This window comes from Anser cygnoides, chromosome W, assembly GCF_040182565.1.
Source record: "Anser cygnoides isolate HZ-2024a breed goose chromosome W, Taihu_goose_T2T_genome, whole genome shotgun sequence".
In the NCBI taxonomy this organism is placed as follows: domain Eukaryota; kingdom Metazoa; phylum Chordata; class Aves; order Anseriformes; family Anatidae; genus Anser; species Anser cygnoides.
In genome coordinates this window covers 938436-1082614 of record NC_089911.1, presented here as the reverse complement: position 1 = coordinate 1082614, position 144179 = coordinate 938436, and the positions used below count along the sequence as shown (strand labels likewise).

The following is a 144179-nucleotide window of genomic DNA, read 5'->3' as shown; positions in this document are numbered from 1 at the left end:
ATTCTTCTGCTTCTTCAAATTCGTCAAATTCTTCTCGAAATTCGTCAAATTCTTCATATTTTTCAAATTTTAAATCATCAAATTCATAAAATTCTTCAAATGCACCAAATTCATCACATTCTTCAAATTCTTCAAATTAATCTTCCTTTTCCTCTTCATCTTCTTCCTCTTCTTCTTCTTCTACTTTTTCTACTTCAAATTCTTCAAATTCCTCCTCAAATTATTCTTCTTGTTCTTAATCATCATCCTCTTCTTCTTCTTCAAATTCTTCAAATTCTTCAAATTCTTTAAATTCTTCTTCAAAATCTACGTCGTCTTCTTCAAATTCTTCAAATTGTTCTTCTTCAAATTCTTCTTCTTCTTCTCCTTCTTCTTCAAATACTTCGGATTCATGAAATTCGTCAAATTCTTCTTGAAATTCGTCACATTCTTCATATTCTTCAAATTCTTAAATTCATCAAATTCATAAAATTCTTCAAATTCACCAAATTCATCACATTCTTCAAATTCTTCAAATTAATCTTCCTTTTCCTCTTCATCTTCTTCCTCTTCTTCTTCTTTTTCTACTTTTTCGTCTTCAAATTCTTCAAATTCTTCCTCAAACCCTCTAATTCCCCAAATTCATCAAATTATTCAAATTCGTCAAGTCCGACAAATTCTTCCTCAAATTCATCTTCTTCACCTTCTTCACCTTCTTCAAATTCTTCAAATTCTTCAAATTCTTTAAATTCTTCTTCAAAATCTACGTCTTCTTCTTCAAATTCTTCTTCAAATTCTTCTTCAAATTCTTCTGCTTCTTCAAATTCGTCAAATTCTTCTTGAAATTCATCAAATTCTTCATATTCTTCAAATTCTTAAATCATCAAATTCATAAAATTCTTCAAATTCACCAAATTCATCACATTCTTCAAATTTTACAATTTAATATTCCTTTTCCTCTTCATCTTCTTCCTCTTCTTCTTCTTCTTCTACTTTTTCTTCTTCAAATTCTTCAAATTCTTCCTCAAACCCTTCTAATTCCCCAAATTCATCAAATTATTCAAATTCGTCAAGTTCGTCAAATTCTTCCTCAAATTCATCTTCCTTTTCTTCTTCTTCAAATACTTCAAATTCTTCAAATTCTTCATCAAATTCTTCCATTCTTCAAATTCCTCCTCAAATTGTTCTTCTTGTTCTTAATCATCATCTTCTTCTTCTTCTTCTTCAAATTCTTCAAATTCTTCATCAAATTCTTCCATTCTGCAAATTCCTCCTCAAATTATTCTTCTTATTCTTAATCATCACCCTCTTCTTCTTCTTCTTCAAATTCTTCAAATTCTTCAAATTCTTTAAATTCTTCTTCAAAATCTACCTCTTCTTCTTCAAATTCTTCTTCAAATTCTTCCAATTGTTCTTCTTCAAATTCTTCTTCTTCAAATTCGTCACATTCTTCATATTCTTCAAATTCTTAAATTCATCAAATTCATAAAATTCTTCAAATTCACCAAATTCATCACATTCTTCAAATTCTTCAAATTAATCTTCCTGTTCCTCTTCATCTTCTTCCTCAAATTGTTCTTCTTCAAATTCTTCTTCTTCTTCTTCTTCAAATTCTTCTGCTTCTTCAAATTCGTCATATTCTTCTTGAAATTCATCAGTCTTCATATTTTTCAAATTCTTAAATCATCAAATTCATAAAATTCTTCAAATTCACCAAATTCATCACATTCTTCAAATTCTTCAAATTAATCTTCCTTTTCCTCTTCATCTTCTTCCTCTTCTTCTTCTTCTACTTTTTCTTCTTCAAATTCTTCAAATTCTTCATCAAATTCTTCCATTCTTCAAATTCCTCCTCAAATTATTCTTCTTGTTCTTAATCATCACCCTCTTCTTCTTCTTCTTCAAATTCTTCAAATTCTTCAAATTCTTTAAATTCTTCTTCAAAATCTACGTCTTCTTCAAATTCTTCTTCAAATTCTTCAAATTGTTCTTCTTCAAATTCTTCTTCTTCTTCAAATTCTTCTGCTTCTTCAAAGTCGTCATATTTTTCTTGAAATCATCAAACTTCATATTTTTCAAATTCTTAAATAATCAAATTCATAAAATTCTTCAAATTCACCAAATTCATCACATTCTTCAAATTCTTCAAATTAATCTTCCTTTTCCTCTTCATCTTCTTCCTCTTCTTCTTCTTTTTCTACTTTTTCGTCTTCAAATTCTTCAAATTCTTCCTCAAACCCTTCTAATTCCCCAAATTCATCAAATTATTCAAATTCGTCAAGTCCGTCAAATTCTTCCTCAAATTCATTTTCTTCACCTTCTGCAAATTCTTCAAATTCTTCAAATTCTTCAAATTCTTCAAATTCTTCAAATTCTTCAAATTCTTTAAATTCTTCTTCAAAATCTACGTCTTCTTCTTCAAATTCTTCTTCAAATTCTTCTTCCAATTCTTCTTCTTCTTCAAATTCGTCAAATTCTTCTTGAAATTCATCAAATTCTTCATATTCTTCAAATTCTTAAATAATCAAATTCATAGAATTCTTCAAATTCACCAAATTCATCACATTCTTCAAATTCTACAAGTTAATATTCCTTTTCCTCTTCATCTTCTTCCTCTTCTTCTTCTTCTTCTACTTTTTCTTCTTCTTCAAATTCTTCAAATTCTTCCTCAAACCCTTCTAATTCCCCAAATTCATCAAATTATTCAAATTCGTCAAGTTCGTCAAATTCTTCCTCAAATTCATCTTCTTCACCTTCTTCAAATTCTTCAAATTCTTCAAATTCTTCATCAAATTCTTCCATTCTTCAAATTACTCCTCAAATTATTCTTCTTGTTCTTAATCATCATCCTCTTCTTCTTCTTCTTCAAATTCTTCAAATTCTTCAAATTCTTCATCAAATTCTTCCATTCTTCAAATTCCTCCTCATATTATTCTTCTTGTTCTTAATCATCATCCTCTTCTTCTTCTTCAAATTCTTCAAATTCTTCATCAAATTCTTCCATTCTTCAAATTCCTCCTCAAATTATTCTTCTTGTTCTTAATCATCACCCTCTTCTTCTTCTTCTTCTTCTTCTTCAAATTCTTCAAATTCTTTAAATTCTTCTTCAAAATCTACGTCTTCTTCAAATTCTTCTTCAAATTCTTCTTCAAATTCTTCAAATTGTTCTTCTTCAAATTCTTCTTCTTCTTCTTCAAATTCTTCTGCTTCTTCAAAGTCGTCATATTCTTCTTGAAATTCATCAAACTCTTCATATTTTTCAAATTTTTAAATCATCAAATTCATAAAATTCTTCAAATTCACGAAATTCATCACATTCTTCAAATTCTTCAAATTAATCTTCCTTTTCCTCTTCATCTTCTTCCTCTTCTTCTTCTTCTTCTACTTTTTCTTCTTCAAATTCTTCAAATTCTTCCTCAAACCCTTCTAATTCTCCAAATTCATCAAATTATTCAAATTCGTTAAGTTCGTCAAATTCTTCCTCAAATTCACCTTCTTTTTCTTCTTCTTCAAATTCTTCAAATTCTTCATCAAATTCTTCCATTCTTCAAATTCTTCCTCAAATTATTCTTCTTGTTCTTAATCATCATCCTCTTCTTCTTCTTCTTCTTCTTCTTCTTCTTCTTCAAATTCTTTAAATTCTTCTTCAAAATCTACGTCTTCTTCAAATTCTTCTTCAAATTCTTCAAATTGTTCTTCTTCAAATTCTTCTTCTTCAAATTCGTCACATTCTTCAAATTCTTCAAATTCTTAAATTCATCAAATTCATAAAATTCTTCAAATTCACCAAATTCATCACATTTTTCAAATTCTTCAAATTAATCTTCCTGTTCCTCTTCATCTTCTTCCTATTCTTCTTCTTCTACTTTTTCTACTTCAAATTCTTCAAATTCTTCATCAAATTCTTCCATTCTTCAAATTCCTCCTCAAATTATTCTTCTTGTTCTTAATCATCATTTTCTTCTTCTTCTTCAAATTCTTCAAATTCTTCAAATTCTTTAAATTCTTCTTCAAAATCTACGTCTTCTTCAAAGTCTTTTTCAAATTCTTCAAATTCTTCTTCTTCAAAGTCGTCACATTCTTCATATTCTTCAAATTCTTAAATTCATCAAATTCATCAAATTCATAAAATTCTTCAAATTCACCAAATTCATCACATTCTTCAAATTCTTCAAATTAATCTTCCTGTTCCTCTTCATCTTCTTCCTCTTCTTCTTCTTTTACTTTTTCTTTTAGAAATTCTTCAAAATCTTCATCAAATTCTTCCATTCTTCAAATTCCTCCTCAAATTATTCTTCTTGTTCTTAATCATCATCCTCTTCTTCTTCTTCAATTTCTTCAAATTCTTCAAATTCTTTAAATTCTTCTTCAAAATCTACGTCTTCTTCAAATTCTTCTTGAAATTCTTCAAATTGTTCTTCTTCAAATTCTTCTTCAAATTCTTCTTCTTCTTCAAATTCGTCACATTCTTCATATTCTTCAAATTCTTAAATTCATCAAATTCATAAAATTCTTCAAATTCACCAAATTCATCACATTCTTCAAATTAATCTTCCTTTTCCTCTTCATCTTCTTCCTCTTCTTCTTCTTCTACTTTTTCTTCTTCAAATTCTTCAAATTCTTCATCAAATTCTTCCATTCTTCAAATTCCTCCTCAAATTATTCTTCTTGTTCTTAATCATCATCCTCTTTTTCTTCTTCAAATTCTTCAAATTCTTCAAATTCTTTAAATTCTTCTTCAAAATCTACGTCTTCTTCTTCAAATTCTTCTTCAAATTCTTCAAATTGTTCTTCTTCAAATTCTTCTTCTTCTTCTTCTTCTTCTTCTTCTTCTTCTTCTTCTTCAAATTCGTCAGATTTTTCTTCAATTTCAACAAATTCTTCATACTCTTCAAATTCTTAAATTCATCAAATTCATCAAATTCTTCAAATTCACCAAATTCATCACTTTCTTCAAATTCTTCAAATTAATCTTCCTTTTCCTCTTCATCTTCTTCCTCCTCTTCTTCTTCTTCTTCTTCTTCTTCTTCTTCTTCTTCTTCTTCTTCTTCTTCTTCTTCTTCTTCTTCTTCTTCTAGTGAGGGGTGGTCGCACCTTGGAGGCGGGCTGCTTTTGGGATGGAGGTGTGTTTTGTTATTATAATGAAATTATAATGAGCAAAAGTGCACTAGAGTACAGCATTCGTCAAAACATGACAGGTCGTTGGCTCAGGGTAGCAAAAAGTGCGGCTTATCGGTCTCGGTGTGCACAAGAACAATCGAGTCCCCACCTGGTCACAGAGCCTAGCCGTGGTGTCTCCACTCCACTCTACCCTCCGTACTGTTCCTTAGAGTCAGCACACCAGGTCCCCCCACTGTGATAGCATCTAAGGTTGGAAGCCTAGGGTATACTCAGGTAATGCAGCTACACCCTACCCTGAAAGCCTCTTCAGTGCTGTACATTTTCTTTAAAATGTGAATATTAGTTTTATTTTCCTAGTTACTTTAGGCAATTGCACCACATAATCCACCCCGTGACTATAGTCACTCAAGCTTCACGACATTTGGAATATGTCGGGAATATCACATACATTCTCGGGGCGAGGTTTATCAAGTGCATGTACGTTGTGTAGGGATGCTAAATGTTTCATCATGATCCAGAGTTTAACATACGAACTAAAAGCATAATACAGTGAGTATTAACAAAACAACAACAGGGTGAAGCACCTTGTTGAAGACTCCTGTGGCAGCTGGCGACCTTCCAAAGTGTCTTACCAACGGTATTTTTCATCTCTCTTTACTCTTTCCGTCACTCGATGTATTTCTTCTGCATCATGATGGACAGTAATCAGAGTCTTTTGTCCATTTTCTCAAACTTGTTTCATCAGTCGCTTCAAGTCTTCATGTAACAGCAATTTCTTCACCAAGGTGAGGTTCATTCCAATAGGAGTAAGCAGCAGATCATGAAGTAGAGTATAATTGGCTGTAAGAAGTTGGTAAGAGGTGACAGGAGCTGAGTAACTAAAATCACATCCTAGAATTTTGGTAAAATTGCAAACACAAACATTAGAGTGATTACTGGTATCTACAACTGTATTATCTATGACTATAGAATCACAATGGGTTCTCATGCAAACACAGCCTTTCCCAATATATACAAGCATAGTTTCAAGGGTTTCATTAGGATGTATCTCAAAGTGGCAAATATTTGTTCAGTGTCAAGACAAATGTCTTGGGCTTCGAGTATGTTACTCTCACAGATGAAGCCTTTTTGTTCACGCACAATGCATGCATTCACATCAATTGTTTGCCACTTTCCTCCCTTTTGATGGGCCCATACTTTATGCTCCTTAGGATAAAGTATAGTTCCATTATGACTGAGTCCTAATGCAATGATTGGATATACATTGTATATGGTGGCATTACTTATGGTAAGTATAAAGGCAACAACTTTATCATTTTCTGCATAATAGGTAAAGTTGACGAATTGCCACCATGCTTGAAACTCCTTTTCAAATTCGGAAGCATTATCCCAAATCAATTTTCGAATTTCAGTGGGCAAAGTTCCTCCTTCTCCCTCTCTAATAATAGCTGCTGCTACAGATTGTATCCATAACTGCGCTTGGATGCAGCTCAAGGCAAGGGAGGTATTGCCCTGAGTTTTTCCAAGGGCATTTACAATTAATTGATGATCGTTTTCTTCAATTTGTTCCCAATGGGGTAAAATGTCTGACAGAAGCCATTGACTTGCTCCTAAGGCCAATAAGGATGGTTTTATTGGTCGTTCCAATTTCCTTAGGTCATCTGTAGTAGCAGTTATTCTACTCATTAGGACCTCAGCATCAGTGCTATTTAAGATACCTAATCCTGTTCCCAGTAACCCAGTTGCATCCCGTGGCATGCGCCGAGATTGTTTCAGAGAATGTGCAGTGCTAGCTCTACCCTTTTTAGGGACCAGCTAGGGTTAAAGAGAATTTGTTTTTGTCCCACATTTTTAATTATGTAAGGACCTGTGTTGAAGATGGAAGGAGTTAGACCAATGGGAGGCCGAGCTGGTTCATTTTCAAATATCTGCGGGGGCAGAGGCTTCTTATCCTTTGCAGTCAACGAAGACGTTTCTGTATTGATCATAAATTCAAATAGTAATTCTGTGCCTCTGTAATCCCAAAGACAGTACACAGTTATAGGTTTGGTGAAAGTAAAATTGTCCCAGCAATCAAAATTTGGTTCAGTTATTTTGCTACAATCAGTACTATAATTTTGTGGTCTGGTGGAATCAGCATAAATTGTCTTAATTTCAGTCAGCCTATTGTAAGTAGATCCATTAGTTATTCGGCAACTCATTTGTATTGTCTGGCCAGACGTGGCTTGAAGTTCAGCCATTCTTAGAGAATCATTCCAACTCCATTCATCTTTTGAAAATATTTTACTCCCATGTAAAACCAAAGTAGAGAGACTTAGGTCCTTTTTGTTTTGAGATGTTCCAGTGATTGCGCTATACCGTGACAATGCATGGTTAGATGTCATGATGAAACACCTCAGCTCCGTGTATAACCACAGTAGCTAAGTTTCCTTTAAGGCCTGTAATTGCATCAAGGTCAGGGTAAAGCATAGCATTATTAATCCAAACTGTTGGTTTGCGATTCTCCAGCTGTCCACATGAAGTTCACTCAGGATTCCTGTGAACACAAAAGAAAATAAAATATGCTCGGTTGTATTCAACTGGCAGGGTTAGAAAGAGGGTGAAATAGCAATCTTTGATTTCCCATGTGTAGAGATATTTGGGAGTAGTTAGCACCATTGCTACTGTTAGATGCACAGAAGGCTTTCACTATCTCTGCCATGTTTGGAACTGTGGCAGTCAAAGGTGTGGTGTTAGCATTTAACTGTCTGTAGTCCACTGTAAAATGCCATTTCCTGGTTGGTTTCTTTACCGGCCACACCAATGAATTGTAAGGTGAATGAGTCCTTTTAATAATGCCTCTTTCTTCCAATTCTGTTACCACCCCGTCAATCCCCATAAGTGCTGCTGCTGGCAACAGATATTGCCGAACATTAGTGATTTTAGCGGGGGGTAAGGGTATGGATGTTTGTAACAGACTCAGTCTCACTGTGCCTGAATCCCTTTGATGTGTCGTGAAACTCCACACGGTTCCATCAGGGAGTTTCCACATACGGCCACGCAGTATGGCAAATCCTAAAATATTACTGTACGCAGCACTGACTAATACTTCTACCCTGGTTAATTTTTGTTCCTCTGGCAGCCAGAGTGAAATTTTTGCGGTGGGGCATTGTTTTTCCACACCATCGATTCCCATGAATTTAACCCTGCATTGACCAGGTGTTATGCTCAGGGTTTGTGCTGTCTCGTGTAATTACGGACATTTGGGTCCCGGTGTCAATAAGAAAATTTACCAATATCTTTCGGGGTCCAAAGGGAATGGCAATGATAGGGTCAGAGTGTTCATTAGAGAGCCATTGAATTGCTAATACCTGCCGAGCAGGGTGCCTCACTGCCCTCCCCGGGGATAGGAGTTTTTTTGCTGAGCTTCTGCCTCCTCAATTGGGCTCGGTGCAGAAGTTGCAGTTTCCTTATGGGTTGGGGGTTTTCCAGTTAGGCAATTCTCCCCAGCCGGAATATTTTTCTTACCCAGAAATTGGACTAATGTACGGAGGTCCTCCATAGAGGCACCACACAAGAATGGTCGGGGTCCACCCAAAGCTAGGGCCTTACACCACAACTCACCCTGTTCCTTATTAGGTTTGAACCTCTTTTTGAATTTGGGGTATCTGGGATTTTGAGTGTGGATTTGGTGGACTCGCTGAGCGTCGTCTTGGGACTTAATACTGGATGAACTAATCCAGCCCATTCAGCATCCATACTTATCTATGTCTTGTACAAATTCACTCCAGGTGGGAATGGGGGAGTTAGGATTTCGCCTACAACCACTATCATCATCCCTATGAGCAGCTAGTATGCGATCCTGGGTATTTGCTATGAACATTTTAAGACAATCAGGGAGTCCACGGATGAGAGGGATTAATCGAGCTGGGTCAATAGGAGCTAACATCGGGGATTTCCCGAATTCATCTCTTTCATATATCGCCTGAACGCAGGCTGCTTTCTGTACTGCTACAGCCAGGTCAGAATAGCTTGTGGCTCTAATTTCCAGGGGTTCCCCTCTCTCCTGGGGATCTACACCACCTGCCCAGTATGCAGCCCGTGCTGTTATAGAGTAATTAGGGTCTCCTGGTGTGGTGGTTAAAAATACTCCAGGTCCCCAAAAGCCTCCTGCCTCTTCCTCACTCAACATAATTTGATCTCCTCCTTCAAGAGAAACTCACCACACATACTCAACTTCTTCCGATTCCCCTGACCGCCTTGAGAACTTCTCCTGTATTTTAACCAACTCTGCTGGTGACCATGGAATCGTTTGCACAGTAGTGCAGATTTCATCATCATCATCAACAGTAGTCTCAGTCTTAACCAAAGGTCTCAAGGAAATCGATTGAGGTTCAGAATCAGCAATCTCTTTGACATCATCATCACTGTCAAACCAAAAAATCACCATTCCAGCTTTCAGGGTCTGCACTATGCATCAATCCATGAACCTGCTTAACCGGAGCAGAAGGCTGTATTCTATTTAGTGCTCTGTCACCCTCACAGTAATGAAGTGCCCCTTCATATTCAGCCAGAACCACCTGTGCTTCAGTTTGTGCCCCTTGCCTCTCATCCTGTTGCTAGGCACCACCGAAAAGAGACTGGCTCCATCCTCTTGACACCCTCCCTTCAGATATTTATATACATTGATGAGGTCTCCCCTCATTCTTCTCTTTTCCAGGCTAAACAGGCCCAGTTCTTTCAGCCTGTCCTCGTACGAGAGGTGCTCCAGTCCTCTAATCATCTTCGCAGCCCTCCTCTGAACTCACTCTAGTAGTTATATGTAGCTCTAGTAGCTCTAGTAGCTCTATGTTCCTCTTGTACTGGGGAGCCCTGAACTGGTCCCCCACAAGCAGTGGCCTCTGCCAGATCACGTGCTCCACCATGGGCTCCTCTCCACCGGCTGCAGGTCTGGCCTTGAGTCTGCTCCTGTGGGGGCTCTCCATGGGTGGCAGCCTCCTTCAGGCCACATCCACCTGCTCCACTGTCGGCTACTCCATGGGCTGCAGTGCGTAGATCTGCTCCGCCATAGTACACCATGGGCTGCAGGGGGACAACCTGCTTCACCATGGTCCTCTCCACAGGCCATAGGGGAACTTCTGCTTCCGAACCTGGATCACCTCCTCCCCCTCCTTCTTCACTGACCTTGGTGTCTGCCTCATTGTTTCTCTCCCATTTTTTTTGCTCCTCTCTCCCAACTGCTGTTGCACAGCTGTTTTTTCCTTTTCTTAAATCTGCTCTCACAGAGGCGCAACCAGAGTTGTTCGTGTCTCACCTCTGGCCAGCAGCAGGTCCCTTTTGGAGCTGGCTGAAACTGGCTCTTATCTAACATGGGGCAGCTCCTGGGCTCTTCTCACAGAGGCCATCCCTGCAGCCCCCTGCTACCAAGTCTTTGCCATGTAAGCCGAATACACACACTTGAAAAGTCTTATTCAAAGTGTTGTGTTTTCTTCAGAATTCAGGTTTTCATATTAATCTGGTTAATTAATTAATTAATTAGGTTAACAGTGAAGTTTAGATTTTCCTTTTGAAGTATATGAGTTAATAGTGGAGAAGAACAAGTAGGAAAAATTGCTCTTGGACAGAATTTAATAGACTCTTCTAGGATTACACTGAATTTTTTTAGGACCTGTTCTGACAAGGGCATGTGTCTCCAGTGTTAGTACTCCACTTTCCGTATTACAGAATTGCAGCACAATACTGCATTCTGTGTTATTTAGGAATTGTGAGAACAGGTATATCCCATGACTCAGGATTGTTTAGAAGCTATTAGATGCACTGAAGCACTAGTCACTCTTTTTTATAAGGTAAACTAACCCATATTTCTGGTGTTTGCGTTTACAGGTACAGCAAGTACAGACTGTGCAACCAGTACAGCATGTCTACCCACCCCAGGTTCAGTACGTGGAGGGAAGTGACACAGTCTATACAAATGGAGCTATGTAAGTTGGTTATTGATCAAATTTATAATTTTTACTAAAATATGAATTTAAATGCACATTCTTTTAATGACATCATATGGACTACTGTATTTTAGGTAGCAAAGTCAAATTATGAGCCTTCAGATGTTGCAATTCACATGTAATAGAACAAATTTAGTTTTTCCTTTTTTTTTTTGCGAAAGAAAATTATTTCCAGTCCTGTGTTTCATGTTTGAACTTCAACCTAAATGTGACATAGCATAGAAGTAAAAATGTTGCTACTTGTAGATCTTAAATGACATTCAGTGTATATTTGCATAAAGTAATGAAAAGTGTAGTAAGCTTTCTTTACCTTGGATTATATCATTCTCTGTGGAATGGAATGGAATGGAATGGAATGGAATGGAATGGAATGGAATGGAATGGAATGGAATGGAATAGCATAGCATAGCATAGCATAGCATAGAAAAGAATAGAAAAGAATAGAATAGAATAGAATAGAATAGAATAGAATAGAATAGAATAGAATAGAATAGAATAGAATAGAATAGAATAGAATAGAATAGAACAGAACAGAACAGAACAGAACACAATACAATACTATATCCCGAGTTGGAAGGGACCCATAAGGATGATCAAGTCCAACTCCTGGCACCACACAGGTCTATCCAAAAATTCAGGCCACATGACTGAGAGCATAGTCCAAACGCTTCTTAAACTCAGACAGGCTTGGTGCTGTGACTACTTCCCTGGGGAGCCTGTTCCAATGGGCGACCACCCTCTCGGTGAAGAACCTTTTCCTGATATCCAACCTGAACCTCCCTTGTCACAGCTTGACTACATTCCCTTGGGTCCTATCGCTGGTCACCAGAGAGAATAGATCTGTGCCTGCCCCTCCGCTCCCCCCCATGAGGAAGTTGTAGCCCGCGATGAGGTCTCCCCTCAGCCTCCTCTTTTCGAGGCTGAACAAACCAAGTGACCTCAGCCACTCCTCATATGTCTTCCCCTCTAGGCCCTTCACCATCTTTGTAGCCCTTCTCTGGACAGTCTCCAATATTGTTCATGGCACTGGAAAGCCAACTTATAAGGCTTTTTGTAAAATTGCAAATGGCTTAGGTCAAGGCACCTAAAAATGAAAGAACAAAAATACAATGAAAAAGGTAGCAAGTTGACTGTTGTGGTTTAACCTAGCTGGCAGCTAAGCACCACACAGCTATTTGCTCACCCTCCCCCCTCCCTCTCTGGGATAGGGGAGGGAATCAGAAAAAAATCTGAAAGCTCGTGGGCTGAGATAAAGACAGTTTATTAGGACAGAAAAGAAAGGAAAATAATAACGATAATGATAATAGTACTACTACTAATAATGTGTACAAAACAAGTGATACACAGTGCAATTGCTTACCACCCACTGACCGATGCCCAGCCTATCCCTGAGCAGCCAGTCCCCCTACCCCAGCTAGCCACCCCTATATGTTGTTTAGCATGACGTCAGATGGTATGGAATACCCCTTTGGCCAGTTTGGGTCAGCTGTCCTGGGTCTGTCCCCTCCCAGCTCCTGCTGCACCCCCAGCCTGCTCGCTGGCAGGACAGAGCGAGAAGCCGAAAAGTCCTTGGCCTGGTGTAAACACTGCTCTGCAACAATTAAAACATCAGCATGTTATCAGCGCTCTTCTCATCCTAATCCAAAACATAGCACCCTACCAGCTACTAGGAGGAAAATTAACTCTATCCTAGTTGAAACCAGGACAATATATCCACCCCTTATTCCATACCATTTATGTCATGGTTACACACTTTCCAATACATTCCAATTAATCACCACTTTTCATATATGTATATAAAATGTCCACTGAGTGTGTGTAGTCCATGACTGACTTTGGGCTCCATCTGTCCCAGCAGTCTTTCAGGGCAGAAGAGATGGTGTGTGATATTGGATCGTCACATGTTGAAGCCTGTTCTCGTTCCATCACATCTCTGTGCTTGTACAATTCTATCAAAATTCATTCATCATTATCTGTGTGCCTGTTACTGTAATACCATTAATAGGCCACTGATATATAGCAATCATGGTAGTGATGACGTACAGTATTATATAATAATTAACATAATACAATTCAACTCATGGGCTATTCTCACCCAGTATCAAATCCCCTTGAGGTACATACCGGACTTCCCCATTCTTTTGCATTACCCACCAAGTGCATCCAGGTCCCTGAGCAAAAGCAATTCCACGAATGGGTTTGCCTTTTCCTGAGGCAGGAGTAGCACAGACTGTCTTCCCCAGCATGTTTCTTATATGTACATCAGGAACTTTATCCCCTTCTACAGTGCGTAACAGGTTTGATTGGGCAGGTCCAGCTCGGTTGGCAGATCCCCTGGTATTGACTAACCAGGTGGCCTTTGCCAAATGTGTATCCCAATTTTTGAATGTCCCAGCACCCATTGCTTTCAGTGTAGTCTTCAACAGTCCATTGTATCGTTCAACTTTTCCAGAGGCTGGTGCATGATAGGGGATGTGATACACCCACTCAATACCATGTTCTTTGGCCCAAGTGTCTATAAGGTTGTTTCGGAAATGAGTCCCATTGTCTGACTCAATTCTCTCTGGGGTGCCATGTCGCCATAGGACTTGCTTTTCAAGGCCCAGGATAGTGTTCCGGGCGGTGGCATGGGGCACAGGATATGTTTCCAGCCATCCGGTGGTTGCTTCCACCATTGTAAGTACGTGGCGCTTGCCGTTGCGGGTTTGAGGGAGTGTGATGTAATCAATCTGCCAGGCCTCTCCATATTTATATCTCAACCATCGTCCTCCATACCAAAGAGGCTTTGACCTTTTGGCTTGCTTGATTGCAGCACATGTTTCACAATCATGAATAACCTGTGCTATAGTGTCCATGGTCAGGTCCACCCCTCGATCACGAGCCCATCTGTATGTTGCATCTCTACCTTGATGGTCTGAGGTGTCATGGGCCCATCGGGCTATAAATAATTCACCTTTATGTTGCCAGCCCAGGTCCACCTGAGCCACTTCAATCTTAGCAGCCCGATCCACCGGCTGGTTGTTTTGATGTTCTTCATTAGCCCGATTCTTGGGCACATGAGCATCTACGTGGCCTACCTTTACAACCAGGTTCTCTACCTGGGCAGCAATATCTTGCCACAATGCCGCAGCCCAGATGGGTTTGCCTCTGCACTCCCAGTTCTTCTGCTTCCATTGCTGTAACCACCCCCACGGGGCATTTGCTACCATCCATGAATCAGTATAGAGATAGAGAACTGGCCACTTTTCTCGTTCAGCAATATCTAAAGCCAGCTGGAAGGCTTTCACTTCTGCAAACTGACTCGATTCACCTTCTCCCTCAGCAGCTTCTGCAACTCGTCCTGTAGGACTCCATACAGCAGCTTTCCATCTCCGATGCTTTCCCACAATACGACAGGACCCATCAGTGAACAAGGGCATATTGCTTCTCATTTTCCGGTAGCTTGTTGTACAGTGGGGCTTCTTCAGCACGGACCACCTCCTCCTCTGATGATATCCCAAAATATTTGCCTTCTGGCCAGTCCATAATCACTTCCAAGATTCCTGGGCGACTGGGGTTTCCTATTTGAGCCCGCTGAGTAATCAGTGCAACCCACTTGCTCCATGTAGCATCAGTTGCATGATGTGTAGAGGGGACCCTTCCTTTGAACATCCAGCCTAGTACCGGCAGTCGGGGTGCCAGGAGGAGCTGCGCTTCAGTACCGACCACTTCCGAAGCAGATCGAACTCCTTCATATGCTGCCAATATCTCCTTTTCAGTTGGAGTATAGCGGCCCTCAGATCCTCTGTATCCCCGACTCCAAAACCCCAGGGGTCGACCTCGAGTTTCCCCAGGTTCTTTCTGCCAGAGGCTCCAGGTGGGACCATTCTCCCCGGCTGCGGTGTAGAGCACATTCTTTACATCTGGTCCTGTTCGGACTGGCCCAAGGGCTACTGCATGAACTATTTCCTGCTTAATTTGTTCAAAGGCTTGTCGTTGCTCAGGGCCCCATTCAAAAGCATTCTTCTTACGGGTTACTTGGTAGAGCGGGTTTACAATCAGACTGTAATTTGGAATATGCATTCTCCAAAACCCCACGACACCTAGGAAAGTTTGTGTTTCTTTTTTGCTAGTTGGTGGAGACATAGCTGTTATTTTGTTGATCACATCCATTGGGATTTGACGACGTCCATCTTGCCATTTTATTCCTAAAAACTGGATCTCTCGTGCAGGTCCTTTAACTTTATTCTGTTTTATGGCAAAACTGGCCTTCAGAAGGATTTGGACTATTTTCTTCCCTTTCTCGAAAACTTCTTCTGCAGTGTCACCCCACACAATGATGTCATCGATGTACTGCAGGTGTTCAGGAGCTTCCCCCTGCTCCAGCGCAGACTGGATCAGTCCATGGCAAATGGTAGGGCTGTGTTTCCCCCCCTGGGGCAGTTAATTCCAGGTATGTTGGACTCCCCTCCAAGTGAAAGCAAACTGTGGCCTTCACTCTGCTGCTAGAGGGATGGAGAAAAATGCATTAGCGATATCAATTGTGGCATACCACTTGGCTGCCTTTGATTCCAGTTCGTACTGGAGTTCTAGCATGTCTGGCACTGCAGCACTCAGTGGTGGCGTGACTTCATTCAGGCCACGATAGTCCACTGTCTCCACTCTCCATTAGACTTTCGCACTGGCCATATGGGACTATTAAAAGGTGAATGAGTCTTGCTGATCACTCCTTGGCTCTCCAGTTGACGAATTAGCTTATGGATGGGAATCAGGGAGTCTCGGTTGGTGCGATATTGCCGCCGGTGCACAGCTGTGGTAGCGATTGGCACTTGCTGTTCTTCGACCCTCAGCGACCCCACAACAGAAGGGTCCTCTGAGAGACCGGGCAAGGTAGACAACTGTTTAATGTCCTCTGTCTCTAAGGCAGCTATGCCAAAAGCCCAGCGGAACCCTTTTGGGTCCTTGAAATATCCTCTCTTGAGGTAGTCTATGCCAAGGATGCACGGAGCATCCGGGCCAGTCACAATACGGTGTTTTTGCCACTCATTTCCAGTTAGACTCACTTCAGCCTCCAATACAGTTAACTGCTGGGATCCCCCGGTCACCCCATAAATACAGATGGGCTCTGGCCCTTTATAGCTTGATGGCATTAGAGTACATTGTGCACCGGTGTCTACCAAAGCCTTATACTTCTGTGCGTCTGACGTGCCAGGCCATCGAATCCACATAGTCCAATAAACTTGATTGTCCCTTTCCTCCCCCTGGCTGGAGGCAGGGCCCCTCTAGTCCTGGTCAGAATCTTCGTTTCTGTGTTTAAAGGACTGCCTGCTGGAAGTTGGAGCAGCAAACTTTTCAGAGAACCCCTTTTTCCCAATTGTTTTCTTTTGCAACTCACGTACCCGTGCCTCTAGGGTCGAGGTAGATTTTCCATCCCATTTTCTCATGTCCTCTCCATGGTCACGTAGGTAAAACCACAGGGTGGCGCAGGGTGTGTGCCCACCATATTGTCTTCCTTGCATAGATGAACGTTTACCCCTAATAGCTGAGACACTGGTTTGTACAGGTGGGGAGGAAAATAAACTCTCTTTAAGTTGGTGGACCTCTTCAAAAAGTTTCTCCAAAGTATTCTCTTTTAGCTGGTGGACACTGGTTCGTTCAGGTGGAGGGGGAAGATAAATTCTCTTTAAGTTGGTGGAACTCTTCAGAGAGTTTCTCCGCAGCCGAGACACAGGCCTGTAGGGAAGAGGAGAGATTTCCTTCGTACTGCCGGAGTTGTTTAGCCACTTCATCCACTGTGGGTTCCTCATCCTCTTTCCAGGTTATTATTGCCAATGAGCTGGCATATGATGATGGTGCACTCCGTACAAACTTCCGCCACATGGGTCATGTACACTGGACTTCATCTGGATCTGTGGATGTTTGTGCGTCGTCTAGGTCCTTATAAATTACTTCCCGTACAGCTAATTCCCTCAGGTACTGAATTCCATTCTCCATGGTGGTCCATTTGCCTGGTAGACATACAAGTTCTTCCTTGAAGGGATACCTTTCCTGCACAGCTGACAGGAGATGCCTCCAGAGGCTGTGAGATCGTGCTCCATCTCCAATTGCTTTGTCAATGCCTGCGTCTCTAGCAAGGGATCCCAGCCGCCTGGCTTCCCTGCCCTCTAATTCCACAAAATTGGCTCCGGTGTCCCAGCACCGGAGCAGCCAGGTGACAAGCTGCTCACCTATACAGCGACCAAAATCTTTTCGCACATCTCGTAGCTCACGCTGGTATAGGGTTCGGGTAGTTACTGTTGATTTTTCGACATCCTCATCCTCATCTTCATCCTCCTGCACATTTGATGGCCCAGCCTCGTCTTCTCTATACCTAGACCTAGCAGAAGACTGTCTGCGTTCTAAACGACCTGAGTCTCTATACCATTTTTTCACCTTGTCTACAGGGGCAACTTGCACTGCTACAGCTCGTTTCTCTGACCCAGCCACAGGGTCTGCCACAGGGGTTGGAATACCCTCTGCAGGGTCAACTTGCACTGCTACAGCTCGTTTCTCTGACCCAGACACAGGGTCTGCCACAGGGGTTGGAATACCCTCTGCAGGGGCAACTTGCACTACTACAGCTCGTTTCTCTGACCCAGCCACAGGAGTGGGAGCAGCTGAAGGAGCTGGAGAGGCTGCAGGGGCTGGAGTGGCTGCAGGAGCTGGAACTGGAGCAGCTGCAGGAGCTGGAACTGGAGCGGCTGCAGGAGCTGGAGCGGCTGCAGTGTGTGTCGCTAGGTTGCTAGTAGCATCAATTGCAGCTCGATAGGCACAAGCCAGACCCCAGCACGCTACAGTGATTTGTGTCACTTTGGAACTGCCAGAGACATGACACCTTTTTTTCAAGCATTCTGCCAGCTTTTTAGGATTTTGCAGTTGTTCGGGGATGAATGTCCAAAACACTGGAGGTGACCACTGCTCTAGAAACCTGCCCATATCCTCCCACACTCCCTGCCACTCCCAACTATCCCGCCTCAAGACAGATCTCCGGATGAGATTCCTAAGTAGTTGTTTAACCCTCAACAAAACCTGAAGCGCATTCAGGAGACATAACAACAAGAACATGCTGGTCTGAGTATCCCAAGGATATTCAACATCTTGGAGAACCACCGTAGCTAGCTCGGGGGATAAGAGGGTGGTGAAGGAGAAAGGGAGAGTGAACAGGTAGGGAAACATGTCTTCCCCTGTCCCCTTCACAGATTGGCTCCCTGACGAAAAAAGGCAATAGGTGTAATTGCTAATAGTTTCCGAGATATGGTTTCCAAAGTATAGAGTCGACGACAGTGCTGAGTACAAATACCAGGTTAGAGTCATGACCAGATATTTCATCATTTCATAAGCCATTGTTACACCGCACAGTACCATAACAATCTTAAACCAGGGCCCGGAAAGGATAAACACTGCAACAGGGAGCACATACAGAAAGTAACGCGCTATAAAACTCAATTTGGAAAACAGGCACAGCAGACTTGAGATTAAGGCAATCAACATCGTGACTAGCAACTATTAAGCAGGTCCAATACTTATACCAATTTTAGTTTAACACACTCAGGTCAAATCTGTCGATATCTCAACCCTTCGAGCCCCACGTTGGACGCCAAAAGGACTGTTGTGGTTTAACCCGGCTGGCAGCTAAACACCACACAGCCGTTCGCTCACCCTCCCCCCTCCCTCTCTGGGATGGGGGAGAGAAACGGGAAAGTGAAGCCGGTGAGTTGAGATAAAGACAGTTTATTAAGACAGGAACATAATAATAACAATAATAATAATAGTGATAATGATAATAGTATTAATAATAATAATGTGTATGAAACAAGTGATGCACAATGCAATTGCTCACCACCCGCTGACCGATGCCCAGCCTATCCCTGAGTAGCCGGCCCCCCCACCCCGGCCAGCCACCCCTATATATTGTTTAGCATGACGTCAGATGGTATGGAATACCCCTTTGGCCAGTTTGGGTCAGCTGTCCTGGGTCTGTCCCCTCCCAGCTCCTGCTGCACCCCTAGCCTGCTCGCTGGCAGGACAGAGCGAGAAGCTGAAAAGTCCTTGGCCTGGTGTAAACACTGCTCTGCAACAATTAAAACATCAGCATGCTATCAGCGCTCTTCTCATCCTAATCCAAAACATAGCACCCTACCAGGTACTAGGAGGAAAATTAACTCTGTCCTAACTGGAACCAGGACAGTGGATAATTACAATACGGCTTTCCCGGGTTAGAACTTGGGCACATATAGAAGCTCAATTGACCAGAACACGTTTGCTATATTTTTGCTCCATGTTACAAGGTCACACAGTGAGACCCTAAAGCTAGGTTCCCCAGCGGTGGTTATTTGCTGCACAACATGGTAATCTTCCCATCTAATTAGGCTCCAAGTAAAAGGTCTATGAAGGTGCGCAGACCCAGGAACAGTGAAAACAATTGCACCTAATACTATGTATCGCAAAAAGTGGCTAGGGCTCATTTTCCGGAGTTCTTTACCTGGCCACACAGTTCCCCACCATTTCACTCTCTGCCTCGCTTGTCAGTTCGGTTGCGGCGAACTACAAGGTGCAGGTTCTTCTCGGCAACAGTAGTGTTCTTCAGGGGAGTTTCTCGGTTAGCCGCGACCTCTCGACCTGTCACCGATCACACAGTGTCCCCCTCCTCCCCCTTTTTACGATACATAGACAGTGACAGTATATATACTTATCGAGTTCGTTTCAACGTGAGCTTTAAGTCATCAGGGCCTGCGACCGCTTCCCATTCGCTTGTCTGGACTGGTCCCTTCACATGACTGGCATGCGTCCACCCCTTCTCAGCCATCTGGATAGCCTTCTCTGTGGTAAGTAAAACGACATAGGGGCCTTCCCACTGTGGTGTTAAAGATGTTTCTTTCCATGTCTTAATTAGAACCTTATCTCCAGGTTGTATCCTATGGATTGCTATATCTAACGGGGGACGCTGTGCCACCAAACCTTTCGCTTGTAATTCCCTCCGTCTATTCGTAAGTTGTATTAAATAAGGTCTTAATTGAATGTCCTGTACCTGGGGGTGATCAGATGGCATCTCTAAATCGTAAGGCATACCATATAGCATTTTGAAAGGTGAGATTCCGACATTGGCTTGAGGCTGTGTTCGGATATTCAATAGTGCAAGCGGTAAACATTTCACCCAGGAGGTTTTTGTCTCCATCATGAGCTTTGTTAGTTGCTTTTTAATTTCACCATTCATTCGTTCTACCTTTCCAGAGCTTCGAGGATGCCACGGTGTATGATATTCCCAACTCGTCCCCAAGGCCTTCATAGTTTCTTGGGACACTTTTGATAAAAAGTGCGGGCCTCGGTCAGAATCGATTGTTTCTATAATCCCGTATCTCGGGATAATATTTTCTAATAGTACTTTCACCACGGCATGGGCCGTTGTCCTCCTGGTGACTCCCTTTGTTCCTTTTGACCTGGTGACTCCCTTTGTTCCTTCTTAATATAGCCATGGGAAATAATGAACAAACATGCTTTATACATCACAAGGTCCGTCCTGGAGTCTGCTCCTTCAGGGGCTCTCCATGGGCATTCAGATCAGATCCACCTGCTCCACCATGGGCTCCTCCACGGGCTGCAGCGTGGAGATATGCTCCACCATTGTATACCATAGGCTGCAGTGGGATAGCCTGCTCCACCACGGTCCTTTCCACAGGCCGCAGGGGAACTTCTGCCCTGGCGCCTGGAGCACCTCCTCCCCCTCCTTCTTCGCTGACCTCGGTGTCTGCAGGGTTGTTTCTCACTCCTCTCTCTCCCAGCTGCTGTTGCACAACAGTTTTTTCCCTTTCTTCAATATGCTTTCACAGAGATGCAACCAACATCTCTTATTGGCTCGGCTCTGACCAGCAGCCGGTCCCTTTTGGAACCGGCTGAAACTGGCTCTTATCTAACTTGGGGTGGCTTCTGGACTCTTCTCACAGAGGCCACCCCTGCAGCCCCCCTGCTACCAAACTCTTGCTACATAAACCCAATACAGCTTGTTCTCTGAGCTGTGTTCTGTAACACCTTACTTGTTATTTATGCTCCCTGTTGTGCTGTTTATCATCTCTGGGGGCTGGTTTAAGGTTATGATTTTGCTGTACTGTGTCACACTGGCTTATGATATGATAAAATTACTGGTCATGATACTAAGCTGGTATTTGTACGCAGCTTTTCTGTCATTTCTGTACTTTAGGACCTATCTCTAGAAACTAATAATAAATACACTCTTTACCTTTTCTCCTCTGAGACCCAGTCTGTGGGGGAGACAAGAAAGTACACCTTCCCCTGCTTCTTCACCCTCCCTTTCTCCTTCACCTTCCCTTTCTCCTCCAGGCTACTTGCAATAGCTCCCGAGAATTTTCAATATCCTTGGGATATTCAAACCATCATGTTCCTATTGCTATGTCTCCTGAATGGGTTTCAGGTTTTGTTTAAAGTTTAACAGCTATTTAAGAACACCACCCAGAGATATGCCCTGAGGCAGGATAGTTATGAGTGGCAGGGTGTGTGGGATAGTATGGGCAGGTACCTAGGAAACAGTGCAGAATCCTGAAAAACTAGTAAAATATTTGGATAAAGTATGCCATCACCCTGACAATTCCAAAGAGACAAAAATCACTGCAATGTGCTGAGACCAGGCCAATGTCTACCAAGCCCTATTCAACACCATTCAGCACTCCCAAGGGAAAAGAAGGTCTCAGGTTCTGATGACAAAACAACAGGCACTTTGGCCACATCAACCACCACAACAGGCACTGCAGCTGAACCAGAGAAACAACCCATGCCAGTATCACTTGCCCTTATACACAAGAAGCAATGGACTTGAAAGTCAGCTCATCTAGTAAGGGAAGAAACTTCTACTCAGAAGGGGAAGGAGGAAGTGGATGAGACAGGCTACTCTGAAACAGGACCATCACAAGAACAGGAGGAGGAAAAGACAGAAATCATAAACAAGGCAGTAACCACTCGAACCCTATCCTCGAGTGATCAGTGAGATATGCAAAAAGATTGCATATCTCATCATTGTGGCAAGATATTAATGCCAGGGTAGAAAACCTGGTTGTAAATGTACATCATGTAGATGCTCACATACCCCAAAGTCGGGGAACTGAAGAACATCAAAACAACCAGCAGATGGATTGGGCTGTGAGAATTGAAGTGGCTCTGGTGGCTCTGAACTGGCAATGTGAGGCTGACTTATTTTTAGTTCAGTGGGCCCGTGACATATCAGGCCACCAAGGTGTATTGAGTTTACGTGGCAAGGTTTTGGTAGCAGGGGGCTGCAGGTGTGGCCTCTGTGAGGATTCTGGAAGTAAAGTCCAGAGGGCCTCATAGTAAAGGATTTCTCCCTTATATCTAATCTAAATCTACTCTCTTTTAGTTTAAAACCATTGTCCCTTGTCCTATCACTACACACCCTGGTAAAAAGCCCCTCCCCATCTTTCTTGTAAGCCCCATTTAAATATTGGAAGTGCACAATAAGGTCTCCTCTAGGCTAAACAACCCCAGATCGCTCAGCCTCTCTTCATAGGAGAGGTGTTCCAGCCCTCTGATCATTTTTATGGCCCTCCTCTGTATATGTCCTAATAGTACCAGGTTTCTCTCGTGCTTGGGGATCCAGAGCTGGATGCTGTACTTCAGGTGGGGTCTCACAAGGCTGGAGTAAAAGGGGAGAATTACCTCCCTCGACCTACTGGACATGCTTCTTTTGATGCATCCCAGGATAGAACTAGCTTTCTGGGCTGCAAGCACACATTTCTGGCTCATATAAAATTTTGCATCAACCAACATCCCCAAGTCCTTCTTTGCAGAGCTGCTCTCATGGAACCATAGAATCATTAAGGTTGGAAAAGACCTCCAAGATCATCTGGTACAAACATCCCCCTACCACCAATGTCACCCACTAAACTATGTCCCTAAGCACCACGTCCAACCTTTCCTTAAACACCCCCAGGGATGGTGACTCCACCACCTCACTGGGCAACCCATTCCAATGCCTAACCACTCTTTCTGAATCATAGAATGGTTCAGGTTGGAAGGGACCTCAAGAATCATCTAGTTCCAACCCCCCTGCCATAGGCAGGTGTGGGGTTGGTGACAAAAGCAAGCAGGTGGTGCCTGTTGAAGCTGATGAAGCACAGCTGGGAAGATTTCTTCCCAGCATTCCTCAGTGCTTCAGAGAGGGCTTGCTCAGATTTTGGGGACTTGTTGCTCTTAGTTGTTCGAGGAGGCAATAACATTGAATGCTAACTTCAAGCTTTCATTGAGAAGATAGATTCTACAGCAAGGAAGTAATAAGTTAGGTGTGGGGACTGAAGCATATGAAGGGTTAACTGTTTTTGAGCTAATGGGACGAAAGCTGTGGGAAGAGTAAAGAGAAGTTATGTACAAGATAAGGAAGTAGCACTGGAGAAGAGGGAGCACTGGGAAACCTGCTGCAAGCAAAACCGGCCTCTGTTCCTAGGGTCTGTTAGACGCACACTTGCCTAATAAACTTGGATTTTAATCCTGAACATCGGAGTCCGTGCCTCTCAGTCAACCACAGGCAGGGATGCCACCCACTAGATCAGGTTGCTCAGGGCCTCATCTAACCTAGTCTTGAAGACCTTCAGGGATGGGGCATCCACAACCTCTCTGGGCAACCTCTTCCACTGCCTCACTGAAGGGATGAAAGACACGGACTCCTGATGGCTCTTGAACAGGAGAAGTTTATTGCCCCTTTTCACTACTACATATACTTTCCCCGTAGCCCCACGTGCTGTCTGCGAGCCCGAATCTGTCATACAATTGGTTAGAGACCCTCAGACGAGCCTCGAGCCAGCCAGCAATTGGCCACTGCCCAAAGCTCATCTTTAACACTGTAGCCAATTTACTTTATCTCGACCTTGCTCACGTTTTTGGTTCTACCACTTGTTTCCTCATTACCTCTAATTCAGGGATGTGTGAAACAGCGCGAAGCCACCTGCAAATTCCTTTCCCACAATTCCCCCTTTTTTATTTTCAATCAACCAAACGCTTTCTATAGATTTTTCTATCAATCATTGCAAAGATTGCAATAAGCACGGTACAATAAGCAACAGGGTGAGAATCACAAGCAGAATTACGATTGTAAAGTAGCGTGCCTACTAGAATCTACATCAGTCAACAAGCCACTAAGCACTAGGGATGTTGCTTCGCAGCGACGCTTCGTCTCACTCACACAGCACAATCACACAATCATGCAAAGAGGCCTCTTGCACTTCTCATTCATAAGACAAGAAAAGAGCACTTAAAATAATTTGTCCGCGGCTTCAGGAGGTCCTTGTCTACTCCCGCGGTGAGCGGCTGAGAGTGGAGACCCCTCCGAGGAAAAATGCTCGGGGCGCACCTAGGGGCATCCGTTCCACAGTCGATACCACAGCCGAGCAGAGCGGCTCCTGGTGCAAGGAAGGATGCTATTATAGTTTTGTATAATTACAGCAAAGAGATTGCAATAAGGAGCAAGTGTGGCATTGACCATTTGTTTCATGACTTGTTTTTTTATCCGAGCAATTGAACCTTACCCATGCTGTTGCTGTTTCACATCCCAGGATATCTAATCCCTGTGGCTCCTACGGGGCTATCAGTAATTGGACCACCCAACCATCCCAGTTGTTCATTGCCTCTCTGGAGGCATTTCCTGTATCTGAGAGGCTCCACCCCCCCACAAGGTGTGGCCCTGTCGATGTGCTGCTAACCAAATTTTTCAGATCCTTATCTTCTAGCAGAATCCCGACTAGGCAGGTCGTGAACACATTTCCCGCGCTGGCCATAGACAGACACATATGGTTTTGTCCGGCCATGTTGGCGAGGGTGACCCAGATGTTTCGTCTGGGCTGGACTGAGACCCAGGAGGCGCCAAAGCTGCAGAGGTGGACGAGGATGATGGTCCCAACCATGGTCGCACGCCACGAGCCGGCACCCATCGTGGTCCTTGCCCTGTGGAAACACAAGCGTACCCTCGCCCCCAGGTTATTAAGGGATATGGTCCTTCCCACCCCCCAGTATCCAGATTTCTCATCATAACCATCGCTTTTCCTGTTGGAACGGACGTTAGTCCTGATTCCATTGATTTAAAATGCTTAATTATAGGTGGTATTTCTTCGTATTGAAAAGGTAGTGTCAAATGATTCATGACATATACCACTTTGCTCAATCTATTCTGCGGGGTCTCCTGTGTCTCCCCCTTTTACTGTTTTGCCAATAAGTCCTTTAATGTGCGGTGAACACATTCTACTATTGCTTGTCCTGTGGATGAGTGTGGGATGCCTGTCTTGTGAGTGATGCCCCAGGTATGGAAAAAAACCTGCGTGGAGCGGCTTGCATAAGCTGGGCCATTATCAGTTTTTATTTCTTTAGGGATTCCGAGGGCGGCAAAGGCCGCACGGAAATGCGCCTGTGCGTGATGGCTTGTTTCGCCCGTCATCACAGAGGCCCAGAGCACGTGCGAAAAAGAATCTATGGACACGTGAACGCATTTTAGCCTCCCGAACTCGGGAATGTGAGTAGCATCAGTTTGCCAAATCTGAAGAGAGGCCCCTAGGATTAACTGTAGTCGGTGGGCCTGGTCGTTGTTGACAATCTGGGCAGGTCTGTACTATGAGCTAAGCGTCTCCTATGGGGATGGCAAACTGTTTGGACAATGCCTTTGCTGCCTGGTGGAAGAACTGATGTGATAAACGAGCCTGGGAGAATGTATTTGGCACTGGGACTTGCAATGCAATGTTAGTCAATTGATCGGCCCGGGCATTTCGTTCTGCAAAGAATCCTGGGAGTGTCGTATGACTTCTAATGTGGATCACACAATAAGGGTGGGTACGGTGCTCTACGAGAAATAACAACTCTTTAAATTTTAAGAATAGTTCCTCGTTCTGGATGTGTTTGATCTGAGATCTTTCAATTCGTTGTGCTACTCCTACTGCATAATGTGAATCAGAGACAATATTTAGTGGAGCCTGGTCCCATTGCTTGAACGCCATTACTACCGCATGTAATTCTACTATCTGAGGGGAGCCCTGTATTGTTTCTATGACATGTTGCCAGTGGCCTCCTTGTTCCCACGTGACTACAGCTTTTCCCGTTCTCCCTGACCCGTCTGTAAATACTGTTTGTCCTTGGACTGGGTGCCATCGATATAGCGGTTTGTCCTCAACGTGTACATTCTTATGAAAAGTAAGCATTTTATGAGATGGGAGATGTATATCAAGTTGACCACTGAAACCCGAAAGGGCTGATTGTAGCTCTAAGCTATTCTGGAGGCACCAATCGAGGTAGTCTTTAACTATCGGAATGATAATGGATTTTGGCTCTTCTCCGGCCATTTCTATAATTCGTTCTCTTCCCTTCCTAATCAAATCTGAAAACATTTCAATGCGGGTGGCAAGTGTCTTTGTCGGTTGGTGGGGTAGAAACACCCATTCTAATAGCAGCAACGGGTCTGTTGCATTGGAGTCCCATTGCGCAATAATAGCTAAAGGTTGTGGATTCTGGTTGCATATGTAGAGCTGAATGGGTAAATTTTCTGCTCGCCGCTGGCATTGTTGGGCAGAGATCTTCTCCTCTATAAGGTGTAGCACCGCCCTGGCTTCATTAGTCAGCCAGCGGGGCGCATTAATATCAGTGTCCCCTTTTAACAACTCGAACAGGGGTGCTAGTGTATGGTTGTCAATTCCGCATTGCGTTCTTATCCAATTTATATTGCCTATAAGCTTCTGGACATCACGGAGCGTGCAAATTTCTGTTGTAATGGCTACATTTTGGGGTTGAATACTTTGCTGCAGTATCTTCCAGCCTAAATATTTCCAAGGCGCCTCGATCTGAATTTTCTCCGGCGCGATTTGTAATCCCCATGTCTGGAACTCCTGCCGTAGAACAGGCAGTACTTCTTGCGTTAAGTTGTCTGTCGGGCTGGAGAGCAATATGTCGTCCATATAATGATAGATGTATACGTGCGGGAATCGTTTGCGTATGGGGCGTAGTGCTTCTACTACGTATGTTTGGCAAATTGTTGGGGAGTTTTTCATCCCTTGGGGCAGCACAGTCCAATGATACCTATCCATTGGTTCGGTCTTATTGATTTTTGGGACCGAGAACGCGAATCGAGGAGCATCAGCAGGGTGAACTGGAATAGTAAAGAAGCAGTCCTTTAAATCGATAATCACTATATTCCAATTTCGAGGGATCATAGCAGGAGAAGGTAATCTCCTGGGGAGCTCCCATGTCTTCCATTGCATTGTTTATTTGACGTAAATCCTGAAATAATCGCCATTTTCCGCTTTTCTTTTTAATGAGAAACACGGGTGAATTCCAGGGGCTGGTTGTGGGGGTAATGTGTCCCAACTGGAACTGTTCTTGGACAAGTTCTTGGAGAGCAACGACCTTTTCCGCAGGGAGCGGCCATTGATTCACCCACACAGGATTATCAGTCCTCCAGGTGAGTCTCATGTGCAGTCGTTCGTCAATGACCGCTATCGAAAATTTTCTGGAAAGCTCAGAGTGAACTCGCCCTGCCCCATCACATCCCTCCCCAGGAGACTGACAGGTATGAGGGCAGCATATGGCCGGACGTTATACAGCGAGCCTTCATGAGTCTTAATGGTAAGCATATACCGGCTCTGAAAAGTACTGGAGACACTACCGACTCCCACAAGGCCTTTTGTGGTGGAATCTAACAGTCAACCTTTGGGCCAATCGTGAAGAGCAATTACTGTAGCATCTGCCCCGGTATCCATTAATACAGTTATTTGTGCGCTCGAGGGGTCGGCCTTTGGGTGATGAAGTGTTAGGGTCAGTGTAGGTCTCTTGAGGGTAATGGCCGAGGCCCAAAAACTGATGGGGATCCCGCCGATCCAAACCCCGCGTAGTGTCGGTCGCGTGTCTCTGCTTGTGGTCTCTGCTGTTTAAATAGTATTAACTGTGCAATTCTAGTCCCCGTGGGTATGAGCATCGGAGGAGAGGGAGTCCATGCCGTTGCTTGTATTATTCCTTCATAATCCGCATTGATTACTCCGTCAGTGACTTCACGCAGTACAAAAAGACCCGTTAGTGTGGTGCTAGACCGTCCGAGCAAGAGGGCGCTGCATCCCTTCCCTATTGGTCCCTGTACATTTAGAGGTATTTTGCGGACCCGAGTGTCCCAAAGGGTGCAGCTCGTTACTGTGGAGACATCCAATCCGGTGCTTCCTCGGGTTTTGGCTGTGAGGGAATCCACGGTGACGTAGTCGGTGGGATCGCTGGAGCAGTGGGCGGCTGCGGTTGCGGTCCGGTAGTCATCATCGCCCGGGACGGTGACTTCCGTGAGGACGGCCCGCCCACGATGGAGGGCCGGGGCACTAGTATTGTCGCGTGGCCCCACCCCGCGCTCCGCTTCCCGTTTCCCTGCCACGGTTGTAAAGGTTGTCCCTCTGCATTATGCTTCGAACGGCACTGGCTAGCCCAGTGCCATCCCTTGCCGCACCGTGGGCAAACAGTGGGAGGAGCAGGGTTACCGCGTTCCCCCCCCCCCCCCCCCCCCCCCCCCGGGCTCCTCGCTGTGGGCATTCAGTGGCAAAATGCCCTGTGGCTTGACAGCGAAAACACCGTTTACCCCCGGTTTTAAGCGCAGCAGCAAAAGCTCCGGCCAAAGCGGCAGTGGGATGTTCTATGGATCCAACTCGATTGCAAGCCTCTATCATTTATACTAATGTAGTAATAGCAGGCAGGGCTTGGAGAATTTTCTTACAGTCTGTGTTTGCATTTTCCACTGCCAGTTTTAGTATAAGGGCCTCTTTGGCCTCACGGTTGTCAATTTGTTTGTCCAAAGCGTCTCGCAATCTATCAATGAATTGCATATAAGGCTCGGTAACTTGTTGCCTGATGCTGGTAAATGACGGCTCGACTTTTCCAACTTCAGGCAACTTCAACATAGCCTGGAGGGCCAGAGACGCGGACTGCCGCAGGATGGCACCGTCGAGCCTAGCCTGCAATCTCGGATCAAGTAACGGCTCAGTCCCTATCAACTGTGGGGTCCCGGCTCCCCGGAGGGGGTCGCCAGGCTGCCATTCTATGTTACCCAGGGTGGCTAATTCGCACCCTTCTTTCCATTTTTGCTCCCAGAGTAATTTTTGTGTTGGCATTAAAATCATCGCGGCTACCTGACGGCAATCGTACGGCACCAACAATTGACCAGTCATAACATTTTCTAACAATGACTGAGTAAATGGTGCATGTAGTCCATATGTAGTCACAGTCTTTCTTAATTCTTTAATTAGGTCCCAGTGGAAGGCATTATATTCATTTGGACCGTTGGGTCGCACCTGCACCGGGAAAGCCATTCCTACTGGGTCCCCGTCCTTTAGCGCTTCCCGGCGCACTAGCTCCCATCGTTCCCGCGGGTCGAAAGCTCGGGCCCCCAGGGAGGCATTATCGGGGGCAGGCAAGGCGGGAGCCGAGGGGGTCAGCGGGGAGGGGCTCTGCGGCGGCGGTCCGCGGCCCTCTTCCTTGTCATCCCCCAGGTCTATCAAATTGCACCGCTCAGTGACCTTGCAGGCTCTGATCTCAGTTCGGCTGCTGTTATTGCCTGGGCAGCGGCGTTCTGTACTTCCTTTTCTGCCTGCCACGCTCTTAAAGTCTCAGTCACCAGCCGCCACGTAGTCATCACCTCAGCAGCATTAGTATCCCCACTGGACGCTGCTTCCCATATTTTTTCCCCCGCTTGGTCCCAAGTTTTTACATCAAATACTGTAGAAGCCATTGAGGGGAATCCCTGTTTTCACAAAAATTTCAATAATAGCTTTATCTTAAATGGATCATATTTTACTCCCCTTTCTATTAGGAGTTGCTTTAGTAATTTCACTATAGCCTCTTCTTCTGCCGAAAGGCTAGCTCCCATGATCAATGCCCAGCCGCTCACCTGTCCTTTAGGTGATGTCCCGGGGTTGCAGCTGCAGTCCAGCTGCGAGCTTGACTCGTTCGGCTGGGTTCCCTTCGGACGCTTGTGCAGCGCTGCTCCTCCCTGATCACGTCAAGATCACCATATGAAGGGATGGACGACACGGAGGGGGGCCTGCGGGCTTGGAGGTTGTCCTGATGCTGTGCCACTACTATGCAGCAACAGACAACACTGAAGTGATACCAGTGCTGTTCCAGCTACGAGTGCAGAGCACAGCACTGTGTGGGCTGCTGCAGGGAAAGGTGATTCCATCCCAGACAGACCCAGCACAGGAATCCACAGTAGATGAATTCACTAAACAACTCCAGCAGTACGAAGAAAGTCTCTCATATTCCCTACAGGCCTGCGTCTCGGCTGTGGAGAAGCTTTCTGAAGAGGTCCACCAACTTAAAGAGAGATTATTTTCCTCCCCACCTGTACAAACCAGTGTCTCAGCTATTAGGGGTAAACGTTCATATGTGCAAGGAAGACAATATGGTGGGCACACACCCTGCGCCACCCTGTGGTTTTACCTACGTGACCATGGAGAGGACATGAGAAAATGGGATGGAAAATCTACTGTGACCCTAGAGGCACGGGTACGTGAGTTGCAAAAGAAAACAATTGGGAAAAAGGGGTTCTCTGAAAAGTTTGCTGCTCCAACTTCCAGCAGGCAGTCCTTTAAACACAGAAACGAAGATTCTGACCAGGACTAGAGGGGCCCTGCCTCCAGCCAGGGGGAGGAAAGGGACAATCGAGTTTATTGGACTGTGTGGATTCGATGGCCTGGCACGTCAGACGCACAGAAGTATAAGGCTTTAGTAGACACCGGTGCACAATGTACTCTAATGCCATCAAGCTATAAAGGGCCAGAGCCCATCTGTATTTATGGGGTGACGGGGGGATCCCAGCAGTTAACTGTATTGGAGGCTGAAGTGAGTCTAACCGGTAATGAGTGGCAAAAGCACCGTATTGTGACTGGCCCGGATGCTCCGTGCATGCTTGGCATAGACTATCTTAGAAGAGGATATTTCAAGGACCCAAAAGGGTTCCGCTGGGCTTTTGGCATAGCTGCCTTAGAGAAAGAGGACATTAAACAGTTGTCTACCTTGCCCGGTCTCTCAGAGGACCCTTCTGTTGTGGGGTTGCTGAGGGTTGAAGAACAGCAAGTGCCGATCGCTACCACAACTGTGCACCGGCAGCAATATCACACCAACCGAGACTCCCTGATTCCCATCCATAAGCTAATTCGTCAACTGGAGAACCAAGGAGTGATCAGCAAGACTCATTCACCTTTTAATAGTCCCATACGGCCAGTGCGAAAGTCTAATGGTGAGTGGAGACTAACAGTGGACTATCGTGGCCTGAATGAAGTCACGCCACCACTGAGTGCTGCAGTGCCGGACATGCTAGAACTCCAGTATGAACTGGAATCAAAGGCAGCCAAGTGGTATGCCACAATTGATATCGCTAATGCATTTTTCTCCATCCCTCTAGCAGCACAGTGCAGGCCACAGTTTGCTTTCACTTGGAGGGGAGTCCAATATACTTGGAATCGGCTGCCCCAGGGGTGGAAACATAGCCCCACCATTTGCCATGGACTGATCCAGTCTGCGCTGGAGCAGGGGGAAGCTCCTGAACACCTGCAGTACATCGATGACATCATTGTGTGGGGTGACACTGCAGAAGAAGTTTTCGAGAAAGGGAAGAAAATAGTCCAAATCCTTCTGAAGGCCGGTTTTGCCATAAAACAAAATAAAGTCAAAGGACCTGCACGAGAGATCCAGTTTTTAGGAATAAAATGGCAAGATGGACGTCGTCAAATCCCAATGGATGTGATCAACAAAATAACAGCTATGTCTCCACCAACTAGCAAAAAAGAAACACAAACTTTCCTAGGTGTCGTGGGGTTTTGGAGAATGCATATTCCAAATTACAGTCTGACTGTAAACCCGCTCTACCAAGTAACCCGTAAGAAGAATGGTTTTGAATGGGGCCCTGAGCAACGACAAGCCTTTGAACAAATTAAGCAGGAAATAGTTCATGCAGTAGCCCTTGGGCCAGTCCGAACAGGACCAGATGTAAAGAATGTGCTCTACACCGCAGCTGGGGAGAATGGTCCCACCTGGAGCCTCTGGCAGAAAGAACCTGGGGAAACTCGAGGTCGACCCCTGGGGTTTTGGAGTCGGGGATACAGAGGATCTGAGGCCCAGTATACTCCAACTGAAAAGGAGATATTGGCAGCATATGAAGGGGTTCGATCTGCTTCGGAAGTGGTCGGTACTGAAGCGCAGCTCCTCCTGGCACCCCGACTGCCGGTGCTAGGCTGGATGTTCAAAGGAAGGGTCCCCTCTACGCATCATGCAACTGATGCTACATGGAGCAAGTGGGTTGCACTGATTACTCAGCGGGCTCAAATAGGAAACCCCAGTCGCCCAGGAATCTTGGAAGTGATTATGGACTGGCCAGAAAGCAAATACTTTGGGATATCACCGGAGGAGGAGGTGGTCCGTGCTGAAGAAGCCCCACTGTACAACAAGCTACCGGAAAATGAGAAGAAATATGCCTTGTTCACTGATGGGTCCTGTCATATTGTGGGAAAGCATCGGAGATGGAAAGCTGCTGTATGGAGTTCTACACGACGAGTTGCAGAAGCTGCTGAGGGAGAAGGTGAATCGAGTCAGTTTGCAGAAGTGAAAGCCATTCAGCTGGCTTTAGATATTGCTGAACGAGAAAAGTGGCCAGTTCTCTATCTCTATACTGATTCATGGATGGTAGCAAATGCCCTGTGGGGGTGGTTACAGCAATGGAAGCAGAACAACTGGGAGCGCAGGGGCAAAACCATCTGGGCTGCCAGACTGTAGCAAGATATTGCTGCCCAGGTAGAGAACCTGGTTGTAAAGGTACGCCACGTAGATGCTCATGTGCCCAAGAATCAGGCTACTGAAGAACATCAAAACAACCAGCAGGTGGATCAGGCTGCTAAGATTGAAGTGGCTCAGGTGGACCTGGACTGGCAACGTAAGGGTGAATTATTTATAGCCCGATGGGCCCATGACACCTCAGGCCATCAAGGTAGAGATGCAACATACAGATGGGCTCGTGATCGAGGGGTGGACCTGACCATGGACACTATAGCACAGGTTATTCATGACTGTGAAACATGTGCTGCAATCAAGCAAGCCAAACGGTCAAAGCCTCTTTGGTATGGAGGACAATGGCTGAAATATAAATATGGAGAGGCCTGGCAGATTGATTACATCACACTCCCTCAAACCCGCAACGGCAAGCGCCACGTACTTACAATGGTGGAAGCAACCACCGGATGGCTGGAAACATATCCTGTGCCCCATGCCACCGCCTGGAACACTATCCTGGGCCTTGAAAAGCAAGTCCTATGGCGACATGGCACCCCAGAGAGAATTGAGTCAGACAACGGGACTCATTTCCGAAACAACCTTATAGACACTTGGGCCAAAGAACATGGTATTGAGTGGATGTATCACATCCCCTATCATGCACCAGCCTCTGGAAAAGTTGAACGATACAATGGAATGTTAAAGACTACACTGAAAGCAATGGGTGCTGGGACATTCAAAAATTGGGATACACATTTGGCAAAGGCCACCTGGTTAGTCAATACCAGGGGATCTGCCAACCGAGCTGGACCTGCCCAATCAAACCTGTTACGCACTGTAGAAGGGGATAAAGTTCCTGATGTACATATAAGAAACATGCTGGGGAAGACAGTCTGGGCTACTCCTGCCTCAGGAAAAGGCAAACCCATTCGTGGGATTGCTTTTGCTCAGGGACCTGGATGCACTTGGTGGGTAATGCAAAAGAATGGGGAGGTCCGGTGTGTACCTCAAGGGGTTTTAATACTGGGTGAGAATAGCCCATGAGTTGAATTGTATTATGTTAATTATTATATAATACTGTATGTCATCACTACCATGATTGCTATATATCATAGATGAAAATGGTGATTAATTACAAGGTATTGGAAAGAGTGTAACCTGAGCATGACATAAATGGTATGGAATAAGGGGTGGATATCTGTCCTGGTTCCAGTTAGGACAGAGTTAATTTTCTTCCTGGTAGCCGGTAGGGTGCTGTGTTTTGGATTAGGATGAGAAGAGTGCTGATAACATGCTGATGTTTTAATTGTTGCAGAGCAGTACTTACACCAGGCCAAGGACTTTTCAGCTTCTCGCTCTGTCCTGCCAGCGGGCAGGCTAGGGGTGTAGCAGGAGCTGGGAGGGGACAGACCCAGGACAGCTGACCCAAACTGGCCAAAGGGGTATTCCATACCATCTGACGTCATGCTAAACAATATATAGGGGTGGCTGGCCGGGGTGGGGGGGCCGGCTGCTCGGGGATAGGCTGGGCATCGGTCAGCGGGTGGTGAGCAATTGCATTGTGCATCACTTGTTTCTTACACATTATTATTATTAATACTATTATCATTATCACTATTATTATTATTGTTATTATTATTTTTCTGTCTTAATAAACTGTCTTTATCTCAACTCACAGGCTTCACTTTCCCGTTTCTCTCCCCCATCCCAGAGAGGGAGGGGGGAGGGTGAGCGAACGGCTGTGTGGTGTTTAGCTGCCAGCCGGGTTAAACCACAACGCATACGATGGGTGAGCAATTGGCTGACGGGCAGGGCTCAAAGGGTTGTGGTAAATGGGGCCACATCTGGCTGGCGGATGGTCACTAGTGGGGTCTCCCAAGGCTCCATTTTAGGGCCAGTCCTCTTCAATGTTTTTATAAACAATTTGGATGTAGGACTTGAAGGTGTTTTGAGCAAATTTTCCGACGACACCAAACTTGGAGGAGTTGTGGACTCGGCTGGGGGTGGAAAGGCCTTGCAGAGAGATCCGGACAGATTGGAGAGCTGGGCGATCACCAACTGCATGAAGTTTAACAAGAGCAAGTGCCAGGTCCTGCGCCTGGGACGGGGCAACCCTGGCTATACGTATAGACTGGGCGACGAGACACTGGAGAGCAGCCCCGCAGAGAGGGATCTGGGGGTTGTTTTTGACAGCAAGTTGAATATGAGCCAGCAGTGTGCCCTGGCAGCCAGGAGGGCCAACCGTATCCTGGGATGCATCAAGCACGGCATCGCTAGTCAGTCGAGGGAAGTGATTGTCCCACTCTACTCTGCGCTGGTGCGGCCTCACCTCGAGTTCTGCATGCAGTTCTGGGCACCACAGTACAAAAAGGACATTAAACTGTTGGAGAGTGTCCCTAGGAGGGCGACGAAGATGGTGAAGGGCCTAGAGGGGAAGACGTATGAGGAGCGGCTGAGGGCACTGGGCCTGTTCAGCCTGGAGAAGAGGAGGCTGAGGGGAGACCTCATCGCAGTCTACAACTTCCTCGCAAGGGGGAATGGGGAGGCAGGTGACCTATTCTCCGTTATCACCAGTGACAGGACCCGCGGGGACGGTGTTAAGCTGAGGCAGGGGAAGTTTAGGTTGGACATCAGGAAGAGGTTCCTCACCGAGAGGGTGGTTGCACACTGGAACAGGCTCCCCAGGGAAGTAGTCACTGCAGCAAGCCTGTCTGAATTTAAGAAGAGACTGGCCTGTGCACTTAGTCACATGGTCTAAACTTTTGGGCAGACCTGTGCGGTGCCGGGAGTTGGACTTGATGACCCTTATGGGTCCCTTCCAACTCGGGATATTCTATGATTCTAGGAAATGCTAACACCACACCTTTGACTGCCACAGTTCCAAACATGGCAGAGATAGTGAAAGCCTTCTGTGCATCTACCAGTACAATCACCCCAAAGGTGTATTATAAACTAGAAGAACATCCTGTAGGATTTTACACTGGACAACCTGTGCTGGTGAAAATGCCTCAGGTTGGAACAGTAGAAATGGTACTAACTACCCCCAAAAATCCCTACGCATGGGAAGTCAAAGATTGTTATCTCCCCCTCTTACTAACCCTGCCGCTTGAATACAACCGAGCATATTTTCTTTGCTTTTGTGTTCACAGGAATCCTGAGTGAACTGCATGTTGACAGCTGGAGAATGACAAATCAGCAGTTTGGATTCATAATGCTATGTTTTACCCTGACCTTAATGCAATCCCCTTTGGTTCGTAGCCAAAAAGACCCAGAATGGCCGTGGTCCCAAGCCCATGTTAAATACACTGGAATTTTGGGAACACGTGCCATCAGGACGAATTAAACTTAGTTACTGTGGTTGTGCATGGAGCTGAGGTGTTTCACTGTGACATCTCATGATGACCCTTGGAACCATGCATTGTCACGATATAATGCAAATGTTGGTACACTGCAAAACAAAAAGGACCTAAATCTCTCTACTTTAGTTTTACATGGAAACAAAATATTTCAAAAAGATGAATGGAGTTGCAGCAGGAAGCACAAATTCAATGGATTTCGCATCTATGCATGTATTTGTCTTGTAGGAATTTAAGTGCAATTCAGGTTCTGTATTATTCTGTATAAGCATAAACCCTGACAAGAGAACTAAACAACTAAAGAGACAGAAAGAAGGCTGTTGTCCAAAGAAAGCATAAGTCTTCAGTCTGTGCTCGTGAAGGCAAAATGAGAAACAGATGATGCCTGTATAGTTTCTCAAGACTAAAACAGCTGTAGTGACAGACTTGGGTCGTTTACAACAAATTCTGTAGCCCTTTATGCTGGACAGAGTATTTGAAATAAGGAATAGGCAAAACTAATTCAGAAGTTGTTTTGGGTGAAGGGAAATGAGAAAGCGCATTGCAAATGAGCTGATTCACCAGAAAGGATGATTTGGGGTGGGGGAAGGGGAAAGGATTACATCCAAATATAGCAGCTGAAGAATTGCCCTATGCAGTGTAGTTTGGTGCTTGTAATTATAATTTCCAAAAGACAGAGACTACATTGCAAAAGCAGAGCTAGTATCCTGTTTTGACTAGCTAGTCAATACACTGGAGGGTGGGGTGGGGACTGAATGAAGCTGCATCACCAATCTAGCATTTAGGAACCAAGATACTTGTTTTCAAAAGAAAAATATGAGCCTTTCAACATAGCTTCACTAAGTACACTTATGGAGAAAAGCTCTTCCAAATGAAAACAGTTTCTTTAGTCACTGAAATACTGAGAAATACTTGCTACTCTGCGTCACAGATTGTTGCAACTGGGACAACTCCAGTGTTGTGGATTCCCCTGCCTGGAGAGATGATTGCTAAAATGTATGCCACACTTGTACAACCACTAAACTGGTGTTTGGTTGCCTGAGCTAGTGCTGTTCCACATGGACAAGTCGTTTCCCCCCCCCCCCCCCCCCCAAAAAAAAAAAACAACCAAACAAAAAAAAACAGCCCACAGGCTAAGGATTTTTATGAGGATGTTTGGAAGAAACATTTTACAACTCAGTATCTGCAAACAGTGTATGCAATTACATGTATGTCAATGAAAGCTATCCCTTCCTAATACAAGGAAGTCCAAAATCAAGCGGGAAACAGTGCCTCTGAATCATGTAGAAATTAGAAATGATGTAGATATGTCTGATGGGTTGAACATAGACTGGCAAGAATTCTCTCAGAATAATCCAAAAATAGATTCCTTGTATGCTTTACAGGTGCCTCAGTCATAATTTGAGCATTATGAGCATAGTGAGAAAGTGATCAATGAAGTGGATGTGCATTTTAGGATAGAAATTTGTATCATTTTGGAAGGGTCCAAACTGAACTTTTAAAACATTTATTTTAAATAAACGAAGTATGAAAATACTGTGAATTTATTTGTATATAACAGTAACACTTTAATATTTAGTCAAAGAACCATGAAATCTAAAAACTCACTACTTACATTAAGAACTTACCCATTACAACTCAGTACTTTAAATGATAATATGACAAATTCTCTGACGGATATGAAAACGCTTGTATGGTTATGGTGTGGTCACTCTTTGGTGAGTGGGAGCAAGCTAAGATACAGGATTTGTGCCTTGAGCTCCTGCTATTTCTAGTGCATGAGACTTAAAGAGCGTCGGGCATGTGAACAAAAAGCTTTAGGTGTGTGTTTGAATTTAACTCCATTAATATCTGTCTGGGGCTTGGAGTTAAAATGTATTAGCTTTATAATAAAGATCGGTTGAATTGATCCGTTCATTAACCTGGAACATTAACACCTGCATTTAGGCAGAATATCTGGCTGCTTAACTAGCACCAGATGTCAGACTCCATTACAAACTTTTTGTCATGAGCCACAAATACATTTAAGAATTATTTCAGTGCTACAAGGTGTTTCATGTTATAGCTAATGTTTAGCGCAACCTAATTATTCCACATTAACAATATTTTCACTAGTAACATCACAAGGGCAAAAGAAACGCTAAAGTTTGACTCAGATTTTAAAATGGTAAATAGTTTTTTAATGGCCACACTTCACTAAAATACTTACGCTGAATTTTGCCCACATCTACCTTTACACGCTAGTTGTTGATATAAGCAATAGAGAACTTCAAAAACATACAAAAGGGCATTACTGAATCGTTTAAAAATACTTATTTGTAATTAAAGTTTTGCCAAAAAACTATTGTGATCTTTTATAGCTGCAGATAACGAAAATACTTAAGAATTATTCTGCAATTTTACAATACTGTGGTGAAAGATTAAAAATAACCATCTCATTCTTATTTAGATTGTGGAAATGTCCATGTTTTCTTAGAAAGTACAATATGGTTACCATTAATTCTAAAAACTTGACAATATCTCTTTGCAATGCAAGCTACCACAACAAGGTTCCACGTACAGAACTTGTATGCAAAGGGAAAAAGCAGGAAGAATAAAAAAATCAATAATTATAGTTATGCATGTAAAAATCTATAGCCATACAGTGAAAAAATACTACAAAGCTATGTCAAAACAAACGAGTAAAATTCTGTTATTGTATCAGTTACTGCACTGCAGCACTTCTTTTCCCCTTGCTTTTTTATTTTTTTAATGTAAAACACCCCTTATCTTGGTACATGCTGTTGCCAGTAACGTGGTTCATGTTGGTAAACCCATAACTGCTACTCAGAGGCTGAGTACTGCACTAATTACAACTGCAGCCTCAGGCTATTTTGTATTGATGAAAATAATCGGCCCGTATTATGAAAAGGTAACAGGAATTTGTTTTCCCCAAAATGAACTCTGCTACCTTTTTCTTTCACAGCAAGCAATCTGAATGTTTGTGATAGGCAAAACAAAACTAAATCTTACTATGGATAGTACGGAAGGGCTCTTAACTAGTGAGAATCTTTATCAGTTTATTTAATAATCTATAATTACTTTTATAAGTCTATATTATATTATAGCCAAGAGATCCCATCAAGAAGCATATATGCTCCTCTCAACTTAGACAACTTTAGACATCTCGTTTCTATTTTTTAATTATATTTTTTTCTGATAATTTTATTTTAACAAATACCAAACAAATTAAAATTTATTAAAAACAAACAAACTTCTTTGCTATTGGGAAAGCCACATGACCAGGAAAAAAATGTTTATGATCACTGAAATATTTGTATTACCTATTAAAAATATGATGCTTTAATATAAATAGCATCAGAAATGTCTAACAGACTAGTGACACAACTTCATTTGAGACTGCAGATCTATATGAAATTCTTGTTTTTATCATTTGGAGTTTTCCCTTGAAGTATTTTCAACTTTCTACTAATAACATGTGACATGTCATACAACCCCTCTATTCTCAAAGTGAATATATGAAATTCCCACTATAAAAGCTGCTCCTGGCCCTGAGAAATACAGTATTTCATCATTTGCTACAAAACTGTTCTGCACCCTGAGCTGCAGGCACGACTTCTACTTCTCCCAAATTTATCAATACCTATCTTAGCTCAAGATGTAGACTTTTGTACAGTGAAGAAAACATCAACAGTGAAGAAAAAAGGTGGGAAAATATTTCTGTTCAGAAAAATTCCAGTGGTGAAACAGCAAAAAGGCGTTTCCCATAAGAACAATTACTAACTAGATTCTGAGGAGTTGTTAATCATTTCAGTTTAATGTTATTCCTGTACATTAAAATCTTTTGGAATATTGTTACTTTTACTCACAAATCAAATAACACATTAGAGTTCTGCCAGATAGTTTCATAAAAGCAATATCCTACCATAAATTAAATTTGTGAAAGAAAATAAACATGAAGAAAGATTTACTTATTGAGGAACATGTTTTATAGATAAATATACTGAAAACACAGCAGGGTTTAATATTCCCCTAAAAAGTAAGCTGGTTTAGATTTTTTGTAAAAAAAAAAAAAAAAAAAAAGTCTAATATACAAACATTAAAAAAATAATTTGTGAAGGAATGTAACATAATTACCCAGATTTGTACCCATTCACTCCTCAGATACTGGTAGCTATCTCCTTTTGACATAAACCTTTATATATATTAACCCAGAGACATGCATATGTGGCCAGTTAGCCCAAGCAGAATAGTCATTCAGCTTTCCCAAAATTTAAACTATCATAAATTACCATTTGGACAGCATTAGAAAGAAATTGAAGCATACAAGGAATAAACTATAGTTTCTTTTTATATCAAAATGTACTCTTGAAAATGTGTTTGGCACAGTGCTAAATTATATAGTTAACACTAAATATTGCAGGATACAATAAAACCCTGGAGTTAACTTGTGTTTATATCCCTTAAGGGATAAAACTGAAGATACCAATTATTCAGAAATCAGCCTATACAAACTGTATAAACAATATCTTATGTCTTGAATTGAAAACCACTAATATAGTAAATATTACATAAAAGACTGCAAAATAATATAAATGGATTTAAACAGCTCTTTACAATAAGAAATTCAAATGGAAACAGACAAGTAACAAAGAGAAGTAAAAAAATTTATTGCAGTATTCATTCCACCAGATTTGCTGGGGATCCCTTTTCTTGTAGTATTTCACGGTGACCTAATACATCAAAATCTACATTTACAAAAACTCCTCCTGCAGATAGGTCAGAGATACTGCATGCTCCCCCCCCCCCCCCCCCCCCCCCCCCCACTTTTTTTTCCTTCAACAGAATAAATTATATATCCAGGAGGTTCTGCCATTTTACAGCCTGGAAAAACAATGCTTCCCTGGAAACTGGGCTAAGCTAAAGAAAGCCATCCGCTGCTAGGTTAAACTTCAAGAACACTTTATTAAGAACATTAACAGACTAATTTCCAACATTCACTTGTTTATTTTTTTAAACAGAAATTGTTTTTTTTTTCAAGATATAAACATTTTTTTTGTTAAACTATAATACAGTGGGAGTAAAAATGAACTGAGAAGTTTCTGCTGCACAACAGCGAAGGAAGCTCCCACAAAAATGTTTACCAAACATTTCCTTCTTTTTTTTTTTTTTTTTCCCTGTGTCCCAGGTCCCATTCTTACTCTTCATTTAACTGCTTGTTTGTTTCCAGAAAGTTGATATTTCAAGTTTTTGTGTTATTTCAATTCCTGCAAATTTGGCTGCATGTACAAATTCATTAGCTGGAAGTTCCATCCTTGGCAGCATACAGCGATCGTAAAGTCTGAACAACTTTATTAGTCAGCTTATTAGCACTCGTTAGAGCAATTTTTTTGTAAATAATGTCTGACTCTTTAATAGTGTCTACCCAAGGCACCAGTTTGCGGCCATCACGGCGCTTAGCCTCAGTCCAGGAGCCACTGTAGGAGCCTGCCATCCACTGAACACTGAAGCCATTGCTGGTTTTCTGTACTACTCTTGCAATTTGTGGTCGGTCTTTGTACTTTGGACAGCAAATAGCGATGACATCCATGACATCAACACTTTCATTCATCTGTGAAGCCAACTCCGTAGAGTCTGAATTTCGTTTTGACCTTCTCAATGACTAAAACACTGGGGGGGAAAAAAGATCAAGTGTTACACAAAAGAACTTTAGTGAAATTATTGCTTTTATTGTTTTTAATCCCTTGACGCCGGGAGTTGGGATTTCCCAGCACACATTCCATTGCCGGCAATGAGACGCACCGCGACCGCCAGCGCCAAGGGGTTAACATATCCTTGTAAAATCACATACTCTTAATTTGTACCCGTGTCTTTATCTCTTATTGATATATAAAATTATATATACACATGAATAATAAAGCTACATAAAAACTTGGCAACAATAAAAAGGATAACACACAGTACATTCCAAAGGAAAATTAATAACTTTTTATGCTGGATAAATCTCATTTTCTATTTTTTTTATTATTGTCTTTTCTGTTAAACTTTCTACAAAAGTTGTATAAATGGTTAAGTAGAGAATCTCTATCTACAAAATGCTTTCATGTGGATTACATTACTTGGTGTACATTTAATATAATAGACTGACATTTATAAGCACATAAAAATCATTTTACGTAATACGCTGCGAAATACGTTGACTCCTCCTCCGCCTCACCCCTGAAGTGCCTCCTCCTCTATCCTCCCCATCACTTTCATCATCCTCTGTCTCAGCTGCATTGTTTTTAGGGCTGCCTCCTCCAAGCAGCGAAGTAATTGCTTTGTTCCGAGCATTTGTGCTAGCTGACACCTCTCCATTTTCTTCGTCTTCATCAGGATCCAAATGTTCCATAAGGAGCTTAAACTATACATTAAAAAAAAAAAAAAAAGATTGGTCCACACTGTAACTTTAAAAATAACCACTGATATGACACTACATTAAATTAAATCAAATGGAAAGATAAGGAAACAGGGTAAAACGTATGGCAGACAACTTCAAGCTTGAACAGCTCATGTGTTCCTGAAAGAAAGTTGTGAGTTATCAGAATATCACATAAGATTACCAGGAACATAACATTTTGAAATGTTTGTCCAATTCATTAGCATCTACTTTCAAGTTTGTACTGTGTTAGCCAGTTTAAAAGAGTTTTAGATTTTCTGCTGAGCAACTTTACTTACATCTAAGTACTGTTTTACTATACTTCTCTTCACTTCTTCAGTGATCTTAGAATTAGCCATATCACTCCGCAGAAAATCCAGAGTTTGTTTTGGATGGAAATGCACTCCTGTCTTCCTGTTTATCGCTTTATCATAAACTTTTGCAGATTCAGATGGAGAATATTTCTGAATTTTACTGTTTAAAGAAAACAAGAAAGAAGAGTTTTTAAGGAAATTCTGAAATAATTTCAAGGAAAAGCTTTTAAAATCTTCAGTATAAGCAGTCATACTTTCATCATTTCATCTACAATAGACATCCTGATAATAAATTAATCATTGCTTTTTCTAAGACAAAGTTTCATTTTCATTACATTCAACTTGTTACATTTACGATTTTTCTCTTACACAAATCTATTGCTTAAACAATTAGTTACAATAACTTTTTTTAAAAACTTCCAAACTTAATCCTTACAAAGAACCCACTAAATTACAAGATCAGGCTATTATCTAAGCAATCCTTACCTATCAGAGAATCCACAGAGGTTCTTTAAATGCTGTTTCAGCATCAAAAGTAATAATATGCCTTGGGACACGTTTGCAAATTCAATTAAAGGAGCTGAATTTTCTGGTAAACATTTCATCACAGCATTTATATCATTTTCTTCATCAGAATCTGAATCAAAGTCTACTCGTTTCCGTAATCTCCGAGGCTTAGAAGCTTCCTCTTCACTTTCACTCTCACTACCACTGTTACTGTCACTCTCAGCCTCCTCGTCTGATGAAGGCTTTCTTTCCTTTTTTTTGTCTTTCACCATAGACTGTGACAGAGAGAAATTAACACGTTCCAAAATTAGGGTAAAGTAGCATCATGCCTGTTTCTAGAAAATCTTTCCAAAATCATCATTGGCTGAAATCAGCAAGAATTCCCTGAACAATAAAACAACAACAAATAATTCAGAACTCAATATTCAAAGATTAAAATTATTTATGGAAAAAAAGATGCTCAATTTACCCCCTGACCCTGACCCCCACCCCAAAATAACTGATCCAAAGACTACTTCCCCCCCCCCCCCCCCCAAGTGGGTACAACAGAAGTAAGTGAAGCAACAAGTACTCCACTGGCACGTTATTCTTAAAAAGTTTTTCTTTTAGCAGTGCCAGAAAAATGCATTAGAAGGCAGAATACAATAAATCGGGAAGAAAATTCCATTTATATGTCACCTGGGTATAATTTTTGTACACTACATATATTTCCATAAGTACTTTGGTACAGACTAGTCCAAGCTCTTTTTAATCCTTGCCTCTGTTAAAACGTTATGATATTAATTACGCTGCTGAACAGAGAAACCCCAAGGGATCATACACAGTGCTACTAATAATCAGTTTTACTACTTTTAGAGCTACAGAATTTCACACTTGCATTATTACTGCACATACTATGATTTTTCATAACACAGAACTTAAGATGTCCCAGTCAGCATCTCATCCTTACTGTGCTGGGTGCTACACACTGGTGCCCAATCTGAAGAATCTGTCTTTTTCTAGCAGATTAAAAATCAACTTTGGTGGGGTGAGAACACAAAGCAGTGTACTTTCCAGGCATCAACTCTGACTTGTAATTAGTATCAGATTGGAAATTCTTGGAATGGGTTTGCTTCTTAACAGCTTGGACCTTTTATCATTAAAGTTGTCCAGGAAATGAAGAAGCCTGAGAAATAGAGGCCTTTTTCTTACAGGGTTGTGTATTGCCGTAACAACAGGTACTATACCATGACCGGGGTTCTTATATACCACCATATGAAATGAAATACCGCACACTTTTCTTGCAGTAAACAATGCATTTAAAGTCTCTCAGGTGACACACATGCAACTACCATCAGCTACTTGAGAACAAAAAGAATTAAACAGCAAACTGGATTTTATTATTAAAACCACCACAATAAACCAATATTTCATGATGATTCCAGGTTCATGTACTTCCAGATGCATGCAATTTATTACTATTCAGAAATATTAGGAAATGATAGGTATTTAATATTGAGATCTTAACATTTTTCTTTCTTTTTTAATAACGTAAGCAGAAATGTAAGGAAAGGTTTTTAATTAGCGTCTTCCAAATCCAGGCCAGAACAAAGAGGGTTATTTGTTTGTTTGTTTTTTAACTACTGGTTACAAAGTAATGCTGCTCATCCATATCATAATAATGGTACTGTACTCACTGAAAAATTGACCAAATTATAGAGAAGCTTATGTTGCCACAATAATAAATATAGTAAACTATAAAGGCACATACCTCTTTAAATGACTGTAGTAGGTTGCTACCAGAAACTGATAGTGTAATGTCTATATGATGCATTATAAACAGTGGCTCTTCCTGTGTTTGATAAGGAAAACATGCTAGATTGTCTGCTATGTACAAGAGCATATTCACCTCTGTTTTCTGGAAATTAAGAATAAATACAAAATTATAAGCGTACCTATAAATACATTGGATTTATACTCTTATCATATGTTCCTAACAGTCTAGAGCAAAAAAAACATAACAAATTTTATTTTAGATATCTTCCACCTGACTCTAAAGAACATACGTAAAATTTAGCCATAACTGAAGATACATTATTTTTGATCAATCCAAACTGGGTATATAGAAAGATATAGAATGATGCAAAAATAACAAATATTATATATGTAAATACCTCATATTACAAAGCAAAACAAAACACAATAGGGAAACAAAGTTATCAATATGTCATAAAAATACATTGTGAAAGGAGAATTTAAGCTTGTACTGCTATATTTGAATTTCTTTTGAAGTGAAAGAAATGTGATGCTTACTGCAGTATCATCAAAGAGGTTGAGTAAAGAAATTAAAAATGCTCGTCTGTGTTGACGGTTTCCTCGAATCAGAGAGTATAGGTGTGAACACAATGCACTGGATGATTCATCGTGTCTAAAACCTCTTACAGGATCCTTTGGGCAGGTATTGATCGCCTGTTGCACCTGGTAAGACATCTTCATACCAGCCACTGCTTTCATCTGAAAAGTATTTATTTTTATTTAAACCATTGCTTTCAAGCAGTAAAACCGAAACACATAATATATTTTTTTGCAGTGGAAAATTAAACAAATGCCTGTTAACAGAAACTAACTTTTTTTTTTTAAGCTTATTTCCTTTTAAGTGGCTGCTCATCTGAAGTTGAACTTTCAAACATGCACTGCAGTGATACTACCTCTTGAGTCGGCAAACATTAAAACAGAATTTGTGGCAGAGATCAAAATGTCTTGTGAACTGCTTTCACCATTCATTCTATGTTAGAAACATATACAGCTAATCTATTTACCAACTGCAGCCAGGTATTTCAACTTAAACTACTTTCAAGAATACTGAAATGTTCATACATGAACGGAATATTTTACCAAATGTGTATGCTTATGTCAGCTATAGTGAAACCAATACTGAGTCCATATTAGTGCAAAATAACCAACAAAAAATGAGATTTTTATTTTTTTTTTATTTTTTGCAGATATCCTAGAATTTCCAGCTGATTTTACTTACTTCAAGGCTGCTGTTGAAATTTCAGAACAGAATGAATCCTTACCTAGGCTGCATATCCAACTCTCCTCATACCACCTCTGCTTTTGTTCAGTATAGCTATCTCCTCACGTATACATTGATTTAAATCAGAGCTGCCTACAGAGCAAATCTCCTCTGACAGCCTTTACCTATTGCATTAGGTATATTTGGATACCATGAATAGTACAAAGCTCCAATTTCAGTGGAATACAAAACAAATTTGGGAACTTCCATAATGTAGTACACATGTTGAACCAAGAATGGGATCTTCTGTGATAAGGTAAAGGTTCTGCAGTGCCATTTCAGATCTTAAACAGAACTAATAGCACTATGCCACAACTCCACAAGTCCTCACTTAGCCCTCAGATTTTCCTTTAGCAAGATCCCCCAGTTCTAAACAACTTCCTATGCTCCTTCAGCTCAGATTACAATTCATAAAGCCTCAATACCCTAAAATCCTATTTTGAACAATGTGTTCTTTTCCCTAGTCTACTGATATAGGTAAGTTGTTGCTAAACATTATGAAACACCTGTCCTTATCTCTTATCAAATAAATGCTCGTGTACTATTCACTGTGCAAAACATTGTGAATTATAAATTAAAGACAATTTTAGACTGGAAGAGATGCTTCAAATTATTACATCCTATTACATTCTTTCTATTTCTAACAACAGAAATCTCTGATCGGGGAAAGAGTCAGGATCTTCTTTACAACTGCTTATAGTTAATTTGTTACTTGATACTATTTTTCTGCAGCTGAGGCATATTCAAGTGTTAAACTATCAGCAAACAGTATTCTGTAAAATTTTAATTTAGAATTACTTACATGAATGAACCCAGCATATTTTTTGTCTATTTCCACCAACTGCTGGTCAGCTTTGTTTCTCATAGAGGGCTCTGGATCTGTGCCCATAGCAATTAAGTATGGCACGCACTTGAAAAAAAAAATGAAATAATTATTCAGAGTCATTGTACCACCTCTTTCTCACTCTTTGTTCTTCCATTGTTCTTCCAGTCAGAACACTGTTGTTCTTGTATTCTGACTACTGCAGGAACTAGAATAGGAAACTCTATGCAACTTAACCACCTGACTACTTTTTGCAAGCACATAGTACAATATACAAGAAAGACCAGCATTACAAATAATGGTAGAAGTTGTGCAAGGTTTCAGGTAGCATTCCTATTTCTCTCAAACTCGAAAGTCAATTTACAGTACAAAAAATGTCATTTAAAAAAAAACAAAAAACAAGCACACAACTTATGACTGAACATGCATGATGGGTGCAGCATTAAAAATAATTAAAAAAATATTATGTAAGCAAAGAATAATGGATGAGGACTGAAGACAGTTCTGACATTGGCTCTGGAATTTCATAGTGTTTGGAGGATATGGGGATTGAGGTGGGGACAAGCTAACACAGTTTCCAGTATAAAGAATCAAAGGAAGGAAAAGGCCTGGCATACACCTGAAATTTATACTTATACCAGAAAAGTAATACTATCCAGTGTCCCCCCCAAAATACTATCCCCCCCCCCCCCCCCCCCCCCCCCCCCCCCCCCCCCCCCCCCCCCCCCAAAAAAAAAGCCTACCATACCTGAACAGGATGGATGAGACCCTGGTTTAATGTCAGTGCAATGACGTTTAGAGCAAAGTGGCGTACACTGGACTGGGTATGAAAGAAAGCCTCAAGGACCTGTTTGAGATATAGTTGCATGATGGAACTACTCATCCCTGAGGAAATATCACCCATTTCCTTCAGGTCTTCCTGTTTTGCTACTTTTTTCCCTGTAAAAAGGACAAAAACAATAACACTCACCACAGTATAATCATTTACTTCACCATTAGTTGATGCATACTGATCTTTAAGCTTTACAATATATACACATTTCAGCTGTCTTAGAATGTGTTTATGATCTCATGAAATGTAGAACAATCTGATGGTAAATATTCAAGAAAACTAGAGACATGACCTTAATTATACTCTTGTTCCTTAAAAAAAGTTTTTAATCTAATTTTTTTCTTATTATTTCTTATTTTGTATCTGCAAATTAACCTTAGAGAAGATTTTGATGAAAAGCATTACTACCATCATTACAGCAATTATGTATTCTGGATTGCTTCCAGAATTTATACATTTTGAAAGTTAATAATAACCTACACTTCTCAATACACCTATGCACATAATGGTTTTTGAAAATTCTCCTAGGATACTTTGTGTACAGTATTATTGATAGATAACAACCTTAAGTGATTCGGTTCACATATATAATAACTGTATGAAAAAAAGTTAGATTTTGAATGCCTCATTAGCACAGAAGAATTTAACACTTACACTCTCTGTCTGCCTGCTGCATACGTGTATCCTCCTCTTGCAAGTAGGTCTGGAGGTTTTTTAACACCTGGATTTTTAAGTTTACTGAACAGTTCTTATCTGAAAGAATGCTGTTGTACAGAGTCTTTACTTCCTGTTCGAACATTAAGCTTGGGTGCTGTATAAATGCAAATCCTAAGGGGGGGGGGGGGGGGGGGGGGGGGGAAGAGGAAATATTCCACATTATCATCTAGAAATTATATTTCTTTTTTTAAGTCTTGTTTCAAAATACAGGTATGAAATTTATCCCCTCCCAATTCCTACAACAGCATAGCTTTTTCTAATCCAAACAGTATTGCTTTTTCATATGGACACCATCCAAAACTTATAAGGAGTTCTATCAGCCATGAAAGCAATACTCTTGATAAAGACAGGGTGCTGACCTAGGGAAGCTGCAGTAAGAAGAGTCATACAGGTCTGGAAGCACATCCAGTGTAGTGGTCAGTATCTGAATAATTAGGAGCTCTCCAAGGAACCATCAAGGAACAAAAATCAAAATGTTATATCCTCGACTTGCCTTGCAGGTACACATTGGGAAGAGAACCATAATCAGACCTTAAAAGACTTACGGTTAAGCTTAATCATATAATCCTAGAATCATTAAGGTTGGAAAAGACCTCCAAGATCATCTGGTCCAACCATCACCCTACTACCCCGATGTCACCCACTAAACCATGTCCCTAAGCATCAAGTCCAATCACTCCTTAAACACCCCCCAGGGATGGTGACTCCACCACCTCCCTGGGCAATCCCTTGCAATGCCTGACTACTCTTTCTGAGAAGAAATGTCTCCTAATTTCCAACCTAAACCTACCCAGCACAAGCTGAGGCTATTCCCTCTAGTCCTATCGCTGCTTATCTGTGAGAAGAGGCTGACCCCCAGCTCCCCACAACTTCCTTTCAGGTAGTTAGAGAGAGCAATAAGGTCTCCCCTGAGCCTCCTCTTCTCCAGACTCAACAACCCCAGCTCCCTCAGACGCTCCTCATAGGACTTGTGTTCCAGACCCTTCACCGGCTACATAGCCCTTCTCTGGACAGACACGTTCCAGGGCCTCAATGTCCTTCTTCTACTGAGGGGCCCAAAGCTGAACACAGTACTCGAGGTAAGGCCTCACCAGAGCAGAGTACAGGGGGATGGTCACCTCCCTGGTCCTGCTGGCTACGCTATTCCAGAGACAAGCCAGGATGCCGTTGGCCTTCTTGGTCACCTGGGCACACTGCTGGCTCCTGTTCAGGCGAGCATCAATCAGCACCCCCAGATCCCTTTCCTCTGCACAGCTTTCCAGCCACTCTGCCCCAAGCTTGTAGCGCTGCATGGGGTTGTTGTGGCCAAAGTGCAGGACCCGGCACTTAGCCATGTTGAACCTCATCCCATTGGCCTCTGCCCATTGACCCAACCTGTCCAGGTCCCTCTGCAGGTTCTTCCTACCCTCCGACAGCTAGACACTTTCCCTCAACTTGGTGTCATCTGCAAACTTGCTGAGGGTGCACTCAATTCCCTCATCCAAGTCATCAATAAAGATATTAAAGAGGATGGGCCCCAACACCGACCCCTGGGGAACACCACTGGTGACCAATCGCCAGCTGGATTTCACTCTGTTCACTGCTACTCTCAGGGCCCGGCTGTCCAGCCAGTTTTTAACCCAGCCAAGAGCGTAGCTGTCCAAGCCATGGGCTGCCAGCTTCTCCAGGAGAATACTGTGGGAGACCGTGTCAAAGGCCTTGCTGAGGTCTTGGTAGACTACATCAACAGCCTTTCCCTCATCCACCAGGCGGGTCACCCGGTCATAGAAGGAGATGAGGTAGTCAGGCAGAACTTGCCTTTCATGAACCCATGCTGACTGGGCCTGATCCCCCGGTTGTCCCGCAGACGCTGTGTGATTGCGTTCAAGATGACCTGTTCCATCACCTTTCCTGGCACCGAAGTCAGGCTGACAGGCCTGTAGTTCCCCGGGTCCTCCTTACGACCCTTATTTTAGCTGGGCGTCACATTAGCAAGTCTCCAGCCATCTCGGACCTCTCCGGATGACCATGACCGCTGATAGATGACGGAAAGCGGACCAGCAATCACATCCGCCAGCTCCCTCAGCACCCTCGGGTGAATCCCATCTGGCCCCATGGACTTGTGACAGTCCAGGTGGAGCAGCAGGTCTCTAACTGTTTCCACCTGAATTGTGGGGTGGTTCTTCTGTTCCCCGTCCAAGACTTCCAGGTCGGGAGGCTGAGTACCCCAAGGATAAGTGGTCTGGCTAGTAAAGACAGACGTAAAGAAGGCATTAAGAACCTCAGCCTTTTCCTTATCCTCTGTAGACATGTTCCCCCCTGCGTCCATTAAAAATGGAGATTCTTCTTGGCCCTCCTTTTGCTGTTAATATATTTATAAAAACATTTTTTGTTACCCTTAACTATAGTGGCCAGGTTCCCTCAACAGGAGTGACACATCCCAAAGCAAAGGCTAAGCCTGTTAAGTGTCCTTACCGAAAGGACACACAAATAATTACTGATAGGAAAATACGCATTCTTCACGCAACACCTTTATTTTGCATAAACATGGAAATAGCTTGCTAGTTCTTTTCACCTTATTGCTTCATACAAATGTTGAATGATTTGACAACTTGGCTCAGTTACCAGCCTGTAAGGTAGAATTTTGCCCTGTCTACCACATGTCCACACATACAACAGCTAACCCCAAAATAGAACCAGTATGTAGATGAGATCAATATATCACTTAAAACAGTTTTCTGAGGTTTAAAATAAAGACCGAGGTGCTTACAGGCAGAGGAAGAAAAATCTGAAAAAAAAAAAAAAACTACTGATAGGCACCCCCACCTTCTCCCCTTCCCCCAAACTGATCAGAGTTCAGTCTCTAAGTTAGCAACATTGTTGGCTAATGCAATATTGTCAACGTCCATGAGTAAAGTAATTATGCCTATGGTTAGCATGGTAGCCCATGTCCCATGTGCAATATCCTGTACAGGACAATTAAATTTGACTAAACTACAGGAAGTGTTGTGCACCTTGATGCAATGCCTAGAAAAACTCCAGTTAGTCCAGAACACCATGGCATTGCTCCTGCAAATGAGACAACTCTAAAGCCATTAATTCTGCTCAGCTGTCTGAAATGGATTCTCACAGAATTTCAAATCAAGATTAAGTCTTGGTTCTTATTCTCAGAGCCCTTACTAGTCATCTAAAAAGCCACCAAAACAGCAGCATAAGAAGGCAAATTATTGCCCATAGTTAAACTATAGCTTACAGTTAAATTATAGCACGCTCACACACAAGAGAGAACTTTCTTTAGAGCAAGCCATAACCATGAACTGAACTCTTCCAGAAACCAAGGCCTATCTGCCCAAACAAGGTTCTCTCACAAGTACAGATTCTGTCCTTGAGCAGAAGACAAATGTGATACAAATCACTCAATGGCAGTTCATGCATTACTGCAAGTCACTGAGATACCACACTAATGCCTTCAGATAACGAATCTATTTAAAATTGAAATACAGTCAAAATCCTAAAAAAAAAACAGTGATATTTAGGCTATGTCATCATCTCAATGTCTAGTGAAATCTCACAGAACAACCCCCAGTTGTTACAAACTGCCATAATTCCCTTAACTCCTGCAGAAGATCTGGCCCTTCACTTAGAATGCTCAAGATTTTTCCAGCCCTTTTTCTAGTTATTCTTTAACCATACCTTGAGGACTGAAAAAAAAAAAAAACCACACAAGATTTGGAGCTAAAAATACTTGCATCTCCATTGCTTTTGAAATCCACTGCTTTTTAAAACTTGGACACGCATCGAAAAGGCATTCGCTGTCAAAAGCATCCACTCTACTGCAGAAGTATACAATTAGCATCCCTTTGACTTCATTTCTCTAGCAATTTCTCAAATAAAACATGTAGTGAAGTTTGATTTTAAATAAACTCCCTGCCACTACATAAATACATAAATTCCTGCTAGAATGCATAGATGTTTACTATAGCAGAATAATAAAAATTATTAATATTTCTTACCCAGGCCAATAATGGCTTTTGTCTGTACTTCTTCATCTGAATGCTTTGTAAAATACATCAGCAGTTCAAGTACTTTATCCTTAATGTTAACCTGAGTAAATTACAACAAAAATGACAACTGTTTGAGGATGAAACAGATGCTTTTAATCTCTTATGAAAACCATGAATATCAAAAAGAAAAGAGAAACACAGTCTTACTACATGGCCTTTGCACATATTTACAGACCAAAAAACATCCTTCTATGCATTATGAAAAAACAGCATTGAGCAACTAGGAATACTGTGCTTTCAAATAAAAGTGGAACATTCAATATACATAAGACTTGGAGAGTAAATACAAATTATTTTACCTTACTGTTGCCCTTAAAATCTTCCTGATCAAAATCAAAATGCCGACATAGAGCTCCAACAGTGAAAAGTGATCTAAGGAGTGCTGGTTTATTGGCAGTAAGTATTGTACTGTTGGGGTCTTCTTGGTGTTGACTTTTTAATTTTGAAAGCGCACCTACAGTAAGATAAAATGTTTAATGACAGTATTTAAACATGGTGCATCCCTAAGACTTGTAGCCAAAACTGAAAAGTGAAACTTACACGTTGTGCCTTGACTTTACTTACCATAGTATCTATTAAAACAGGCCCACACAAATTTATAGTTCTGAGTGACTTTATTCACAATAGCGCCAAGACAGCTCACACAATGCTGAACAACCTAGGAGCAAGAGAGAACAAATGAATTACATACTTAGAAATTAAAATCGAGATTTTTGTGGAGATATGTAGAACTAAAACAAACACTCTAGCAGTCTATCTCCTAGACTGCTTTGAAAACCTGCCCAAAGTCATAATCATTAAAATATAGCAACAACACGTACAAACTCCAGTAAACCAAGAACATTGTTTCGGTCCTATGACCAGCATAAGCAACTTCATAATGAAGATAGACTTCCATTAAATCAAAACCATGTATTTCACAACATAAAATTGAATCAACAACTGAATATTAGCAATTAAAATCTTACCGTCATGCCGTATTTGATGATGAGTTTCATGAGGTCTTCCTCAATAGTGGCAAGGAAGGTCTCACTTGGGTGCTCCATTAGTGGCACTACAAGCTCTAAGATTTTTGCAACATTGCAGATCACCATGAAATCATTCTGGGTCTGAAACAAGAGTGTTTACAGCATTTAACATTTCTGTATATGTTACCTATAAACTGTCTATAACTGTTATTAATATGCACTGATATACACAAAATCCCAGCTCTTATGTAAGATATCACTGAGGTATTTAGTAAAGATTTAGAATGCTATTCATATAGTTTACATATGATATTAAATTACTTATTATTATGAAAGCTAGTTCTTGTTTTTTATGGAACCTCCAGAAATAAAAAAATCTGTAGAAGCAGAATTTCACCTTTCATCAAGGCTGTGTGCATACCTGAAAACTTTTGATCCTGATAATTTTATTATATATATATATATATATATATATTTAAAGAGTCCTACAACAAATCTACAGAATGCTTCTTGATGCACACTAGAGAACACACAACACCTGGCAACAGGTATCAGCAACAAATGAAGTTGTGCTATGGCTGAATGTGGCTTAAACAAAATAGACAATAATGTGCACTAATATGGAAATTACAATTAAAACGATTACTAGTTTGCATAATTATGAATTTATATATATTGTGAGAAATCTATAGAAAACATTTCTTATATTTAAATATATACATCCTGATACAAATGGACTTTTTTTGACAAATCAGGCTCACTGATCACGATAGGATAATTCCCATATGCTACGCTCAAGCTATTTAACATATTCAAGTTGACAGTGGTGAATTTATTCTACAGTTCATCTCAACCTGTGTAACAAAAGCGATGTAAGCCACTAAAGAGATGTTGCAGCAAGTAAATAATCAGATACCCCTTTCCCATACTGTTAGTCAGGAAACAGCTCTAAAAGAAAATCTGCTGGAGATGTGCCTAGAGAGTGCTCCAGGACCGAATCCAGAAAATCATAGAATCATAGAATATCCCGAGGTGGAAGGGACCCATAAGGGTCATCGAGTCCAACTCCTGGCTCCACACAGCTCTACCCAAAAATTCAGACCATATGACTAAGAGCACAGTCCAAATGCTTCTTAAATTCCGACAGGCTTGGTGCCGTGATTATGTCCCTGAGGAGCCTGTTCCAGTGCAAAACCCTCTCAGTGAAGAACCTCTTCCTGATATCCAACCTGAACCTCCCCTGTCGCAGCTTGACACCATTCCCTTGGGTCCTATCACTGGTGATTAAGGAGAATAGGTCAGCGCCTGCCCCTCCACTCCCTCTCGCAAGGAAGCTGTAGACTGCGATGAGGTCTCCCTTCAGCCTCCTCTTGTCCAGGCTGAACAGGCCAAGTGACCTCAGCTGCTCCTCATACGTCTTCCCCTCTTTTCATCCCAATCCAAAACATAGCACCCTACCAGGTACTAGGAGGAAAATTATTCTAGCTGAAACCAGGACACCGTGCTTGATGCACCCCAGGATACGGTTGGCCCTCCTGGCTGCCAGGGCACACTGCTGGCTCATATTCAACTTGCTGTCAACCACAACCCCCAGATCCCTCTCTGCGGGGCTGCTCTCCAGCGTCTCGTCGCCCAGTCTGTACGTATAGCCAGGGTTGCCCCGTCCCAGGCGCAGGACCTGGCACTTGCTCTTGTTAAACGTCATGCGGTTGGTGATCGCCCAGCTCTCCAATCTGTCCAGATCTCTCTGCAAGGCCTTTCCACCCTCAGCAGAGTCCACAACTCCTCCAAGTTTGGTGTCGTCGGCAAACTTACTCAAAATACCTTCTAGTCCTACATCCAAATCTTTTATAAAAACATTGAAGAGAACTGGCCCTAAAATGGAGCTTTGGGGGACCCCACTAGTGACTGGCCACCAGCCTGATGCGGACCCATTTTCCACAACCCTTTGAGCCCTGCCCGTCAGCCAATTGCTCACCCATCGTATGATGTTTTTGTTTAGCTGTATGCTGGACATTTTATCCAGTAGGATCCTATGGGAAACTGTGTCAAAGTGCTAGGATATACCTACAGGCTCACCTGATAACAAGTACTCTCAAAGCTGTCCTTCCCTGGGCAGCTGACCTAATTCAATAAAGTGCTGCCACCCACTCAGCCATGCTCTTTTTTTAGCCATGGCTGCATGATCTGCTTTGCTCCTTCTGCCAGATAAAGGATTTATCACAACCTTCACTGAGACAACTGTGCTACTCAAAGTAACAAAAAGCTCCACAATGTTTCAGAGGAGGGGGAGGCACTTTACTGGAGCGCGTGGTTTAGCATTATAGCTCTCTATTATTTTTGAGAGGTAAACTGTCTTATGGGGGGCACAAAAAACCTGCATAAGTGGAAGCTAGGGAAGGCAGAAGAGGTGCTGAAGCTAGGGAAAGTAGAGAGGTGCTGAAGAGGACAGAGCAGGACATTTTCCTTCTGATACATTTACTATACATGAAATCATCCTGTCTCATGGAACCATACATTTAGTCTTAATATTCATAAGTTAAGTCTTACCTACTTTTAAGAATGTGACTGCAAAACAAAAAAATTTAAGGAATGATTTTGTAACAGGTGAAAAAGTGGTTTTCAGTCCTCAAGGGAAAGAGGCAGTAGAGGTTTCAATTTCATTTGGCTGTAAAACGTGGAGGTAGATGATGAGGAACAGCATCTTAGAAGCTACAGAGATCATACTAGAGGACCTAGTACCTTTAGAAGATATGATGTTCGTGAAATAGAAACACAATTTTATTTCTCTTTTCCTACCTTCAATTTCATTAAGCATACAAGACAGCCGTTTATTTCTATGCTTAATTACCTTGGGGAAAAACAAGGCTAATATTCTTATTTTCTCTACTTACACTACATTTAGTGGTGAGGTATGGCTGCATGGTCATGGCATGTTTGACCATTAGCTGGGGCCTGATTTTGCTGAATAAGTACAAAGTGGTTATGCAAGCAACCAAGCGACCAGAATTCACGCCTTTGTTGTCGGAATCTGCAAAAATTAGAAAATACACAAAAGATATTAGATCTAAGCACTGTTTGATCAATTAAAAACATATGGCCTAAGTATCATATGAATATCTTTCATGACATATCTTTCAAGATCAGTACAGAATATTCTTGTATATTCTTATTAGATAAGAGCATTAGAGATGAGAACATAATGTTCTCATAACAAAATATGTGAAATAAGAAGCAGAGATGCTTCAAAGACATTAGTATTTTTTAAATATTTTCTGTATACAGAACATTGGCCCAGCCAATGATTCCTATTACAACCGTGGAACATATTAAGGCAAATAGAGCATTTCATATTTGTTTTGGTTTTAGTGATCTAAAAGTTTTAACAAATTATTTTAAAAGTAGTTGTGTTATTGTGGTTAACTAAAGAAAACTTAGGGAAGCTTTATTATGATGCAGTGCTCAAAAGTTCATAATGGACTGAAATGCAATAATTCACTATCACTGGTTTTGTGATAGGAATTCTGTAACAGTAACTTTTCATGATAGTAATTTTAACAACCACTGTTAAACTATTATAAAAATTCAAAGCAATTTAGCTACTGGATTCTAAATAGTATTACCTGATAAAGATTCCTCGTATTTAATGATGTGCTCAACCAAATTGTCAACAAGTTGAGTACAGGCTTTCTTCACAGGTTTATATGAGGCATCCTCTTCTGACTTCAACAGCTATAGCAGATGAAAGAGAAAACAATTTAGTAGTAAGGATGCATTGGTGCATTAATTTACACCGGATACATACCGGTTTTATAATAATTACTACAGGTACACAAGGATTTTGCATTACAAAAGAATCTCTATTTTCTCCATAAAAGCTACACTGTGAAGAAAAAATTAAAGGAAGTTAAAAACAATCAAAATGCTAGAGAATTAAAGAAAAATGAACCGCAACAAAAGAACAGAAGACAGCAGTTCTACTGATTTTTGCACTGGGATGAAAGTTAACTTTGTGCTTCATGAAATTATGAGGAAAACAATAATCTAGAAATACTTGCTACCAGTAAGTAATAGAAGGCTTTTAAAAATGCTTAAGAAAAAAGTGCAAAGGCAAAAAGAATGTTTTTGACATTATGCAAAAGAAAAAAATCAAACTAAGATGAAACATTTTTATGAACACTGTAATCAGTTTGAGCCTTCTTTTGTATGAAAAAAAATTGGGGACTGAAATTATGTCCCTGAAGATGCTTCAATATCTAACAAGAATTGAAGTCATACTGTAGCCTTTTCTTCAGTGCAGGCATTAATCATAGAACCACAGAATGGCTTGAGATGGAAAGGACCTTAAAGATCATCTAGTTCCAACCCACCCTGCCAGGGGGCAGGGATGCCACCCACTAGATCAGGTTGCCCAGAGCCTCATCCAACCTGGTCTTGAACCTTTGCAGGGATGGGGCATCCACAACTTCTCTGGGCAACCTGTTCCAGTGCCTCACCACCCTCTGAGTGAAGAATTTCCTCCTAACCTCTAATCTAAATCTCCCTTCTTTTAGTTTAAAACCATTCCCCCTTGTCATTCGTTATCTGCCCCCTTATCCCCCATTATCTGCCCAAGCAAAAAGTTGTTCTCCATCTTTTATATAAGCCCCCTTTAAGTATTGAATCAATTGAATCGAGGGACAATCCCCTCCCTCGACCTGATGGCCACTCCTCTTTTGATGCAGCCCAGGATGCAGTTGGCCTTCTGGGCTGCAGGCGCGCACTGCCGGCTCATGTCAAGCTTTCCGTCCACCAGAACCCCCGAGTCTTTCTCTGCAGGGCTGCTCTCAATGAGTTCTTCTCCCAGTCTGGGATTGCCCCAACCCAGGTGCAGCACCTTGCACTTGGCCTTGTTGATCCTCATTGGGTTCACGTGGGCCCACTTCTCAAGCCTGTCCAGGTCCCTTTGGATGGCACCCCTTCTTTCTCTTGTATCAGCTGCACCATTCAGCTTGGTGTCATCTGCAAACTTGCTGAGGGTCACTACATCCCACTGTCCATGCCTTTGATAAAGATATTAAACAGTACCGGTCCCAAGACAGACCCCTGAGGTACAACACTTGTCACCGGCCTCCACTTGGATATAGAGCCATTGACCACCACTCTCTGGGTGTGACCTTCAAGCCAATTCCTTATCCACCGAACTGTCTACCCTTCAAATCCATATCTCTCCAATTTGGAGATCAGGATGTCATGTGGGACTGTGTCAAAGGCCTTACAGAAGTCCAGGTAGATGACATCGCTCGGTCTTCCCTTGTCAACTGATGCAGTCACTCCATCATAGAAGGCCACCAGATTGGTCAGGCACGATTTGCCCGTGGTGAAGCCTTGCTGGCATTAAGGGGCATGCGATTTTACTTGGCTACCTATTTTCATAACGCTCCAGGGTAAAGTAAAATTTTTTGAGACCTCTAATTCCCCCATTCCTGCTTTTGTTAATTTTGCTTGAAAATTAACCGGTGCACAGAAGATGTAGAGGAGAAAGTTAACACAGGCTAACAGATATAAACAAAGAAAGCTCATTTCTTAGAAAAAAACAATGAAAGTAAAATATGTAGAAGTAAGCAATACTCTAAACATTCACTCTTTTTATGAACTGTGTAACTAATATATTAGAAATTATTAGAATATATACTTATCTGCCACTGAAAAAATAAATCTACATTGTACCAGATGTTCATTTCAGAATTAAGAACATGAAGCCCACAGATAAGGTAATGTCACTAATTACTGAGGACACCATTAAATTAAAAACAACAAACAAACAAACAAAAAAACTCTGCCCAAAATACAAACCAAAGTGTGAAGTATTTTTAAAACAGATCATATAGAAATACAGAAACTAATGTCAGAGACAAAGAAAATCACAGCAATAAAGATTAAAAACAAACAAACAAACAAAAGAAACAACCCAAAGTCATGTTTTCAAAAGGGCATTAATTGAATTTGTCTACTGAATGGATTGCTCTTGTAGTCCCCCTCCAATGTATTTTAGCATCAAAAGAAATGTTAATATTCTTATGACAATTGTGCCATACATTCAAAATTCATTGCTTACATTTTGAAGAAGCTGTTCAAACCAATCATACCCTGTATCTCTACAAGCTGCAACCTAAAAGCAGTATTGAGAATAAACTGGTTAAAAAAGGAACCTGAAGAAATATTACTTCAATACATATATTATCTTATAACAGTAAACATGCATAGATACTGTTGTGGTTTTTTTTTTTTTTTTTTTTTAATGCATTCAGTACAATGATTTTATATCTTTGGAGATTAGAAACCATTTTCTGCATTTGAAAAAACTTCTCATCAGGTTTTGTAGAATGACATTTTGTACAGATTAAAGCATAAATACAAGCCTGACATATCAAAAATGAACAAGTGTGTGTGCGTATATGTGCACATACACACTTTTAATATAAACAAACCAATCTTTAACTCTCATTATACCTCAAGAACAGCTCACAAGTGCTCTAAAGTAGAATTAGTAGGAGAACCGAGTTAAGCTGAAGTCAGATTGCTTAACTTTCCAGTCTGGAAAAACGCATACTACACTATCATTTAGTAAAAATATTGAAAAGCAGGATAGAGTTTAAACACAATTTAAAGTAGTGAAATGAGTACTTATTTGATCTTTATACCTTTGTTAAACTGGTATGAAAACACCTCAGCACAGAGATTTTGCACAACACATTATCACTACAGAAGTATAAGCATTTTATTTGAAACAGATTTTTGAGACATGCTGTTTAATTCACTGCTCCTAGAAAGTATATGCAATTCTGCAGATATTAGTTTACTCTAGTTGACCCTGTATTTGTTAAAAAAGCTTATTAATCTTTCAAAATAAACATTATCAATTGTTTGAGGAAAATTTTCTTTTAAGAGACAATTTCTTAGCTAGGCTTAACTATATGCTGCTACTAGTATTTGCTGGAAAATGTTATACGTAATAGAAATTTGTTCTGTTAACTGAACAAGCGTTTTATACAACTTGAATATAATATGGTCCCAGTTATCATTGCCAGCATATTAGTGAGCATTTAAAGTTTCCTAAAGCTTGTTCCATTGGATGAATAATTCTATCATATATTCAGCGTCAGGAGATACATAAAGAAAACTATCTGATAAGTAAGATACTTGTATATTTTTTGCTTTCTAAAAGACTACAGACAATATTTCAAAGATACTAAAAACATAATCAAGTTTTGCATGCAACCTCATTCAAATTTGTATAACATACCACATCAGTGATGTTTAAAATTTTTCTGGTCATTGCTTCTTTGTCATGGTGTGGAGTTGGAGTAAACCAGAGCTTCTGGAATGTCTCATTTACTAATTTCTGAAGGGAAAAAAAAAAAAGTATTAGCAGAAATAAATAAGCTTATCTTGGCACATAGGTATTATCTCTAATATACCCATACAATAGATTTGTTGATGATATGTGCCTTTTCATGAGGAATTATTAAAACTAAGTGAGATCGTTGTAGAGAATGTTATCTGAGAGACCCAGTATACTATTACAGGAGTTATACTGGCCTCTAAACAAGTAAAGTACCAAATGATCACTGGGAACTGATGCTACAGAAAATTGAGTTAAAACTTTCCTGCACTAATTTGCATTCCTCAGGAAAACATAGTACCCTGAGAAAATAACAACTGAACACAAAAATATTATGATTTCTATAGCAGAATTAGCAGCAGTGGTAGATTACTTTGGAGTTTTCAGAACAATTGTGACAAGGAGAGAACCCCAAGTCTCTCTAGCCAAACTTAGGAAGTAAGCTCCCTTCCAATGTTTTTGGATGGTGGAAAATATGGAACAGAATGAAAGTGAACCATATTATTCCTGCATTACTTATAAAGCATACAGATATAAGAATTTCTCCTCAACTACGGAAACATTGAAAATACATTGTAGACACTGCCTGAGGTTGTTGGAAAGGCAAGGGAAAGAAGGAGAGAGAACAAGGTCATTCTCCCTGCACAGCAGCACCTTGGATCCAACTTTCAGCACCTCGGATCCTACATCTCGATTAACAGTCTTCTCTGAAAGCCACTTAGCATTAATGTGTCTCGAGTGGTAAAAATATATGCTGAAACTTTAAAACTGCATATTTCATATCCCACTGGAAGTGTGATGCAAAATTATTACATGGGGAATGCTTAATTACCCAGATATTTTAAAATTATTTTGCTGAATTAAACAAAAACATCAGTGTCAGGTTTATGATTTATCATATAATCTTAATTTTGTGTCATTCTGCATACACATTGCACAAAGAGTAGAATATGGTCACATAAGTAACATTTCAGGGGGAATAAGTGATTCATTAAACATTCAGAATTAATGCAAAAGAAGCACACAAAAATATTTCATAATGTTTTATATGCAGAACATACATATCTGGCATATCCTAATGTCAAGAACTTAATTTTGACCTAAAGCTTATTTTGTTTGCAGAAAGGATTTTTATATGCCAATTTTACTTGTTAGAAAAGAGAATACCCAGAGACAATACTTACAAGCAGAAAAAAAATCCAGAAAACATACATATTTTTTAAAATCTTTTGATTGCCAGCAAAAAAATAATGAAGAAAACAAGAGAAAGAAAAACAAGTCAGCAATGTAGGAAGTCAAGATATTTGCTCTCTCAAAAAATGAAAAGTAAATAAAAATAATAAATCTTACAATGAAGCAATGAAATAGTGGTGTGTGTGTTTGGTTTTTTTTTTTTGGTCAAAATATAGAAACACTAAAACAATGATAATTAAAATCCTGACAAATGTTTTATTCTACCTTAATGCCTTCTTCATCATTGACTCTCCGAATCATTTTCACACACATCTCTGTAATTTTGGGAAATGTTGGTTGTTCAGTGCAGATATCCCTAAGTATCTTTATGACTCTTTTTCTGACACTGATACCAGTATCCTGTGAGAAGAAAAGTATTACACTCTTGAAAACAAATCCAACATATGAATTAATTTGTGTTATATGAACTAATATTTGAAGATGAACCAATCTGACTTGCAAAACGTATTTAGAAAAGGCAGCTAAAATATTCTAGATTGCAAGGTCAGCATAACTTGTGCCACTTAATTGTAACAGTTCTAAAGGCCTGGCTGAGCACCCAGAATGCTGAAAATGCTTCCTCTGCTTATACCCCCTGATTTAAGAGCTCATGATGCTGCTAATGTGTAATTCTACTTCAAGAGCTTACAAGTTAGATGTAATGATGCTTTAACTACTTTGTTGGAACACACAAGACCCTTTGCAGATCTGGACAGTAATACTTCAAGCCTTTGGACAAAGCTTATGGATAAGCCCTATGTAGCAAGTCTTTTCCATTTTCCTAGGCTTCATCTAAGGAGATAGATGAGGAGTTTCACTTCATCTGATTTTATTCAAAACCCGTTTAATCTGAATGGCAGGATGAATTATTTTATGCATGCTTATAAGCATATGAAGCTACCTATCTCTAAAGCCCTTCACAAACATGTTTTATCATGTAACAATAGCAAATGAGTAGTATTTGACTAAAAAGCTGCCTGACATGGATCCTAAAAGGTAGTGTTATCTTAAATTAAAATTGTATTTTATCTAAATATCCAGACAAAAAATACTTTTTGTACAAAAAAACAACAGAAAACCTTTTAAAACGCTAAAACATAGCACAGAAAAACAAAGTAGCTTTCTCTTTCTTTTGGACTACAATTAGCAACTTTAGATTACTGTGTTGTAGATCTTTCTTCATCGTCCCACACTACTGAACTGCCTTCAGAGACCCGTATCTCAAACTTCAAACATGTGGAATAATTCCTCGTTTCACCTAATTTGTGCCTTAACAGTGGAATCAAAAGGAACATAATCCTGGTTCTACTGCAGTACAACTTTCTGATGTGAAAAAGACTCCACTGGAAACAAGTGATGCGTTTTACAGGGTTGGTCTTACAAGGATGATGCTCCTTATTTAAAGCAATAAAATACAATTTACTCTTGGAGTGATAATTCCATATTATTAAACATATAAACTCTGTTGAAAACAAGTTTCCCAATGCCATTTAACTTATCATAAATATCACAAGTCACTGTACCAATATTCTTTCAATCAGCATGTCGTAATACTGCTCAGCAAGCTGAGGACGACAGAGCACAAATCGGCCAAGCAGCTCCACAGCTGCTTCTCGTACACTAGTGGAGTTATCCATTAACCGTCCATGAACACCTCGCTGCATATCCAGCTAAAAAGAACAAATAAAACACATCCAAAATAAGAAATAAGGATTTATTTTAAGTGTGATAAAAGTATGCATGATAGATATTTCCTTTTTTTACCCTGGCTAGAATACTGGGGTCTACAGCAACAACCTCAGACAAACACTTCATGGCTTTTGTTCGAACAGCAATTGCATTTTCACCAAGTACACGCAGAATCTATTAAGAGAACAGAAACAAAATCTCAATTGCTTTGGGAAGGTAAAAATGTTTAACACAGGCAAAAATGCACAAGAATAACACACAAACTATTTAACTAAAATAAGAATAGCTGTCTACTAAAAATTGAATACATCTTCTCAGACAGTAAAGAAGTGCATGTAAATGATGTTCCATGGCACTGATGACTTGAGCATGGATATTTGATAGATCTCTAAGACTAGTCCAAACAGGATTTATACAAGGGTCCATATGCTCACTCTACGTCCCTTTGTTTTAAACTCTACTTTTGCCATTCAGATGCAGCTTTCACCATGGTTCTTTTAACAGGAAAGTTGGATCTGGACACTGTAAATCTATGACTTGCTCTGTATGCAGATTAATATAAGTAATGAAACCTAAACCATTGCTAGAGTTCAAACATGTCACCATGCCAACATGCTAGTCCTCTTTTCCCAGAAAAAGGAAAGAAACCACACTGATCAAACAACAGCTTCCAAAGTGAGAGTAACATGCACTTGTGCAAGCAAATGACCAACTTACTTGGCTTATATTTTCAAATCAAATTAAGATACATTTCATGAGTTAGCACTATCAAATAAGCATGCATCTTACAGAAAATGTGAAAAAGATTTCAACATTTTGTAATTATCCTCTTGCTGTGTACATCTAATATAAAGATTTTGCCATGTACATACACAGACAAAATAACATATGCACAATATGATGTATGAAATGCATACAAGAAAAAGAAAAATAAGCACTTATGCCATCAGTACAGAATATGAAAGTATGTGGTGTTACCATGGCCTGTTAAATACCTGTGCTCAATAATGAACAGATATTGCACACTACCCCAAATGTGTTTGGAGTCAGAAACCATTGTGTTTCACTGTACTAGGACTTTTGTCAAACCGAGGAGCAAGAAGGAAACGCAGAGGCAGTGGAAGCAGGGACGCATGGCCTGGAAAGAGTAAAGGGATGCTGTCTGGATGTGCTCGGATGGGATCAGGAAAGCCAAGGCATGGATGGAACTGAGCTTGGCAAGTGATGCAAAGAATAACAGGAAGAGATTCTATAGGTACACTGGCCAGAAAAGAAAGGGCAAGGAGAGTATACCCCGTCTGATTAACGAGAAGGGAGAACTGGTAACAACAAACATGGAGAAGACTGAGGTACTCAACAGCTTCTTTGCCTCAGTCTTCACTGCCAGTCAGGCTTCCCACATCTCTCGTTTCCCTGAACCTGTAGAGGAGGGCTTGGGGAGCAAAGTCCCTCCCAATGTAAGCAAAGAGTAGGTTCGAGACCACCCGATGAAACTGAACAGGTACAAATCTATGGGGCCCAATGACATGCACCCCAGGGTCCTGAGGGAACTGGCTGATGGAGATCATGATGATGGGATCGAGATCATGATGGTGGGATGTAGTGACCCTCAGCAAGTTTGCAGATGACACCAAGCTGAGTGGTGCAGCTGATACAAGAGAAAGAAGGGGTGCCATCCAAAGGGACCTGGACAAGCTTGAGAAGTGGGCCCACGTGAACCCAATGAGGATCAACAAGGCCAAGTGCAAGGTGCTGCACCTGGGTTGGGGCAATCCCAGACAGGAGCACAGACTGGGAGAAGAACTCATTGAGAGCAGCCCTGCAGAGAAAGACTCGGGGGTTCTGGTGGACGGAAAGCTTGACATGAGCCGGCAGTGCGCGCCTGCAGCCCAGAAGGCCAACTGCATCCTGGGCTGCATCAAAAGAGGAGTGGCCATCAGGTCGAGGGAGGGGATTGTCCCTCGATTCAATTGATTCAATACTTAAAGGGGGCTTATATAAAAGATGGAGAACAACTTTTTGCTTGGGCAGATAATGGGGGATAAGGGGGCAGATAACGAATGACAAGGGGGAATGGTTTTAAACTAAAAGAAGGGAGATTTAGATTAGAGGTTAGGAGGAAATTCTTCACTCAGAGGGTGGTGAGGCACTGGAACAGGTTGCCCAGAGAAGTTGTGGATGCCCCATCCCTGCAAAGGTTCAAGACCAGGTTGGATGAGGCTCTGGGCAACCTGATCTAGTGGGTGGCATCCCTGCCCCCTGGCAGGGTGGGTTGGAACTAGATGATCTTTAAGGTCCTTTCCATCTCAAGCTCTCGTATGATATGATTTTATGATATTCTGTGATATGATTCTGGCACAGTTTACCTGTGTCAAATAAATATCGAAGCTCTGGGCAAATGGCCTCATAGAGGCCAAGTAGCGAACAATCAAACATGCGTCTTCATAGTCCACAGTATCAGAATTCATCCTGCAACAAATTCAATGCGTTAATTAGGACATGTTATACAAAACAATTAAAAACATCAAATGCATGGTTAAGAAATCAGCAGTACTGAAACATACTTTAATGTACTGAACTGAGATGGAGCAGTTTTAATGATGCTACGAAGAAACCTTTTCCGACTTTCTGCTCTATGCATGATTTTCCCTGTGGTCTCAACATCTTTTGTATGATGAGTTCCTTCAGACGAATCCTCATCCTTCTGAGATTTAATTGCTTTCTCTGTCTCCATAGTTGTATCACGGAACCACTGAGCTATATAAAACTTCCGAGAAAACTGGAGAGATAGGGCAGGATGCACAGAAAACAAAAAACAACAGATAGAGAAGAGGGAGATTAACTGATTTATAATGAGAGTGAGTTTAATACATCAACCATATTTTGGAAAAGACAATCAACAGTATATGTTAGGGTGACAATTTAATTGAAACACTAATATACATGACTGAAAGTAATTTTATTCAGTAGACGTTATTGAAATTATTTTTATATACACTCGCTATTAGAAAGCTGAAATTTACCACTAATGATGCATCGGTTTCTGTGTTCTCATCGAGATAATCTAGCAAAGCCTTTTGTAGCTGTTGAATTTCATCTTCTCCTCCTGAAACCTGTCAGGACATAGTTATAAAACAGAATATTGCTCAGTGGTAATTACCATTTGACAATCTGTACGTCCACATTTAAAATACAGTGAAGTTAGTTGTTTTGATAATCACAGAACATTAACAATTTTTAAACAATTACCTGTAAAGTGCATACAAACTGAATCAAATTAGACTTGGTGATTCCAAAGTCTAAAAAAAAGATTAAAAGAAGCATAAGACTGATTTTAAAACAGATTGACTGATTTGATTAATTTTCCTTCTATGAACTTGCATTAAGATCCTCTGTGAGAAAAAAAAAAGGCTGAAATCAGACACAGACTGACACAAAGTTTAATCTTTAAAAATCATTGTTAGTTTTCTCACTAATAATAAAACACTGAAACAGTGACTTCTCGGGTGAACAAGGGATAAAAGGCAAAACAAAAGTCAAATGAAAAGGAATATGAAAATACAGACAACAGTAGAAAGGTATGGGAAACACAAAGAAATAACTTATCCCTTTGTAAAAATATTTGGTATATGTGTTTTCAGGGATAAAGCACCTATACAGAGAAAGTGCAGCAAGTTTGCTCAATCCATCTAGGAAAGAAGAACTTACAGAGGTTGTCCCCAAACACCTTTGTACTCTAGCATTAAAGAATCATGTTCTCTGAAATTAAATTAAGTTTCTGTCAGTTAAAAAGGCTTGTGAACAAACACACCGTTTATTAAAAAAAAAAAAAAGCCACCTACTACATAAAGCCTATCTACAGAAGAGGATAATATTAATTTTTCTGTCAAGCACTTTTAAGATGCACAAAAAGCATCTTACATACAAAACTGTAATATGAGACATGCTAGTGTATCACAATTGTAAATAACTAAACTGTATGAATGTTAAGAAGAGAACGTATTTTTTTCTAAGAGGCTATTCTTACAGGAAATAGGTATATCCTGATCTCTTAAATAGTTCTAGCCTATGTAAATGGAACAACAATCTTATATCTGACCAACAGACAATGTACTTCTCCCAAACAGGGATTACAGAGAATAAATCAGTATCAATGAACTTGTTCATTAGTCAGAAACTAACTTTCTCAATACTTACAAGACAGTATAAAAAGAAAACCAACACACCTTTTTTCCTTTGTATTATACTGAAATATGCAGGTCCTTGTAGTTGCTGATATTACAGCAGTAAAATGTTTTTCTTTTTTCCCCAAAATGAATTAATTCAAGAGTTTAAAACATGTATGTCTACAATGCACATAATACTGATATAGGTTCATTGACATACATTTGTAATATATATGCAAATTATGATTTAAAAGTCCAGCCTTTGACCAATGTTAAATTTTGTAGATAATGGGGTGGGGGAAAAAAAAAAAAAAGATGCTCGATGAATTCTAATTGCTTAAGTATTTTCGAGCAAGTAAAAAACACAGAACAAACAGGGAAAAAAAGCCTGCAACCAATCATATTCAATATTGATAATAAAAGCAGAATAATTTCTGGCTTAAGCTTCTTCAGCAACAAAATTCACAACTTATAAGCATCAACTTCAGCATGAACAGCACAAATTGGCAATCATGCCACAAATGCAGCACATAATATTGCTTGCAAACATCAGCAAGTAGAAAAATGTACAGTTACAAGTCCAGAAGATCAGAGTATAAAGAGATAAATTAATGAAAGGCATGCATAAGTGTTCAAATCAACTTGTCAATCTATGACAGATTTCAATAAAAAATATGCACTGTTTAAAAAAGTCAAAACAGAAGAGATTTTCTCCTAAATCTAATTATATGGGTCAAGAGTCAAAACCACAGTAGAAAACTATAAGCATCCATCAGTCACTGGGGCATACCGTAGTAACGATATCAGAGGGTAGAAGGAAACATCTAATAAGAGTGTACGTATTCAATTCATCAGGAAAGAACAATCTGTAGAAGTGTAAGTCCATTTCTGAACGGAAGCAATAATTTAAGTTCTTCCTGATGACTAGATCTGAATATGTCTGCCAATGCATCTTCTTATTTTCTTGCCATCTGAACAACAAAGTGAAGCTTAGTTGTCATGTACACCTTTCCAAGTAGTTATTTGTTCTTATGTTACAAATCATTTATAAACAACACACTGTTTACCCTGACTAATGGTACTGTATAATTTATACCTTCCACAATGCATGGATGGTACTGTCTACCATCACTGATGCTACGCTTACTGAATATCTGAAAAAAATGCTTTTAGCACTCAATTGCCCAAAGCAATTTTATTTTCTGCAAATGCCAATGGCCTAGCTACTGCCCAATTCTGTTAAAAAAATAAAAATTCAGGTCACCATATTCATATGTATTTTTCTGGAATATCTTTCAATACCATTTTAACTTCCAGAGATAAGAAAAGAGAAAGGGATCCTTCTAAAATATTTCCCTACAAAGTCTGATGGAGAATTGTCAGAATCACTGCCAATGGAAGAGAATTATAATCCACATAAATGTAAAAATTATATTAAACCAGGAACATAAAGATTTGATACTATATATAGTACAATATACTAATCGAACAAACTTATGGCAATTATCAGACTCAGAAAGGACTAGATGAGCTTTGACTCTTTATTTGAATGCCTGTAAATTTTTGAAGTTTTTCCTCCAGCATAAATCTGTAACAGTCATCTTGAAATACATGCAATAAATCTGGAGTCTTTTTTAGGTAACTGAAAGGTAAATTTGGATAAAATGAATTTGATATGACTATTTAACTTCAGATCCAATCGTTCTGATAGTAGTTAGTAGTTCAAAAAGAAACCTATAGGCTCCATAAGAAATGTGCAACTCCATATTTTTAAAAGGACACATAAGACCTGATGATTTTCTCATCAAACTATGTGCTGTAAAGAGCTCAAAAACATGCATCACTTTGATAACTGTTGCTGCCCTTGCAGATTTGAAGACATTTTGATAATCTGCATTAGCAGAAATGCAAATGTACATTCTCTAATGAGATATATGTACAAGTTCAGGAAAAAAAAAAAAAAAAAGCAAAGCAATACCAGCTATGTCACGTAAAACCTAACCTTACAGGCTTAAGAGTTTAACTCTCTAAATCACAGAATGGACGAGGTTGGAAGGGACCTCTGAAGATCATCTACTCCAACCCCCCTGCTGAGCAGAATCACCTAGAGCACGTTGCGCAGGATGGCATCCAGGTGGGTTTTAAATATCGCCAGAGAAGGAGACTCCACAACCTCTCTGGAAAACCTGTTCCAGTGCTCTGTCACCCTCACAGTAAAGAAGTGCCCCCTCATATTGAGCCGGAACCTCCTGTGCTTCAGTTTGTGCCCGTTGCCTCTCGTCCTGTCGCTGGGCACAACTGAAAAGAGACTGGCTCCATCCTCTCGACACCCTCCCCTCAGATATTTATATACATTAACGAGATCTCCCCTCAGTCTTCTCTAAAGCCTGTATATGAGTGCCATAAGCCCCATTACCATTTTGTGACAGCAAATGCATACATACATATATAATTTTAATGCCTCTTAAGATAGAATTCAACGGTTGCTCCATTATTTTCTCTGTACCGTCAGAGTAAAACTGGTTTTACCACTGTAATTAACCACTTAATATGATCATGAGGGAGATGGTGAAAGAAAGACAGCAATCAACTAAAATATGTGATACTTACAAATAGAATGCATTCGATTCAGAAATCTGAACAATGAAAACTGATTCTCCACATGCCATTTTTTTGGTGGAGATGTTTTTATTTGTTTTTGTTTTAAACAAATCTTTATAATTTTCAAATATCTGAATGGATATATCTCAATCCAGCTGGCATGGGATCTCTCACACACCTGTTTGAGGATTCTGGCTATAGGCCCTTGATCCATTTTGCTAGTGACTGCATCTTTCCTCAGTCTTGCAGCTACAGTTCCAAGATAGTCAAGTGATGCAACTCTTAAAGCCATTTCTGTTGATTTGTTGCTGAACTGGTGAACCTAAGAAAAGAAGAATATATATGTTTTTAAATTATGTATTTATGCAACTGAGACTCATAGAATCATAGGTTGGAAGGGACCTTAAAGAACATCTAATTCCAACCCCCCTGCCACAGGCAGGGACACCTTCCACTAGACCAGGTTGCTCAAAGCCCCATCCGACCTGGCCTTGAACACTTCCAGGGATGGGACATCCACAGCTTCTCTGGGCAACCTGTTCCAGTGCCTCACCACCCTCTGAGTAGACAATTTCTTCCTTATATCTAATCTAAATCTACCCTCCTTTAGTTTAAAACCATTACTCCTTGCCCTATCACTGCACTGCCTGATCAGGAGTCCCTCCCCAGCTTTCCTGTAGGCCCTCTTTAGGTACTGGAAGGCTGCTATAAGGTCTCCCCGGAGCCTTCTCTTCTCCAGGCTGAACAACGCCAACTCTCTCAGCCTGTCTTCATAGGAGAGGTGTTCCAGCCCTTTGATCATCCTTGTAGTTTAAAACCATTACCCCTTATCCTGTCGATACACTCCCTGATAAAAAGTCTGCCCCAATCTTTCCTGTAGGTCCCCTTTAAATACTGGAAGTTCACTATAAGGTCTCCCTAGAGCCTTCTCTTCTCTAGGCTAAACAACCCCAACTTTCTCAACCTTTCTTCATTCTTCTCACAAGACACTGTTTAAACTTATTAAAAATTCTAACTTCCATACACTATAAAATTATGTCATTTACTATTACACCACATATACACAATCTCTCTACAAATATGCCTGTTAGTTTTCTTTAAATATATACTTTCATAAAGTAAACTAGATGTCTAGTACAGGAGATATCCTTTGCAATAACAGAGATATTAACCACCATAATATACATTTCTCATTATTCACACAAATATAATGAAAGCTACATTTTTATCAGCAACAGGACCATAAAATATTTTTCCAAGAAACAGGTTAAATTACTGTGTAAATTACTGTGTAATACCAAAAAACAACTCTCTAAGAATATGTTAATAAGCTGCAGAACTAGTGCTGTTGCCATTTGAATATACATAGGCTCTCCATCAGTGTCACTGCTATTTAACCTGTTAATATGAAAAGGACAGCATTAACACTAAAATAAAACAAAACAATTATTTTTGGTCCTAAATAATTTTTAAATTTAGGAATTTTTTTACCACAGATAGAAATCTGTGTTCTAGACATTTATTTATTCATTTGCTTCTCTCTTATGAAGTGAAAGATTGGTTCTGACAAAAACAGTAAGTATTATTCTTAGGTAGGAGAAATGAACTGAAATAGCCCACAGATGACTATCAGAATATCTGTGAAGCTCAGTAGCTGAGAATCTACAGAAAATCTTTTCATATCAATTTTTTTTTGAAGCTGTCCCCTTCATGATAGTAGCCACAGATAGGAAATGCCCTTTAACAGACCAGAACTAGAATTCTATAGATGAATAGTGTAGCCACTGTGGGATCGAGATGGTGACTTCCTTCTGGCATCTCAAAGGATCTCAAAGATCCTAACTCAAAGAGGGTATCTACCAGTTATGTTACTATGCCTACCACATTCCTATTTGCTAGATGTCTGATGATTGTAATCAAAATGTCACAAAATATTAGGCATAAACACTCATGTTACACATTAGGGTCACTGAATTCTACTTAAAAGTCCCAGTGCATTTATTTCACTGGATATTTTCCTGTTTATCCACCCTGGATCAGCTAACCTATTTCATTGGCATTTGTCTGTCTCCAGGGGAAAGCTGCATGCAAGCAAGGAACTAAAGCGATGCCAACAACAACAACAAATGTTTTAGAATCATTTAAAGCTTCCAACCCCAATTTTAACTGAATTCCAGTTCAGGTCAGATTCTTTCCCAGATTGGACCTGAATCTATTATTTAGAAGATGCACTGAAGTCCAGCTGAAGCACTTAAAACACAAAGTAAACTGAGCAGTTCCTAAATGAAACTCATTCAAAGGAGTATTAATTTGTATTCCTGGAAAGAGTGCTCTGAGTATGTCCTCAAAGAAATTCACCCAGAATTCTCCTATTAAGTTTTAGCAATGAATTCAATAGCTTCATATAAACAGAATGAATTTTGCAACAAAAACCCCTTTGAATGCACACTAACATTGCACTCGTTTACATGCTTAGTGAGAAGAGTAACAAGATATTTCAATCATTTTTGTAACCAAACATAAATATGATGGCATAAGAAACGGTGACTATTACAAGATACATTTGTCAGGAAACTCTACTCTCACTATAGAGATTTTGAAATATCAACCAGCTTGTAAAGTTGCAGATTTTTTAAGAGATGTTAATGCTGAAACCTAAAATCCCACATGTACAAAACTGTAAGTGCTTACATCTACAAGTTAGCAATCTATGCCAGAAATTACCTGAAGTTTCTCAAACTCCTCTTGCTAGTTGGTAGTCTCGCAAGGGAAGTGAAAATTTCTTCCAGTATTAGCTGTCTATGTTTTTCATACCTGGAGAACACCTATTTAACAGTCACAGGATTGTTAAAAAATTATTTATTGTTACATTAGATACTGTTTGTTAAATTTATTTTTAAAAGTTATATATAGTAACATACACTTCACATGACACAATGCACACCTTGTTTTTAATGTATTACTTTGTTTTTTCAAAGCAAGCATTTATGTATAAAATATATAAAAACTTTTTCAAATAAATATTTTTAAAATCTTCTAACAACATAAATGTGGAATATCTCTTAAAAATACGATATATTTTAAAGATTTCTGTCAGTGGTAGAAATATGCCATATAAGAAAGTCAAATAGTTACTTCATATCTTAGTCTTTAATATTTGCCTGACATGAAAGATTCTTTTAATTTATGGGGTCACGGTTGTAGGCTTTGCTTCTTTTTGTTTAGGCAGAATTCCTTTTATAAATACTGGAGCATATCATCCTTACAAAGATGGAAAACGTCCACTTGAACAAGCACATATATGTTGCACTGCATTTTTCCTGAAGTAATATTTTATTTGATTCATGAATTTTTCATATACCTACCTCTTCCAAGGAAAATAATTTATTCTATTATAAAAGTATCCTGCTGTTGTATAGCTTATTCCATTGCATAAATTCAAATCTTAACGAAGGAAATGTGGAAAATCATATTGCTAAGATTTCTTACACAAGAAAGAACAGGTAAGAGAAAGGGGTTTGTGTTTATACTTTAAACCACATAACCATAATTAAGTTCCTTGCTTAAGTAGGCTTCCTATAGAAGAAGAAACCTCCTCTGCAAATAGGAGAAGCTCAGGTAGATTTAATACTGTTCCTAGATTATGATACCGAACTGCAAAAACTTGAGCTCTAATTGTCCACCAGCAAAAATACAGCCTACGTAAATGTCCTAATAACTTTTGGATGTACAGGACCATGAAATCACAAATTAAAAATTACTTACTGCAGTCACTAATTTGATGGCACATAACTGTAGCTCACTGACATTTTCTACAAAGAAAGGTGTTATTCCCATAGATGATACCTATGAATGGGCAGAAAGTATTCTAAGTATATTTGACAGGCAAACTGATATTCATGCAATTTTACAAGCAGATTATTCATTCAGTAGATAAGGTATTCAACAACACATTACTTCATATTATTTGCAAATTTAATACAATTAGGTTAAACTTTTTCTTAGGTGTACAATAAATACCATTAAATATTTAAACATGAGGTGTTCTTTTCCTGCAGAAGAGAACAGGAAGATAACATACTACACAACAGACTAGTCAGTCTAATGTTAACCGTTAAAAAAGTTTGTACCGATTTTATATTTCATGTCATTGACATAATCACACTTTACAGTCCCTCTGGGAAAAAATAAAAAATAAAACAAAAATCCCACAACATTCTCAGACAGAAATTCTTCTGATAAAACTTACCTGAAGAATAGTTGTATCAGTAAGAAGCTGTATCTCTAGCAACTCTGACAAACTGCTGACAATCTCACAAACTTTGTTATACAACATCACTATAACTCTTTGCTTGTGGGTGGAACACTTAGCGCGTTTTGCTTTTGAACTTAAAACACTACCTAAAAAATCAAAATTATTTTCATTAATTTTTTCAATGTTTCAGTTGCATCAAATGCTAGAAAGATGATCGTTTTCTCAAAAAATGTCCCCCTAACAATTACACGACAGCATTGTGAATACAACTGTTTACAGAAAAAAAAAAATAGTAGCAACAGCTGGAAAGCAAGGATTTCATATGACATTAATTTTTCATAATTGTTCTGAATTCTAGATCCAAAATTTTTAAAACAGTTCTTGAAGTTGGACACCCACATCTGATTATATATATACAAAAGACAACAAAATGCTAAATGCAAAATAATTTTCACTGAAATAAATCATTACATAAACAGAGATTATGACTATAAAGTGACTTTTTCATACATATAATAACTATATGCACAAGGCAAACTTCAGACACACTTCTAAATAGTTTGGTCTAAATGGCACTATAGTTATTGCAGTAAACCTAAATATTAATACGACTAAGTTATTTAGGGGATGCGCTTAAGTCATTGTTATTTTTCTCTACATTTCATCATCCTCAAAATAACAGAAAACATTAACTCAGATGTTGTATGTTTTATTAGAGAACTATCAGTATAAGAGCTGCATATAGAAATATTCAGGGAAGTCATATAACTTGTATCATCATACAATAGATTAAAAAAAAGGAAAACATAATTGAGATCAGCCCTGATGAGAAGGACCTGGGGGTGTTGGTTGATGAGACGCTCAACATGAGCCAGCAGTGTGTGCTTGCAGTCCAGAAAGCCAACCGTATCCTGAGCTGCATCAAAAGAAGCGTGGGCAGCAGGTCGGGGGAGGTGATTCTCCTCCTCTACTCTGCTCATTTGAGACCCCAACTGGAATACTGTGTTCAGCTCTGGGGCCCCCAGCACAAGAAGGACATGGATGTATTAGAACGAGTTCAGAGAAAGGCCACAAAGATGATCAAGGGGCTGGAACACCTCTCCTATGAAGACAGGCTGAGAGAGTTGGCGTTGTTCAGCCTGGAGAAGAGAAGGCTCCGGGGAGACCTTATAGCAGCCTTCCAGTACCTAAAGAGGGCCTACAGGAAAGCTGGGGAGGGACTCCTGATCAGGCAGTGCAGTGATAGGGCAAGGAGTAATGGTTTTAAACTAAAGGAGGGTAGATTTAGATTAGATATAAGGAAGAAATTCTTCACTCAGAGGGTGGTGAGGCACTGGAACAGGTTGCTCAGAGAAGCTGTGGATGCCCCATCTGTGGAAGTGTTCAAGGCCAGGTCGGATGGGGCTTTGAGCAACCTGGTCTAGTGGAAGGTGTCCCTGCCCATGGCAGGGGGTTGGAATTAGATTATCTTAAAGGCCCCTTCCAAACCAAACCATTCTATGATAAATATAATGTGAAAAGATTTTTCAAAATCTCTGAGCATACTAACCACCATGAGGATCCAGTCTATATACAGGGTCATATTGAGGATAGAGAGTATTCTGCAAATGAAATTTTGTGTATTGAATATCTCTTTCTATTACATCCTCAATATATACGGCTTTAGGCATATTTGGCGATGTCATAATATTGATAGCAGTAAGACAAGCATCAGCAGATTTTGTCACTCTCTCCATAATAAGATCTCTCCATAATCTCTCCTCATCTTCAGTGTCATTGTTCTGTAACAGGCAAGAAAAGCAGGATAGTGTGAACAAAGAGGCAAATTTTTATCCTTACCAAGTACAATATAACAGTAACATTTTAATATATATCAATGGTAAGCACTATGAAGATCGCAACATTCTCTACTTAAGACTGATGTACCTTAGGCAAAATCTGAACATTAACATTTTCCTCTAACATTTTCCTTAGTGCTCTATGTATGCTGTTTGCTGCTTTGACAAGTCTAATTTTCACCACTAGAGGGAATTCTCACAAAATAAGACTGTTATAAATCACATGAAATTAATGAGAAGACGACTTTCTCCACAGACTGACTCATCTATTACCTATGGGTTTAAACTATGTCTTATCAAATATGACCATTTAAGTTTTAGCACTGGGTACATAATTCTGTATTTCTGTGTTTGTGCAAGTTATAAAAACAAACAAACAAGAGGCTAATTATGAGTATGCTGTTGGCTTTCCTTGTAAAAATAAGGGGTTGGTAAAACACTAATTTCTAACCTTATCAACTTTTTTCCCTTGAATCTAAAAGTATTGCAGTGCATTACATATATGGTAAAATATATATATATAAAAAAAATCAACAGACACCTGCAAATCAAGAGATCCCTGTAAAACTATTCCATGCAAGAAATTTAAGTTATTTGTATCTTGCACAAAGGAGGCTTTAAAAATACAAACAATTAGTTTTAAAACCTTTCTATTTTCTTGCTCATTAATCTTGGAAATAAAAAGAATCTGCAAGTGCATTTTGCCTTTGAATAATACCCTGACATGGAGGTAGGTTATCTTCACTGCACTGTAAAAATAGTATAAATTTACTCCTTAGCAGAAGGTTTCTTTGCCATAACGATCTAAATTACATTTAATAGGTTTTAAGAAAAATCTAAAACTTGTTTGGCTAAAGATTGCTTCTTTTTTTAATTGAAGCTTTGTCTCTGAATTGCAATCATGGGAAAATTTCAATAAGTGCTTAGTAAACTTGAGTTTTACTACAGAAAGCTAAAAGAAAAATATCACTTTAAAAGCACTGGCAAAAAGGCTCAACCATATTGCAACAGAGCAGGAAAACCATCACCTTTTCACTTATTTTCATATTGCTAAAGACATTCAGAACTGTATAGTGAAACTTATTTTTTAGGTAGTCCTGTGTGGAGTTAGGAGTTGGACTTGATGATCCTTCCAACTCAGGATATTCTATGATTTAAAATGCCTCCTCAGTTCTTAATGCTCGGGGGAAGAATATGCTCTGCATGAAAGCTGTACTTTCTTCTACTGTGTAAGGGAAGTTTTATGGACAACTAGCAAAGAAATTTCCACTGGTGCAAGTTATACCAGTTACCACAAATATTTAAGGATGAAACAATAATATTTAAAATTAAGTCAAGAGACAACTTGATTACTCCCAATACATCTGTTTGTTAACAATACTATAGTAAAATGTTTAGTACTGAAAGAATATAATCAATTGAATTTTAATTCTAATCTTAAAATTTGACAGTCTGTTAATCATATACATATAAAATCAGAAATTCCTTTCACACACATGCACAGTATTTGAAATTATCATTAAATGGGACTCAAGTGAAGAAAACCCTATGCTGAACAGTGGTATGAAATGATCTAATTTGAAACTCACATGGTTAAGTAACGTAGAAAGCTTTGATCCATCTTGGATATTCTTCTCCAAAATATTCAGGACCTTTACCGTTTTATCTGTTGAAAGCTAAAACAAGAAAACAAATCAAGCAACTGTAGACACACAAAAGCTTCCAAATTGCTGAAAAGATGTCCATGGATGAAGGATAGAAAATGTTATGTAATTCCAGCATTAAACTTAAATCGTAAGCACTTTTGAGATAAGGATCGGATCTTGACTTGTCAGTTTCTGACACAGCACGACTGAGAATGCTGATAATAACCAAACTAGTGAAATATGTTCTAAGATTGCAATCAAACTGCATTTTTCAACCAAATCCATAGGAATAGGTTTAAAACTGCATATCTGCAAATAATGTATAGTTATACACTCTTGATTCTAGAAATTGAAATTTACCAAAACCAAATATGAATCACTAATTCTAGCTGACCATATAGAACTTAGAAGAAAATCCAAACCTTATGGACAAACAGAAACAAAATTAATTGATATTTGAGTGCTAATACAGAGGAAATGTATTCTTAGTAATCTTGTTAACTTTGAAAAATTAGCATGTTGAAAAAAAGTAACTCAAACTCGCTTACTGATGTTCTACAGAATTACAATCAAATAATCTGTAGAATATGCTGAACTCCAGAAGAACCAGTTTCACTCATACAGATAATAGTGGTGCTCACCTTTAGAAGCAACACATTTCTGAGTTTATGTACACATGTATGTACAAAAATTAAGGAATAAAGGTTAAGGGTGAGAACTATCAAGAAGGCAAAATACTCAGGTTGAAAATATCCTACAAATGAAGGTAGGGAGGACTGAAGAAAAGGCCAGGAAGAATACCTAAATCTTGGGTTAAAGAATATCCTTCGGAGTGACTTGTATAATAAGTGGCTTCACAGACATTTCATAAACATAGTAAGTGGTCAAGAGCAGGCAGAGTTAAGAGTGTAACATAAGACTGCCCTAAGCCAAGAGTTCTAGGAAGATAAGGAAAGCAAGAACATTGTTCCTAGAGGTGTGATACCAACAGTTTGCACCAGCATAGAAAATTCCCTTGAACCAAAGTCAGGAAGAGTATGACAAAGAAACCACAGCATGTAGTCTACAGAAAATGAATCTTATCACCTGGGTCATTAAATCTTTTAACTTTGAAAGGGTTTTCTGGAGAGAGGGTACAAATAGGCAATTCAGTATGATGCTAGATGAACATCATATATTTACAATGCACTGACATTATATTAGAAAGGGTGGATTTTTTGACTTTTCTGGTAAGGTCTGTTTTACTGTGGTTGCTTAACACTAGCTGTAAGGAACAAAGACTATAGATTGATGTGCTTTTGTGAAAATAGATTAATAATTTTAGATTTTACTGCTCAGACATTTGTGTTACATATTGGTACATTGTGCTCTCAGTCACTGCTGACACTGAATGTTATTACACTAGATATGTGCTTTTTGTATATTTAACAAAATTAAATGTTCAAAAGATGTAAAGACTATGAAGATGTACCTTGTCCATAATGCCCATTGCCTTGATTTTTGCAGATTCACTACCCAACTCGCTAAGCTGATGTTTTCCCAGTAGCAATTCCTGTGGAATCTCATCATCATCGCCTTAAAAAAATGAAATAAAAAAAATTGTCACATTTCTAATAAGACTTCAAAGAAGCCACTATTTACAGCTAAGATGAAAAAGCAAACCCATTTATTGCAGTTCTTTCATTAAGTACCACCCTCATTTCAGTAAAACAAATCTTAAATGATTGTAGTTCTAATTCTGAAATTCAAATCTTGGTCAGAATAATAGATGAAAAACACATATATCTTGGGATACACTGTGTTCTAATCACAATTGCCCTTACAAAAAAAAAAAAACACATGACATTAGAAGACACTGAAATCATTGGTTCGTAATATGTTTCACTTTTAAATCCAAGGGTGTAGACATGATTACTTTAAAAACTAGTCATTTGTTTATTAGGTTCCTCCCCTTGTTCTAATACTGTGACAAAGATGGTAGGAAAGAAATTATACAAATGCTCCATCATCCATTTCAATTGATAGTCATCTTGGTCAACCTGAACTACTTTACTGGACACTGACACTAAGCTGGACGATTTTCCAGTGAAAGGGATAAGGAGTACACATAGATTCAGTGTCTCAGCCATAAGTGTACAAGCACTGTGGCAAGGCCACAGCAGATGCACTCTAGTAGACTATTATTTCTCTCATTATGATTTATGACCCTTTTGGATTTTGCAGGAAGGAGGAAGGAAGATCATCTTCCTCTAGTAGCAAGTGAAATTGTAAAGGTAAAGGCTCCTGCTACTCAAGGTGGAAGCCATATAAACACAATATACCCTAGCATGTATCACAGACAATTAAATCAGAAAGAAGGAAGTCTGAAAATACTGAGATGCAATTTTTTTAGTGTTTCTTGTATTTCTAATTAGGGGAAGCATTTTGAAAATTTCTGACATATTACCAAAAGCTGTGAAATCCATGTCTTCCAGATTTTCCAAAATATTTTCCATTGAAGCAGTAAACCTTTTAAAAGTTGAAGAATCCATCATTTCTGGTGGGAAAAAAAAAAAAAAGTATATATAATTATTTTTATATAAAATACATAAAATCCAAACTGAAGAAAATAAGTCTTCTAAAGTTACCTTCAGGTGTTAGTTTAGGTTCATAAGCTTTCCTTTTCTTTTGTTTTTCTTTTTTCTTCATTTTTCTAGCCACTAATTAGAGAATAAAGAGTGAAACAAATACTTTCTGGAACTGAAATAAAGGATTATTTACATTTCTCATGCTTGTATTAAATACTGCATATAAAGATGCTTTTTAAAGCATTTTAAAATGTTCAAATTATTAAAAAAAACATATTGTTTTCATAATACTAGTGTATTTTTAAAGGATAATGATCAGTTACCCTCACTGAGACTAGGAGGAGGAGAATAATCATCCATATCAGAGTCATCGGGACTACGATTACGGTAACGGCCACTACCAGAAGTCCTCCTTCCTTCATGATAATGACCACTTCTCCTGTGGTCACCAGAACTTCTTCTGTCATGTTCTTCATATTCCCAAGCTTCATCTCTATCCTTTTTATGTCTTTTTCGAGAAGCTAGAAATGAAATGCATTTTCATTTTAAGTATAAAAATTCTATTTTCAATAGCTCAAAATTATACATTTACAAGTTAAACATTAGCATATAAATGTTCCATAAAACAAGTGAACACTAAAACCATTATATAAAGTTCTGTTATGGCATTATTTTAACAATTCAATTTGAATTACATGAAAACCATGCCTGAAATCGCCAAAGACAACAGCAAACACTTAAAATATAAGTTTAAAGGGCACTTGTCCTTTTAAACAAAGGAGAATAGAACAAAATAAAATAATTTTCATCCTTTCCTTTCATAAGAGAACATTGAGATAATTTCTTCAGTTATGTAATTGGGTCTATTAATAGGCATCCATGTTACAATTCAGTGTTTGCTTTGCCTATCACACAGGAAGTTCCAATGAGACTTAGCAATCTAGCTGCTTAAAGATATTCTGTTTTGCCAAGACACCCCCAAAAAATTGTCTTGAAATATATATTGCAGTGAATTCAGTGTAAAGGAGAAAGCTGCAGTCACAATTCCAAGCTAAACAGTATGTATACACCACTGAAAGTTGTTATAACCAGTTTTCAGTAAGGACCAAAAGGCACAGCAGAAATCAGTGTTGAAGAAATTGGGATAAACGTTCTCTATAGAAACAGAGATTTAGTGGAAATAAGATATCGGGGGAGGGGAACTGAGTTCTCTGTTATTTTCAAAGATAGTCTCATGCATCTTTAAGGGGAGAGGGTGCTAAGAAGTAATAGGAAAACGATATGGATGAGGACGTAGCTTCATCCATGAAAGTCTCTACTATTTAATGTAACAGGATAACTGGGGCTAGCAAAGAGATGTCTAATACAGACTGTGCTGTGAAGATCAAAATGTCTCCAAAACATTACATTCTAGACTAGCAGAGTATATTATTCTTGTGAACTGGTATATAACAGCCCTTACATCTGTATGTGTTTCTACCAAACTCTCCTGAAGTTTAGAGAGGTATGAATGTGTACAGGGTTGTTTCTGAGCAAAATGGCTCCAAGCATTTATACAGAACTGGAACAGAACTGACATGGAATTTCCACAACCCCAGTTTATTGAGAAGAATAGGAAAGATATTATACATACCAGAATATAGCCAATGGACAGCCCGTGCTAAGTACAAATAAAAAAAAATATTGAACGTGAGGTGCTACTCTGCACTGCACACTAGAGGGCTTCCACTGCTGAAAACAATATGAAATTTCTGCAAAGAAGTGGTTCAAGACTTTAAAGTAGTAACTTAGCTTAGGCTTTGAGCTGTACTGCTTCTGAATCAGACTTGCTTCTGGAGGCAGTACAGTCATGTTCATGATGCCTGAGCTACTAAACAGTTTCAGTTCTAAACTGGTTGAGAGTTAACTGCAACTGAAGAAAGGGAGGGCTATCTGGGTTACCTGAAGTGAGTGGATTGGTTAAAGAAATAAGTGTTTTATGGAAAAAGACTTCACACATCTTAACTGATTCATTTTTCCCCTCGTGAGACAGTACTTTGTGGAGGCAGATGAATTCTGTCTCCACAGTTTATAGATAATCAGTAGCAATTTAAATTCTGTAAGAAGAATTCTGGCCCCAGCTATGTCTCTATAAGAAAAGTAACTTCCAATATCACTTTCCAGCAGAAATTTAAATTGACCATTTTATCAATGCTGCATGATAAAAGAAAATGTATTACAGTTGTGTTGGCTCTGCAAGGCAAAAAATATGAACATGGGAACAGCTATTCACATTTAGACATTTTATCTACTTCTAAGTAAACTTTGTAGAGCAATTGAATAAAAAAATGTAAGCTTTAATAACATTTCAAAAATACTATTAATTTTATACATAATTTTAATTTCTCATCATTTAATGGAATGAGATGCTCAAAGAAACTTATGTTCTATAACAACCACTCCTTCATATTTTTTAAAGTTTAATTTTAGACAGCAAATTCTGAAATAGATATTTGAAACAATACGAATCTATTAAGTGTAAAATTTTCCATTCTCTTCATCATTTTGTCTCATTTTAATTCAGTTCTACAGTATCCTTTAAGAAATATTCTAATTCATTTTTAAATCAGATGTCCTCACTGAATTTTTTAGAATGATGGCCAGATCTCTTGACTGTATGTAATGAACCTAGATTACCTTAAAGCATATAATTACTGTGCAAGATTTTCTTAATTTACATTACTTCATATTTAAGAATTTCAACAGCCACTGTGGCTAAAAGCTAGATTAAGATGTCTGAAATTTGTGACAATCCTCTCCATTCCCAACCAACTTAAATAATAGCAGTAGAAACAGAAGGATGTACTACTTACATTCAAAAGCTTCTTCACTGTCATTGTCTTCATCAGAACTGATTTCAGCATATTTTGGTTTCTCATTAACTGTGCTACGTTTGCGCTTGTTCATTTTCACACGTTCACAAAGTGGCATGGTGGATTCAATTTCTGCCAGGAGCTCAGGAGGCAAGTCCTTTAACACTGACTGATCTATGCTACCTATTAACGGAGAGTAAGAACAGTAAATGTGAATCTGAAGATAAAAAAGGGCCCAACACTTCAACCCTTTCTCAGGAACCGCTTACAGTATATTCGCTAACAATTTCATGGTTAGATATACCTGGATGTATTTGACAGGACTTTCTAAAGCTGTATATATTGTTCACACTGCAACTGGAAATTAACATAATAAATTGCATAAACATCTCCTTCAACAAAATATTTTGTCAGGCATATAAATAAAACAAATTCAAATTGGTGAATTACATTTGTAAAACAACATCCCTGCTCTACTTCCACAAAATTTAGTCTTATTTTTGTTCATCCTCTGAACTTAACAGGTTTTCCTGAAAGTATAGGTAAATTAATGATTCAGCGTGCCTCATTATAGCTCAATTCATTCTCAATCATATTATTTAGTGTAAATAAAACAGTAATCTTCTCTTTTCCAATATGTAGGGACAATCTGTGGCAGAATCTCCAGGTTCTTATCCCTAAATATAAGCCAAATCATTGACATCCCAAACTCTGCCTCAGGTGATTTCTTACCTCCTACTAATAGCTTTTTTTTTAATGCAACCCACATTTTTGCTTGATTTTGCTACAAAGCAAAGTTGAAAGAAAGATTTTTGTTTAATATAGAAAAACAGCAAGCTGGACCACAACAGGTTTCTTTTCCACTGAAGTAAACAGACAACATTGCACCATTCTCATCACATTTTGAAACTGATATTAAACACGTACGCAGTCAGCACAAAGGAGATTTACAGTGAATTTTTTATTGTTATTTGATGTCTTATTATTTATCAAAGAGCCTTACTGCACAAATCTGAAGACTATTGGACTGAATTGTTAACCTTTTTCCAACAAAATAAATGCCTCTGTCACAAGCGTTTCTCTCTCCTTCCCCAAGGTATACTCTATTATTTAGATACAAAAGAAATCACCTGACAATTGTGCTATATCAATGAAATATGTATATTGATATGTATATATATTTTCTAGATTTACTTTTTAATTGCATTCACTACATCAGTAACTTAACTTTCTAAAATTTATTTCAATTATTACAGTAACATCCCATCTCCTAATCCAGTCTTAGTCTTCCCCCATATTTTTAAACACATTTAGCCGGAATTAGAATAATCTTAATATTAGAAAATAGTTTCCAGCAATACATTAAAAAAAAAACAAAAAACAGGTTTCATATATTTCTGGTTTAACATCTCTCTACATCCAAAAAAGTTGCCTATGAACAATGAAACTAGCAATCAATATTATTTTTCTATAATTCTCAAGTATGTTCAAGGAAGTCATCTCACTTAAGTGCATTTAAAAAAAAAAAAAGAAGTTTGAATTTAAAATATTGATTACTTTGAACATTTTTGAAACGAGGTAGGGAAATATCTATAAAATAGACAACGAAAGTTGTCCCTGCTTCCCCCACACCACGGTCATTTGCTTTAAGTTGCAATCCTTAGATATTCAACACCTGTCAAAGGTACCTAAATTCTCAATATTGTTTTCAAAAATGCTACAAAACATTTCACAGTGTGGTTATTCCTTGCGTTCTAGGCACTTGACTGAAGATAGGAAGAAGTATGCCAGCACAGACCGAATAGTTTGTCTGTGTGTACTACCAGCTGACTGGATGTCAGCCAGGTCTAATCTGGAGGTTGCACAAATGTGTTTGAGCAGTGGCATCCCCACGCTAACTGTCCATGTCCCTTTGTATACATATGCAGCATCTGAGGAGAGTTAGCTTACATCCAGCCCCAGACAAGAGGGAAATTTGTATATATGTATTTTAAGACAATTTCCACAGGCACAGACCATTCACCAAAGGGCCTCAGAACCTGGTTCTCCTAACACAAATGCTCAATTTTAAGCACTATGGGTAAATTCATTGAAGTCAGCACGACTACTCACAGAGCATAAAACCTACAGGAAATCTGGCCAAAGACACTGCAAAAACCAGCTATAAGTAAAGAAACAAAAGCTGCATTAAGATTCATATAGATGTTTAAAAGCCATATGCACATACACCAACAAGAGTATTTTCTACAAATATATATTTAAGCCTTTCCAAATCTATTATGAAAAGTATATTTAAAAACAGAATAATTAGTTAGATCACTTGGAGAGGAAATGAGAAAAGGAAACAAATCAGTAATGGATTGTATATCCAGCTTGGCAAGAGTTCCATGACTGAAGACACCTACTCAATTTCAAAACTATGTCTGAATGTTTCATGATGTTTCATGAATAAGGTTGTGATCATTGCTTTGAGGAACTGCTAGAACAATTTATTCTTTATTTTGCTTACACTGTGCACAAAGAATGTCTATGCAAGATGAACAGTGATTTATTTTAAGTAAGAAAACCATTAAAAACAAACAAAAAAACAAAAAACCCTAAACAATAAACAGAAACCACAGGCTACTACTCTCCTATCTCCTAGGAATATCTGTTCTTGCTTTCCTTATTGATTTTGTTCCTAGGGTAGAACAATACTCAATTTTTAAAAATAAGTCAATTGCTACCAGCTTAATTAGACATCAATGAAAAAATAAAAATGCAAGTACTTTAAATATTTGGAAAAATAACCATTTCTTTCTCAGAAGTCCCAAGTTTGTTTGTTTGTGTTTGTGTTGTTTTTTTTTTACGTTCTCCAATGCCAAATTCAACTAATTGCTTGAACTGCACTCTCTCCAGTTACAAATATTTCAGGTGATGGTATAAGCTTCCCCTTTATTCTATTTATTAGAAAATACGTAAGGAATTCTTTATTCCAGAAGGGAATAGTAGAAAAGAGAAAAAATGGAATTACTGTAAAGTTCTCTATAAGCCATCTTTAAAGATTTTGTATCTTTCACAATGTTCCCTGGAGCAAGACTGCTACATGTTTCCTTAGGTGCTGAAGATTATAAATAACCAAATCTAAAGAGTTTTACTCATGCAGTTATGCATGACTATGTGTGTATCAATAATTCTGATATACATGGAAAAGGACTGCACATCCTTTTTTGAATTCAAGGATATTATATACTGCAGGAGAGTCAAGAGTTTATATTTATTTTACTTTACTATTTATGTTATGTTGAATAAGGGCCATCCAATCTTCACTAGAAACATCTTACTAAATTCATTCTTTTACAGCTCCATATTTTATTATAAATGTACTTATTTGTTCATAGTAGTAAAGAAATACTTATGAGAATCCAGTTTATTGCAAGAATCGTGTCACACAGCAACAAACATTAGGCTGTAAAAACCATGCCTTTTCAGTTTACAAGATCCTTTTCAAAAATTATTAAAAGAATATATAACATAAAACCCCATGAAAGCATCTACAAAAACATGTATGATCACCTACAATTTTTCAATTTGTTTGATACATTTTCTAAAACTTGGTACCTCCCTTTCCTGCTTCCACTTTAATCAGCTGCATTTGCCTCTAGTTTCCATGGCTTTTTAAATAGCAAAGGAGAAAGTAACTTTACTAAAAAGTTAGTCTACAAGTTAATAAGAATGTAATAAGAATGCCCCCAGAAACTAGGCTTTCTGAAAAACTGTCGTGGTCAAAGGAATAACTCCCTCCCTCTCCACCCCCCCACGCCCACCCCCGTATGTTTTCCACATACAGTAGAAAGAGTTCTACAAATACTTAGTGAACATAATTTTTCCCTTCTTTACATATGGCTTAAAAAATGGAAAGGCATGGATATGATTCAAAAGTAAAGCATTGCTTTTTGTTCATAATTTGATGTGTGGTTTCAAGTTTGTAGAACAGCCTTTAACTTTAGCTAATGTTTTCTAAAATCTAATCTTTAGAAGTATCCAAGCTCACTTTGCCTTGAATTTGCAAGTCAAGTAGATCTCCCTGATTCAAATAGATACATCCATTACCAGAATGCCTTCAAGAGAGGTTGAAGAGGAAGGAGGGGAAAAAAAAAGTAATAACATTATGGACTTTTATTGGATCCATTCAATATGGACAGCAACTATATTTTGACACAACAATCAGTGCCACCCATACAAAAACTTCAAACTAGCATAGGTCAGCTTTTCAGAATCAGAAAGGCTGTTCACGCCATTAAATCAAAACCAACACTAATAAACTGTTACCTTGTCAGTAATGATTTATTTTTACTTTCCAAACTAGAGAAAACAGATGTACAGTTTACATTTTGGTGTGATTTCCTGTGAACTAACCAGCCATCAAGATTCGAAAACATTAAAAAAAAAAACCAAACTCCAAATTTGAAATATCCCTCAGTGTGCGAATTTAACAATACCCTTTCCACTGCACTTTCCCTTAAAATGCTCCTGTATGTTGTTTATATTGTGCACTGAGTCCTTGGTGATGCAAGTCCCTTGTCCACTGGCTTCATACTCCTCCAAGTAATTCTGTGCCCTGGACAAGTTTCAAGAATGGAAGGGGAATCACAAGGCAATGGCAGTCCTTTTCTCAAAGAGGAATTTAAGGCATGGCGAAGACACATAAGACTCATAAGAAAGAAGTTCGACTTTTATCTCAATACCATATCGTTAGCTGAAAAACACACAGCCAAGATGAATACTGACCAAAAATAATCCACGCAGTAGTCTGTTTACTTCTGTGGCTTTCATTGTTCCTCTCCCACTCTACCTCAAAGTTTGTGGAAGGGTATACAGCTATAATACATATAAACCCTCTATCAAGCCCCTTAACCTCACATTTTGAGTACATTCATGAAGGGATAACTCTTGAGGATCAAGATGCATGGGCGCAGCTGCGCGTGTACCCCCTCAAGAGGATGGAGACTCAGACCCCTCAGCACCACTGCCCAAGGGACTGTGCCCACAGGAGTCTCTGTGGCAATGGATTTGGCGGGAGGAAGAGGAAGCATATCCTGTATCATTCCTTAGAACCTGCTTGAACACATCTTTCAAAATCATTTTTCCTCATCTACCCCAGTACTGGCACAAAGGGAAGATTCCCTGACTCTGGCTAATAAAAGGAGAGGTTCAGCCTCCTTGTTTATATTCCAGTCCTCAGCTCTGGCTTTGAGAAATGAGACCCAGCCAGGTTGGTTGGTCAGAGAAGAATCTGGACACAGCAACTGAATAAATCCCATGATGTAGCAGAGGTCATAACTGCCCACAGCTAAGCAGCACAGAATCAAAAATGATTTTATAATAGCACAAAATATTCCTAGAAGCAGGAATTGTGTTTTGAACTAACCCTATTTTAAACTGGATTTAAGCTAAATCACAGCAATGATGTTGAATGTGATAAGGCCAGAAGAAGACGTTTTATTGAAAGATGGATGGATGACAGGAAAATCAAAGGGCAAGAAATACAAGCAGATAAGAGAAGGAAAGAAAAATCAAAATGTACTAAGCTACATGAAATATGAGAGATGGGAGAAGAAATGTAATAGTAATGCTAAAGGCAACACTAGAAAAGATGTTATACTCTATTAAGAAATATAAGATGAACTAAATAAAGAATTCTTATGAAAATTACATTTCCTAGTCCATTAAAATGTTTACAACTAAAAATAGCAGAGTAAAACAGTGAATAGTATTTCTTTTAATTGGAGTGAGGACACTGGAAATCACATGAATATTTTCTGTATCAGTCAGTTGTTGACAAGTAGACTCTGGCTTATAAAAATATCGCTTGATGAATTATGAACCTTTTCAGACACTGGAGTTCGCCTAATTATTTAGCATAATATATCATAAGTTATCAGGAACTTGGACAAAGCACATAAAACTAAAAATGCACATGAAAAATATGAAGTTCAAAAGACACCTTCTCCAAAATCTGTCCAGCTGAACATTCAAAACTTGATTTGTAAGAGAAATGTAGGGAAATACTCATATTTTCAGGATAAAAAGTAAATATCTAACAAGGAGGCTCACATTTTACCAAAAAAAAAAAAAAAAGTAATACTCATCTTGAATTATTCAGTCTTTAAGACTCAACAGTCAGGTTAGTAGAGAATAGATTTCGACCAATAAATTCACTATACCAATATCACTCTGTACACATACACATAAACCATTATATATGCAGAACAGGATTTCTATATCATTTCTCATCAAATCACCTTTGAAATAAAACATTTCAATCTCACATTCATAAGTAATGAGATACCTGTAATTGCATTCATAAATAATCCTGTATACAGCTCAAATCCTCTCCCCTACCAATTGTTTTGTCTATTTTCAGACATGACAGCTCTGTAAACACTGTGTAAGAACTATGTAAGAAATTTAAATGCTTTAAATGACAAAATTTATAAAAGGAACACTGACCACTGAGTAACACTTATTTCACAATGTGAGATGATCTACTTCAGTTTGAAAACAAAGCCAAAATTATAATCAAAAAGAAATTATTGAAGAAAAGCAATCATATAAAAAAGCATTAACTCAGCAAAAGAGAAAAACAATCAAATATTAAACCTAACAAGAAGCTATATCTCATATTATCCTCTCAACATTACTAATTTAAATAAGTCAGCCAATTGTTTAGCAGTTCCTTTCCTCTTTCCACATACACTGGACCCTAAAGACAGCAATGTCTGAATGTCTCCTAAAGACAGAACCTTTTTGTAAGTTTATTATCACACAGCCTTGTCCCTGGATTCAGCTGGGATAGAGCTAATTTTTTTATAGGGGCTGGTATGTTGCCTTGTTTTGAATTTAGGACAAGAATAATGCTGATAACACACAGATGTTTTAATTGTTGCAGAGCAGTGCTCACACAGAGCCAAGGACTTTTCAGTTTCTTATACCACCCTGCCAGTGAGGAGGGTGGGGGTGCACAAGGAGCTGGGAGGGGACAGAACCAGGACAGCTGACCCAAACTGGTCAAAGGCATATTCCATGGCATGTGATGTCATGCTGAAAAATAAAACTGGGGGAGTTGAACAGGAGGGTTGCCTCTGCTCGGGGTCTGTCTGAGCATCAGTAGGCGGATGGTGAGCAATTGCATTGTGCATCACTTGTTTTGTTTATTCTTTTTTGTTCTTATTATTCTTTGTTGCCTTTTTTTTCTTTTTTTTTTTCCTTTCCTCCTTCTTTCTTCCCCCCCCCTTTCTTATTAAACTGTCCTTATCTCAACCCATGAGTTCTTGGCACTTACCTTTTCAATTTTCTCCCCCATCCCCCTGGGACTGGGTGAGTGAGCAACCATCTGTGTGGTGCTTAGCTGCCTAACAGGTTAAACCACAGTGGTCCTTCTAGCGCCCAATGCAAGGCAATACAATGGAAGAAGTATTTGAGAAAGGGAAGAAAACAGTCCAAATCCTTCTGAAGGCTGGTTTTGCCATAAAACAAAATAAAGTTAAAGGACCTGCAGGAGAGATCCAGTTTTTAGGAATAAAATGGCAAGATGGACATCATCAAATCCCAATGGATGTGATCAACAAAATAACAGCTATGTCTCCACCAACTAGCAAAAAAAAACCCACAAGCTTTCTCAGGTGTCGTGGGGTTTTGGAGAATGCACATTCCAAATTACAGTCTGATTGTAAGCCCGCTCTATCAAGTGACCTGGAAGAAAAACAATTTCAAATCGGGCCCCGAGCAAGGACAAGCCTTTGAACAAATTAAATGGGGGATATTTCATGCAGTAGCCCTTGGGTCCGTTTGAGCAGGACAAGATGTAAAAAATGTGCTCTACATCGCAGCTTGGGAAAATGGCCTCGCCTGGAGCCTCTGGAAGAAAGAACCAGAGCAGACTCATGGTCAACCCCTAGGGTTTTGGAGTCAGGGATACAGAGGATCCGAGGTATTGGCCGCGTATGAAGGGTTCAAGCTGCTTCAGAAGTGGTTGGTACTGAAGCACAGCTCCTCTTGGCACCCCGACTGCTGGTTCTGGGCTGGATATTCAAAGGGAGGCTCCCCTCTACACATCATGCAACTGATGCTACATGGAGCAAGTGGGTTGGATTGATCACACAGCAGGCTTGAATAGGAAACCCCAGTTCCCCAGGAATCTTGGAAGTTATTATGGACTGGCCAGAAGGCAAAGATTTCAGAATATCACCAGAGAAGGAGGTGACACGTTCTGCAGAGGCCCCACTGTACAACAAGCTACCGGAAAATGAGACACAACATGCCCTGTCCACTGAAGGGTCCTGTCATATCGTGGGAAAGCATCAGAGGTGGAAGGCTGCTGTATGGAGTCCTACACAACAGGTTGCCGAAACTGCTGAAGGAGAAAGTGAATCAAGCCAATTTGCAGAAGTGAAGGCCATCCAGCTGGCTTTAGATATTGCTGAACGAGAAAAGTGGCCAGTTCTCTATCTCTATACTGATTCATTGATGGTAGCAAATGCCCCGTGGGGGTGGTTACAGCAATGGAAGCAGAACAACTGGCAGCGCAGGGGCAAGCCCATCTGGGCTGCTGCATTGTGGTAAGATATTGCTGCCCAGGCAGAGAATCTGGTAGTAAAGGTACGCCATGTAGATGGTCATGTGCCCAAGAGTCAGGCCACTGAAGAACATCAAAACAACCAGCAGGTGGATCAGGCTGCTAAGATTGAAGTGGCTCAGGTGGACCTGGACTGGCAACATAAAGGTGAATTATTTATAGCCCGATGGGCCCATGACACCTCAGGCCATCAAGGTAGAGATGCAACCTACAGATGGGCTCGTGATCGAGGGGTGGACCTGACCATGGACACTATAACACAGGTTATTCATGATTGTGAAACATGTGCTGCAATCAAGCAAGACAAACGGTCAAAGCCTCTTTGGTATGGAGGACGATGGCTGAAATATAAATATGGAGAGGCCTGGCAGATTGATTACATCACACTCCCTCAAACCCGCAACGGCAAGCGCCACGTACTTACAATGGTGGAAGCAACCACCGGATGGCTGGAAACATATTCTGTGCCCCATGCCACCACCTGGAACACTATCCTGGGCCTTGAAAAGCAAGTCCTATGGCGACATGGCACCCCAAAAAGAATTGAGTCAGACAATGGGACTCGTTTGCAAAACAACCTTATAGACACCTGGGACAGAGAATGGCACTGAGTGGGTATATCACATCCCTTATCATGCACCAGCCTCTGGGAAAATCAAACGATATAATGGATTGTTAAAGACTACACTGAAACCAACAGGTGCTGGGACATTCAAACACTGGGATACACATTTAGGAAAGGCCACCTGGTTAGTCAATACTAGGGGATCTGCCAACTGAGCTGGCCCTGCCCACTCAAACCTGTTATGTACTGTAGAAGGGGATAAAGGCCCTGTAGTGCACATAAAAACATGTTTGGGAAGAGAGTCTGGGTTATTCCTGCCTCAGGCAAAGGTAAACCCATCCATGGGATTGCTTTTTCTCAAGGACCTGGGTGCACTTGGTGAGTAATGCAGAAAGATGGCAAAGTTTGATGTGTACCCTAAAGGTGATTTAACGTTGGGTGAGAATAGCCAATGATTTGAATTATACAGCATTATATGTCAATTGGCACGATATATCATCACAACTATGGTTGCTATATGCCTTATCAACGGTATTACCGTAAGAGTCACCCAGATTAATGACGAATTAATCTTGATGGAACCAGGCAAGTGCAGCAGTGATGTGACCAGAGCTGGCTTCAACATGCGATACTCCAACACCACACACCATCTCTCCTGTCCAGAAGGACCATTATGACCAAAATCATAGACTAAAATGAACTTGATGAACATTTTAAAGGGACATTTAAATGGACATTTTAAAGGTTTGGCCCACAGACTAAGGGGATGATATGTGTTTGTGTATCAATGCATGGAAAGGATGGTGCAATTAATGAGAATGTATTGGAAAGCGTAAGACCTGAGCATGACATAGATGGTATGGAATTAGGGGTGGATATTGTCCTGGTTTCAGCTGGGATAGAGTTAATTTTCTACCAAGTAGCTGGTATGGTGCCATATTTTGGATTTAGGATGAGAATAATGCTGATAACACATTGATGTTTTAGTTGCTGCAGAACAGTGCTTACGCTAAGTCAAGGACTTTTTAGCTTCTCATACTGCCCAGCCAGCAAGGAGTCTGGGGGTGCACAGGAAGCTGGGAGAGGACACAGCCAGGACAGCTGACCCAAACCAGCCAAAGGGATATTCCATACCATACGGCATCATGCTGAACAATAAAACAGGGGGGAGTTGGCCCGGGAGGGGGGGGGGGTACCGTTGCTTGGGGGCTGGCTGGGCATCGGTCAGCTGGTGGGGAGCAACTTCATTGTGCATCACTTGCTTCGGTTTTTTTTTGTTTGTTTGTTATTTTTTCCTTCTTTTCTTTCTTGTTTTTCCTTTGTTATTAAACTGTCTTTATCTCAACCCATGAGTTCTTGCACTTCTCTTTTCAGTTTTTCTCCCCCATCCCACTGGAGGGTGGGGGAGTGAGTGAATAGCAGTGTGGTGTTTAGCTGCCTGCTGGTTTAAAACCATAACAAGCTTGAAGTGTAGACACTCTGTAAAAGTGATGTATTTATAGTGTAAGAGAGGCAAATGGTATTTTTGAAGTCTGTTCTTGTTCTATGATGTCAAAACATCTCTTGGCAAACCACATTTCAGTCCTAATTAAAAATATAAAAGAAACTTAGGGCTTGTCTAAGTAGCATATTCCACCTCTTCAGTTACACTGATTTCGTTAAAATAGTAACCGTCCCTTATATAGGCACACTTAAACCAGTTTAATTCATACATATACCCATTATATTTAGCTAGATAAATTACCAGATTAGACTCATGTAGCTGAAAGTACAGCTTAAAACCATTTACGTATTCCCACATTAGGTACTTGCACCGAAACAAATAAATCACTTCAAGATTTCCAGTAACAAGCCCTGAGATGAGTTTCACTTTGATTCCCTGAAATCACCACATAAGCAAGCATATAAACTATCAAACATTTGTGTTTAATTTCTAACCACAGGAACAGTAAACTAAAAGAACAGGAGTGTACAATATATAATGCAATTAACAAAAACAGTCTTACCTTTATTAGATTTGGATGACTTGTTCTTGTTAGGTTTAAAACACGAGCCCCTTGATTTATCTTCTCTATCCTTAATAAATTTCTGCACATCATCCAAAGAAAGTTTCTGAAGGACAACTACAGGTTTAGTTCCTTTATTTAGATCTTCACCTGGCCCAATCTTCTCTACTTTATCCTTCTGTTCACCTTCATATTCAGTTTTCCTTGACTCCTGAGTGACATTGCCATCTTTATCACGCTTGATTTTTGGAATGACAAAATGTTTCAATGCACCAGATCTTGCCCCCAACAAGTAACTGGGAAACTCTGCTTTATTCTCAGCATGTGCTTTATTGCTATCAAGTTTACTCTTATTACCATCTGTCCTTCGTTCATCCTTGCTGTTGGGTGATTTAAAACCCGTTTTTTCAGGTCTTGATTTACTAAAATCTCCTCTACCTTCCTGTTTAATACGAGGGCTGTCAGGTCTTGATTTCTGATCCCCAGAAGAAAACTTTTCCCTTGATTCACCGGACTCATGTCTGTGTTTCCTTTCAAATTTCTCAGTTTTTGAACCATCAGGTTTAATACCATGCTTAGAATCATATTCATTTTTGTTTGAGGATCTCAAATACTCAGGCCTTCTAATCTTGGATGGATCCCCCCTGTATCTCTCTGACTCCTCCCTGTCCTCAGATCTTTGTTTAAAGCTATCATGGTCACGTCTCAGTGCATCAGAAACCGAACGCCCATCAGGCCTTTGTTTTGCTGGATCTGATCTACTTTCAGATTTTATCCTTGAAGGATCAGATTTCACATCTGGTTTTTGCCTAGGTATTTCAATTTTCTTATCTGACAATGGTTTACTCGAGTCTCTCCTATTATCATGTCTATGTTTTGGTGTTTCAGGCCTGCCTTCGCTCTTCTGTTTTGGCGTTTCAGGCCTCTGCCTTATTTCCTGTTTGCCATTATTTTGTTTTCCTTCATTTTGTTTCATCTCCATTTGCCTGCTCTCATTTTGTTTTGACTCTGTCTGTCTGTTCTCATTTTGTTTCAGCTCTGTTTGTTTGCTTTCATATTTAGTTTCTACCTGTTTGTTTTCATTGTGTGTACTTTCCAACCTTCTGTTCTCATTTTGCTCAAATTCCATTTGTCTGTTTTCATTTTGCTGGATATCTGTCTTTTGACCCTCAAAGTCTGCCTTTTTCCTAAAAATCTCAGGATGGTTGTTGTGGTTTAACCCGGCTGGCAGCTAAACACCACACAGCCGTTCGCTCACCCTCCCCCCTCCCTCTCAGGGATGGGGGAGAGAAACGGGAAAGTGAAGCCGGTGAGTTGAGATAAAGACAGTTTATTAAGACAGGAATATAATAATAACAATAATAATAATAATAGTGATAATGATAATAGTATTAATAATAATAATGTGTAAGAAAACAAGTGATGCACAATGCAATTGCTCACCACCCGCTGACCGATGCCCAGCCTATCCCCGAGCAGCCGGCCCCCCACCCCGGCCAGCCACCCCTATATATTGTGTAGCATGACGTCAGATGGTATGGAATACCCCTTTGGCCAGTTTGGGTCAGCTGTCCTGGGTCTGTCCCCTCCCAGCTCCTGCTGCACCCCCAGCCTGCTCGCTGGCAGGACAGAGTGAGAAGCCGAAAAGTCCTTGGCCTGGTGTAAACACTGCTCTGCAACAATTAAAACATCAGCATGTTATCAGCGCTCTTCTCATCCTAATCCAAAACATAGCACCCTACCGGCTACCAGGAGGAAAATTAACTCTGTCCTAACTGGAACCAGGACAGATATCCACCCCTTATTCCATACCATTTATGTCATGCTCAGGTTACACTCTTTCCAATACCTTGTAATTAATCACCATTTTCATCTATGATATATAGCAATCATGGTAGTGATGACATACATTATTATATAATAATTAACATACTACAATTCAACTCATGGGCTATTCTCACCCAGTATCAAATCCCCTTGAGGTACACACCGGACCTCCCCATTCTTTTGCATTACCCACCAAGTGCATCCAGGTCCCTGAGCAAAAGCAATTCCACGAATGGGTTTGCCTTTTCCTGAGGCAGGAGTAGCCCAGACCGTTTTACCCAGCATGTTTCTTACGTGCACTACAGGAACTTTATCCCCTTCTACAGTGCGTAACAGGTTTGATTGGGCAGGTCCAGCTCGGTTGGCAGATCCCCTGGTATTGACTAACCAGGTGGCCTTTGCCAAATGTGTATCCCAATTTGTGAATGTCCCAGTACCCATTACTTTCAGTGTAGTCTTCAACAGTCCATTGTATCGTTCAACTTTTCCAGAGGCTGGTGCATGATAGGGGATGTGATACACCCACTCAATACCATGTTCTTTGGCCCAAGTGTCTATAAGGTTGTTTCGGAAATGAGTCCCGTTGTCTGACTCAATTCTCTCTGGGGTGCCATGTCACCATAGGACTTGCTTTTCAAGGCCCAGGATAGTGTTCCGGGCGGTGGCATGGGGCACAGGATACGTTTCCAGCCATCCGGTGGTTGCTTCCACCATTGTAAGTACGTGGCGCTTGCCGTTGCGGGTTTGAGGGAGTGTGATGTAATCAATCTGCCAGGCCTCTCCATATTTATATTTCAGCCATCGTCCTCCATACCAAAGAGGTTTTGACCGTTTGGCTTGCTTGACTGCAGCACATGTTTCACAATCATGAATAACCTGTGCTATAGTGTCCATGGTCAGGTCCACCCCTCGATCACGAGCCCATCTGTATGTTGCATCTCTACCTTGATGGCCTGAGGTGTCATGGGCCCATCGGGCTATAAATAATTCACCTTTATGTTGCCAGTCCAGGTCCACCTGAGCCACTTCAATCTTAGCAGCCTGATCCACCTGCTGGTTGTTTTGATGTTCTTCAGTAGCCCGATTCGTGGGCACATGAGCATCTACATGGCGTACCTTTACAACCAGGTTCTCTACCCGGACAGCAATATCTTGCCACAATGCCGCAGCCCAGATGGGCTTGCCCCTGCGCTGCCAGTTGTTCTGCTTCCATTGCTGTAACCACCCCCACAGGGCATTTGCCCTGTGAAAAGCAAACTTTTCAGAGAACCCCTTTTTCCCAATTGTTTTTCTTTGCAATTCACGTACCCGTGCCTCTAGGGTCGCAGTAGATTTTCCATCCCATTTTCTCATGTCCTCTCCATGGTCACGTAGGTAAAACCACAGGGTGGCGCGGTGTGTGTGCCCACCATATTGTCTTCCTTGCATAGATGAACGTTTACCCCTAATAGCTGAGACACTGGTTTGTACAGGTGGGGAGGAAAATAATCTCTCTACAAGTTGGTGGATCTTTTCAGAAAGTTTCTCTAAAGTATTCTCTTTTAGATGGTGGACACTGGTTCGTTCAGGTGGAGGGGAAGATAAATTCTCTTTAAGTTGGTGGAACTCTTCAGAGAGTTTCTCCACAGCCGAGACACAGGCCTGTAGGGAAGAGGAGAGATTTCCTTCGTACTGCCGGAGTAATTTAGCCACTTCATTCACTGGGGGATTCTCCTCTGTTTTCCAGGTTAGTATTGCCAATGAGCTGGCATATGATGATGGTGCACTCTGTACGAACTTCCGCCACATGGGTCATGTACACTGGACTGCATCTGGAACTGTGGATGTTTGTGCGTCGTCTAGGTCCTTATAAATTACTTCCCGTACGGCCAATTCCCTCAGGTACTGAATTCCCTTCTCCATGGTGGTCCATTTGCCTGGTAGACATACAAGTTCTTCCTTGAAGGGATACCTTTCCTGCACAGCTGACAGGAGACGCCTCCAGAGGCTGCGAGATCGTGCTCCATCTCCAATTGCTTTGTCAATGCCTGTGTCCCTAGCAAGGGATCCCAGCCGCCTGGCTTCCTTGCCCTCTAATTCCACAAAATTGGCTCCGGTGTCCCAGCACCGGAGCAGCCAGGTGACAAGCTGCTCACCTATACAGCGACCAAAATCTTTTCGCACATCTCGAAGCTCACGCTGGTATAGAGTCCGGGTAGTTACTGTTGATTTTTCGACATCCCCATCCTCATCTTCAGTCTCCTGCACCTTTGATGGCCCAGCCTCGTCTTCACTATGCCCAGACTTAGCAGAAGACTGTCTGCGTTCTAAACGACCTGAGCCTCTATACCATTTTTTCACCTTGTCTACAGGGGCAACTTGCACTGCTACAGCTCGTTTCTCTGACCCAGACACAGGGTCTGCCACAGGGGTTGGAATACCCTCTGCGGGGTCAACTTGCACTGCTACAGCTCGTTTCTCTGACCCAGACACAGGGTCTGCCACAGGGGTTGGAATACCCTCTGCGGGGTCAACTTGCACTGCTACAGCTCGTTTCTCTGACCCAGACACAGGAGTGGGAGCAGGTGCAGGAGCTGGAGCTGCTGCAGGGGCTGGAGTGGCTGCGGGAGCTGGAGCTGGAGCGGCTGCAGGACCTGGAACTAGGTTGATAGTAGCATCAATTGCAGCTCGATAGGCACAAGCCAGACCCCAGCACGCTACAGTGATTTGTGTCACTTTGGAACTGCCAGAGTCATGACACCTTTTTTTCAAGCATTCTGCCAGCTTTTTAGGATTTTGCAGTTGTTCAGGGATGAATGTCCAAAACACTGGAGGTGACCACTGCTCTAGAAACCTGCCCATATCCTCCCACACTCCCTGCCACTTGCAACTATCCCGCCTCAAGACAGATCTCCGGATGAGATTCCTAAGTAGTTGTTTAACCCTCCACAAAACCTGAAGCGCATTCAGGAGACATAACAACAAGAGCAGGCTGGTCTGAGTATCCCAAGGATATTCAACATCTCGGAGAACCACCGTAACTAGCTCGGGGGATAAGAGGGTGGTGGTGGAGGAGAAAGGGAGAGTGAACAGGTAGGGAAACATGTCTTCCCCTGTCCCCTTCACAGATTGGCTCCCTAACGAAAACAGGCAATAGGTGTAATTGCTAATAGTTTCCGAGATATGGGTTCCAAAGTATAGAGTCGACGTCAGTGCTGAGTACAAATACCAGGTTAAAGTTGTGACCAGATATTTCATCATTTCATAAGCCATTGTTACACCGCACAGTACCATAACAATCTTAAACCAGGGCCCGGAAAGGATAAACAGTGCAACAGGGAGCACATACAGAAAGTAACGCACCATAAAACTCAATTTGGAATACAGGTACAGCAGACTGGAGATTAAGGCAATCAACATCGTGACTAGCAACTATTAAGCAGGTCCAATACTTATACCAATTTTGGTTTAACACACTCTGGTCAGATTTGTCGGTATCTCAACCCTTCGTGCCCCACGTTGGGCGCCAAAAGGACTGTTGTGGTTTAACCCGGCTGGCAGCTAAACACCACACAGCCGTTCGCTCACCCTCCCCCCTCCCTCTCTGGGATGGGGGAGAGAAACGGGAAAGTGAAGCCGGTGAGTTGAGATAAAGACAGTTTATTAAGACAGGAATATAATAATAACAATAATAATAATAATAGTGATAATGATAATAGTATTAATAATAATAATGTGTAAGAAAACAAGTGATGCACAATGCAATTGCTCACCACCCGCTGACCGATGCCCAGCCTATCCCCGAGCAGCCGGCCCCCCACCCCGGCCAGCCACCCCTATATATTGTTCAGCATGACGTCAGATGGTATGGAATACCCCTTTGGCCAGTTTGGGTCAGCTGTCCTGGGTCTGTCCCCTCCCAGCTCCTGCTGCACCCCTAGCCTGCTCGCTGGCAGGACAGAGCGAGAAGCCGAAAAGTCCTTGGCCTGGTGTAAACACTGCTCTGCAACAATTAAAACATCAGCATGTTATCAGCGCTCTTCTCATCCTAATCCAAAACATAGCACCCTACCAGCTACTGGGAGGAAAGCTAACTCTATCCTAACTGGAACCAGGACAATGGTTTTCAGGTTTAAGAACTCCAACAGTGTCTTCTTGGGGAACACACACAAACCCGTCATTATACTGCTTAATTTCTTCATTTTTTTTGAAGGCATCCAAATCCTGAGTTACTGTTGCCTGAGAGTCCACTCTTCCTGCTTGCTGAAGATCAATACTAACCATCAACGCTGGCCTTGCCCCATTTCCTGCAGAACCTGTCTCCTGAGAAGCTGGTCTATTTCCTCCGGTAGTACCCCCTGCCTCCTGTGGTTTGTTTTCTTGTTTTCGCTTCTTCAGAGGCTTATCTGCAAATAGGAAAAAAAAATCATAAATGATGTATATAGAAAGAGATTGTGTCCAATCAAAAATATCCGTTCCCCTCCATCCCCACAAATTAATCCCCCTCAGCATGTATGCGTACACTCAGCAAAACTCATTCAATTTAAAAGCAAGAATAGAACTTCTCTAGCTAATACTTTTTAATATATTCATAGACTATTGTTCATTGTCAGTCTACCACAGGTGCCAATTATTCATTTTAAAAAAAAAACGCCTTCAAAACACATGGTCAAAATCAAATCAAAGTCCCTGTAAAATTCCTAAGAGAACCATCTAATAAAGCAGCTGCAATATATAATGAGAAAACAAACAATTTAAGGCTGAAGCAAAAATCTGCAAAGACACTGAAGGTGCACCTTCTTAACTGTTTTTTGATTAATACTACTGTAAAAAGATTCCCCTCTGCAGATTGAGCCTCCTTTATTATATAACATAAGCAATTATCTGCAACAATTAAGAGGTTCTCCCTATATGGTTCAGTGCATCAGTTGGACGTCATGCATATTATTGCCAGGGAACACAGGAACAATGTACAAAAATGATTAAACTAACTCCAACACTCCAGGCTTCTCTTTAAAGCAGAACAGTATACCAAGAGCTGGAGTCTATACCGTAATACATACGTATCAGGTGGGGGGCCTCTATACACTTAAACTCTTGAGTAATTTCCCTTTGCAACAATAAAACTTTTCATGGATGAAAAAAAGTTCAGTGATAATTTTATGTAGTGTCAAGATCTTGACTCTGCAATAACCCTTTCAGTTTGTACTAAAAAAAAATCAAGAGTAGAATACAGAAAAATAAAAAGTGAGCCAATTACACACACCTTGTAATTTGGTAGAATTCATAGAAATGAGAAGCACATTGAAATATCAAAAAGAATATGTTCTGTCCATTTAAACTACAAGCTATTTATATTACCAATATGGTATTCTAAACTAAAATTAATTAATGCCATTAAAACATAAAGTCCTACTTGCACTAAGGCTTATATTCTCATTTGTCAACTATCATTGTGTAATTTGTTTAACAAATAAATAATTACTTTCTCTGTAATCAGGGAATATGATTTTAAGTTAAGGAATGACTAAACATAGGCTAGAAATTCTGGAGATCAATTGTCAAAATGTCTAGACCACAAATAGAATACGAGAAAAATAACTTATTTCGCGTCTAGATTTGTGGTGCCTTATCACCAGATGCGATTAGTGTCCTGGTTTCAGCTAGGATAGAGTTAATTTTCCTCCTAGTAGCTGGTAGGGTGCTATGTTTTGGATTTAGGTTGAGAAGAGAAGGTTGATAACACACTGATGTTTTAATTGTTGCAGAGCAGTGCTTACACCAAGCCAAGGACTTTTCAGCTTCTCGCTCTGTCCTGCCAGCGAGCAGGCTAGGGGTGCAGCAGGAGCTGGGAGGGGACAGACCCAGGACAGCTGACCCAAACTGGCCAAAGGGGTATTCCATACCATCTGACGTCATGCTACACAATATACATAGGGGTGGCTAGCCAGGATGGGTGGGCTGGCTGCTTGGGGATAGGCTGGGCATCGGTCAGCGGGTGGTGAGCAATTGCATTGTGCATCACTTGTTTTGTACACATTATTGTTAGTACTATTATCATTTTTTTTTCCTGTCTTAATAAACTGTCTCTATCTCAACCCACAGGCTTCATTTTCCCGTTTCTCTCCCCCATCCCAGAGAGGGAGGGGGGAGGGTGAGCGTACAGCTGTGTGGTGCTTAGCTGCCAGCCAGGTTAAACCACAACAATTAGCCAGCTCTCTTTTTTAGAAGCAGAAGTATAAGGAGGATGCAATCAAGGAAAAGATAAATAAACTCCGAGGAAAAAAAATACAACTCAAATTGTAAACCAGAATTATAACATATGGTTTCTAATTTCATCTGCTTGTAGATAGATTCTTTTTCAGAACAGTGAAAACTTTGGAGGATCATCTCCAAAATTAACATTAGAACACAGTAATAAGTAGCAATATGGTCAATTCCAGTGATGTGAACAGGCTTTTTTCCCTCATAATTTTCATATCTATTTGTATGTCTTTACCTTCCTAAAACTCCAAAATTATATACATTTAATGGCTAGAAGACAGTAAAGACAGATATAATAGACTCCATGCACAAAATGGCCAATTGCAAATAAGGAATTTCTCATAATTCAACAAAAACCCATAGGAAAGACCGTCAACTTTATGATAGACATGTGAAGCAAAATAAGTTTGCCACACAGAAGGTACAGCTTTTTAGCATGGAGATTTTTACTTTTTCCGTAGAACAACAATTGTTGAATTCATGAGAGCTTATATAGATTAATTTCCCTACATTACTGCATTACTGAATAATAATTGTAAAAAAAAAAACACACCACTTTTTGTTTGTTTTGTTGTTGTTTTTTGAAACCTTTGTGCAGTGACAAAAATTCTGTGACTGAGGGCTTTGACCTCACTGAATTTCATGGCAGCTCTCAGGAACGGTCAGGAAGTAGAAGCCGATCAGACTACTGATAGGTTTCAAATTTGAATGTCCTTTTTAAAAAAATAAATAAAATACACATGCATACACACGTTGCTACCTTATTACCCAATTAAAAACTCCATAAATTTTGAAACACAAATTAAGACACTTGTGTTCTTAGGAAAAAGTCAATAAACTTTTTCATTTTAACCCAGAAATATCAGCCACACCAAAAAAGTCACGTATAGATCTGATGGTGGATCTACCAGTAGCCTTTAAGACTTTACTGTTACCAGTTACCTGCCCAATTCCTTCAACTGAGGTTATCACCTGTAGCAGAAGGGAACATGCATTCACATTTCCCCAAGTGCATTTCATTGTCCAGTGCATCAGCTTAAGGAACTAGTGAAAATAGTTTGCATTAACCTACCGGGCTGAACAAGTCAGCTAAGAGCCAAGCAAATGTTTCCTTCTGCTACCCCTACTATCAGGGCAAGGCCGATGGCCAGGAGCTGCGATGCCTTAAACTGCTATAGCTGAATCAACCAAAAGTCACCTTTCAGAGCCCTCATGCTGAGGGCACCCAAGATTAAACAACCAAAACAATTCAGGTAGGACCAATTTTCACTCTTGAACTTCTGTAACTGACCAGGCTCACAACACTGTTCATCTTCATCATCCAAAATGTCAACTTGTAAGTTGAAAACATATAAACAGATGATCACATTGCAACTTGGCATATTCCTACTAAACATAGAGCTTTTTTGATGGACCTTCTTCATTTCTCTTGTCAACTGAATACTGATGTTTTAGTATGTTGTTATAACTATAACCTGTTGTATTCGTGTTCTTATCTGAGAAGAAAGGGATGCCTTCAAAGTTTTCTTTTCCTAAAGGGCAAGGTGACTGCAGACAGAGTTACAGATTACTCATTTCTTCATATATCCAGTTCATCTTGATGGCGATCCTCAGAACTAGACTTGATCATTACTGTTTTGCCCCTATGAGATTTCTGGATCTAGGATAAAAAAAGCTGGCCCGAGTATAGGAAAATATCAGATTGAAATAGGGCATAAAATGTAGGATGAATACATAGTATCACTATCCTCATTGAGTATAATGAAAAAAAAAAATCCATTGAATGAGCACAAAGCCTCTTCTTAAGTTGCCATGATAGCTAATGAAATATGAAAGATGAAATACACCATTGGGCTTCAAGGGCTTTGACAAATCTAACTATATGAGAACAATTAATAGAGTAATGAGGAGAGAATAATTAACCTCTTCAAACAGATGTCTTCGTGTCTTCTCTTTTACAATCAAATATATGCAAGTTTGCATAAATCTACCTTGTTAAGGCACGAGTTCAAGGACCCCTCAGGATCTCAGAACAGACCAACTTAAGAACTTGAAAAATACCCATTCAAATAAACTTCATATCCTTCAAGGCATCAATATCCATCTTCGTCCACTTCATTCCACAGACAGTAGAATTTCTTTTTATTATCAGGATCTAGGGCTTTGTCAAAATATCAGACTAATGTTTTTCTTTCAAATCCCACAGACCTAGCTTCAAAGCCTGTCACAATTCTGAACAGGTATGCTGACAAACTCTTGAGACCAATAAAGCGTCATAGGGATTTTTGCACAGAATCACAGAATTGTAGGGGTTGGAAGGGACCTCAAGAGATCATCAGGTCCAACCCCCCTGCCAAAGCAGGTTCCCTACAGCAGGTTGCCCAGGTAGGCGTCCAGACGGGCCTTGAATATCTCCAGAGAAGGAGACTCCACAACCTCCCTGGGCAGCCTGTTCCAGTGCTCTGTCACCCTCACCGTGAAAAAGTTCTTTCGCATGTTGGTGCGGAACTTCCTGTGATCCGTTTTTTGGCCATTGCCCCTTGTCCTGTCCCCACAAACCACTGAAAAGAGGTTGGCCAAATCCCTCTGTCTCCCACACTTAAGGTATTTGTAAATATTAATAAGATCCCCTCCCAGTCTTCTTTTCTCAAGGAAGAACAGACCCAGGTCTCTCAGCCTTTCCTCATAGGGAAGATGCTCCAGGCCCCGTATCATCTTTGTGGCCCTCTGCTGGACTCCTTCCAGGAGATCCCTGTCTTTTTTGTAGTGGGGATCCAGAACTGGACACAGAACTCCAGGATTTGTGTGCGTTGATCCCACTCAGATGCTCCCGAACTACCCCCTCGTCAACCAGGAGGGAGTTCTCCATTTCCCAGCCCCTTTCTCCTCCCTCCAGGGTCCAGGAGTCCCAGGGGGGAGTCTGAAGCAAAGACCAAAGCAAAGAAGGCATTCAGTATCTCCGCCTTCTCAGCGTCCCCCGTTACCAGGACACTCCCCTCGTCCAGCAGGGGACCCACATTATCTCTAGTCTTCCTTTTACTGTTTACATACTTAAAAAAAAAAAAAAAACCTTCTTATTACCTTTTATCTCTTTTGCAAGCCTCATCTCTAGGTGGGCTTTAGCCTTCCTCGTCGCATCCCTGCAGGCCCTGACAACACTCCTACACTCCTCCCAAGGGGACAGGCCTTTTTTCCACATTTCATAGACCTTCCTCTTCCTTTTGATCTTGTCGATGAGCTCCTTGCTCATCCACGCAGGTCTCCTGCCCCCCTTCCCCAATTTCCTACTCTTAGGGATGCACCGATCCTGAGCTTGGAAGAAGTGCTGTTTAAACGTTGCCCAGCTCTCACAAGCACCCTTGCCTACTAGCACTCTAGCACTTGAGATACCACCAAGTAGGTCCCAGAAGAGGTCGAAGTTGTCTCTCCCAAAGTCCAGGGTAGCAATCCTACATTTTGCCTTACTTCTTCCACCAAGTTCCATCTTGAACTCCACCATCTCATGGTCGCTGCATCCCAAGCTGCCCCCAACCTTCACATCCCTAACAAGCACATCCCTGTTGGTAAGAACAAGGTCCAGAAGCACCCCCCACCTCGTTGGTTCCTCCACCACCTGCGTCAGAAAATTATCTTCAACGCATTGTAGGAACCATTTGGACTGCGCGTGCCTGGCCGAGTTGCTTACCCAACAGATGTCTGGATAATTAAAGTCCCCCATGAGAACCAGAGCCCGGGATTGCGAGGCTACTTCCAGCTGCTTGTAGAAGGCCTCGTCGACCTCCTCCTCCTGATCTGGTGACCTGTAGTACACCCCCACTACAGTGTCATCCATACCAGCCCACCCCTTAATTCTCACCCACAAGCTCTCTGCTGCTTCTTCACCCTCCCCCAGGTGGAGCTGGGTACACTCTATTTGCTCCCTCACATAAAGGGCAACTCCTCCCCCTCGCTTCCCCAGCCTGTCTTTCCTAAAAAGGACATAGCCCTCCATGACAGCGTTCCAGTCATGCGAGCTGTCCCACCATGTCTCTCTGTGATCGCAATGAGATTGTGGCCCCGTGACCGTACACAGATCTCGAGCTCATCCTGTTTATTTCCCATGCTTTGCGCATTGGTATACAGGCACTTTAGGGAAGCAGCAGGCGCAGTTACTCCTAGAGGGACGCAAGAAGAAGATTCCGGACAGAGTATCAGGATCATTACCTTCTCTGAGGAGCCCTCGGACAATCCTATGGGACAACTCGGAGGTTTTTCCCTACTATCTTCAACAGTGACAGCAGAGACAACATCCCCCAGCCCTTGTCTGTCACATCTAGCTCCCCTCCCTTCCCTCATCAAACCTAGTTTAAAGCCCTGGTAATCAGTCCAGAAAGCTTGCTCCCCAACACACTTGTGCCCCACTTGCTGAGTCGGAGTCCATCAGCATCCCACATACCCAGCTTCTTAAATGCCTGCCCAAGATCAAAATACCCAAAGCCTTGGTCCAGACACCACCCCCTCAGCCAGTCATTTACCTGTCCCATTCTCCTCCTTCTTTCTGGGTCCCGGTCACCCATCGTGAGGACAGAGAAGAACAATACCTGCACCCCCGATCCCTTCAACATCCTTCCCAGGGATGCGAAGTCCTTTTTAATATTACTCATTTTCTTTGTTGCAGCTACCCGGGACCCAGCCTGAATGACGATAAGAGTATAGTAGTCCTCTGGTTTAATGAGCTGAAGCAGAGCCTTCCTAACGTCTCTGACATGCTCCAGGAAGACAACACACCTCTCTGGAGAGGTTATCCAGATGGCAAACGGGAGCCTCGGTGCCCCTCAGCAAGGAGTCCCCGGTCACTAAGACTCTCCGCCCTTTTTTTGTGGCACTGGTTTTGATGCAGTGCCCTGTCCGGCCCCGCTCCCTATGCTTGGTACTTCCCTCGACTTTGACATGCTTCTTGGGTCTTGGGTTCCGACTACTGTCCAGACCCTCATCCTTTTCCTGCCCGAGAGCTTCAAATCTATTACCCAGGGACACTGTGGAGGTAGGTGGCTCCGTGGGTGTTGGGGGCAGATGCCTCCTTCTGCTTCGAGCTGAGACGAGGGTCCAGCCCCTTTCCTCTCATGGGTGGCCAAGTCCTCTGTCCTGCAGGTGAGCAGCTGGATCGGCTACTACCCTTTGCAGGGACTTAGGAGAGGGCTGCTGGGCCTCAGTAGGGGCAGGTTGACACCTCCTATCTGTCTCCCTCAGAGACTCCCAGGAGCCCCTCAGGCTGCCAATTTGTTGCTGCAGCCCAGCCATCTTCTCAAGCATTTCCTTGAGCAGGGCACACCTGCACCCATGACAGCCCTCTCTTCCCTCAGGACCCAGGGGGGCCTCCAGATTTCAGAGCTCCCCACAGTATCCACCCTGGACTGCAACTTCCCCCCTCAGGGGATCCACCTGGGTGCCCACATGAGCCCAGAGAGGCCGTGTCCCCTAAGTCTGGGTTGCCGCCTCACCCCAGCCGCTGCAACGGGTGCCCACCATGGTGAATTATAAGTTGTAAAAGGTAGAGTTCCCAAAGGAGAGGAGAGGAAGAGAAAGGGAGGTGGGAAAGGGAGGAGAGGATCCCCCCTGCGCTCATTCCTGCCCCGCGCAAACTGCCTGCGCTAACTGCCAAGCCAGTCCTGTTTGCGTGTCCTCCCTAGGGACTCCCTAGGGACTGCTTTTATACCGTCAGGGGGTTGGCTGCTGTCAACCCTGGCTCCGCCCTCAGCATGTCAGCGCCTGCCTGCTGGGGGGGGCGTGGCTGCGGCTCTGACCAAACGGCTCTGCGATGCTATTGGGGGTGGGTGGTTAGGGGTTGGCTCCATCCACCTCCCTGCCAGGAACCCTTGCTGCAGTCGATCCGCGCAACGTCCTCGCTAAAATGGCCCTTCACTTATCGTAATATTTTTTTGTAACAAAAGGAATAAGTGGTTAACCACAGAAGAGCTTTCTATGTTAGAGATTGGGCATCCAAGTCTGTTTTCAGATTTTCTTTTAAAAAACAATATTCTCTTCCCCCACCCATACCCCAAGAATGTAAATACATCCAAAATCATTCCTTGAATAAAATTATGACAGTTCAGAGTACTGTCTAATAACGGTTATTCTCCTATATATGCATCTTTTTGGCTTAACAAATCCACCGTAGATGTTCTCTTTACATGGCAACATGCTCACCAAAATGCAGTAACTTGGTGCTCAAAGCAAGATCATAAGCCAACAACTGACAGCTGTTTCGCTTTTCCTAGGAATTTTTCATAGATCTCCTCAAATTTGTCCAAACACCCTGTCCCACCAAACAAAAGTGTTTTACAGACCACAAGAACCTAAACCACTCAATATAATCAGGATATAAGGAAGGTTTAAATATGAAATTACTTTAATGGTACTGATGGATGACCTATCAGTGTAGTGAGGGCAAATACCTATTTTCATCTTTCTACTCTTTCATGAACATTCAGCATTACTGACCATGAGAGTTTGCTCTCACCTCACCTCCTCCCTAAAACAATATTCCAGTATTCCAAAAACCAAAGAAATGAACAACCAAAGAGAAACCTTCCAATCAGTAGAAGAGATTCCCACATCAATAGCTCCTCCCCTTGAAGGAGAGACTGAGCAAACAGCTCAGAAATTTTAGTCTCACTGCTTGCTCTAAGAAGAAACTACTAAAGAATAAGAAACTACTAAAGAAGCTTGCTCAGAAGAAACTACAAAAAGTACAGTGATGATCTTGGTATAAGAAGCCTTTCTTAACTGAAAACGATTCCAAATGCTCCAAAATAAACAAAGATCAGAGGGCTTCCAGCTGCTGCAGTTCAGAGGAAGGGATTTCTGAGAACCTGAACAGAAACAGATGGTAATTTTTAGCAACCTGTCAAGAGACTTTATCAAGCTTCTGGTTACTGTGCAAAAAAGAAAGCCTATCAGAAGGAATGTGCAAACTCATTCAGGACAAAACACAAAAAGAATAAAGCAGGCTCTGATATGCCTTAGAGTGTAGCAGATGTCAGAATCTTCATTTTTCTAAAGTTTTGCTCATTTTCTTAAATATGACAATAATGTAATTAGCATAGCTGGAGAATGAAATACGATCTTAGGAATTTTTCTACTTCAGGATGTCTTGCAACTCATTATTCCCTGTCAACTATAGTAATACAGAAGAAATAATACACTAGAAAATAACAAGAATTGAACTACAGAAGAGTATAACCAAGTATCTACACTTATTTAGAGACTGGAAGCTGTAATTTAACCTCCCTGAATTTAATATTGCTTTTACAATTAATATTATTTTAATATATTTATAAGATAAAGGTTTTTCTGATAAGTGCTTAGTTTTATCCATGTGATTACTTTGTGAAAAATTATTGTTTTCCAAACTCAGTTGTAAAAAAAAAAAAAATGAGCAAAACCTGAAGTACAATTAATTTTGAAATACACAAAGCACCACCTAATTTCACAAGAAAGTAAAACAGTAGGCTTAAGGAAAACTGCTTATTTTATGGATCACAGATTATCATAACCAATTAGTTTTTAATCATTTGTATGAACAGAAAACTTTTATGACCGAGTGACTTCAGAATTTATTGGTGAACACATTTAATCTCCCTTTCAGATTTTGACTTCATTCTGACTTCATAACTTATTTCAGTTGACTAGATCCAGTAACATTTATATAGTATGATAATGGAAAAATCCTGTATCACCTTAGATTGATGTCAGAGTGAACTTGATGACTATAATCTATAGAAATGCTGGGCTTAAACTCTTAATAAGCTTTATTAATTATATAAACCATTACTTTATCAAGATTTAAATTCATCACAGAGAATCGACTATCGCAGAACAAAATAAAGTCATTACTGGGTAAGTAATGTTATAAATCCTCCTATCTATTTAACTGGTAGAATCAAGACATATGCGATATGCAATTTATATTTAATTTTGTAATCTTAGTTTATGTTACAGAAAATCAAAACAGACTTCTTGCCAAACTGTTGGGTTTTAGTTCTTTTCTACATCTGTTTACAAGAGCAGATTTCTGTGCTATCCTGTGTAAAGCACAACCTGGGATAAGTGTGGGAATTTGCTTTCATATTACACAAGAGCTTCAAAAGAAAGTAAATGCCATTAAAAAACGCCTTTTTCTTTTTAACATATAAATGCGTTTTTCACTTGATCAGTACTTCATTCCTTAAAAACATATAAATAGAAAGTAATTTTTCCTAGATAGATAGAATTTTTGCAACACTTCATTGCAATTTCTCTAGATAGAAGAGGAATTTCTTCCTCCTCCTTTTCTTAAATGTCTCAACATAAAACAAAAGAAGTCTCTCATCTATAAAAATTGGATGTCGCAAAACTGCTTTTTCTTGGAAAAGCTACATAAGGTTCCAGTTTCATCTATTTACATAACACTACAAAATATAGACCTAATGAAAGTTTATATACACAAAAGTCGTATTTCTCACATTATCTTACTACACAGAGACACAATGATTTAGATTTTACACTGTCTCCTCTCATCCTCTTGTAGTAATGACTTTAATCTTCTGCAAGATTACTAAACAAATGCCTACACTTGTATCTCTACTTTTAAGGAAATAAAATCCCTATAATGTATTTTTGGAAATCAATGGTAATATACTGGTTATAATTACACATTCTGTTATTTCATTCATTGGCTACATAAAATTAGACATAAACAAATTCTTAATAGCGTTCTATTAATTTCCTCTTCGGGAAACTTTGGGGGAGATGGGGAAAGGGGTGAAAGGGAGAGAAGCTGCATAAGAGCTTAAAAGGTAAGAGGAAAAGGTTACTTACCTAGAACGGTAGTTTTGCTCCGGCAGAGTCACACTCTTGGGATGTGTGTCTCTGCTGCTATTGGCTTGAAAGAAACTAAAAAAAGAAGGGCCAGTAGCAGGCATCCAAATGCCCCCTAACTGATCCAGTTATTGGAAATAAAGTTATTGCAGCTTCACTTCTTCCTAATTCAAAGAATCCATAGTAAGATTCACAGAAGTAGGTAAAATGGATAAAGAGGTAAAATAAATAGCTAACAAACCCACAGATATGAGTAGGTTTGTCTCATTTTAAAAAAATGCTTCTAATGCTTTGAACGCTTTTAAGTTTAAAAAATAAAAATAAAAAATATTAGCCTCCCCAATGAAATGGTTAGTGATTAATGATTTCTTGACTATTCTCACAAACTCCAGGGAACAGTGCCTTTTACAAGTAAAAGTAAGACTCCTTAATCTCTTAAGACTTGTGCACTATATAACATTTTTGAAGCAGCCTAAAATCTAACAATGAACACACAATACTATGTATGGAATAACTCAAATGAAAATTAAGGAAATCTGAATTAAAAAATAAATAAAATCTAAAACAATTTGAAAAAAGAGACTCTGGAAAAAGATGTGTTCCTTTCTGTTTTTTCAAGTAATTTTCAGGGTTATCTTCCTTTTTAAAAGACTCAGAGTTCCTTTTAACATTAATATCTTAAATGTTTTTTATTTTTGATTCTCAGCATATGGTTGTGGGTTTTTTTTGTTTTGTTTTGTTTTGTTTTAAAAAAGCATGACAGATTTTGAGGTAGAAACCTTGAACCTGAAAATTAATTCTGTAGCACGTCTAAATCCTGAAGAACAAGAAGAGCTTAATGTAATGTTCTGGGAAAGGTTTAGATGACTAGCTTTGAACTACTTGACTATGCACAAAAATAACCCGTTTGTATCTGAACAGCTGAAAAGCACAAGTTAATGCAGAGAACTGAGGTTACCAAAATGAAATTTCTCCCTCAACAATCCCCCCCGCCCCCCCCCCCCCCCCCCCCCCCCCCCCCCCCAAAATAAAAAAAGATTCCTGAGAAGCACAGAAATTCCTGGGACATAAGTTCTTAAAACTCAACAAGTTTTACTGTACTTTCTTGGAGTAGTCAACTTCAGATTGTGAACTAAGTACAACTCCAGTTAAGTGAACAAAATGGGTTCAGAACATGGACCTTTGCTTGTTTCCAAAGCAATTCAAGAGTACCAACTAGTACAGGAAATGTGACTACTAATGGTGATTAGAAGAGAAGGAACTGTGTGTGAAGTTTCATTGTCTTTCTAAAGAAACTAGATCATCAAAATATCCTGATGTACCTAAGCAGAGGATGGTTAACTTCTTGTTGACTGTTGTGGAAAAAAATAATCCCTTCCTGTATTAACCCTTCAGAATCATCCATACCATGGCTGTTCTTTTTTTTTTTTTTCTACTCAGATATTCCAAGTCTTGAAAAACAATAGCTGGATCTACGCGTGATATTATACATCTTTTCAAAACAGAAGATATGATCTAGTATTGACAATTTGTATCTGATGAGGACATACAAGCCATTATGAGGGGGGCAATGGGAACTGAAGACCTGAGGCATGACATGTTCCAGAGACTTATTAGTTTGTTCTGAAGCTATTAAATATAATAGGTGTAGTAGACTGAAACTTTTGTTGTTGAGTGCAAAATTAATCAACAGACATCCTTGATGGAAAAAGTAGGAAGAGGAGATGGTATCTTGTCCTTCCACACAGAAGGCAGAGACAAAAGTAACTTTTTCCAAACTTTGTACCTCTCTATCATGATGAAAAGACCATATAATCCACTTAATCCAAGATCCAAATAGATCAAAAGGATAGAATGACAAAAACAGAGATCTGAAAAGCACTTGGGTATGGAGGCAAAAGGTCTATATTAAAACATCTCTCCTTATGTATTTCTGAGAGACATTAGGTCAAATCTGTCAGATTTTGCGTTGGTGATTTTTGCACTTTTTCTGAAAACAAAAGCATGAAAATCAGGTTCCAGAAAGATATGTTGCTTTTCAAAGAAGACAGCACTTCTGCAAAACCTGGTATTCCACCTCTGGACTGGAGGTTGCCTCCCACTTTGAGAGACTTTGTTTGGTGGAAGCTACAAATATTCTAACAGTTTTGTTAGAATTAGGGGATTATTACAGAAAGTACTATAATTTCCAAAGGGCTCCAAATCCCCATTTCCCACCTGTACCAAACATTTCAAAAGGACTTCAACATTGCCTTAGACAAGTGTAGCAGTTGTATAATTTTTGTCAAGAACTCACAGAAAATCATCTCCACCTCTTCCCTGGAATATAAAGTTCCACCACACTACTGGTTCCAAACCTCAGAAAAAACATGTCATATCCATCTAATGCCTTACTGTTTAAAAAGTAGCATCTGAGTACCTTTGATGAAGCACTGAACTGTAGAGATTTCACATCTAAAAAAAGGACAGAAGAGACCACTAATCTTCTATCACAACTTGAGTGAGTACAATTCCACTCGAAGTACTTTATGGAAGACAATAAAGAATGCCTACACAGAAAGCATAGCATGACTGTAGTATGTATTCCCGTGCCTTATTTACAAAAGCATCAAAGATGCTTTCATGCAGATTTCAGCATGTGCTAGCATCTAAAGTATGATCTCTAGAGGGACACTTGCTACCTACAGTATCAACTAACACAATGCTCTCCTGCTCTAATTAGACGGAGTACATACTACAGTCACACTATTTTCTGGACATAATGTGATCTGAAGTTACAGTCTACGTACTAAGGTGCATAAATGCCAGGCTTTTGCATAAATGCAGTAGGCAGCTCCTCAAAAGTGAACAACGTATTTAGGTTAGGAGTTATTAGATATATTTCTAACAGACATATTCCCATAGGAACCATAGAGGAAGCTTCCTCCTGTAGTCACACCAAATCAAACGACGATAACTAAAACAATTCCTGAGCGTATCAGCTTGTAGACATAATACAAACTTAGAAGCAATGAAAAAAACGTTAGAGAAATATGGTTCTTATTTTTTGGTAAGATAACAGCTTTTCAGGTAATCTGCCATGAGACTGGTAAAAATTCTTCTACTCAATATTTTCTGTATTCATGACTGAAAACTTGGCAGACAAAGAGAAAAGAGCTGCTGCCTAGCATAGGGGCAACTTAACACCTGTGAATAAATGGTGACTGTTTGTCCCAAAATAAGGCAGCAACTTCTTGAACCCAATCCATAGCAATTGCAGGAACTCAGGAAGAACTGAGACCTGGCAGAAAATGCAGGCAATAAATGAAGCGTAAGGTTGGAATCCTTATTTGGTAAGTTGGTTATCAAGCAGTGGTGAAGGGGGTAGATTGCATTATATAAAAATCACTCCTTTACCCCATAAAAGAAAGGAATCAGAGTCTACCTGTGGCTATGTAATTATGGTAAACAAACTTCACAACTGAAGTGCATAATTTCCTGAAAGTCAGAACAAAAAAGGAAGTGTTTTAGTCTTGCTCTATGTGTTTGAAGGCTGTTGCACACCATAAAAAATACACATTTTTCCAGCTGTTTCTCAGCTAAAATATGCTGCAGAATCTACCCTAGCAGTGCAGAAATAAAAGTAGCTTTTGAAGAAACAAAGTATTAGGAGACAAACCACAAGCTCTCCATAAATAAATTTAAAATTACTACAAGAGAGGTAAGCAGAGCAGCAAAATCCCCCGTTTAACTAAATCAAAATTAAAGGTAGTAGATCTCTTTTGAGGTGAGCACCCATTTTCTTTGTAGATTGACAAACAACGTTTTTAACAAGAGTTGATTTAGTTACCAAATAAGGAATATCTAAAGCGTTAATATTTATAACAATTATATTCTAATTCTCATTCTCTCTCTCCAGACATTTTTAAAAACGGGAAAAAATCTTTGAATATAGAGAAAACATGCTCTCTCTGGTGAGCAGCTGAACAACACTGGATACAATATAGTCGTATATATTATCCAATCATTACAGTGCCTTTAAAAGAAGAGATGTGATTTTAATCTAACACCTTCTTCACATTAGGTTCAAATGGGGATATGAACAGATGAGGATAAAAGTTTTCCTCTATTTTCTTAAATTAGGTAACATAGAAAATGAAAAATTCAACTACCAGAACTTATAACAAATTTTGACTTGTAGTACATACTACTGGGATTTTAGAAACTTTATAAATGATGTTAACTGTACTTCATTCGGTCTCATGGTTCAAATAAGAGTAGGTTAAAAAGAATTTTGAAACATAAGAACTTCACTTTCCATACAGTAAGATCCCAAATAAAGAATACCAACTACTAAAAATATGCATATATGAAATTACAGTCCATTGTTGCAGGGAAATTAAGATGAATATCATAGAAGAACCTACACTGAGTAAACAGAATTGAACTATGTAACAATAAAATGAAGTTTTATTTTTATATATATATATATATATGGGTTTTATAGGCATATATATATTTATATAATAAATATAGTGTATACACACACACAATCCTTTTACCTTTATCTTGCACTTCTTTTGAAAATCGCTCCCTTTCAATAGCTGATTCACGTTCTATCCGCTCAATTTCAGCCAATGCATCCAATTCTACTTCATCAAATGACGTTATAGTTCCTTGTTGCGAAACCTGTTGCTGTGTCTGTACCACAGGAGTCTGAGGCTGTTTTGCAGCAACTGAAGCGTTCTGTTGTAAAACAGGCACTTGTGCCTGAAGGAAAGCTGTCTGTTCATGCTGCGGCAAACACTGAGCAGTGTTCAGTGGGTGGTTAACATCCTGTGGCGTAACGGGTGTTTTAGAAGTCTGTCCTGGGTACTGCACATTAAAAGGTATATCACCCTCTGACACACTGCTGTTTTCCAAACCAGAAAGCATATCATCCTGCTGGTCCATATCCGAAGATCTTACACGAGAGAGTCTTAATGTAAGCTTAGTGGAGTTCTTGGAAGGAGAACTAATGATATCATACATTGCAGCTTTTTCAGTCTGGTCTTTTTCATCCTTGCCTAACTTCATTTTCTTTTGTTTCTTTTGCTTTCTTTCTGGAGAATCTAACAGTATGTCTGGGGGAACATCTCTAGGTGATGAATAAGGTGGATGCTGAGATTGTAGGATTAAAGGTGGTCTTGATCCTAGAATAATAATTCAGAAAAACTGAACAGTTATGTTGTTTCATATTTTATATAAAAGCACACTAAATATAACCTACATAATTTTAATGTGTATTTGTACATATATCTGTGTTCACAAAAGGTCTAAATAAGATTGGTAGGAGACACATCATTCCTAGATCAAGATGTATTCCAGATAGTTACATTGTATTTCCTAGAAGTTTTAACAGTCCACTGCAAATGGCGAAGGGATCATTTCAGAGAAGATGGAACAAAACCAAACAAACAAAAACACACACACACGCAAAATAGTACTTGCAGGTTCAGAATATCAACTATTAGAAAATAGTCAATGAAAGTAAGTTGACTACAGAAAAAGGAAAGATCAAAAAGATTCTTCATAAGGCTCAGTGATGAAGACTTAATGATCAGTGTACTGTTAGCCATTTCAGCCACACATCGTTAAATTTAAAAACAAACAAACAAACAAAAAAACACCACAACAGTTGTTTAGGGAGGGTTCCCTAGCTTACGTGTCCATAGAAAGATGAAATTAGAAAAAGTCTTAAAAATAAATTGGTCTTTCCTTCTTCTTTAACTTTGATTCTGATAGTTCATTTTCACACCTTTTTTTAAATATTCCTTGCCTTAGCTCCTCTCTTTCTTTCTCTTTTAAAATGTATGAATTTTTACTTCTATATTCACTCACTCCAGACTTTGAATATATCTAGAGAAATTTTAAAAAGAGGACATAAAAATGACATTTTAAAAGAGGGCATTACAAATCTTCTCCAATTCATCACTTTTTTTGTTCCTCAAATTAAACAAGCTCCCCATAACTGTTAGCACAGAAAAAAAACTTTGAAAAGCAGATAACATTTCAACCTTTCCCAACTATGATTTTAAGCTATAATTAAGCTACATTTTTTTGGTTTAAAAAGGAATACCGGTGCATATAAAAAGAAAATAATAATAATAATAGTAATAATAATAATAGACCAATATACTCCAGCCTCCTCTTGTTTAAACAAAGCAAACGTTTCTCTGATCCCACTCATCCACTAGGGAAGACTGCTCTTCAGAAGGCAGTGACTGAGATTATTATTAGTCATTCTGTTTTAGGTCATCATAAATCAGTACTTGTAACAACACTCAAAAATGTATTGGAAGACAGGTCCCCACGTGCTTCATTCAAGAAACACCACTAAACAAGAAAGTAGCTTTATTCTGCAGCTTAAATGTCTTTCAGATATTTTAAGAAATATTATTAATTAAACAATGCACTGACCTGTAGATGAAAAAAAGAATGGATACATATACCAAATCTGCAGTTCAAATGAAAGGTGTTCCTTTACTGATGGCTTTGCAGAGGCTGCTATACTTTATTTTCTATCTCTAGTACATTCTGTGAGATATCCTATAGGCTCTGTATGTAGAGCTGGGTATAAAATGAGTTTCTCTTACCCAGTTCTCCTTGACCATGAGAAACAACTCCATATTCTGCCAGTAATATCCACAATGTTGAGAAGCCCTGTTTTGATTCATCCTGATTCTCTAGATCTTTTCACCACATTATTTCCCCTCCTCAAATTAGATACCACACCCATTCACTAATACCAAAGTCCTGGTTACACCCTACAAAGCTCTCTCACTTGCCTTCCACCATAGATTCCTATTCTTGTGATGCATGCGTGTGGCATGCACACACACTTCTCCTAATTACTGCCTCTTTAAACAATAATTTACAAGATTGTCTTGGCGTAACGAATAGCAGAAATTGTTAGCTACTGATTTTCTCTAAGGTAATGAGCACCACTCACTGGAAATACAGGGTGCATTTTTCTTTCTACAAATATCAGAGGCAGCTCAAAATTTTTCAAAGAACTTACTGACATCTTAATCTTGAATTAGCACTTAAATGAATACTTCTGAAGTTGCAATAATGGAACACATTGTTCTACACAGTTAGGCTTCAAAGAGAGGACAGAGATTTGATTCTTCCTTGCCCTAAACTTTTAAGTAAATATGACAAGATCATTCTGCTTTGGTATTACTTTGGATTTGTCATGCTGAAAAATAACACTGCAGCAACAGATTTTTTTTTATTTTTTTTTTAATCTTTGGGTAGACTTGAGGAGGTCAGAATTCAGTGCATTCCACTGAATGTACTTAGATTCCAGTTAAATGAAGAAACAAAGTACAGTTTTCCCTCTTGTAGGCAGCAGTATGTATAATAGTAAGTATAAGCTGCATTTTAAGAGTATCTGTTCTGGCAATAACGTCACATATTTCTGAGATGTCTACAGACGGTTAAGCCTCTTGCAACAAATGGGCTTAGAAGCTACTATGCCTAGGCACTGAGGTGAAAAGAAATTGAAAAAGATGAAGTATTCTGGAACAGTTTCATTCTACCACAGACATTAACAGTTTTGAACATGTATCACACATTGAACATGTACCACACACTGTTGGATGCTTAGACTTGAGACAAAACATCACTCATTATACAGAGAGAGTTTCACCTATTACTGTTGAAGTCAGTCTGGAATATTTCCTATGGGAGAAGGCTTTGAGCTATTATATATCTGAGAACAAAGCTCTCACAAGACTTATTGATAACAGAAGAAATGTTTTTTATGGAAAGAATACACAGACAGAGAGATATGATATATTAGCTGAAGCAGACAAGATTCCAAGGTTGAGAAGGTTTGTTCTACAAAATGCTGTCAGTGTAGTAAACCATATGATGATCTTTGGATATGATCTTTGTGAATGACCCCAGTTTTAGAACATTCTTTTATAATAGAGAAATATGTAGGTAGCTTTCCAGTCTAAACCTAGAGCTGTGCAGTAATTCAGGAGAAAAAAAATATCTGACTTTCTGTAGTTCCATAGTATCAGCAAAAGAACCTTGTCCAAACTTTTTTGTATGGCAAGAATACATAAAACTTGTGAGATAAAAAGAGACTCTCCATTGATTTGGGACTGTCATTATATCATCAGTGAACAGAAGATAATTATTGTCATCCAGATAATGATAAATATAACTTAGAAGCAGGTAACAACATAAGAAATCAGAACTCTGCAAAGAACAAATACACCCGTAAACAATACCTCCATAGTCTTTCAGTGAAAGTCATACTGATCACCCATGATAACTCCAGGATTGGTTCTCTATATTAATTAGTTTCCCTAGTGCTAGATGGCACTGAGTATGGAAGAAGTTTTATGAACTGCTTTAGCAATTTGTAAACACTTTTATTTTCCTGAGACTTTTGACCGATTTCCTAACATATCCTTTATAACGCAAGCAACTATAAAGTGCATTGCATTAACAGTGACTTAGCCATCTTAAGAATTAAAAGTTTCAAAACCACTTCTTGTTTACCATGAAATGGCTTCACTTGCTCATTGTGCATTACTGTGTTACTCATCAGTAACTTGAGTAGCAAACAAATAAGCTTTTGTCCAGAAGATTATACACAACACTGATACCTATACCTTATATTTTTTTGTCTGCACACTTTCTAATTATGCCACAGCACTCATATCTTATTTAACCATTCATGATACTTTCTCTGATAATCTTTGAGCCTCTTTAGAACAAACACCACTTGCCTTTCAAAGCTGATGCACCAAAGTCCCACCACTGGTCAATTTCTTTGTTGTGATCCACATGGTTAAAAAACAACTATTAAGCATATTTAAAATTACTAACTTTTCACTTTCACAGCTTCAAAAGGATACCAAAGAGTATTTTCATACTTATCCCTTACAGGTAAATTATGCAAGTCTTTGAACGTGCTCTTTTGTAAGAAGTATTATTCCCTATGCATGAAGGCCAGAAAAAACTACTAGTGAACAAATGAAGACTGATGGATAATACTTGGTTCATAGCACACTAGAGAGAAACACCACCAACATTCAAGTGCTGTGTCTTTTTAAATTCATAAAAAGTGATCCTCGAGACTCTGTGAACATTATTTAAGTGGGTACTAAATCATTATAGGTCAAACCTGGACACAGCATTCCAGACTTTTTACTGAAAAAAGTCTTTTTGAAAAGAGGCATTAATGAGTGCATATGTTCTACATGTGAAGACCATAATATCCATATTGCACTGGTACTGATGTTTGTTGGAAAAGCTAAGAACCTGGTAATGACAGAACCTGAGGAATATTCAGATTACTGCCAAAAGACTTCAAGAGATGACAGTTATACTGTGTAAATGGAAAATATATATATATATCTATATATATATATATCATTTTTTATTTAATATGATCCTATTAATCACCTTCACATAAATTGAATGTTTTCATGAAAATGTCATCAGACAAATTCACCCTGAAACCATTGCTAAACCAATCACACAATTGGTAATAATCATCTTGAGAATTTGCGCCTGCAGCACACTCAAAAATGGAAAACAGTCTATTCAAAGTGTATTACTGTCCAGACTATTATACATAGACTGTATGATTTCAGTACATACTAGGAGAACAATTTGTTTTAAGGATTGAGAAAATAATGAAGAGGTAATATTCCAAAGTGAGTTTGTTAAGAATAAGTATCATCAAATCATAATAATGTCATTCTATAAAGCAGTAAATCTCGTGGATTAAAGAGAATTGAGTGTCATACCTGGACTTAAGCAAGGCTTTCTATATAGCTTCTCATATCAATTACACTAACAAACTGAAGAAGTATGGTCTAAGCAAAAATACTGAAAGATTTTAGTATATCCTATTGGAAAAATGTATTCAAAGAGTTGTACTGGGTCGGGCTGGGATGTTAACTTTCCCTGCAGCAGCCCATACAGTGCTGTGCTCTGCACTCGTAGCTAAAACAGCAATGGTATCACACCAGTGTTGTGTCTGCTGCTGAGCAGTGCTGGCACAGCATCAGGACTCTCTCTAACCCCCCTAGGGGTGGGCAAAGATGTGAGAAAAGAAACATCACCAGGGCAGCTGACCTAAACCAACCAAAGGGATATTCCATACCATATGATGTCACACTCAGCAATAAAAGGTGGAAAAAGGAGGAAGAGGGGAGGGGTGGGCTCTCGTTGTGAAAACGTCTGTCCTCCTCCCGAACGCCGGCTACGTGCGTTGAGGCCCTGCTTCAAGGACGTGGTCAAGCATCGCTCATTTGTGGGAAGTAGAGAGTAATTTCTTTCCTCTGCGCTTCCACATAGCCTTTACTTGTTTTGTTTAGTTTTCCCTTTCCCCCTCCCTTTTCCCCTTTCCTTTTTTCCCCTTTAGTTAAATTGTTAATTGTTTAGTTAAATTGTTTAGTTAAATTGTTTAATTAATAATAATCTTTCCTTAATAATTATTTTTTTCCTTTTAATTAAATCATCCTTATCTCAACCCGTGAGTTGTTCTTTCCTTTACTTCTTCCCCTCCTCATCTAAGGAGGGGGAGTGAGAGAGCGGTTGTGGTGTTCAGGTGCCTAGCACAGTAAAACCACCACAAGAGTATCAGTCGTTCTTGGTAAAAATGGATGAACAGAGTATTGGTAAACAAATGCAGCTTTTCAGAGCACAGTCTTAAGAATAGCAGTATTAAAATATTTGTCAATAACGACTTCTCATGTAACAGAATTAGAGAGTACTTGCATTAATCTAATTATTATTATCTAATGATGATACCAAACTTTTGGTGTTGAGTGTCTGAGAGAGGCATGCAACGGTTTTTAAAAACAGAATCAAAATTGACAATTATCTTTACTGATTGGAATAACCTTTTAAAACAAAAGAAATTTGGTAAGAATAAGCACAAACTTCTTATTCATCTGAGAAAGAGTAATTGTAATAACATGACAGGAAGACAGACAAATTCTACATAAAGACAGCAGTACGTTTATAGCAGCTTGCAACGTGAATCTATCACCAAAGAGCAGCCATACTCTCATATATAACAGAAGTATCATACAAAAAGTCATCTACAGTAATTTTCTGACTACTCATCCTTTTAAGTTTTCAAATTGAGTTGTATGTACAACTTAGGGCAGTACAACACCAAGACATGCAGACAAACTAGAATTCAGATAAAAGCAAAGACAATCAGAGGCTTAGAAATGCAGACTTATGTAAAGATGATAGCAAGAAGCAGCACTGTTCAGTCTGTAGAAGATTAAATTGGTGGAAGACATGATAATGGTCTTTGATATGTAAATGAATGCTGTACAAAAAAGGACATTAGTTGTTTTTCTTTACCCACTGGAAAGAAGTCAAGAAGCGTCATGCCTAACTCCCAACAAAATGATTCATGCAAAAAATAGAAGAAAAGCTTTCTAGCAATAGGAATTTGAACAGGTTGCATGGCAAGAGAAAGGAAACTCTATTACTGACATTTTAAGAATAAAATAGATGGAAGTTATTGGGAGTGATACTGATACAGCTCATCCAGCTAAGGGTATGTCCTGGTTTCAGTTAGGATAGAGTTAATTTTCCTCCTAGTAGCTGGTAAGAAGATGGGAAGCCCCGCCCCCAAGTCCTTTCCTACTTTATTTTCTGAAATCTTAGAATCTTCCTCTAGAAATCTTCCCAAGTTTTATACTACATATAAAACAATTATTACTTATTTTGATTAACAGATTATGTTGACATTTATTTTGAAACAGCATAACTTCATTTAGAATTCAAACTTAACAGGATAGCATATGAGACAGAGAAAGAACAATATTTATTTGGGAGATTTTTTGGAACAGATTGTATTCACTTTTCACATACTCTTTCAACAGATTTCAGGGCAGAGTCCCACCACTTTCTACTCAGCTTCAAATGCCGTATAAAAAAAAAAAAGCTTTGTCTGTTCCACCTTAGAACTGCTGTATTCAGAAGCATCTTTGTGTAAAAAGTTAAAACTTGTAGAAGCAAGAATGAATGCTTATTTTGGCCCTGTCAGAAAGCACCTTTAAATAAATTTCTTCCACCTTTCTTTCAAAGGAGAGAGGGAGAGGTGATATTTTTTTTTAACAAATACCTTTGGGAGCACTGAGGTCTGCAACAGAGATTTGAAAACATTCTTTTTTCTCCTTGCAACCCACTATACATAGAGACCAAGTATAGAGGAATCTCTCTGGAGAAGTCTTATAAATCCCTAAGAAAATAAAAGTAGTATTTCCAAATTATTCAGAAAATAATCAAGTACTAACTGGGAAAATATCAGCCTCTAAAGAAAATTTGGATATGGCTGTAATTTTCAGTGTCTTATAAAATGTTGGAAGGGTAATGTTGAAATATTTCCTGTAAGAAAAAAGTTTAACGATTTCTGGAGGGAATACAAATTATTTCCAGGAAGAAAAAAGTTGCAAAATAACATAGTTTAATAAGGATTGTTGCTATTCCTTAGAATGTTTCCCCAGAAGTTCAGGAAACTGTATGGAAACAGGACCGTAAATATATGAGCTTTTCTCTCCAGAAAGCAGTGGACTAAGAACTCTGTGGAAGATTTTCCCTTATACACACCTTTAGAAGTTGTCTTAAATAAATAAATATTTCTTCCTGAAGTTCCCGAAGATTGGTAGGAAAGTAGAATAAACAGATAAAGGATTTTGATGAGTAATCCATCTTGGGTAATGGATTCCACAAAAAATTTTATGAGACTAGAAGAAGGAAATTACTCCTTGTTAATTCTTCATAGGAAAATTCTTTCCTATGAATTCACCATAAAAGCAGATGTGGTAATAGATGATAGCATGAAAGCAGAGCCACTATTCTGTTTACATAGCTAAAAATCTAAAATTTACATTAAAAAGAAAGGATAAAGTCCAGCCTAAAATCTTCTGCATAAAACTTCAGCTGCTCTGGTACCTTTACTGAAGCAAAGGAGGTGAAGCAATAATTTCTGTAACAAAGAAACGTTGTTTCATTCAATAAGTGAATAACCAACCAAAAAAGCAAATATAACTTCTGTCACCTCAAATATTTTCCCTGAGTTACAAACAAAACTTCTTCCTCATTCAGATTCCATCAATCAGTCAGCTATCGTTCAGTTTTAAATGATTCAAGACTGTGCAACCGCATACTCCAAATCTCCAGAAGTCCTTGCTATTTCCACGTCAAAAGTACAGAAATGCAGTCTGTACCTGTACCTTCGGTAATTGCCTCACATTTCTATACTACATAAGAAAGCTTAGATATTGTAATATCCTTCCCTGAGATCTTTCTATTGACTGACGATATTGTAGTGGGTTTACGTGGCAAGGTTTTGGTAGCAGGGGGCCGTAGGGGTGGCTTCTGTGAGAAGGATCTAGAAGCTGCCCCATGTTTGGTAAGGGCCCCACCGCTGACCAGAGCCGAGCCAATAAGTGATGTTTTGCTCCTCTGTGAGAGCATATTTAAGACGGGGGAAAAAGACGCTGTGCTACACAGCAGCTGGGAGAGTGAGAGGAGTGAGGAACAGCCTTGCAGGCGCCAAGGTCAGTGAAGAAGGAGGGGGAGAAGTGTTCCAGGCGCCGGAGCAGAAGTCCCCTGCGGCCTGTGGTGAGGACCATGGTGAAGCAGGCTGTCCCCCTGCAGCCCATGGAGTACCACGGTGGAGCAGGGTTCCACCCTGCAGCCCATGGAGGAGACCACGGTGGAACAGGTGGACCTGCACCGACGGAGACTGCGGCCTGTGGAAGACCCCTGCCGGAGCAGATTCCAGGCCAGACCTGTAGCCCATGGAGAGGAGACCACGCAGGAGCAGGTGACCTGGCAGGAGCTGCTGCCCGTGGGGGATCCAGGTTGGAGCAGTTTGCTCCTGAGGGATGGACCCCATGGTACGGACCCATATCTGGAGCAGTTCTTGAAGAGCTGCTGCCTGTGGGCAGCCCACGCCGGATCAGTTCAGCAAGGACTGCATCCCGTGGGAGGGACCCCACAGCGCAGGGGACGAGAGTGACCGAGAAGGAGCAGCGGGGAAGAAGCGCTATAGACTGACCATAACCCCCATTCCCCCGTTCCCCTGCACCGCTCGGGGGGAGGAGGTGGAAGAGGGTGGATGTGGGGGAAGGTGCTTTTGGTTTCTTTCCTTTGTTTCTCACTTCTCTAGCTTGTTAGTAATAGGCAGTAAATCTTACTGTCTCCCTACGCTGAGTCTGTTTTGCCCGTCACGATAATTACTGTGTGATCTCCTCATCCTTATCTCAACCCTTGAGCCCTTTTCATCGTATTTTCTCCCCGTTCCTCTTTGAGGAGGGGGAGTGAGAGAGCGGTTGTGGTGGAGCTCGGCCGCCCACCCAAGTAAAACCACCACAGATATCTAGTACCATTCTTTTTGTCCTCCCAAACAAAAAAGTAAATATTTTGCTAATGTTCTTTACCAAAGTTTGCAACTTGTCAACCAAGTTTTCAAGGGCTAATGACAGCAGCCAGAAAAATCTCAGCATAGATATTTGTTGTTTGCTCATCACTGCAAAATTTATCAGCACAACCAACCACTTTCGCTTCAAATCATAGGCCAAAAGCTCACTGTCAGGGATCACATATTCTAAGCAATATTGTAATTATCTACACCTCTTCAATACATTTATAAAATGCTTGATTGAAGGAAGAAAATGGCAAGATTCTTGCAGCATCAAGAAATGGTTCAGTCAGGGTTCATTAATCTCAAAGAAGGCAAAATGGTAGCACCATTACTAACAGTACTTCAGTTGTGTGCTTTATCAATGAGAAAAGTAAATCTAACATACAGGTAAATAAATCATAAAGCTCCTCTTGCACTTTTTCAGCCCCTCTAATGCTGAAACATTACAATCTGAAATGTACAATCAGATTGTTTTCAGAGGTAATCTATAATGATATCCTTTCAAAATGGGTTCTGAGACAATCAATTGAAACAGCTGCAATTTAACCAAAAAAATAATTCAAATATTCTTCTGGCTGAGTAGTAATCATATATCTGAGTATAAGTAGCTTAGATTCACAATGTTGTGAATGCTCTACAAACATGGATTTTGTGTAATGAGTTAAAGAAAAACACTGAGTAAAAGAAAACAACCACATTTAGTCTTTGCCATTTATACAAGTCTTGCAACAAGTCCTTTAGCACAAGACCTCTTAAAAAAATGATGCTGATGGAATGCTATACAAGTACTTCTCACTTGCATTTGAACCATGCTTTTTCCATCACTGTCTAACACAGTATGTGTCTATAGAAGATGAACCACAGAGATCATTTTAGCAGTTACAGGATCATCGAATAATTCAGTTAAGAAGGGACCTCAGGAGGTCTTTAGTCCATCCTCTTGCTCAAAGCAGGGTAAGCAAGGTTGGACCATCACGGGGAACTTTATCCAGCCTGGTCTTGAAAACCTCCAGGAATGGAAAATGCACATATTCTCTGGGCAACCTTTTTCAGTGGTTGACTATCCCGATAGTGAAAAAGGTTTTCCTTATATCCAGTCAGAACCTCCCATTTCAATTGTCCATTGTATCTCATCCTTTCTACATACCACTGTGAAAAGCCTGACTCAGTCTTTCTGATAATCTCCGCATAGGTATGGGAAGGCTGTTCTAAGTTCCCCCCCCCCTAAGACCTGACGTATCCAGGCTGAACAAGCCTAACACCCTCACCTTCTCTGTAATCTCTCCCATCTCCTGTTCTCCCTCTCAACCTAACCTGACCATCCAGAAAGACTCAATTTTGTTCCAGGGCTAAAAGAGAGGAAAGCACTGTTGCATCTTTTTACTATTAGCATGTAAATACATAAGATATGAAAACCTGTATTAGTAAAAATATGCCCAACCCCTACCTTGCTAAGTCTCATGCATCTCAGTCATTGCTTCTTAAGGATAATATTATAAACAGCAGTATACTTTCTATATTTTAGCATAAAGAATTATTTTGAGCAGATTCAGCTGACGTTGCCCTATTCCTTCTCCACAGCTAAGTTTTTTGGGCTTTGTTTATGCTATATGTATTGTGTTCACTGAACTACTGTTAATTTCATGTTCTTCAAAACTGATGATTGCAATCAAGACAAGCATTGCATGTTAAAACACTTTGAGCTGGTTAAGGGTTCAATACTTGTAATGCTGCCATGAAACCATTTATTATGCAGAGCAACCAAAACCATTCTTATAAACAATTTAATCCTCATATTAGAAAGGATTTAAAATCCTTCTGTCCTCCATTAATTTGAGCTATGTTTTGAAGTACCATTAATCAATTTTTGGACCTTCAGAAATTTCTTCTGGATCAGGGCTCAAAATGATTTTGTTACTGAAATCTAAAGACATACTTTCTAGTACTATTTGAAAAAAGATGTCAGAAGGACTAACTAAAAACCTCTTTAAAGTCTGTTCCTTTAAATTGTGAAAAATATATTGATATATATGACTGCTAGACTACCTTTAGGGGCTCCATCACTTCCAGCTGGAGAGCAGACTGACTGTGGTGACCTCAAGGAAAAAGATGCAGCATTCCTTATTGAAGGATCGCCATCCTAAAGTGACAATGATAAAAAAATAACATCGTGAACATGAACGTTTTATAAAATACTGAAATTAATACATACACTGATAAAATGGATTGGATGAAAAATCATACAACAACTATTAGAAAAATATTTATTTATATCAAAATCTTTATAAATTAGACGGCTATATAGGCAATATTCCAGAGCACAACAGCCCTAAGAAGAATTTATCACCAGAACATGCACACAAAAATAAATTTATGTACACATCTTCTGTTTGAAGTAATCACTTTTGGTTGACATTAAGATTACATTTAGGAATTTTTTGTTACAAGAACTCATAGTAAATTATTGCTAAGTATGAACTCTATATAAACAACTGAAACCAAGCATAAAAAGTAGATTTTTAAAACAAATTCAAAATTTTTTCCACTTAACCTGCCCTTAAAGCTTCTCTATAATACTATCTCACTTTTACATTTAAGCAAACTAACGTTTTATATTTATACCCTCCAGCATACACACATCAGGACTGAACAAAATCTGTAGCACTCCCATTGCAGCAGCTGAGATAGTTTTGTGTATATCATAACTTGAACGATTTTAGCTTATTTGCCTGTCTTAACAGTTAGATAGGAAACAACGTGATGGCAATTCAGAGAAATTCCCCAACACAGCAAAAACATTTTACCGTCTTTTCAGTTTTGCACAGAACAACTTGTTTTAATTCCTAATTTCTAAAAATTCCTAATTTCTGAAAAACTTCATAATATAATACCAATTACAGTGTAAGGATGTTCATGCTTTATCATCAGGAATGTAAATGTGACTTTTTCCCCCCCACTACCTTAAAATTAAATATGAAAGCCACTATTCAGACACACACCTTTTTTTTTGTTTTTTTAACCATTGTCATGGAGGCCTCTGCTGGTGACGAGTATGCTTATTCAGTCAAGGACCTTACTAGATTTAATTTTTTATAAAACAGTATTTCTTATTGCTAGCATTGTTTTTTAAACAATATCTATGGGAATGTTTTGGGAAAGAACAAATTAACGACCCTTATATCTATGAAGAGACAATTTACATAAATTATTAAAAAAAATGCAAGAAGTCTATTTTTTTAAAGAATAAAGTCATACAAGTGAAGTCTCAAAAAATTTTAAGATTAATCATTTTCCTAATAAAATTCTGATTCTTGGTTATTTCATTAGCTAATATTCTAATGTGGCTCATATTGAGATATCTGTACATACACAGTTCTTTTATATAACTCCTTTATATTATTCCCTGCCCCCCCCCCTTTTTTTTTTTACCCTGAATTGTCTGTTTGTCCCTAAATACTTTTATCCTTATGACTAGTTTCAACTCAATTAATATTATAAGGCTCAACTGTAATTAACTGTAATTAAGTTTCTATGAAAAAAAAATCAGCAGCAGGCAGTAAAGTCAGAAAGCTAAATTGGCATTTGAAGAAGATAGAAGCCTGCAGAGATGGGGCAACTACACACTCCCTTTGGCAATGACCAAACAGCCATTTTTCACATGCCTAGTAGCAGACTAGCCACCATACATGTTACATCTTGCAAAGACATAGTTCATTCACACTGCTTAGAGCAAAGGAAAGAGTTTGAAATTTATGGACTGAAGGTGCTTACAGGGCAAAGAATATGAATCCATAAGAAACCAGGTTTCACCATCCATGGGCAACTTAGAACACTTCCATTGAATTTTTTTGCTCCCACAGCAAAGTGAATCTAAAACTCATGCTGTGCTATTACACTTATTTTTGCAACAGTGCTTGCAAAAAGAGCTGTTTCCTCATGTGAAGAAAGCCTCATGCACGAAGAAATCTAATATTCAGATTCAATGCAATAAAAAGAACTACACCTTAAACTTACATGTGTGTCACTGCAAGCCAAAATGAATTAATTTCCTGCTGTATGAATTGCTAGTTTACTTACGACTTACTAGGTTAGCAACTTTTCTAGCATCTATGTTTCATTGAGACAGGAGAGGTCCTCTACACATAATTGCCAAGGACATAGGCAAAGATGTCTTTCATTAGATTAACAAAACAGACTAGCTAGGTAGATAAACTTCCATGTACACATGCCATTCTTATTGTAGCTGATAACTTGTCAGAAGTGCTCATTTACTTTTTCCTAGTTCAGACCTTCATCAAGTGGTGAAACATAAGCACAAACTTATATTTGAGGAAAGCTCTGAATTTTCCCAACGAATGGTCCTTAAACTGAGTGTATGTGCAGTAAGCTTCAAAGGTATATTTACTGATTTTGTATATATCACTAATGGCAAATACACAATATCCTGTAACTACTCACAATTTTTTATGTGATAAATTCCTAGTACTAAGACTAAAGAATAATTAAAGCTTTTAAGTTTTAGGATTTAATAATCCACATTCATAGCTGTATCTGCACAAAAGGTCATGCTGCGTCTGAAAAGGCGAAAACATCATGATTAAACTTATTATCTATACATAAATTTTCATTCATCTGAATACTTCAAACTGTTTTCTGCATGATAGCAACTAAAATCAGCTTTACAAAGTATAATTACAAATAAAATATATGTAACATGCTCCAGTAAGGAAATGCACTAAAGTGCAAGTTTATATCATTTACTAGAGTCACAGAATATGCTGAGTTGGAAGGGATCACAGAATCACAGAATGGGCGGGGTTGGAAGGAACCTCTGAAGATCATCTACTCCAACCCCCCTGCTGAGCAGAATCACCTAGAGCATGTTATGCAGGATAGCGTCCAAGCGGGTTTTAAATACCTCCAGAGAAAGAGACTCCACAACCTCTCTGGACAACCTGTTCCAGTGCCCGTTCCCTCTCGTCCTGTCGCTGGGCACAACTGAAAAGAGACCGGCTCCATCCTCTCGACACCCTCCCCTCAGATATTTGTACACATTAATGAGATCTCCCCTCAGTCTTCCCTTTTCCAGGCTAAACAGGCCCAGTTCTCTCAGCCTGTCCTCGTGCGACAGGTGCTCCAGTCCTCTAATCATCTCCGTATACCCTCTGAACTCGCTCCAGTAGTTCCATGTCCCTCTTGTACTGGGGACCCCAGAACTGGACTCAATACTCTAGGTGTGGCCTCACCACGGCTGAGTAGAGGGGGAAGATCAACACCCTTGGCCTGCTGGCAACACTCTTCCGAATGCACCCCAGGATACCATTGGTCTTCTTGGCCACTAGGGCACATTGTTGACTCATGGTCAGCCTGCTGTCCACCAGGACTCCCAGGTCTCTCTCTGCAGAGCTGCTCTCCAGCAGGTCACCCCCCAGCCTGTACTGGTACTTAGAGTTATTCCTCCCTAGGTGCAGGACCCTGCACTTGTCCAACTCCCGATTCCACACAAGCCAACCTAAGAGTTAAACCATATATCTAAGAGCATTGTCCAAATGCTTCTTGAACACCAAAATGTTTGGGGCCATGACCCTGGGGAGCCTGTTCCATTGCCTGATCACTCTCTCAGTAAAGAGCTTTTTCTTAATATCCAGTCTGAACTTCCCCTAGCTTTATTAAGCCATCCCCTTGCATCCTATCACCAGTCACCAGAGAGAAGAGATCAGCACCTCCCTCTTTGCTCCCCCTCTTGAGGAAGTTGTAGACAACAGTGAGGTCACCCCTCAATCTCTCTCTAAGCTGAACAAACCAAGTATCCTCAGCCACTCCTCATATGTCACACTCTCTAGTCCTTTCATCATCTTTGTTGCCCTCCTTTGGAGGCATTCTAATAGTTTTATATCATCATTATATTGTGGAGCCCAAAACTGCACACAGTACTTGAGGTGAGGCCACACCAGTGCTGAGCATAGTGGGACAATCACTTCTTTTAACTGGTTAGTTATACTGTGCTTAATGCAGCACCCCAGGGAAATGGTTGGCCCTTTTGGACATCAGGGCACATTGTTGACTCCTATCGAGCTTACCATCAACCAAAACCACCAGATCCCTTTTTGCAGGGCTGCACTCCAGCCACTAGTCCCCCAGTACGTACGTATGTACACCCAGAATTACATTGTCCCAAGTGCAGAATCCAGCATTTGCTCTTGTTAAATTTCATATGGTTGGCAATTGCCCAGTGCTCTAATCTATCAAGATCTCTCTGCAAGGCCTCTATATGCTCAAGGGAATGGATGACTTCTCCCAATTTAGTATCATCCACAAACTTACTTAGTGTGCACTCAACTCCCGTGTCCAGGTTATTGATAAAAACATTGAATAGAACTGGCCCTAAAATTGAGCCCTGGGGAACACCACTTACTGACTGGCCACCAGCCTGATGTTACCCCATTTACTACAACTCTCAGAGTCCAACCCTTCTGCCAATTGTTCACTCATTGTACTGTATATAATGTCTAGTTGTATGCTAGATGCTTTATCCAGAAGGATACTGTGAGAAACAGTATTGAAAGCTTTGCTAAAATAAATTTAAAAAAAACACCCCACATCCACTGCTTTCCCTTTGTCCACTAGGTGGGTAACCTTGTCATCAGATCTTGTCCCACGACCTGTCATTGGTGCTAAAGACAGAGGCAAAGAATATATGAAATGTCTCTGCTTTATCTTCAACCCTATTTGTGAGGTGACCAACCAATGGACCAATGTTATCTCTGGTCTTCCTTTTGCTGTTAGCATACTTTAAAAAGCCAGCTTCAGCTCCAATTGAGCTTTGGCTGTACATGTTTTCTCCCTACAACAGTGAACAGAATCTCTATATTCCTCCTGTGTAGCCTGACCTTGCTTCCAAAATCCATACACTTTCTTTTTTCACCTAAGTTCCTGAAGGAGATATCTGTTTAGCCAAGCTGGCTTTCTGCCCCATTTGCTTGACTTCCAACACATTGGAATTGACTGCTCCTGCACTCTTAAGAAATGGCTTGTAAAAAGTGATCAGCGTTGATGGACCACAATGCTTTCAAAAGCAGATTTCCAGAGGACCTTACTAACCAGTTCCTTGAACAGCCTAAAGTCCGCTTTCCCAAAATCAAGGGTAGTAGCTTTGCTGACAGTTTTTCTCATATCACCAAAGATTTTAAACTCAACTATTTCATGATTGCTGTGGCCATGATAGCCACCAATCACCACTTCATCCACAAGACCACCTCTGTTTACAAACCACATATCTAGGAGGGCACCTTTCCTAGTTGACTCCCTTAGTACCTGCATCAAAAAATTATCTTCAGTGTGCTTCAGGAATTCACTGGACCTGTTTGTGTCTGCTGTACGACAGTCCCAGTTAACATCTAGGAAGTTGAAGTCGCCCATAAGGACAAGGGCAACTGATCTAGAGATTTCCCTTAATTCCTTATAGAATGCTACGTTCAGTATCATCATCCTGGCTGGGTGATCTATAGCAGACACACATCATCATCTGCTTTATTAGCTTTTCTCCTACATGTTTACCCAGAGGCTCTCAACCACATCATCCCCAACTGCAAGCACTGTACAGTCCAACCCCTCCTTTACATACAGCACTACCCTTCTGCCTCACCTGCCCTGCCCACCTCTCCTGAAGAGCCATCTTCATGGAGATGAATATCATAAATAACCATCATCACAACATCATGAATAACCATCATCACTTATCATGAATAACCATCCATCACAGCACTCCAGTCATAGGACTCTTCCAACTAAGTCTCACTTATGCTAATGATGTCTTAGCTCTGGGACTAAGACAGCACATTGTCCCACAAATACTGTCATGCCATCCCATAGCTTATTGCTAGTAAGCTTGATTTTACCTCTTTTCACCCTTCAAACCTAGTTTAAAGCTCTTTCAAATCAGCCCCACTAACTTGTGAACAAAAATATTTCTCCCCCTTTGAGAAAGTGAATCCCGTCAGGCTCCAGCATGCCTGGTATTGCATAGGCCCGAAATTCTACTGGTGACATCAGCCTTGGAGCCAGGTATCAATAAGCTGGGTCCACCTGTTTCTTTCAATATCGTTCCTTACAACTGGAAGGATAGATGAGAATACTACCTACGTTCCTTCACCAATCTTCCACGACCCTGAAGTCTCTTTTGATTGCCCCTGAGTTCTCATTGTGACTTTGTCGCTACCCAGATGGAAAAGCAAGAGCAGATAATAATCTGATGGCCACACCAGGCTAGGAAGTTTCCTGGTAACATCCTTAACGTGAGCCCCACGGAGTCAGCAAACTTCCCTAAAAGGTGGGTCTGGTTGGCAGATCAGGTCCTCTGGTCCCCTCAGAAGGTAGTCACCTACAGCAATAACCCACCATATTTTCTTTACGGAGGTGGTCATGATGCAGGGGATAAGATGACCTGACCTCAGTGACTTCTCTTGCATAGATGGATCATCATCCACTTCATCATGTCCTTGTCCTTCCAATTCCAGAACCTCATAATTTATTGTGTTAAGGGCAAGGGAAGGGAAGGCAAAGTAGACAAGTAGGAGCTTCTCCCACTGCCCTGAGCAGAGACTTGTTTCCATTCACCTCTATCCCTCAAGTCAATGCCTCCTGCCTGGTGGAGAGAGAGTACAGGATCCCCCTTGCCATCTGTTATGCCTAATTGACATTTCTGTTCCACTGAGGGCAGAGTATGAATCTACCAGTCAATCTCCTGGAGCCCAGCCACCAAGCTCAGCAGTTCTGCCTGGGCACGCCTCTCACAGGTATTCTTGCTACTGCCTCAGACACCAGTAGAAACCTTAGGCACATCCTGCAGCTGGAGACTTGGATGGCTGCACGCTCCCTTGGGAGTTCTGTCTGGGTAGCTGCATTGGCCCCAGTGGGTGTAAATACCACAGAGGACATAGCTTTCTGTTGAGTGGTCACCACTGTTTGAGCTCCCCGGGGAGGGATTATGACCAGTGGACCAGTGAAGAAACCTCCTCAGATACCTACCAGGTACCTCGCAAGTTTTGCACTGCTCTCAGCACATGGCAACTGCTGGTATGTGCTTCATGTGGTTTGAACTGGCACAGCAGGTGCAACTGGCGCTGCCCAACTCTCACCTGCCCCTCCTGTGAGACCTGCTGCTTGCCAGTCAGTCCCTCCCTCCGCCTGAGGGTGTCGAGGCCCAAAACCCCCCTTCAGGAACCACCACCCTGAATACATCCCAAACCTTGTGTACTTCTCAGCAGGTGGCAGCTGCTGAGAGGCTTACTGCTTTTTAAATTGAGTGCTTCTCCAATTAAACTGAACAATGAATGTATGTTTCACATTTTCATAGCCTGTCAGTTCTGAATGAGTTTAATTTCTAAGTTCTCGAGAACTAGGATGCGGCTGCACTGCTTGAATAACAAAATTAGTGTTGAACATTTTTAAATATTGTGAAATGTAAACACTGAAATAAATTATCCTAATATTAAACTTTTCCAAAAACCTTGGCTTAACAAAACCAAGATTCTCTTGACAGTGTACCTTTAATATAGATGGGGTATATTTATATATATTTAATGTCAAGAACAGCTTTCTGATTTAAAGAATTTGCATTGCTGAAACAAAAACTGAGAAAACACATCTGATGATTATGTATTATGACAGATTTCTTCATCACAAAACTTTTGTTTAAGATACTACTTCATAGCTAATAATTTTAATCAGCATAATTCTATAATTTAAAATAAAACAAAAAAGCAAAACTAATGACACTCTTGGAGTTCTACAGTATTAACACTGGTAAGGGATTTAGAGAGCCTGGTGTTAATAACACACTTGTTCAATGCAACACTTCTTTTGCTTCCACAAGCTAATTTAGAAACAAAGGTTACCCACAGATTTTGTAAACTGAAATAAACACTTAAAGGGGAAAAAAGGCCTATTTGCCACAAGCTTTTGATGAGGTTTTGTAACTACTGTTATGCCTACTGTTGTAGGCATCATTATGACCAGACTGTTCAAAGAGCTAGTCAAAAAACGCCAACTGAAATTTAAGTGCTCTCCCCTTAAGAGTTGTTAAGAGATTGTGTCAAGCTTATAAAGAATAACTACCATGAAGCTTCATCCACAGGATGAGATTCTCATTAAGATGAAAATCTAGCCACGCAGCCTAAGCCTAAAAGGCAAAGGCAGGGATTGGGAGAATGATGAACTGCCCACTGTAGGAGAAGATCATGTTCGAGACCGTCTAAGGAACCTGAAGGTGCACAAGTCCATGGGACCTAATGAGATGTATCTGCGGGTCCTGAGGGAACTGGCAAATGAAGTTGCTAAGCCACTATCCATCATATTTGAGAAGTCATGGCAGTCTGGTGAAGTTCCCACTGACTGGAGGAGGGGAAACATAACCCCCATTTTTAAAAAGGGAAAAAAAGGAAGACCCGGGGAACTACAGGCCAGTCCGTCTCACCTCTGTGCCTGGCAAGATCATGGAGCAGATCCTCCTGGAAACTATGCTAAGGCAGATGGAAAATAAGGAGGTGATTGGTGACAGCCAACATGGCTTCACTAAGGGCAGATTGTGCCTGACAAATCTGGTGGCCTTCTACAATTGGGTTACAGCATTGGTGGATAGGGGAAGAGCAACTGACATCATCTACCTGGATTTGTGCAAAGCATTTGACCCTGTTCCCAACGATATCCTTGTCTCTAAATTGGAGAGACATGGATTTGACGTATGGACCGCTTGGTGGGTAAGGAATTGGCTGGATGGTTGCACTCAAAGAGTTGGGATCCATGGCTCAATGTCCACAGGTGGAGACCAGTGACAAGTGGCGTTCCTCAGGGGTCGGTACTGGGACCGTCGCTGATTAACATCTTTGTTACTGACATGGCCAGTGAGACTGAGTGCACCCTCAGCAAGTTTGCTGATGACACCAAGCTGTGTGGTGTGGTTGACACGCTGGCGGGAAGGGATGCCATCCAGAGGGACGTGGACAGGCTTGAGGGGTGGGCCTGTGTGAACCTCATGAAGTTCAGCAAGGCCAAGTGCAAGGCCCTGCACCTGGGCCAGAGCAATCCCAAGCACAAATACAGGCTGGGTGGAGAATGCATTGAGAGCAGCCCTGAGGAGAAGGACCTGGGGATGCTAGTTGATGAGAAGCTCAACATAAGCCAGCAATGTGCGCTTGCAGCCCAGAAAGCCAACCATATCCTGGGCTGTGTCAAAAGAAGTATGGTCAGCAGGTCAAGGGAGGTGACTGTCCCCCTCTACTCTGCTCTTGTGATACCCCACCTGGAGTGCTGCATTCAGCTTTGTTGCCCCCAGCACAAAAAGGATGTGGGCATATTAGAATGAGTCCAGAGGAGGGCCACGAAGATGATCAGAGGGCCGGAGCACCTCTTCTATGAAGAAAGGCTGAGGGAGCTGGGGTTGTTCAGTCTGTAGAAGAGAAGGCTCCGGGGAGACCTAATTGTGGCCTTTCAGAACCTAAAGGGGGCCTACAGGAAAGCTGGGGAGGGACTCTTTGTCAGGGAATATAGTGATAGGAGAAGGAGGAATGGCTTTAAACTAGAAAAGGGTTGCTTTAGATTAGACATTAGGAAGACATTCTTTACTGTGAGGGTGGTGAGGCATTGGAACAGGTTGCCCAGAGAAGTTGTGGATGCTCCAACCCTGGAGGTGTTTACAGACAGGTTGGATGGGGCTTTGAGCAACCAGGTCTAGTGGGAGGTGTCCCTGCCCATGGCAGGGGGGTTGGAAAAAAAAAAAAAAAAAAAAAAAAAAACAAAAAACAAACAAACAAAAATTTTGAAAGAAGCATTTCTGCCACTAAGGGAAAATTTCTTTAAAAAAACAAAACAACAACAACAAAAAAAACAGCCCATAAAGCACATACAAACCAGTAAGAAAAAATGTCTATATGAACACCATAATACTACCCAATACGTTATTCAAATATGTCAGGTCTAATCAAGAATTGCAGGGATCTGCAACTAGACAAACTAACTATACACCTATTTAGAATCCAGTATTGTCTGCATCAATATATTGAGGAAATAAGTATAGCGACACTATCATTTCTTTAAAATAAACTTATGAATAAGATTTTTTACTTTTCATAATTTCAACAGAATGTTATAAACTGTTCCAAAGGAGAGAGATCTTCTAGAAAACATAAAATCTCACAAGTTCAAGTTGCACAGTATGTCTGAAACTTAATTATATTTTCAGTGGTTTTATATATCAACAACATAGTAAAGTATCTGACTTTTGAGGCAGCTAAACACATATTTGACTTATCATAATAAATTGATATAGGTTACATACATCACTACTTAGTCTGTGCACCATCTGTAGGTAGTCTTCATTTGAGCTATGTCTAGAATTATCAGCATGATGATTAGCTGAATTTCCAGACAATTGACTTGAAATTTTATTTTCATGGAGATTCCTCATCCCAGCTGTGACAATGGGACTGGACACTGAAGCTGAAATATAAAAAATGTAAATAATTATACTGATATATACATACACTCATTAACTCTTAAAGGTTCCACAGAAAGCATCATAATAGTGGATAATAGTGAGTTAGATACAAGAGGTCTGGAATCTGAACAAAAATCCTTTTTTCTTGATTGAATCCTTCTGCTACAAATGCTTTGAATAAAATCAGGTATCTAAGATATAATTTTCAAGAGGATTCAAAAAATCCAAATTTCACATACAAGCTAGCCAAGCTATCTCCGCATCTATCCTAATTACTTTCAGTATCATTTTCTTACAGATTATAGAAAACTATTTTCTTTTACATAATTTTTATTCACTCCCGTCAGTATATGAAGCTTTCAAGGCATTCATGAGACATGCAACATTGCATACAGAACAGCTATATACATATTCCAAGCACACTACTAAACTTTAAAACAGATTATTTAGAAGAATCCAATGAGAATTCTACTTACCAACAAAAAATGCCTAGATACTTTAACAGTGTTCACATTGTTTAAGATTGTATTTAGAAAAGGGAAAAAGAAAGAAATCCATTCATGCTGAAGGTCATCTTTGCTAGTTACTGCATAACTTGAGTCTAATTCTAGCCAACTTAGCATTAGTCTAGTCTACACTACAAAGGTTTGGTAAGGCTAAATAAGATGGCAGCAAAACTTAGTTACACTGGCAAAAATGATGTTTTTGCTAGTAGAGATAAATGATGGCCATAACTATCAAATAAAAGTGTTTTGGTTTGTTTTGATTTTTCTATTGTCATATATACATGATAATTATGTAAAATAGGTGTACATAGGGGAGTAATGTCAAATGAAGATGTTTTACTTTGTTTGTTTGTTTAATATATTATTACTCTGTACAGTTAGGTAAACAAAGCTAAAAATACAAAAAAAAAAAAAGCATGTGACTTTGAAGAAATCAAGAGCCATGAAACATGCACATGAAGGCAAAGCTGACATGAGATAAGAGAACATAACAAACATCACAGACTTACCTTGCTGCAACTGAGGATGTGGTGTGTAACTCGGAGGATGTGAATATGGCATGTACCCTGCAGGGCTTTGAGGTGCATATGGACTAGGCACTGGACTGTTCTGTTGTGCCAAAAATCTGTTACTGGAGCTTGTCTGTGGTGGCACAAACCGGCTAAAAATAAAATTTTAAAAGTTTTTAGAAGTTGTAAAAGCAAATTTAGACAATTTTATTATTCCTTTTGAAATACTATACCTCTAGAACATTATAACTTCTGGGAAAGACATGAAATTCCAAAGCAATCAAGAAACCTCTTCAAAAGCAGTATTTAAAGCTATCAATGCCTTCCCAACTTCAATTACTACTTAAGAGCCACAGGTTAGGAACTGTATTAGTAAAACTAAAGAAGAGAATAGAAAGCGTTCATAAGATCCCCACTTAGTGAAAGGACACAACAACACAAGTTACAAATATTTACTAAAATATGTAATTTTCAGAAGTCAGTTCTAGCTTATTAGAAGCTTGAATGAAAATGACAGATAAAGTTTAATTATCAAATAAAAATAAGCTTGCTATGATCAACAAGGAGCCATCTACTCTAAATATGATTTTTCGAGTAAGATTTCAAAGAACTTTATCTTGCGCAACTATACTACCAAAATATAGGAATGTGATGGGCAGTTAGGTAGGACCTGACCCAAAGTCCACTGAATACAGCTTATTCTTTCACTGGCTTTACCTTGGACTGATCCTAAAGATAGGATGCCATACAAATCAGGCTTGTGACAATAATACATGTACATTATAACTTACATTCTTTCAAAATAAAAATAAAACAAATACATGCTTTCACAACCCTCGGTTCTGGATAGCAACTTTGTGACGGTAAGCTTCCGCAGAAAGAAACAGCAAAATATTTAAAACAAGGATTTCAAGAAGACATAGCACATTGTAACATTCATAATTCATAAAACCTTCTTCAAAATCACTTTTAGATATAAAAGTGAATAAATATATATATATAAAATCACTCTTGACAGTGTAGTTGTTTTTTTTACAGTTATAAAAAAGGTTGGACTAGATGATCTTAGAAGTCTTTTCCAACCTGAATGATTCTATGATAAAGCTTTCTATTTGCCCAAACAATTACATTAACTTGAAGTGAAATGTGAAATAACAGTTTATTTTAATAATGATGTCTAATAGCTGCAGATTAAATCTATTACAGCCCAGTAACTGGGTTGAAACTGCATGCAGATATCTTTCCTCTAATCCAGAGTACTTTATTATATCAATAAAGACCTAGATAATAGGTACGCCCTATTTGCTAACATTCAAAGTTTGAAAAAGAACTAGAAAGTTGAAGAGGAAGCTGCTGGCCAAACTACTAGGCCTATCCTCCTATAGATGGTCTTTTTGTCTACTGTTAAAACAGTACTCCATGCTTTAACAAGCCTTCTGTCTCATCCTCCTGTCAGGCTGGCACTGCTATACATGCCAGAACGCCTCTTCTCTCCTATCCTCCTGCCACCACTGTCAGCCTCTGCAACAGAGAGAGTACAACTGGAGGGGTGGGAGGAGGCAGGGAGATTCTTTACGCAGGAAAGAAAATCTGCCAAAATCATGGAAGGGAGAGAGTCGGGAATCATGACTAGTCCTTATAGTACAAAGATTAATTCACTGGCAAAAAGTGAATAAGCACTATATTTGTTTTTTTTCCAGGTGCAGAAACTCACCCTGCTGTCAGACAAATGCAGGATTTATCTTAACACTGATCTTACTTCGACTCACATACTTGCAGCAAGAATTGACTGTCACTGTAGGAAGCATGTGAAGTTCACTGCCCACTCTCTACCCCCATTTAAACATAGCATTACCTGGAAGGGCTATGTGAGATAGTGGTTTGTTGATAATTGGAAGATGCAGGACTACCACGCATGGAATTCTGAGAAATATTAAACTGCGATGACATCATCATCCCTATTAAAAAGAACACAGCAACATTAGTTTACACGCATTTCCTTTTTAATCAAAAAAGTCTCTCATTTCAGGAATGATTATATACAAAGAGATTAGCAACTTTGTGGGTAGATGATGTTAATGTCTATAACTATTTAAGATGTTAATGTCTATAACATTTAAAAGATTGATTATATGTAAGATGTCTGTTTTACACTATGATATGGAAAAGCACTCCCTGAAGTTTTGAAATTTCAAGAGGACTTCCTTCCTCTTAAGTTCTTTAAACTTCCCAAGTCAAAACCTGTTAGTAAATAGAAACATCTTATAACAGGATATATATTCACACCCCAGACTAGTGCGTACAGTACTGATTGTGCCAATGATTAAAAGATTCGGGAACTTTACAACAAAACAGAAGAACACAGAAAACTTATCTCCTGTTTTTTGAGCAAGTATAGCTAACAATCACCTCATGCAGAGGTGGTGCAAGATACTCTTGCAAAGAGGTATGTGACAAGGGAACTACTGTACGCAGGTACAAATCACAGAGATGCATTTGTAAGTCGTCCCCTGGACATTTCCTGTACAGAGGTTTTCTGCTAGAAGTTCCCTGAGTGCTCACTGCACGCTGGTTCACGTGCTGCAGACACTCTAACCAGAGCATAGAATACTAGTTACAAAATTTTTGTCAAACTACTAACTCCTAACATTCAGAAACATACAGAAAGCTGACAGAACATGCCCATATACAGATGCCGTGTAATTTTATATAAAATATACAGATGAGGTTTCATTTTATGCTAAAGCAAAGACCATACTTTTAAAACACTTTTAAAACATATTTGTTTTCTCCTTCCTAAATTTAAAACACGTTTTGAACCACAGACGTGGTGGGTTTTCGTTTAAAAGTTTTTTTTTAATTGTAATTGATTTTTTAAATAAAGAATTCAAATAAAAAAAAGTCTACAGTTTATTCTGTGACAGACAACAGTCACTCCTCTATCTCTATTGGGGGCTGAGGCAGAGAAAGAAGAGGGAGGTGGCATGGGGGGGGGCACAATAGAGATAACAACAAAAATAAAAACAAAAAAAACTATCTCCAAAATTTCAAGACAAATAACAATGAAGTAATGAAGTAATGAGGAAAATGAGGAAGGCATATAAATAAGGCACAAAAATTTAGTCTAAAAAGGAGCTGAAATTAGTCTGTGGCCATTAACACTAAAATATCTTGCATGTTTTTTACACTGTTGCCCTATCACTAAGCAACAGATTTACGATTCTACTTGTGTATTTCCATACATTAATATTTAAGAATTTCTTTTAACTGCAACTTTAATTTTGAATGTTTAGTTCTGAGAAAACATCATCCAAGTAATAAACATTCCTATAATAAGTTACCTTAACATATATATATACTTTTTTTGCTTGGAGAAAAGTGATACACATAAGTCCATCTTAGCATTCCTACTAAACGCCAAAGAATGTACTACATAAACATGCATCTCAAGATCACAGAAAGGGTCTGTGATCTATGACTAAACTGTATTATAGCATCATGCATGTTTAAACTAGGACTGCTGACCTACTGGTGATTTTTCAGTTAGACAGACACTCTTATTGGAAGTGTACATCTGCAATGTTTATCCCTTTAACAGGAACATTCTTGTATAAATGGAAAAAATATCTAAGTAATTGACACCTTTGGAAAGATGCATACAATTCGAATAAATAAAAAAAAAGCACAAGTGTGAGTTGTGGTAAATAGCTTTAAGAGAATTTTAAGTCCTTCCTGAAATGCAAGCTATGCTATGAACAATAACTCTTGGCAAAACATTATTTTAGCTTACCTTCCAACACATATATCCTGAAAGACAGCGCTAAAGTGTTGAGAAGGAAAAAGAGGACAGGAAACCAAAGCAAACAAACACATGTCCACATACTACGTCATTCTTGTATTATGCACATAATCACAGAATGGTTGCTGCTAGAAGGGACCCTCTGGAGGTCATCTGGTCCAACCTCCTGCTCAAGCAGGGG

At 39.8% G+C, this 144179-nt stretch overlaps 1 protein-coding gene across 1 annotated transcript; it reads right to left on the bottom strand.

Moving 5' to 3' along the window:
- Positions 1-41949: 41949 nt before the first annotated feature.
- Positions 41950-142178, bottom strand: LOC125181257 (nipped-B-like protein). Its single transcript, XM_066987102.1, has 41 exons — positions 142055-142178; positions 140200-140351; positions 139026-139186; positions 128738-128831; positions 116787-117416; positions 101250-101549; positions 95338-96561; positions 84150-84332; positions 81621-81818; positions 81358-81429; positions 81177-81266; positions 80202-80305; positions 78674-78760; positions 76796-77027; positions 75241-75392; positions 74757-74837; positions 73716-73816; positions 72290-72389; positions 71170-71313; positions 67248-67337; positions 66789-67003; positions 66591-66693; positions 64300-64398; positions 64059-64205; positions 62761-62895; positions 61204-61302; positions 60016-60069; positions 57542-57650; positions 56813-56949; positions 53919-54059; positions 53515-53608; positions 53250-53404; positions 52900-52990; positions 48845-49018; positions 48107-48297; positions 47338-47445; positions 45773-45973; positions 45231-45377; positions 43460-43755; positions 42959-43133; positions 41950-42644 (listed from the first exon to the last, which is right to left on the bottom strand). The coding sequence occupies exons 1-41, from the start codon at positions 142153-142155 to the stop codon at positions 42414-42416; spliced, it is 7398 nt and encodes a 2465-aa protein (XP_066843203.1). The 5' UTR covers positions 142156-142178; the 3' UTR covers positions 41950-42413.
- Positions 142179-144179: the final 2001 nt, after the last annotated feature.

Bases quoted from the DNA above. Each gene is read 5' to 3' on its own strand.
- LOC125181257 (XM_066987102.1), bottom strand. From the start codon at position 142,155: ATGATGATGTCATCGCAGTTTAATATTTCTCAGAATTCCATGCGTGGT. The intron at 72,390-73,715 runs GTAATTTCTGGC...TCATATTAACAG, and splicing joins AGGAGTTTGAGAAACTTCAG to GTTAAATAGCAGTGACACTG. The intron at 66,694-66,788 runs GTATGTTTCAGT...AATTTGTTGCAG, and splicing joins TCTCAGTTCAGTACATTAAA to GATGAATTCTGATACTGTGG.